This window comes from Eleutherodactylus coqui, chromosome 6 (assembly GCF_035609145.1).
Source record: "Eleutherodactylus coqui strain aEleCoq1 chromosome 6, aEleCoq1.hap1, whole genome shotgun sequence".
NCBI lineage: Eukaryota > Metazoa > Chordata > Amphibia > Anura > Eleutherodactylidae > Eleutherodactylus > Eleutherodactylus coqui.
Window position 1 is genome coordinate 244699880 of NC_089842.1, and position 137420 is coordinate 244837299.

The window sequence follows — 137420 nt, forward strand, 5'->3', positions numbered from 1 at the left end:
AGGAGATGAAGGATAATCATATTATCAGAGAAAGCCACAGTCCCTGGGCCGCTTCCGTAGTATTTGTCTAAGTGGATTATAGAAAGCTGAACAGCGTAACACACTAAGATGCCTATCTTCTCCCTCGTATTGAGGAATTTCTGATGGCCTTGGGCTCTGCCACCTATTTTTCCACTCTGGATCTGACCAGTGGATTTTGGCAGGTGCCCATGAGTGAGGCAGACAGAGAGAAAACCACCTTCACCACACCAATGGGGCTGTTTGAATTCAATTGCATGCCATTTGGCCTCTGCAACACCCCAGGCACTTTCCAAAGGCTCATGGAGAGATGCTTAGCCCACAAAAACGTTGAATCAGTACTATTATATCTTGGGTGCTGCTCTGGTGAAGTCCTGTAGGCGAGCATGAGAGGTTCGTATTACAGGGGTGTTTAGTCTGAGGGTGTTAGCCGATCGGAGTGAGCGGGCTGGGTGGTGTACTGACAGTATGGAGGCGATGTATGGTGGTGCAGCGCCATGCAGAGCTTTGTGAGTGAGGTAGAGGAGTTTACATTTAGTTCTGCAGTGGATGGGCAGCCAATGCAGCGACTGGCATAATGCAGAGGCGTCTGAGTAGCGACTGGATAGAAAAATGAGGATTGGAGCGGAGCGAGTCTGATGCGGGGGAGGCCGATGAGTAGCGAGTTGCAGTAGTCAAGCCGGGAGTGGATGAGGGCGACCACATGTGTCTTTAGCGTGTTCGTGGTTAGGAACGGACGTATTTTAGCAATATTTCTGAGATGCATGTGGCATGTTTGGGCCAGAGATTGGATATGGGGGGCAAAGGAGAGGTCAGAGTCCAGTGTGACCCCAAGGCATCGGGCATGCCGTCTGGGAGTTATGATGGTGCCCGACACTAGAATGGAGATGTGGAGGGGAGGTCGATTGGAAGGTGGAAAGAGAAGGAGGTCAATTTTAGGCAGGTTTAGTTTGAGAAAAAGGGAGGACATAGTTTTAGAGACAGCGGACAGACAGTCGGTGATATTTTGGAGGAATGGTCCAGAGATCTCACGAGAGGAGGTGTATAGTTGGGTGTCGTCAGCATAGAGATGGTATTGGAGGCCGAATCTGTGGATGGTTTGTCCAATTGGGGCAGTATAGATAGAGAAGGGCACCATGGACCGAGCCCTGGGGAACCCCAACAGCGAGAGGAAGTGGAGCAGAGATAGAACCAGCAAAGGAAACACTGAAAGAGCAGTCAGAGAGGTAGGAGGAGAACCAGGTGAGCGCAGTATCCTATATACCAATAGAGTGGAGCATAGTGAGAAGGAGGTTATGGTTGACAGTGTCAAATGCAGCAGACAGGTCAAGGAGGATTAGTAGGGAGTAATCACCTCTCAACTTTGCAGTCATCAGGTCATTTGTTACTTTTGTAAGGGCAGTTTCGGTCGAGTGTAAAGAGCGGAAACCAGACTGGAGGGAGTCGAGGAGAGAGTTGTCAGAGAGAAAGCAGGTAAGGTGGGAGTAGACCAGGCGTTCCAGTAATTTGGAGATGAAGGGGAGGTTTGAGACGGGTCGGTAGTTGGCAGCATCAGTCGGGTCCAGGGTTGGCTTTTTAAGCAGAGGGGATATAATGGAGTGTTTGAATGAGGAGGGAAAAGTGCCAGAGGTTAGGGAGAGGTTGCAGATTGTAGTGAGGTGAGTAATGAGAGCTGGGGAAAGGGAGCGGAGGAGGGGAGAGGGGAGAGGGTCGCTAGCGCAGGTGGTGGGGCGGGCAACGGAAAGGAGTCTGGAGACTTCTTCCTCTGTCACTGGTTCTAATGTAGATAGTGAGTAGGTGCTGGGTGCAGTGCTGATGAAACTGGGATCGGGGCTAACCATGCAGCTTTCAGAGATTTCTTTTTGAATGTTGTCAATTTTTTCTTTGAAATAGGCAGCTAGTTCTCCAGCAGTCAGGTCTGTCGCAGGGGCCTGTTCCTTGGGGCTGAGGAGGGAGTGAAAGGTCTCAAAGAGTTGTTTGGGGTTGTGGGATAGTGAGGGGACAAGGGAGGTGAAATAAACTTGTTTTCAGCAAGAGAAACGACGTAATCTTGTAGATCTGATACCTTTTAATGGCTAACAAAAATACATGATGTAATAATAGCGAGCTTGCGAACCAACGCAGGGTTCTTCTGGCTAACACGGTACCAGATCTTTGTTTTCATTATAAACTTGTTTGGCATGGTGAAGGGCTCGGTTATAAGTTTTAAGCATGAATTTGAAGTGGAGGAAGTCTGCCGGCAGCTTTCACTTTCTCCACAGCCGCTCGGCGCACCTAGAGCACCGCCGGATGAAGTGCATTTGGGACGTGAGCCAAGGTTGCCGTGGTCTGCGTTTGACAGCTCGAGTCACGGGTGGTGCCGCTTCATCCAGGGCACGGCTGAGGGTGGTGTGGTAGTGTTCGGCTGCCAGGTTAGGGCAGTGGAGGAGAGAGATAGGCGATAGGAAGGACTGAATAGTTGCGGCAAACTGTTTAGTGCGGACAGACTGGAGGTTCCTAGAGGTGCGATAGATAGGAGGGTCAGGGGAGATGCTAGGGTGCCTGATGGAGAAAGAGAGAAGGTTGTGATCTGAGAGTAGAAGTGGGGAGTTAGTAAAGTGAGAAGCAGAGCAGAGACGGAGGAAAACTAACTCAAGAGTGTTACCATCTCTGTGAGTGGGGGAGTCAGAGATTAGTGATAAGTAGAGATGAGCGAGCACACTCATCCGAGATTGATGCTCGTTCGAGCATTAGGGTACTCGAGATGCTCGTTACTGGAGTCGAACACCACGCGGTACTCGAGTCAATTCCATTTCCTTCCCCGCATGTTTAGCGCCATTTTCTAGCCAATAGACATGCAGGGAAGGCATTACCACTTGCTCCTGTGATGTGCCAGCCCTACCCCACCCCCCAGTAGTGAGTGGCTGCTGAGATCAGGTGACCGCCGAGTACTTATAAAGTGGGCCCGCCGGCGGCTCGCCTCAGACACATGCTGACAGAGATTAGGGAAAGTGCTGCTGCTCATTCAGGGATAGTGTTAGCGTAGGTCCTGTCTTCAAGAACCCCAACGGTCCTTCTTAGGGCTACATCTGACCATGTGCATTACTGTTGTAGTTGGCTGGGAGCAGTAGTGCACAATTTATTTTTTTTCCATCTCGGGCTGTGCAGGCCCTTTCATCTATAGCATTCGCAATCTGCAGTGTTTTATACAGAGTTTAGGGAAAGAGCTGCTGCTGATATAGGGAAAGTGGTAGTGTAGGATCCTGTCTTCAAGAACCCCAACGGTCCTTCTTAGGGCTACATCTGACCGTGTGCATTATAGTTCTGGCTGGCTGGGAGCAGTAGTGCATCAATTTTTGTATTACGCATCTAGGCCTGTTCCCAGCCTGTCAGTAATAGTGTTCTCAGCCTGCAGTGCCGTACAACCAGCTCTCACCGTGAAACTGCTCTCTAATATCTCCTAGCCTACTGCGAACTACCTCATTTATACCGTTCTGTGTCTGCAGTGCATTAGACAGAGGTCTCATCGCTAAACAGTACTGTAATATTACCGGGGCCACTGCAAAGTATTTCAGCTCTGCCGCTGTGCAGAGCGTCTCACAATACCCTTTCCTTGGTGGGGTTGAGATCGCCGCAGTTACCAGCACTATCCACTGGCTTTAGAGTCTTCTCCCACTCCATACAGCCTCTATTATCTACAAGTCTCTGCGAGCAGTAAATTACCCCTCGGTATCAGCACAAGACACAAGTCACAGCATAGAGCCTCCGCTATCTACAAGTCTCTGTGTGCGACGAATTAAGCCACAGTTGTCAGTGCGGTACAGTGGGGTAATTTATTTGGGCCTTGCTCTATTCTTAATCTGCCATGATGAGGAGTAGGGGTAAGGGTCGAGGACGTAGACGTGGATGTGGACGCACATGTCCAAGTGAGGGTGTGGGCACAGGCCGAGTTCCTGGTCGTTGTGAATCACAGCCGACTGCTGCGGGATTAGGAGAGGGGCAAGTTTCTGGGGTCCCCAGCTTCATATCATAATTTACGGGTCTGCGTGGTAGACCTTTATTACAAACAGAGCGGTGTGAGCAGGTCCTGTCGTGGATGGCAGAAAATGCGTCCAGCAATGTATCGATCACCCAGTCTTCTACGCCGTTCACTACTCCCGGCCTAAGGACTGCAACTCTGAATCCTCTGGCTGCTCCTCCTTCCTCCCAGCCTCCTCACTCCATGAAAATGACATATTCTGAGCAGGCAGACTCCCAGGAACTGTTCTCGGGTCCCTGCCATGAGTGGGAAAAAATGGTTCCTCTCTCACCTGAGGAGTTTGTTGTGACCGATGCCCAACCTTTGGAAAGTTCCCGGAGTCCGGGTGATGAGGCTGGGGACTTCCAGCAACTGTCTCAAGAGATTTTCGTGCGTGAGGAGGATGATGATGATGAGTCACAGCTGTCTGTCAGTGAGGTAGTAGTAAGGGAAGTAAGTCCGAGGGAGGAGCGCACAGAGCATTCGGAGGAAAAGCTGCTGGACGATGAGGTGACTGACCCCACCTGGCTTGCTAAGCCTACTGAGGACAGGGCTTCAGAGGGGGAGTCAAGTGCAGCAGCAGGACAGGTTGGAAGAGGCAGTGGAGTGGCTAGGGGTAGAGGCAGGGCCAGAACGAAGAATCCCCCAACTGTTTCCCAAAGCACCCCCTCGTGGCAAGCCTCCGTGCAGAGGCCGAGGTGCTCAAAGGTGTGGATGTTTTTCAGTGAGAGCACGGACGACCGACGAACAGTGGTGTGCAACCTGTGTCACACCAAGATCAGCTGGGGAGCCACCACCACCAGCCTCACCACCACCAGCATGCGCAGACATATGATGGCAAAGCACCCCACAAGGTGTGATGAAGGCTGTTCGCCTCCGGGTCACACCAGTGCCTCTTCCCCTGTGCCCCAACCTGCCACACAGATCCAATCCCCCTTCCAGGACACAGACACCCACACCTTCACCTCCACCATCCTCCACTCCATCCAGCAATGTCTCTCAGCGCAGCGTCCAGCTGTCGCTAACACAAGCGTTGGAGCGAAAGCGCAAATACGCCGCCACGCACCCGCACGCACAAGCTTTATACGTGCACATTGGCAAATTAATTGGCCTGGAGATGCTACCGTACAGGCTTGTGGAAACGGAGGCTTTCAAAAACATGATGGCGGCAGCGGTCGCACGCTACTCGGTCCCCAGTTGCCACTATTTTTCCTGGTGTGCCGTCCCAGCCCTACACCAGCACGTCTCCTGCAACATAAATCGTGCCCTCACCAACGCGGTTACTGGGAAGGTACACTTAACCACAGACACGTGGACAAGCACAGGCGGGCAGGGCCAGTATATCTCCCTGACGGCACATTGGGTGAATTTGGTGGAGGCTGGGACCAAGTCAGAGCCTGGGACCGCTCATGTCCTACCCACACCCAGAATAGCGGGTCCTACCTGCTACCTCGGTGCTGGTATCTGTGGCGTTTTATGCCACCTCCTCCAAACCCTCCTCCTCCTCCTCCACCATCTCTACCTCTCAATTAAAAAGTGTGAGCACGTCGCCAGCAATCGGTATCGCGCGGCGCGGCAGCACAGCGGTGGGCAAGCGTCAGCAGGCCGTGCTGAAACTAATCAGCTTAGGTGACAAGAGACACACGTCCCCCGAACTGCTGCAGGGTCTGACAGAGCAGACCGACCGTAACCTGGTGGCGGCTCTGCAGCTCGGCAGCCTCACGCACGTGCCATGCCTGGCCCACGTCTTCAATCTGGTGGTTCAGCGCTTTCTGAAAAACTACCCCCACTTGTCTGACTTGCTCGGCAAGGTGCGCCACGTCTGCGCAAATTTCCGCAAGTCCACCACGGACCCTGCCACCCTGTGCACCCTGCAACATCGGTTTTCAGCTGCCAGAGCACCAACTGCTGTGTGACGTGCCCACATGCTGAAATTCTATGCTGCACATGTTAGCCAGGCTGTACGAGCAGTGTAGAGCAATAGTAGAATACCAGCTGCAACATGGGCGGCGAAGTGGGAGTCAGCCTCCCCAATTCTTTACTGAGGAGTGGGCAAGGATGGCAGATATGTGCCAGGTCCTTGGAAACTTTGAGGAGTCAACTCAGATGGTGAGCGGTGATGCGGCAATCATTAGCGTTACCATCCCGCTGCTTTGCCTGCTGAGAAGTTCGCTGCAAAGCATAAAAGCCGACGCTTTGCGGTTGGAAGAGGAGACGGGGGATGACAGTATGTCACTTGATAGCCAGACCACCCTCATGTCTATATCTCAGTGCATTTTGGAGGAGAAGGAGGAGGGGGAGGAGCAGGAGGAGGAGGGGGAAGAGACAGCTGGGCACACTGCAAAGGGTACCCATGCTGCTTGCCTCTCATCTGTTCAGGGTGTTTGGGCTGAAGAGGAGGAGGATCCTGAAAGTGATCTTCCTAGTGAGGACAGCGATGTGTTGCGTACTGGGACCCTGGCACACATGGCTGACTTCATATTAGGCTGCCTTTCTCGTGACCCTTGCGTTAGACGCATTCTGGTCAACACGGATTACTGAGTGTACACCCTTCTCGATCCATGGTATAAGGAGAACCTTTCCACTCTCATTCCCAAAGAGGAAAGGGGTACAAGAGTGATGCAATACCACAGGGCCCTGGTGGAAATGCTGATGGTAAACTTCCCATCTGACAGCGCTAGTGGCAGAAGGCGCAGTTCCGAGGGCCAGGTAGCAGGGGAGGCGCAGAGATCAGGCAGCATTTCCAGCGCAGTACAAGTAACAAGATTTATAAATATATGATGTTAACATTATTCCTATTTGTTGCTATGGTCCCCTTTAATAGTGGAGCCCTTATTTCTGTACTAGGTACAAACGCCATATTCTGGTATTTTTTGCTGTCAGATTATCACACCGAGCATTCTTCTATTCTAACATCTATATGGCTTTAATAGCCATGCATTCATTATAGAATTGACCTTTGGAGCCATTATTAATGCTATCGCCGGTTGTATGGTTAAATAGTTTTTCTTCAATTCCGCGCATGGGTAATAGATATAATGAGCCTCCAATTGGAGACCGGTCGATGGGAAGTTTATCTGTTATGTCAGAATTTCGCGGACATAGCGCTTTTTGCGCATGCACCGCTACTATTGGAGGCTGAGGCAAGTGAATGATAAGTGTTATCTCATAGTCTCGCGGGCATAGCGCTTTTTGCGCATGCGCCGCAACTATGGGGATTTTTTGGGACTTGTAAAGCAATTCTAATATCAGTTCAAAGTCTCGCGAGCGTAGCGCTCCCGCGCATCTGCTGTATTACGGTGGAATGGCATCACTGCCAGACGCCGACTGTGAACATGATGATGATGACATGTGAATAAGGCAATCAACCACGTAGTACCTGACAGGTGTTTGCACTATGTGTTGTTGGCACTTCAATTGGTGGAAGATAATTGCTGTCATATGTGTGTTTTTTATGAAGACCATGATTGGTCCAAGGTGGATGTATCATTGCTATATATACCATGTCTTGTCATTTGTATGTTAGCTTGAGGAAGGCACAACAGTGCCGAAACGTCACATTCATTTGTAATGGGGTAATAAAACGATTTTATACCTTCATACATCCGTTTATGCTGCCAGTTCATCATTCATACGTACCACCGTCCTCGGTGACGCCTCTGCTCCATACAACTATTTAGTTTCAAAGCTGGACACGTGGCCTGAACTCGCGCTGTACGCCCTGTAGGTGCTGCCCTGCCCTGCTGCTACCGTCTTGTCAGAGAGGGTGTTTAGTGCAGCTGGGGGAATCATCACGGATAAGCGTACCCGCCTGTCAACTGCCAGTGCCGACAGGCTAACACTCATCAAGATGAACAAAGCCTGGATTTCCCCAGACTACTCTTCTCCACTGGCAGAGAGCAGCAGAACCTAAAGATTCCTTTCGCTGCAACCGGAGAAAAAAGCATTGTCTATCACCAAGAAAAAAGGGGGAATTAGCTTTTGTCAATCACTCTCGGATACTATTAGTCCTCCTCCTAAAACAACATGTTATCACGCTGAACTGCCAATTTTTCTGCGGCCCAAAAGGCTCTGTTTAAAAGGTTTTTATAATTGTTCAAAGTATGAAAAGTATTGATACTTTAACAGAAACCAATCTTTTCACAGGGCTGCCTCCAGGCTCTGTTACAAATTAAGCAACAGCGAGCTGTATCTTTAAAAAATGTTTCTGGGTTTCACCTGCCCTCGCGGTTGAGCAATTTTTCAGGGGTGCACTTGTACTCTTGGTACACCAATTTTTCTGGCCCTCGCCTATACTGTTATCTAACTAATTTTTCCGGCCTTCGCCTACACTCTTGGTATGCCAATGTTTCAGGGGTTCGCCTATACTCTTGCTACAGAAATGTTATTGGGGTCCGCCTATACTCTTGCTACAGAAATGTTACTGGGGTCTGCCTATACTGCTGCGACATAAATGTTACAGGGGTCTGCCTATACTTCAGCTACTGAAATGTTACAGGGGTCTGCCTATACTTCAGCTACATAAATGTTACAGGGGTCCGCCTATACTCTTGCTACAGAAATGTTACTGGGGTCTGCCTATACTTTTACTACAGAAATGTTACAGGGGTCTGCCTATACTTGTGGTACAGAAATGTTACTGGGGTCCGCCTATACTTTTACTATAGAAATGTTACTGGGGTCTGCCTATACTTCTGCTACAGAAATGTTACAGGGGTCTGCCTATACTTTTACTACAAATGTTGATGAAGTAGTGAAGGCAGCAGATCAAGGTGCAAAACAATGAGGTTTCTTTATTTCCTCCCCAGACAGAAAAACATGACGTTTCGACTACGAGAGTCTTTGTCAAGTATGGACAACAAGTGAACAACATACAGATATATAGTGTGTCTAGTATCACATTAAACCAATCACAGTAGGTCACATGATACAATTCACCTGCATTCATTGATGTCATCATGGCACGCACATGTTGCGAGGTTGTAACCATGGTGGAGCATTGTGGTAGCAGCCTTCTACTTCCTCATATGGCTTTGTTGTCATGGAGACCTGTTATGCAAAGCTACTACTGGCCCGAAACTATATGAGTCTCCTCACATTCACCGTGACGTCAATACGTCACGTCTAAGTAGCGTGGTCACATGTCTAAAACGCGCCACGTCATCGGGCGCATGTTGTCTTGGAAACCTGCTGTATATAACTACTAATAGACAGGAGATGCAGGCATCCTCTGGTGATCATCATGACGGAATTACGTCACGTCAGTGGAGCGTAATCACGTGTCTAGAACGTGCCGCGTCATCGGGCGCGTCATAGCTGCACGTCCCGGTCCCACTATGTGACATGTAAAAAGCATCTAAAATGAGCATAACAAAACATATGAAGCGTTGCTGCATGGGAGCACAAAGCAGAAACGACATGTGTACCCACAAAAAGTATATTCAACTATTGCTAAATCGTAACCACATATGTGGGCTCCTCCCCTAGGGGTGTGGCCTTCATATGGGAAACTCCATAATCTATGTTTTAACTTTTAAATATTAATATTAAGGAAAAATGGATGCCTAAAGGGCATTATGAGACATTGTAAAGCAATTGGACCAAAAGAATTCAGGTATAGCATATCATGCATATATAATCATGTGAAGAGGCCAATGTGGACATTCATAATATACATGATTGTCAGTACTGCTCATCATACGTTCATCAATGTACAAATCAGGCTGCAACTTCCACAAAACTACCACCAATGGTCCCAATCGTCTTATTGTATACAATGATATCCCAAAATCTGCACTCGCACAATAGTCCAATATAGCGTAGATTCATTGGTGCCATGACGCCATCATAAATGGACTGTGAAGACATAAAAGTACAAATACATAATCCATAGAGATGGCAGACACGGAATAATCACAGGAACATATGGGGGTCATAGTCATGATTCAAACCCTTTGGGGTCATAGTATCAAGCGTAAAAATCCAATATAGTTCTTTCTTTAATAACATTCGTGTTCTATCACCCCCTTAGATGTTTCGGGTACAGCATCAATGATATGTCATAGACCTGTCATAGAAATGGCGTGGTACTGGCTGATCTAATTTTTTGGTGCGTATCGCGCTCTTGTGCCTCGAAATTCTCCTCCTCACCTCCTGTGTTGTTTGGCCGACGTATTGTAGGCCACACGGGCAGATAGGTAGATGACATGTCGATGAACATGTATGGCGACCCTTAATGTGGAAACTGTTCCCGGTTTGTGAATGGAAAAACTGACTGCCCTTGGTCATGTTGGAGCAGCTGGAGCAGCCCAAACATGGGTAACTGCCCACTCTAGTGGGTACGAAGGGTTTAGATGTCCGAGAGGAGGTTTTTTCATATGTTGACCGTACCAGTTTATCGCGCAGACTAGTACAGCGTTTGTATGACATACTTGGCCGTTCACGGAATGCGTTCGCCTGCGTTCCATTTTTTCAGTCACTAGATTTGTAGTGTAGCCACGATCGAGGAATTTTTTACACATCTATGTTAGCCGTGTCCCCACTTGTGCATCATTGGTGACTCGCATGACCCTTAAAAATTGACTCCATGACTGTGACTATTAGCGTCTTTTGCAACTTCTCTTTCCTTCAACATAACCATTACATACATCATACTCAGCCGTACCCCCCCCCCATCAAATGCCCCATAGGAGCCGCGTCCTTACCCACAGAACTCTATATCCAGAGGTCATCACACATTAAAGGTGGTTCAATCCCTGCATCACACAGTCCTTAAATCCATATTACTGCTCTATCACAGGTGCCTCATTGCACCATTACATATCCTGCATCCTAGACACCTCATATCTCATTACATTACAGCATAATAGATTACAGAACATCACAAATATTACAAGTTACCCGTATCACGATACTACCACCTAGCAAGGCTTTCCGTTAACTCTTACCATGGTGCCATCACTACATTACACTAATCAGATCACTACTTACTTCCCACCCTGATCAGGGATTTCACATTACTCAGTCCTGGGGATAGCTGTACTCTCATGCATGGTCAACAACATTCTTCAACTTGCTTTGCTCTTTTTTTCGCCATCTCCATATCGCGGACCATCCAAAGAATACGTGGCATCGCTTCACTGCCACCACGGTGTCCAGTACTGAAGGCAAGGAATCTCCTTCTCCTTCCACACACTGCGGGACCCTTCACCCCATTGTTCTACCCTGTCTATCTGGCACTGTGTCTCCCTTTTCAGCCCCCAGGTCTTCAGGGCCTTTGGGTGGTTTCTCTCTCTGGCTTATGGACAGACTCCAACACTTCTGGTACTGATGCTGTTAGACTGCTGCTTTTGCATCACCCTCTCTCCTATTACGTTTGGAGCTGTAACACAGCTTCTTAACCTTGCATCGCTCCTGACTGTATGCAAAAACTAGTCCTGGCCTTCTCCAAGAGACGGACCTTAGGCCTATCTTATCGCCTATCAGTGTGGCTGATCTTTACAGCGCTGACATCCTAGATGCATCAGCTGCATCACTTTGGGGAAGAAACAGGGGGTTTGACACATCCACTTGGAGGCTTCAGAAATATGGCGCCTTGTGCTGTCTCTGCATTGCCTCACTCCCTTGCCAGAGCAGTGGCAGGGAGCGGGCTACTTGTTCCAGTGCTCCAGCACCTGTCAGTGGCGCTGGTCAGCAGTTTACACATCCCGGTTCATAGCACTGGACCAGCAGTGGGGCCTCTCACCAGCGCTGCCTAGCACAGTCCACTGTTCTGCTCCTATCCACCTCCCAACCGAACCCTTATATTATTGTGGGGGTTACAGAGGGGCTTATATTACTGTGGGGGTTACAGAGGGGCTTATATTACTGTGGGGGCTACAGAGAAGCTTATATTACTGTGGGGGGCTACAGAGGAGCTTATATTACTGTGGGGCTACAGAGGGGCTTATATTACTGTGGGGCTACAGAGGAGCTTATATTACTGTGGGGGCTACAGAGGGGCTTATATTACTTTGGGGGCTACAGAGGGGCTTATATTACTGTGGGGGCTACAGAGGGGCTTATATTACTGTGGGGGCTACAGAGGGGCTTATATTACTGTGGGGCTACAGAGGGGCTTATATTACTGTGGGGGCTACAGAGGGGCTTATATTACTGTGGGGGTTACAGAGGGGCTTATATTACTGTGGGGGCTACAGAGGGGCTTATATTACTGTGGGGGGCTACAGAGGGGCTTATATTACTGTGGGGGCTACAGAGGGGCTTATATTACTGTGGGGGTTACAGAGGGGCTTATATTACTGTGGGGGCTACGGAGGGGCTTATATTACTGTGGGGGTTACAGAGGGGCTTATATTACTGTGGGGGGCTACAGAGGGGCTTATATTACTGTGGGGGCTACAGAGGAGCTTATATTACTGTGGGGGCTACAGAGGGGCTTATATTACTGTGGGGGCTACAGAGGGGCTTATATTACTGTGGGGGTTACAGAGGGGCTTATATTACTGTGGGGGCTACAGAGGGGCTTATATTACTGTGGGGCTACAGAGGGGCTTATATTACTGCGGGGGCTACAGAGGGGCTTATATTACTGTGGTGCTACAGAGGGGCTTATATTACTGTGGGGGCTACAGAGGGGCTTATATTACTGTGGGGGCTACAGAGGGGCTTATATTACTGTAGGGGGTTACAGAGGGGCTTATATTACTATGGGGGTTACAGACGGGCCTATATTACTGTGGGGGCTACACAGGGGCTTATATTACTGTGGGGGGCTACAGAGGGGCTTATATTACTGTAGGGGTTACAGAGGGGCTTATATTACTCTGGGGGCTACAGAGGGGCTTATATTACTGTGGGGCTACAGAGGGGCTTATATTACTGTGGGGGCTACAGAGGAGCTTATATTACTGTGGGGCTACAGAGGGGCTTATATTACTGTGGGGGCTACAGAGGGGCTTATATTACTGTGGGGGCTACAGAGGGGCTTATATTACTGTGGGGGCTACAGAGGGGCTTATATTACTGTGGGGCTACAGAGGGGCTTATATTACTGTGGGGGCTACAGAGGGGCTTATATTACTGTGGGGGTTACAGAGGGGCTTATATTACTGTGGGGGCTACAGAGGGGCTTATATTACTGTGGGGGGCTACAGAGGGGCTTTTATTACTGTGGGGCTACAGAGGGGCTTATATTACTGTGGGGGCTACAGAGGGGCTTATATTACTGTGGGGGTTACAGAGGGGCATATATTACTGTGGGGGCTACAGAGGGGCTTATATTACTGTGGGGGCTACAGAGGAGCTTATATTACTGAGGGGGCTACAGAAGGGGCTTATATTACTGTGGGGGCTACAGAGGGGCTTATATTACTATGGGGGCTACAGAGGGGCTTATATTACTGTGGGGCTACAGAGGGGCTTATATTACTGTAGGGGCTACAGAGGAGCTTATATTACTGTGGGGCTACAGAGGGGCTTATATTACTGTGGGGGCTACAGAGGGGCTTATATTACTGTGGGGGTTACAGAGGGGCTTATATTACTGTGGGGGGGCTACAGAGGGGCTTTTATTACTGTGGGGCTACAGAGGGGCTTATATTACTGTGGGGGCTACAGAGGGGCTTATATTACTGTGGGGGTTACAGAGGGGCTTATATTACTGTGGGGGCTACAGAGGGGCTTATATTACTGTGGGGGCTACAGAGGAACTTATATTACTGAGGGGGCTACAGTGGGGCTTATATTACTGTGGGGGCTACAGAGGAGCTTATATTACTGTGGGGGCTACAGAGGGGCTTATATTACTGTGGGGGCTACAGAGGGGCTTATATTACTGTGGGGGCTACAGAGGGGCTTATATTACTGTGGGGGGTACAGAGGGGCTTATATTACTGTGGGGGCTACAGAGGGGCTTATATTACTGTGGGGGCTACAGAGGGGCTTATATTACTGTGGGGGCTACAGAGGGGCTTATATTACAGTGGGGGTTACAGAGGGGCTTATATTCCTGTGGGGGCTACAGAGGGGCTTATATTACTGTGGGGGCTACAGAGGGGCTTATTTTACTGTGGGGCTACAGAGGGGCTTATATTACTGTGGGGGCTACAGAGGGGCTTATATTACTGTGGGGGCTACAGAGGGGCTTATATTACTGTGGGGGCTACAGAGGGGCTTATATTACTGTGGGGCTACAGAGGGGCTTATATTACTGTGGGGGCTACAGAGGGGCTTATATTACTGTGGGGGCTACAGAGGGGCTTATATTACTGTGGGGGCTACAGAGGGGCTTATATTACTGTGGGGCTACAGAGGGGCTTATATAACTGTGGGGGCTACAGAGGGGCTTATATTACTGTGGGGCTACAGAGGGGCTTATATTACTGTGGGGGTTACAGAGGGGCTTATATTACTGTGGGGCTACAGAGGGGCTTATATTACTGTAGGGGTTACAGAGGGGCTTATATTACTGTGGGGGATACAGAGGGGCTTATATTACTGTGGGGGTTACAGAGGGGCTTATATTACTGTGGGGGCTACAGAGGGGCTTATATTACTGTGGGGGGGCTACAGAGGGGCTTTTATTACTGTGGGGCTACAGAGGGGCTTATATTACTGTGGGGGCTACAGAGGGGCTTATATTACTGTGGGGGTTACAGAGGGGCTTATATTACTGTGGGGGCTACAGAGGGGCTTATATTACTGTGGGGGCTACAGAGGAGCTTATATTACTGAGGGGGCTACAGTGGGGCTTATATTACTGTGGGGGCTACAGAGGAGCTTATATTACTGTGGGGGCTACAGAGGGGCTTATATTACTGTGGGGGCTACAGAGGGGCTTATATTACTGTGGGGGCTACAGAGGGGCTTATATTACTGTGGGGGCTACAGAGGGGCTTATATTACTGTGGGGGTTACAGAGGGGCTTATATTACTGTGGGGGCTACAGAGGGGCTTATATTACTGTGGGGGCTACAGAGGGGCTTATATTACTGTGGGGGCTACAGAGGGGCTTATATTACTGTGGGGGCTACAGAGGGGCTTATATTACTGTGGGGGCTACAGAGGGGCTTATATTACTGTGGGGGTTACAGAGGGGCTTATATTACTGTGGGGGTTACAGAGGGGCTTATATTACTGTGGGGCTACAGAGGGGCTTATATTACTGTAGGGGTTACAGAGGGGCTTATATTACTGTGGGGGATACAGAGGGGCTTATATTACTGTGGGGCTACAGAGGGGCTTATATTACTGTGGGGGTTACAGAGGGGCTTATATTACTGTGGGGGCTACAAAGGGGCTTATATTACTGTGGGGGCTACAGAGGAGCTTATATTACTGTAGGGGTAACAGAGGGGCTTATATTACTGTGGGGGCTACAGAGGGGCTTATATTCCTGTGGGGGGCTACAGAGGGGCTTATATTACTGTGGGGCTACAGAGGGGCTTATATTACTGTGAGCTACAGAGGGGCTTATATAACTGTGGGGGCTACAGAGGGGCTTATATTACTGTGGGGCTACAGAGGGGCTTATATTACTGTGAGCTACAGAGGGGCTTATATAACTGTGGGGGCTACAGAGGGGCTTATATTACTGTGGGGCTACAGAGGGGCTTATATTACTGTGGGGGTTACAGAGGGGCTTATATTACTGTAGGGGCTACAGAGGGGCTTATATTACTGAGGGGGCTACAGAGGGGCTTATATTACTGTGGGGGCTACAGAGGGGCTTATATTACTGTGGGGGCTACAGAGGGGCTTTTATTACTGTAGGGGTTACAGAGGGGCTTATATTACTGTGGGGGCTACAGAGGGGCTTATATTACTGTGGGGGGCTACAGAGGAGCTTATATTACTGTGGGGGCTACAGAGGGGCTTATATTACTGTGGGCTACAGAGGGGCTTATATTACTGTAGGGGTTACAGAGGGGCTTATATTACTGTGGGGGGCTACAGAGGGGCTTATATTACTGTGGAGGCTACAGAGGGGCTTATATTACTGTGGGGGCTACAGAGGGGCTTATATTACTGTGGGGGCTACAGAGGGGCTTATATTACTGTGGGGGGCTACAGAGGAGCTTATATTACTGTGGGGGCTACAGAGGGGCTTATATTACTGTGGGGGCTACAGAGGGGCTTATATTACTGTGGGGGCTACAGAGGGGATTATATTACTGTGGGGGCTACAGAGGGGCTTATATTACTGTGGGGGATACAGAGGGGCTTATATTACTGTGGGGCTACAGAGGGGCTTATATTACTGTGGGGGTTACAGAGGGGCTTATATTACCGTGGGGGCTACAGAGGGGCTTATATTACTGTGGGGGGCTACAGAGGGGCTTATATTACTGTGGGGGGTTACAGAGGGGCTTATATTACTGTGGGGGGCTACAGAGGGGCTTATGTTACTGTGGGGGTTACAGAGGGGCTTATATTACTGTGGGGGCTACAGAGGGGCTTATATTACTGTGGGGGCTACAGAGGGGCTTATATTACTGTAGGGGTTACAGAGGGGCTTATATTACTGTGGGGGCTACAGAGGGGCTTATATTACTGTGGGGGGCTACAGAGGGGCTTATATTACTGTGGGGCTACAGAGGGGCTTATATTACTGTGGGGGCTACAGAGGGGCTTATATAACTGTGGGGGCTACAGAGGGGCTTATATTACTGTGGGGCTACAGAGGGGCTTATATTACTGTGAGCTACAGAGGGGCTTATATAACTGTGGGGGCTACAGAGGGGCTTATATTACTGTGGGGCTACAGAGGGGCTTATATTACTGTGGGGGTTACAGAGGGGCTTATATTACTGTAGGGGCTACAGAGGGGCTTATATTAATGAGGGGGCTACAGAGGGGCTTATATTACTGTGGGGGCTACAGAGGGGCTTATATTACTGTGGGGGCTACAGAGGGGCTTATATTACTGTAGGGGTTACAGAGGGGCTTATATTACTGTGGGGGCTACAGAGGGGCTTATATTACTGTGGGGGGCTACAGATGAGCTTATATTACTGTGGGGGCTACAGAGGGGCTTATATTACTGTGGGGCTACAGAGGGGCTTATATTACTGTAGGGGTTACAGAGGGGCTTATATTACTGTGGGGGGCTACAGAGGGGCTTATATTACTGTGGAGGCTACAGAGGGGCTTATATTACTGTGGGGGCTACAGAGGGGCTTATATTACTGTGGGGGCTACAGAGGGGCTTATATTACTGTGGGGGGCTACAGAGGAGCTTATATTACTGTGGGGGCTACAGAGGGGCTTATATTACTGTGGGGGCTACAGAGGGGCTTATATTACTGTGGGGGCTACAGAGGGGCTTATATTACTGTGGGGGCTACAGAGGGGCTTATATTACTGTGGTGCTACAGAGGGGCTTATATTACTGTGGGGGCTACAGAGGGGCTTATATTACTGTGGGGCTACAGAGGGGCTTATATTACTGTAGGGGGTTACAGAGGGGCTTATATTACTATGGGGGTTACAGACGGGCCTATATTACTGTGGGGGGCTACAGAGGGGCTTATATTACTGTGGGGGGCTACACAGGGGCTTATATTACTGTGGGGGGCTACAGAGGGGCTTATATTACTGTGGGGCTACAGAGGGGCTTATATTACTGTAGGGGTTACAGAGGGGCTTATATTACTGTGGGGGCTACACAGGGGCTTATATTACTGTGGGGCTACAGAGGGGCTTATATTACTGTGGGGGCTACAGAGGGGCTTATATTACTGTGGGAGCTACAGAGGGGCTTATATTACTGTGGGGCTACAGAGGGGCTTATATTACTGTGGGGGCTACAGAGGGGCTTATATTACTGTGGGGGCTACAGAGGGGCTTATATTACTGTGGGGGCTACAGAGGGGCTTATATTACTGTGGGGGTTACAGAGGGGCTTATATTACTGTGGGGGTTACAGAGGGGCTTATATTACTGTGGGGGCTACAGAGGGGCATATATTACTGTGGGGGTTACAGAGGGGCTTATACTACTGTGGGGGCTACAGAGGGGCTTATATTACTGTGGGGGCTACAGAGGAGCTTATTTTACTGTGGGGGCTACAGAGGAGCTTATATTACTGAGGGGGCTACAGAGGGGCTTATATTACTGTGGGGGCTACAGAGGGGCTTATATTACTGTGGGGGCTACAGAGGAGCTTATATTACTGTGGGGGCTACAGAGGTGCTTATATTACTGTGGGGGCTACAGAGGGGCTTATATAACTGTGGGGGCTACAGAGGGGCTTATATTACTGTGGGGCTACAGAGGGGCTTATATAACTGTGGGGGCTACAGAGGGGCTTATATTACTGTGGGGCTACAGAGGGGCTTATATTACTGTGGGGGTTACAGAGGGGCTTATATTACTGTGGGGCTACAGAGGGGCTTATATTACTGTAGGGGTTACAGAGGGGCTTATATTACTGTGGGGGATACAGAGGGGCTTATATTACTGTGGGGGTTACAGAGGGGCTTATATTACTGTGGGGGCTACAGAGGGGCTTATATTACTGTGGGGGCTACAGAGGGGCTTATATTACTGTAGGGGTTACAGAGGGGCTTATATTACTGTGGGGGCTACAGAGGGGCTTATATTACTGTGGGGGGCTACAGAGGGGCTTATATTACTGTGGGGCTACAGAGGGGCTTATATAACTGTGGGGGCTACAGAGGGGCTTATATTACTGTGGGGCTACAGAGGGGCTTATATTACTGTGGGGGTTACAGAGGGGCTTATATTACTGTAGGGGCTACAGAGGGGCTTATATTACTGAGGGGGCTACAGAGGGGCTTATATTACTGTGGGGGCTACAGAGGGGCTTATATTACTGTGGGGGCTACAGAGGGGCTTATATTACTGTAGGGGTTACAGAGGGGCTTATATTACTGTGGGGGCTACAGAGGGGCTTATCTTACTGTGGGGGGCTACAGAGGAGCTTATATTACTGTGGGGGCTACAGAGGGGCTTATATTACTGTGGGGGATACAGAGGGGCTTATATTACTGTGGGGGCTGCAGAGGGGCTTACATTACTGTGGGGGCTACAGAGGGGCTTATATTACTGTGGGGGCTACAGAGGGGCTTATATTACTGTGGGGGCTACAGAGGGGCTTATATTACTGTGGGGGCTACAGAGGGGCTTATATTACTTTGGGGGGCTACAGAGGGGCTTATATTACTGTGGGGGCTACAGAGGGGCTTATATTACTGTGGGGCTACAGAGGGGCTTATATTACTGTGGGGCTACAGAGGGGCTGATATTACTGTGGGGCTACAGAGGGGCTTATATTACTGTGGGGGCTACAGAGGGGCTTATATTACTGTGGGGCTACAGAGGAGCTTATATTACTGTGGGGGGCTACAGAGGGGCTTATATTACTGTGGGGGCTACAGAGGGGCTTATATTACTGTGGGGGGCTACAGAGGGGCTTATATTACTGTGGGGGCTACAGAGGGGCTTATATTACTGTGGGGGCTACAGAGGGGCTTATATCACTGTGGGGGTTACAGAGGGGCTTATATTACTGTGGGGGCTACAGAGGGGCTTCTATTACTGTGGGGGCTACAGAGCAGCTTATATTACTGTGGGGTTACAGAGGGGCTTATATAACTGTGGGGGTTACAGAGGGGCTTATATTACTGTGGGGGCTACAGAGGGGCTTATATTACTGTGGGAGCTACAGAGGGGCTTATATTACTGTGGGGGCTACAGAGGGGCTTATATTACTGTGGGGGCTACAGAGGGGCTTATATTACTGCGGGGGCTACAGAGGGGCTTATATTACTGTGGGGGGCTACAGAAGGGCTTATATTACTGTGGGGGGCTACAGAGGAGCTTATATTACTGTGGGGGCTATAGAGGAGCTTATATTACTGTGGGGGCTACAGAGGGGCTTATATTACTGTGGGGGCTACAGAGGGGCTTATATTACTGTGGGGGCTACAGAGGAGCTTATATTAGTGTGGGGCTACAGAGGGGCTTATATCACTGTGGGGGTTACAGAGGGGCTTATATTACTGCGGGGGCTACAGAGGGGCTTATATTACTGTGGGGCTACAGAGGGGCTTATATTACTGTGGGGGCTACAGAGGGGCTTATATTACTGTGGGGCTACATTGGGGCTTATATTACTGTGGGGGCTACAGAGGAGCTTATATTACTGTAGGGGGCTACATTGGGGCTTATATTACTGTAGGGGGCTACAGAGGGGCTTATATTACTGTGGGGCTACAGAGGGGCTTATATTACTGTAGGGGGTTACAGAGGGGCTTATATTACTGTTGGGGCTACAGAGGGGCTTATATTACTGTGGGGGCTACAGAGGGGCTTATATTACTGTGGGGGTTACAGAGGGGCTTATATTACTGTGGGGCTACAGAGGGGCTTATATTACTGTGGGGCTACAGAGGGGCTTATATTACTGTGGGGGCTACAGAGGGGCTTATATTACTGTGGGGGCTACAGAGGGGCTTATATTACTGTGGGGGCTACAGAGGGGCTTATATTACTGTGGGGGCTACAGAGGGGCTTATATTACTGTGGGGGCTACAGAGGGGCTTATATTACTGTGGGGGCTACAGAGGGGCTTATATTACTGTGTGGGCTACAGAGGAGCTTATATTACTGTGGGGCTACAGAGGGGCTTATATTACTGTAGGGGGCTACAGAGGGGCTTATATTAATGTGGGGGTTACAGAGGGGCTTATATTACTGTAGGGGGTTACAGAGGGGCTTATATTACTGTTGGGGCTACAGAGGGGCTTTTATTACTGTGGGGGCTACAGAGGGGCTTATATTACTGTGGAGGCTACAGAGGGGCTTATATTACTGTGTGGGCTACAGAGGGGCTTATATTACTGTGGGGGCTACAGAGGGGCTTATATTACTGTGGGGGCTACAGAGGGGCTTATATTACTGTGGGGGCTACAGAGGGGCTTATATTACTGTGGGGGCTACAGAGGAGCTTATATTACTGTGGGGGCTACAGAGGGGCTTATATTACTGTGGGGGTTACAGAGGGGCTTATATTTCTATGGGATATATATCTTGCGGGGGGTGGTATGCCTAATGTTCATGGTGGCGCCGCACCTAACAGTCAGAGGCAGAGGCGGCATATTTTTTTCAAGGATAACCTTACTGAACTTTGGTTAATAAACATATTTCGCCCCTTCGGAGGGTTCTGTGTACTTTAATGTTACACAATTAACTTGTAGCAGGGAGTCTTCCTTTAAAAAATACAATATTCTGCTGAGGTTTAGCAAATCAATGCCCAGTTCCTCTTTGTGCGGCGCCTCTTGCCGTCATGTTCGCCTTCTTGTCCCTCCTTGGCAGCAGCATGGCAGATGACTATTAGCGTCTTTTGCAGCTTCTCCTTCTTTGGTTTAACCATTGCATACATCATACTCAGCCGTAGCCCCCCACCCTATAGGCACCATAGGGGCAGCGTCCTTACCCACAGAACACTTTACATAACGTAGACGTCACTTCTAGCGCCATTACATATCTTGCGCCATTGACACGTCATATCTCATTACATTTCAGCATAATAGACATAACATCACATATGTTACATCTTAACCGTATCACAAAACTATCACCCCAGAAGGCCTTGCATTACCCCTTATCATGGCGCCCTCACTACATTACACGAATCACATTTCTGTCCCGGGAGTTTCTATATATTCCCTGGCCAGGGGTGTCACATTACTCATTCCCAGGGATAGCTCTACACTCATGCATGGTCAATACCCTTCTGGCAACTCGCCTGGCTCTTTTTCTTTGCCGTCCCTATACTGCAGATCTTCCAAAGAATACATGGCATCTCCTCAGTAGCGCCGCCATGGTGTCCAGTACTATGGAGTCTCCATCTTCTCCCGCTCGCTGCGGGGCCCTTCACCCTAATGTTCCTTCCTGTCCATCTCGCACTGCTTCTGAGTTTTTAGCCCCCAGGTCGTCAGGGCTTTTTGGTGGCCTCTTTCTGACTTATGACACAAAATGAATAGGACAGTGCCTTGGAGTAATAGATCAATATGCATGAGTGTCAAGAAAAAATAGATGATCTGTATCTTTCGGTGGTGACAAGATACAATAATACCGAACCCTACTCTAACACAGATAGAGGAAGACGCCTTCCCGCTCTCACTCACATTTATCCCCTTACTTGTACCACAGGACACTGTAAGATAGATACAGTCAGCAATAGCAGAGCCGACAGGCAATGATCTTATGGGAGTTAACCCTTCAGACGCTGCAGCTGTGCAACACACATACAGAAATCAGATATGACAGCTTTGCACAGTGCATCCACATAAGGTAGACATTTATGATAATTATGGAGGGGACCAGGATAATGTTCTGGACACTACACCTGTACACCAGATAATGCAAGCACTTTAAAGACCTGGGATATCCACAACCTGGGAGAGTGTCTGGGAGGATCTGAAATCCAAGGGAATAGTCCGGTATAAGAAGGGAATAAAAATAAATAATGGAGGGCTCCCGCGTTCAGGTCTGTGCCATAAGAGCGATGTGTTAATTTAAGAAAAAGTAAGAGTTTCCGTTCCTAGGAGGGGCGTAATGGGAATATAGGCACCGTCTCCCCCCAGAGAAAAAATCCAGGAGTAGGAAACCGGATTGCTGATGCTGATGAAGCATTTAACAAGGATGCTATATAACATCCAGTGAGACAAACCGGGTGGACTATAACAGCAAGCTACGCGTTTCGGGGTCTAACTCCCTTTTACAAGCACAATAGTCCATATCTACCCCACTGGGATTATATAGAGTAAGTCCTCCAGTAGCAAAGCATTCGCAGGTGCGCTCGCATGAAACAGGGAGGGGCAACGCCGAATGCTTAGCGCTGCACTCCGAAAATGCGTCATATCTGCACTCCACCAAGCTGGCAGAGGAGATGAGCGTAGGCAAAGACAACGGCAGCATGCCATATAGTTACAAGTCCGCTCACGTACCGCCCTCTAGCGGTGGGAGCGCGGCCCACTGAAGGAATAGAGTGATAGAAAGCTTTTAATGGTCCTGTTCTTACGGAAAGTCACCTGAGGCTTCTCAGGGATCTCCTTACAAGGAAGAGGATCTCCCTTCAGAATGCCCCAATGTTTTACTAAGATTTTCTACAAAGATGCGTGTTATAAATGAAAGTGGGGGTGAATGCGGTATTAGAAGTAGGGTCCTCTTTGTAGGGTCCCCCATTCCTTTCAAGGGCCTTCCTTTATGAAGATTCGACCAGTTCTGAAGAATAGCCCTTTTCTTTGAAGCATGTTTTTAAAATCTTAGCCTGTTCATTAAAAACCCTCTGACTTATGGTTGGCCTCTGACACTTCTCCTGCTGATGCTGTTCTGCTGCAACTGCATCTCCCTCTCTCCTGCTGATGCTGTTCTGCTGCAACTGCATCTCCCTCTCTCCTGCTGATGCTGTTCTGCTGCATCTGCATCTCCCTCTCTCCATCTGCATCTCCCTCTCTCCATCTGCATCTCCCTCTCTCCATTTGCATTCCCCTCTCTCCTGCTGCATCTCCCCCTCTCTCCTGCTGCATCTGGAGCAGTGGCACAGCTCCTCAACAACGTATCGCACCTTGCTGTACACAAAAACTAGTTCCGTCTTTCTCTGAGGTTTGGGGGGGGGGGGGTGTCTTATATGCTACTATGTTGGCAAATAAAATTGCAGGGGAGGACTTTACCTGGTAATAAAATCTCAGTTCTACTTGATTTGCATTTCAAAAACACAGAGGACACAGATCTGACCCTTAGGAGAAGGTAAGACGTCCGAACGCCTCATACTATATGCAGAAATATAGTATGTGGTGAATTATAGTGATATATTATGTGGTGTATGATAGTGATATGTTACGTGGTGTATGATAGTGATATATTATGTGGTGTATGATAGTGATATATTATGTGGTGTATGATAGTGATATATTACGTGGTGTATGATAGTGATATATTATGTGGTGTATGATAGTGATATATTATGTGGTGTATGATGGTGATATATTATGTAGTGTATGATAGTGATATATTATGCGGTGTATGATAGTGTTATATTATGTGGTGTATGATAGTGATATATTATGTGGTGTATGATAGTGATATATTATGTGATGTATAATAGTAATATATTATGTAGTGCATGATAGTGATATATTATGTGGTGTATGATAGTGATATATTATGTAGTGTATGATAGTGATATATTATGTGGTGTATGATAGTGATATATTATGTGGTGTATGATAGTGATATAGTATGTGGTGTATAATAGTGATATATTATGTGATGTATAATAGTAATATATTATGTAGTGTATGATAGTGATATATTATGTGGTGTATGATAGTGATATATTATGTGGTGTATGATAGTGATATATTATGCGGTGTATGATCGTGATATATTATGTGGTGTATGATAGTGATATATTATGTGGTGTATAATAGTAATATATTATGTGGTGTATGATAGTGATGTATTATGTGGTGTATGATAGTGATATATTATGTGGTGTATAATAGTAATATATTATGTGGTGTATGATAGTGATATATATTATGTGGTGTATGATAGTGATATATTATGTGGTGTATGATAGTGATATATTATGTGGTGTATGATAGTGATATATTATGTGGTGTATGATAGTGATATACTATGTGGTGTATGATAGTGATATATTATGTGGTGTATGATAGTGATATATTATGTGGTGTATGATAGTGATATATTATGTGGTGTATGATAGTGATATATTGTGTGGTGTATGATAGTGATATATTATGTGGTGTATGATAGTGATATATTATGCGGTGTATGATAGTGATATATTATGTAGTGTATGATAGTGATATAGTATGTGGTGTATGATAGTGATATATTTTGTGGTGTATGATAGTGATATATTATGTAGTGTATGATAGTGATATAGTATGTGGTGTATGATAGTGATATATTATGTGGTGTATGATAGTGATATATTATGTGGTGTATGATAGTGATATATTATGTGGTGTATGATAGTGATATATTATGTGGTGTATGATAGTGTTATATTATGTAGTGTATGATAGTGATATATTATGTGATGTGTGATAGTGTTATATTATGCGGTGTATGATAGTGATATATTATGTGGTGTATTATAGTGATATATTATGTAGTGTATGATAGTGATATATTATGTGGTGTATGATGGTGATATATTATGTAGTGTATGATAGTGATATATTATGCGGTGTATGATAGTGATATATTATGTGGTGTATGATAGTGATATATTATGCGGTGTATGATAGTGATATATTATGTGGTGTATGATAGTGATATATTATGTGGTGTATGATAGTGATATATTATGTGGTGTATGATAGTGATATAGTATGTGGTGTATGGTAGTGATATATTATGTGGTGTATGATAGTGATATATTACGTGGTGTATGATAGTGATATAGTATGTGGTGTATGATAGTGATATATTATGTGGTGTATGATAGTGATATATTATGCGGTGTATGATAGTGATATATTATGTGGTGTATGATAGTGATATATTACGTGGTGTATGATAGTGATATAGTATGTGGTGTATGATAGTGATATATTATGTAGTGTATGATAGTGATATATTGTGTGGTGTATGATAGTGATATATTATGTGGTGTATGATAGTGATATATTATGCGGTGTATGATAGTGATATATTATGTGGTGTATGATAGTGATATAGTATGTGGTGTATGATAGTGATATATTTTGTGGTGTATGATAGTGATATATTATGTAGTGTATGATAGTGATATATTATGTGGTGTATGATAGTGATATATTATGTGGTGTATGATAGTGATATATTATGTGGTGTATGATAGTGATATATTATGTGGTGTATGATAGTGATATATTATGCGGTGTATGATAGTGATATATTATGTGGTGTATGATAGTGATATATTTTGTGGTGTATGATAGTGATATAGTATGTGGTGTATGATAGTGATATATTATGTAGTGTATGATAGTGATATATTGTGTGGTGTATGATAGTGATATATTATGTGGTGTATGATAGTGATATATTATGCGGTGTATGATAGTGATATATTATGTGGTGTATGATAGTGATATAGTATGTGGTGTATGATAGTGATATATTTTGTGGTGTATGATAGTGATATATTATGTAGTGTATGATAGTGATATATTATGTGGTGTATGATAGTGATATATTATGTGGTGTATGATAGTGATATATTATGTAGTGTATGATAGTGATATATTATGTGGTGTATGATAATGTTATATTATGTAGTGTATGATAGTGATATATTATGTGATGTGTGATAGTGTTATATTATGCGGTGTATGATAGTGATATATTATGTGGTGTATGATAGTGATATATTATGTAGTGTATGATAGTGATATATTATGTGGTGTATGATGGTGATATATTGTGTGGTGTATGATAATCATTAGAGATGAGCGAGCATACTCGTCTGAGCTTGATGCTCGTTCGAGTATTAGGGTGCTCGAGATGCTCATTACTCGAGACGAAGACCACGCGGTACTCGTCTCGATTAAACGAGCACTGACCATTGAATTCAATGGAGCCGGCAATACAGCAATGGGCTGCCGGCGAGCGCGGGATGAATTTTCGGGAAGGGCTTAAAAATATAAGCCCTTACCTGAAAATCATCCTAAAATGTGTAAAAAGTAAAAAAAATTATATACTCTCCTTGTCCCGGCAGAACGATGTTAGCCCATTGAATTCAATGGAGCCGGCAATACAGAGCTGAGAGCTGCCCCTGATTGGTCGCTGAGCCAATCAGAGACAGCACTCACTCACCCATTCATGAATTCATGAATGGGTGAGTGAGAGCTGCCTCTGATTGGTGAGGCTGTGACCAATCAGAGGCAGCTCATTCAGCAGGCAGAGATTTTATATCCCCACATGCTGAATACTACAGAAAGCAGTTCAGGAGAACTGCCGGCCAGACGCGGCTGAACTCCGGCTGCAGTAGAAAGGTGAGTATACATTTTTTTTAATTTTTACACATTTCAGGATGATTTTCAGGTAAGGGCTTATATTTTTAAGCCCTTCCCGAAAATTCATCCTGCGCACGCCGGCAGCCCATTGCTTTCAATGGAGCCAGCTGTATTGCCGGCTCCATTGACTTCAATGGGCTAACATCGTTCTGCTCTGCCACAGCTGTTACAGCTATGGCAGAGGAGAACGATCTTTATGCTGACAGTGCGGGGGGGGGGGGGGGGTCTCACTCTTGCCGCTATTGTGACTTAATAGTGAGACCTCGGAGCCCGAAATGCAGCCCTGCATGTTGCTCCTCGCCTGCCCTATCCATTTCTGTGTTTTTTACATGACTTTGGTGATTTGCTAAGATTTTCACAAATGAAAACCTTAGCGGAGCACCAGTCATATACAAAAATGCTCGAGTCGCCCATTGACTTCAATGGGGTTCGTTACTCGAAACGAACTCTCAAGCAGCACTGAAAGTTCGACTCGAGTAACGAGCACCCGAGCATTTTGGTGCTCGCTCATCTCTAATAATCATATATAGTGTGGTGTATGATAGTGATATATTATGTGGTGTATGATAGTGATATATTATGTGGTGTATGATAGTGAAATATTATGTGGTGTATGATACTGATATATTATGTGGTGTATGATAGTGATATATTATACGGTGTATGATAGTGATATATTATGTGGTGTATGATAGTGATATATTATGTGCTGTATGATAGTGATATATTATGTGGTGTATGATAGTGATATATTATGTGGTGTATGATAGTGATATATTATGTGGTGTATGATAGTGATATATTATGTGGTGTATGATAGTGATATAGTATGTGATGTATGATAGTGATATATTATGTGGTGTATGATAGTGATATATTATGTAGTGTATGATAGTGATATATTATGTGGAGTATGATAGTGATATATTATGTAGTGTATGATAGTGATATATTATGTGGAGTATGATAGTGATATATTATGTAGTGTATGATAGTGATATATTATGTGGTGTATGATAGTGATATATTATGTGGTGCATGATAGTGATATATTATGTGGTGTATGATAGTGATATATTATGTGGTGTATGATAGTGATATATTATGTGGTGTATGATAGTGATATATTATGTGGTGTATGATAGTGATATATTATGTGGTGTATGATAGTGATATATTATGTGGTGTATGATAGTGATATATTATGTGGTGTATGATAGTGATATATTACGTGGTGTATGATAGTGATATATTATGTGGTGTATGATAGTGATATATTATGTAGTATATGATAGTGATATATTATGTGGTGTATGATAGTGATATATTATGTGGTGTATGATAGTGATATATATTATGTGGTGTATGATAGTGATATATTATGTGGTGTATGATAGTGATATATTATGTGATGTATGATAGTGATATATTATGTGATGTATGATAGTGATATATTATGTGATGTATGATAGTGATATATTATGTGGTGTATGATAGTGATATATTATGTGATGTATGATAGTGATATATTATGTGGTGTATGATAGTGATATATATTATGTGGTGTATGATAGTGATATATTATGTGGTGTATGATAGTAATATATTATGCGGTGTATAATAGTGATTAGAGATGAGCGAACGTACTCGTTTCGAGTATTTACTCGATCGAGCATCGCCATTTTCGAGTACCTGGCTACTCGGGTGCAAAGATTCGGGGGGCGCCGGGGAGCGGGGGATGGCATGGTGGAGCGGGGGGTAGCAGTGGGGAACAGGGGGGAGCTCTCTCCCTCTCCACCCCACTCCCCTCTGCAACCCCCCGCCCACCCACGGCGCCCCCCGAATCTTTTTACCCGAGTAGAGAAGTACTCGAAAATTGCGGTGTTTGAGTGAAAAAGGGGCGTGGCCGAGTACGTTCGCTCATCTCTAATAGTGATATATTATGTAGTATATGATAGTGACATGCCAAAAGACATGCCAATAGACATGCAGGGAAGGCATTACCACTTCCTCCTGTGACGTTCCAGCCCTATCCCACCCCCCTGCAGTGAGTGGCTGTGAGATCAAGTGACCACCGAGTATTTAAAGTGGGGCCGCCCCCGACTCGCCTCAGACACACGCTGGCAGAGATTAGGGAGGGTGCTGCTGGTGCTATAGTGAGAGTGTTGGCGTCTTCAAGAACCCCAACGGTTCTTCTTAGGGCCACATCTGACTGTGTGCAGTACTGTTGTGGCAGCTGGGAGCAGTTTTGCACAATTTTTTTTTTCCATCTCGGGCTGTGCAGACCATTACAGCTATAGCGTTCTCAGTCTGCAGTCTATTATACAGAGTATATGGGCAGTACTGGTGAGGCAGGAACAGTGGTAGTGTAGGATCCTGTCTACAAGAACCCCAACGGTCTTTCTTAGGGCCACATCTGACTGTGTGCATTACTGTTGTGGCTGCTGGGAGCAGTTTTGCCCTTTTTTTTTCTCATCTCGGGCTGTGCAGGCCATTACAGTTATAGCATTCTTAGTCTGCAGTCTATTATACAGAGTATAGGGGCAGTACTGGTGAGGCAGGGACAGTGGTAGTGTAGGATCCTGTCTACAAGAACCCCAATGGTCCTTCTTAGGGCTACCTGTGACCGTGTGCATTTTACTGCCTGGCTGCTGGGAGTTGTAGTGCCTCACTATTACCCAGCTAGGCCTTTTTGCAGCCTTGCGTATAATTTTTTTCTGCCTGGAGTTAGCGTTACATAACCGCTGTCAGCGTCCAACTGTACGCCAATAATTCCATAATTATTCACACCGCTCTGTGTCTGCCACCAACTTCACACACAGCGTACTGCGACAGCCCCTGATAGAGGGAAAGTCATATACACGCTATATAGCCTCTATTGTTTTTCAAAAGAATTTAAATAAAAGCTCCTTCGTTGGGCTAACTGTGACCGTGTGTATTTTACTGCCTGGCTGCTGGGAGTTGTAGTAAATCACTATTGCATGGCTAGGCCTGTTTGCAGCCTTCCTTATTCTTTGTTTCTGCCTGGAGTTTGCATTACAATACCGCTGTCAGCGTGAACGTGTACGCCAATAATTCCATAATTATTCACACCGCTCTGTGTCTGCTCTATTCGTAATACACAATGCTGAGGGGTAGGGGTAGGGCTAGAGGACGTGGACGCAGGCGAGGATGCGGAGGTCCAAGGGAGGGTGTGGGCACAGGCCGAGTTCCTGGCACAGAAATGTTACTGGGGTCTGTCTATACTGTTACTACAGAAATGTTACTGGGGTCTCCCTAGACTTCTGCAACATAACTGTTACTGGGGTCAGCTTATACCTTTGCTACAGGAATATTACAGGGGTCTGTGTATACTATGGGTGCACTAAGTCTTCCCATCGCGGTGTTCTACCTATCTGGCCCCCAAAAAAACCCAGACTGACTAGGGCATGGAGTGTGGGCCGAGGCCAACATGTATTTTCTCTCACGTTACCACAGCTATCCGGGGCACTGCAATGGGATTTCTTTATGTACCGTCTGTGGGTTCCTGGGGGCCACCCATGCTGTGGGTGCACACTTACTTGCCATAGCGGAGTTGTACCTGTCTGTCCCCAAAACACTGATAGACTTGGGTAGGGTGCAGAGTGCAGATGGTTTACCCCTTGCATTGTCGATGAGGTATCCGACACTCAAACAGAATGAGTAGTGTGTGGACACATGGAGTCCCCATTGCTATGTCACTTGCAGCACCTTGGGCCACACAAGGTGTTTGCTGGGACGGAGGCTGACCCAGAGCCCGCTCACATACTTCCCACACAGAGTATTGCTGCATTGTGGAGATGTGTAGAAGTGCTGGCACCTGAGTCCCCTTTATGCCCACGTTTGCAGCTCCTGACGGAGGTGGCACAGGATCGGAATGAAGATCGAACGTCAATTTCTCATCGATTCTCTACAGCATTGTGGGCTATCGCCCCGCCCCTTTTAAAGAGGGTCGCTGCCTGGCCCTGCCAACCCTCTGCAGTGTGTGCCTCCGGTTCCTCCTCATGGCAGACACACTTATAAATAGACATGAGGGTGGTGTGGCTATGAGGCCAGCGTGTGGCATGAGGGCAGCTGAAGGCTGCGCAGGGACACTTTGGTGTGCGCTGTGGACACTGGGTCGTGCGGGGAGGGGGGGGGGGGGGGCAGCATGTAACCCAGGAGAAGTGGCAGCGGTGTGTCCCGCAGGCAGTGCTTGTGCTTGGTTGGAGGTGGTGTGGTGCTTAGCTAAGGTATGCATTGCTAATGAGGGTTTGTCCATAGTAAAAATTGTTAGAGGGAGGGGGGGCCCACTCTTGCCGCTATTGTGGCTTAATAGTGGGACCTGGAAACCTGAGATGCAGCCTAGCATGTTGCCCCTCGCCTGCCCTATCCGTTTCTGTGGTGTTTACATGACTTTCTTGGATTTTCCCGATTTTCACAAATGAAAACCTTAGCGAGCATCGGCGATATACAAAAATGCTCGGGTCGCCCATTGACTTCAATGGGGTTCGTTACTCGAAACGAACCCTCGAGCATCGCGGAAAGCTTGACTCGAGCAACGAGCACCCGAGCATTTTGGTGCTCGCTCATCTCTAGTGATATTGCATAAACGTTTTATAAACAAGGGTTACATTAATACTCACATCACCAAGAGCCTCAAGTATACTTATCTGCTTTGTACATCTATCAGAGAAGCAAAGGCAAAGTCAGAGAACAGGGGGCATCTTGGGAACGACACTGTGACCGGGCATTCCCCATCACAGGTCCAACATGCTTCTGACTCCCCAAACCCTCCCCTGTCCTTTATACTTTTTATGATTTATTGCTTGAGTTGTGTGTTGGAAAAAGTCCACAAACCGAATTGACCATTAACCAGATCAGGCAAACAGACGTGATTCTTAAAACAATGGCAGCACCCAGCTCCAAGCATCCATAAGGCTCTAGTTCAGTCTTAAAACAATGAGGATGGATTTGCATGACTAATTAGACAATAGATCACAAGGCTCTATAGACAATGGTGGTTGAATTACAAGACAATGGTGACACAATGTGCTGACATTAACATGGTCTCCAGCAGGTCGATAAGACTCAGATATACAATCCTTATACATTGAACGGTCATGGCTGTATAGATATAAGATGGGGGGCTACAAATAGCCAATTATATAGGCACCACAGTGCCAGGGCCTAGGGCAGGTTAATGAACGGGAACTCAGTGATGGATTACCTTAGTCTCTTATGTCACGGGTGACGCCACCATTTCCTCTGCCACGGGGGAATTCCTGGATGGTGGAGTTAATCCTTTTGCACGCAGCTTCTGTGGGGAATTCCTAGTTGGCGGAGTGAATCCACACGCACACAGGTAAAGACAAAACGGACGAGCGGCTGGTCATTTTACTTAACTTCAAACCGAGTACAAATTAGCAGCAGTTTTGTCAAGCGGCATGACAGTGAGGTTCCACGGGGACACAGGAGAAAACACAGTCTGAGGCCCAATGTCTGCGGAAATTATATTTATCACCCAGTAGTTTCAGGATTAGTCACATAATCTGTGGAGCGCTGCACCGAGCCACCAGTTTTTGCACTCCCCTAAAACTTTCTTAGCCCAGCGGCCGGTGACCTATGAAGTCATGTGCCCTCCTCCTCCTCACTGATATAAATTGATATGTAAGATGGTATCTATGGGGGCTGATCAGCTCTTTAAGACAGAGCTGTGATCTGTGACTATAGTTTATCTACAGTTCCTGGTATCAAGTAGTCTGGGACACACCTCCTGTCTCAACATTGGTTCAGGATGCCTCCACTGCAGCTTGAACCAATGATGAGGCAGTAGGGGGGGGGGGGCTCTTCTCTGTTACTGATGCAGAGACAAAAGGGGTCTAGCTTAGTTAATAAGATGAGCCAGATGGCCATCCTCCTGGATGATGTGGAGGACACAGAGGGAGGGCCATACCATGTGACTCCAACGCAGCAGGTATGTGTACGTATTCAGCGTCCCTGGACAACCCCTTTAAGTTATATATAGTAATTTAAGATTTTAAAAGCAAAAAAAATTGCATTGAGTCACCAGACACTCATTTAATTTTAATATTTTTTTCCAGAAAAATGAAACCCCTTCCCATCTTGTTTCTTCTCTCTGGATGTTTTGCGCTGACAGGTCAGTCTATATGCTGTGATAGCCATTGTGTAACCCATAAAGTGCTTGGATAGGGGATGCAGCCATAATACAGTACCCACAGCAGAGCCCCTCCAGTACAGCGCTGGTGATCCGGACGCTATATATCTCCACTTACATCATTCTAGATCCGTGTTATAACATTCCCAATTTACTCACAAATGACCATAAAGTCTAGAGGTGAAGACCTTTGCAGCCTCCTCTGCCGGTTGGGGAAGCATGCATAGAGAAAAAAAATTACAAAAATCTCTCCCCGAGGGGCTTGTTAAGCAGTGCCCCAGGGAAGGAGTGCATGAACTGTAAAGAAATTAGTGGCCAAAGATGGACACCGCGCTGGGATACGTTTCCGTACGCCGTGTGACCCTTTTAAAATTGTGCTTCATAGCTGACAAATCGCAGACAAATTAATGTATGATCGTAAGTGCCATCCCATGCCACCTCCATCGCAGCATTTCATTAGCCACAAACGCCAGCATAGGGGGCACTCAGAGGCCAGGACTTCTACATTGTTTATGAAGAAAGCAACACATTTTAAAAAGAAGACATTTTTTTTTACCAACATTGCAGGTGAGAACCAGAAAGATTTTTTTGAGTGCAGGGTATTTGTTTACCAGGAGTATAGGCGAACCTCAGGAATATTTGTTTACCAGGAGTATAGGCGAACCCCTGAAAGATTTGTGTACCAAGAGTATAGGCGAACCTCAGGAATATTTGTTTACCAGGAGTATAGGCGAACCCCTGAAAGATTTGTGTACCCAGAGTATAGGCAAACCCCTGAAACATTTGTGTACCCAGAGTATAGGTGAACCCCTGAAAGATTTGTGTACCCAGAGTATAAGCAAACCCCTGAAACATTTGTGTACCCAGAGTATAGGTGAACCCCTGAAAGATTTGTGTACCAAGAGTATAGGCGAACCCCTGAAATATTTGTGTACCCAGAGTATAGGCAAACCCCTGAAAGATTTGTGTACCCAGAGTATAGGTGAACCCCTGAAAGATTTGTGTACCCAGAGTATAGGCGAACCCCTGAAACATTTGTGTACCCAGAGTATAGGCGAACCCCTGAAACATTTGTGTACCAAGAGTATAGGCGAACCCCTGAAACATTTGTGTACCCAGAGTATAGGCGAACCCCTGAAACATTTGTCTACCAAAAGTATAGGCGAACCCCTGAAACATTTGTGTACCAAGAATATAGGCGAACCCCTGAAACATTTGTGTACCAAGAGTATAGGCGAACCCCTGAAACATTTGTGTACCCAGAATATAGGCGAACCCCTGAAACATTTGTGTACCAAGAGTATAGGCGAACCCCTGAAACATTTGTGTACCCAGAATATAGGCAAACCCCTGAAACATTTGTGTGCCAAGAGTATAGGCGAACCCCTGAAACATTTGTGTGCCAAGAGTATAGGCAAACCCCTGAAAGATTTGTGTACCAAGAGTATAGGTGAACCCCTGAAAGATTTGTGTACCAAGAGTATAGGTGAACCCCTGAAACATTTGTGTACCCAGAATATAGGCGAACCCCTGAAACATTTGTGTACCAAGAGTATAGGCGAACCCCTGAAACATTTGTGTACCCAGAGTATAGGCGAACCCCTGAAACATTTGTGTACCAAGAGTATAGGCGAACCCCTGAAACATTTGTTGACCAAGAGTATAGGCGAACCCCTGAAACATTTGTGTACCCAGAGTATAGGCGAACCCCTGAAACATTTGTGTACCAAGAGTATAGGCGAACCCCTGAAACATTTGTGTACCAAGAATATAGGCGAACCCCTGAAACATTTGTGTACCAAGAGTATAGGCGAACCCCTGAAACATTTGTGTACCAAGAGTATAGGCGAACCCCTGAAACATTTGTGTACCAAGAGTATAGGCGAACCCCTGAAACATTTGTGTACCAAGAGTATAGGCGAACCCCTGAAACATTTGTGTACCAAGAGTATAGGCGAACCCCTGAAACATTTGTGTACCAAGAGTATAGGCAAACCCCTGAAAGATTTGTGTACCAAGACTATAGGTGAACCCCTGAAACATTTGTGTACCAAGAGTATAGACGAACCCCTGAAGCATTTGTGTACCAAGAGTATAGGCAAACCCCTGAAACATTTGTGTACCCAGAGTATAGGCAAACCCCTGAAACGATTGTGTGCCCAGAGTAGAGTCGAACCCCTGAAACATTTGTGTACCCAGAGTATAGGCGAACCCCTGAAAGATTTGTGTACCAAAAGTATAGGTAAACCACTGAAACATTTGTGTACCAAGAGTATAGGCGAACCCCTGAAACATTTGTGTACCAAGAGTATAGGCAAACCCCTGAATCATTTGTGTGCCAAGAGTATAGGCGAACCCCTGAAACATTTGTGTACCAAGAGTATAGGCGAACCCCTGAAACATTTGTGTACCAAGAGTATAGGCGAACCCCTGAAACATTTGTGTACCAAGAGTATAGGCGAACCCCTGAAACATTTGTGTACCAAGAGTATAGGCGAACCCCTGAAACATTTGTGTACCCAGAGTATAGTCGAACCCCTGAAACATTTGTGTACCAAGAGTATAGGCGAACCCCTGAAACATTTGTGTACCAAGAGTATAGGCGAACCCCTGAAACATTTGTGTGCCAAGAGTATAGGCGAACCCCTGAAAGATTTGTGTACCAAGAATATAGGCGAACCCCTGAAAGATTTGTGTACCAAGTGTATAGGCGAACGCCTGAAACATTTGTGTACCAAGAGTATAGGCGAACCCCTGAAAGATTTTTTTAGCCAGATTGCAGGTGAACTCCTGAAAGATTTTTTTAAACATAGAGCTTGTACTGGCTCAGATGGGGGTCCACCGACAGTCAAGCTACCGCCTGTCTCAGTCCCTGCCTCTCACCGAGGGGCTTATTAACCAGTGCCCCATGGAAAGACGGCATGTACTATGAATCTATTTGAGTGCCCAAACCAGGCACAGTTGCACCCCGCCCAGGACCTCGGTCTCTGCCCACACCCTTATTCGGGTGCCCTTGTCCTCAACCCTTACCCCTAGTCTTCATCATGTTGTATAATGCACTGTGTCAAAATGCTACGCAAACTGAGAGGTATTTTGCGTACGCTTTAAGCCAAAAATACACAGTGTAAAATGTGTACAGTCTTCTGTGTCTTCTCGATCTGCACTATATAACTCTTGGGCCTATTATGCAAATGCTTTCAGCCAGCCCCCCCCCCCCCCCCAAAAAAAAAAAAACAATTAAAAATGAGAGAAGTTTTGTTAGTTCCTATATAGTCTGTGTACACCACTAGCAGTATACTGTATAGAACCGGTAACAGTATGCAGGATACAGCCAGGATGCTTGTGAATGCTTTGTGTGCACAACTGGTCCCAGGCAGTCAAACTGCTGATGCACACAATCAGAGGAGTTGTAGTCATAAAAAGGACTGTTAGGTTCAAATAATTCCAATCCCATGCCACCTCTGTCACACAATTTCATGAGCCACAAATGTGGGCATGAAGGGGACTCAGATGCCAGTACTTCTACACATCTCCACAATTCAACAACCCATTATAAAACAAAAGATTTTTTTTTACCCAGAGTGCAGATGAACTCTTAAAAGATTTGTTTATTAGGAGTACAGACGAACCCCTGAAACATTTGTGTACCAAGACTATAGGCGAATCCTTGAAAGACTTGTTTATTAAGAGTATAGGCAAACCACTGAAACATTTGTTGACCAAGAATATAGGCGAACTCCTGAAAGATTTGTGTACCAAGAGTATAGGTGCACCCCTGAAAGATTTATTCTACTTAGAGCTTCTACTTGCTTAATAGGATGCAGGTGGCGGTCCACCAACAGGCAAGCTACCGCCTGTCCCAGCACCTGCCTCTCCCCGAGGGGCTTTTTATGTCGTGCCCCATGAAAGACAGCATGTGCTTTAACAAAATTTGAGTGGCCAAACAGGCACAGTTGCACCCCGCCCAGGACCTCGGCCTCAGCCTCCGCCCTCACCCTCATATGGGCGCCCATGTCCACGTCCTCATCCTCGACCCTTACCCCTAGTCTTCATCATGTTGTATAATGCACTGCGTCAAAATGCTACGCAAACTGCAAGGTATTTTTTGTACGCTTTAAGCCAAAAAAAGACACTGTAAAATGTGTACAGTCTTGTTATATAGCGCGGATCAAGAAGACACACACTCAGGGTATTTTACATACGCTTTAAGCCAAACATAGACAGTGTAAAATGTGTACAGTCTTGTTATATAGTGTGGATCAACAGGACACACACTTGGGCCTATTATGCAAATGCTTTCAGACAAAAATAGTGTAAAATGTGCACAGTCTTGTGTGTCCTCTCGATCTGCACTATATAACACTTGGGCCTATTATGCAAATGCTTTCAGCCAAAAACAAATAAAAGAATGAAAAATGAGAGGAGGTTTGTTAATTCCTATATAGTCTGTGTACACCAGTAGCACTATACTGTATAGAGCCGGTAACAGTATGCAGTATACAGCCGGGATGCTTGTGAAGGTTTTGTGCCCACTACTGGTCCCATGCTGCCAATCTGATGATGCACACAAGTGGAGTTGTAGTCCTAAAAAGGACTGTTGGGTTCCAATAATTCCGATCCCATGCCAGCTCCCTCACAAAATTTCATCAGCCACAAACGTGGGCATAAAGAGGACTCAGATGCCAGTACTTCTACACATCTCCACAATTGAACAACCCATTCTACAACAAAACATTTTTGACCCAGAGTGCAGGTGAACCACTGAAAGATTTTGTTTATTAAGAGTATAGGCGAACCCCTGAAACATTTGTGCACCAAGAGTATAGGTGAACCCCTGAAAAATTTGTGTACCAAGAGTATAGGTGAACCCCTGAAAAATGTGTTTGACAAAAGTATAGGCGAACCCCAGAAACAATTGCTTTACCAAGAGAATAGGTGAACCCCTGAAACATTTGTGTACCAAGACTACATAGGCAAACCCCTAAAACATTTGTGTACCACGAGTATAGGTGAACCCCTGAAAAATTTGTTTGCCAAGAGTATAGGCAAACCCCAGAAACAATTGCTTTACCAAGAATATAGGTGAACCCCTGAAACATTTGTGTACCAAGAGTATAGGCGAAGCCCTGAAACATTTGTGTACCGAGTGTATAGGTGTCCCCCTGAAAAATTTGTTCACCCAGAGTGCAGGTGAAAACCTGAATTTTTTTTTTTAACATAGAGCTCGTATTTGCTTAATTTGCTAACAGAGCCTGGAGGCAGCCCTCCAAAAAAATTTGGTTTACATAGCCTTCTGGCCCTCTGAAGAATTGGCAGACCCGCGTGCTGACATGTTGGTTTAGGAGGAGGATGAAGATCAGAGAAGGATAGACCAAGCTACTTCTCCTCTTTTTTAGGGTGATAGAGGGTACATGGTTCTCCTGTTCCAGCGTAAAGAATCTTTGTTACGCTGCTTTCCACCAGTGGTGAAGAGAGGTCAGGGGAAATCCAGTGGTGACAGTCTGGCTGGGGTGCCATAAAACTGGCAAAGGCCTTGGAGGGTGTTCCCCTGCCTGCGCTGGACATGCTGCCTGTTCCCCTCATCTCCCCTGCTAGTTGGCCCCCTGAACTACGTCCTCTACTGCTAGTGTTGTCAGATGGGAACTTTATTATCAGCTTTTCCACCAGGGCTCTGTGGTATTGCATCACTCTCGTATTCCTTTCCTCTTTAGGAATGAGAGTGGAAAGGTTCTCCTTATACCGTGGGTCGAAAAGGGTGAACACCCAGTAATCTGTGTTGGCCAGAATGCGTCTCACATGAGGGTCACGGGAAAGGCAGCTTAACATGAAGACAGCCATGTGTGCCAGAGTCCCTGTATGCAACCCATCGCTTTCCTCACTAGGAGGATGACTCTCAGTCTCCTCCTCCTCCTCTTCAGCCCATACACGCTGAACAGATTTGAAGAAGGTTGCATGGGTACCCTCTGCAGTGTTGGCAGCAGTCTCTTCCCCGTCCTCCTCCTCCTCCAATACGTGCTGAGAAACAAACGCGAGGGTGGTCTGGCTATCAAGCAATGTATTGTCATCCCCCATCTGCTGTTCTATCCGCAAAGTGTCGGCCTTAATGCTTAGCAACAACCTTCTCATCAGGCAAAGCAGCGTGACAGTTACGCTGATAATGGCCGCATCGCCGCTCACCATGTGTGTTGACTCCTCAAAGTTTCCTAAGACCAGACATATGTCAGACATCCATAGCCACTCCTCTGTGAAGAACTGCGGAGGCTGACTACCATTTTGACGGCCATGTTGCAGCTGGTATTTAACAATGGCTCTACGCTGCTCGTAAATCCTGGCCAACATGTGCAACATTGAATTCCAGCACGTGGGCACGTCGCACAACAGACGTGCACTGGCAGCTGGAAGCAATATTGCAGTGTCCTGAGGGTGGCAGCATTTGTGGTGGACTTTCTGAAATGTGCGCACACGCGGCGCACCTTACTGAGCAGCTCTGACAAATTGGGGTCATTTTTAAGAAAGCGCGGAACCACCAGATTGGCACATGTCTTAGTCTGCCAAGCTGCAGAGCCGCCACCAGGTTACGCCTATTGTGACACACGACCATGCCTGGTTGGAGGTTCAGCAGCAAAAGCCACAGATCTCTCGGCTCCGTCAAACCCTGTAACAGCTCTTGGGCAATGTGCCTCTTGTCACCTAAGCTCAGGAGATTCAACACGTCCTGCTAACTCTTCCCCACAGCAGTGCTGCAGCGCCTCGAGCTACTGACTGCAGGCGATGTGCTAACAGATGGTAATTGAGAGGTGGAGGATGGGGAGGAGGTGGCATAATAAGCTGAAGAAACCACGACCGAGGTAGGACCCGCAATCCTTGGTGTGGGTAGCATGTGAGCGGACCCAGGTTTAGACTCAGTCCCAGCCTCCACCAGGTTAACCCAATGTGCCGTCAGGGAGATGTAGTGTCCCTGCCTGCCAGCACTTGTCCACGTGTCGGTGGTTAAGTGGACCTGCCCAGTAACCGTGTTGGTGAGGGCACAGCGCAGCGGAAAAAATAGTGGCGGCTGGGGACCGAGTACTGACGGACGGCCGCCGCCATGAGGTTGCGGAAAGCCTCCATTTCTACCAGCCTATATGGCAGCATCTCCAGGCTCAGCAGTTTGGAGATATGCACGTTTAGCAATTGTGCATGCGGGTGGGTGGCTGCATATTTCCACTTGTGCTTTAATGGTTGGGTTATGGACAGCTGAACGCTGCCCTGGGACACATTGGTGGAGGCAGTGGATGACCGTGGAGGTGAAGGGGTGGGTGCAGGCTGGGAGAGGCTCGTGCCTACGTCCTGGGAGGGGGAACCAATCTCAGTGCCAGGATGTGATCCAGGGGAAGAGGCAGTGGTGCGACCAGCAGGTGGTAAATGGCCTTCGTTCCACCTCGTCGGGTGCTTAGCTATCATATGCCTGTGCATGCTGGTGCTGGTCAGGCTGGTAGTGGTGGCTCACCTGCTGATCTTGGTGCGGCACAGGTTGCACACCACTGTTCGTCGGTCGTCTGCGCTCTCATTGAAAAACCTCCAGACCTTCAAAAACCTAGCCCTCTGCACAGGAGCTTGCCGCAAGGAGGTGCTGTGGGGAACAGTTGGGGAATTACTTGCTCTGGCCCTGTTTCTCCCTCTGGCCACCCCACTGCCTCTTCCAACCTGTTCTGGTGCTACACTTGCCTCCCCCTTCAGTAGGCTTACCAACCCAGGTCGGGTCAGTCACCTCATCATCCACCAGCTCTTCCTCCGAATCCTCAGTCTGCTCCTCCCCCTGACTTACTGCCCTAACAACAACCTCATTGATAGACAACTGTGTCTCATCATCATCCACAAATACCTCTTGAGACACTACTTGGAAGTCCCCACCCTCATCACCCTGAAACTGTGAAAGGTCCAAATTTTGGGCATCGGTCACGACAAACTACTCAGGTGCCTGATGAACCCTTTTTTCCGACTCAGGGCAGGGACCCTAGAACAGTTCCTGGGAGTATGCCTGCTCTGAATCTCTCCTTTTCCTGGAGTGACCAGGCTGGGAGGAAGGAGGAGCAGCCTGAGGATTCAGAGGTCCAGTGCCTTGGCTAGCGTGAGTGGACTGCATGGAAGACTGGGTGTTGGACCCTTAGCCCTAGTCTTCATCATGTTGTATAATGCACTTCGTCAAAATGCGAGTTATTTTGTGTACGCTTATAGGCCAAAATAGACACAATAAACTGTGAATACTGTTAGATAGCGTGGATTGACAGGACGCACACAGGGGTATATAGCGTACGCTTTGAGCACCCCCCTAAAAGAATGTAAACTGCGTACAGTCAAGTAAGATAGCGTGGATTGACGGGACACACACAGAGGTGTATAGCGTATGCTTAAAGCCCCCCCAAAAATAAAAAAATGAAAAATGATAGAAGTTTTGTTACTACCTATCTAGTCTCTGTACACCAGTAGCAGTATACTGCATAAAACCGGTAACAGTATGCAGTATACAGCTGGGATGCTTGAGAATGCTTTGTGTACACTACTGCTCCCAGCCAGCCAAACTGCTGATGCACACAATGAGAGGAGTTGTAGTCCTAGAAAGGACTGTTGGGTTCTTGGAACAAGGATCCCTGACTAACCGCAGCCTCTACCCTACACTATCGCTTTCCCTGACTAGCAGCAGCCCTGTCCCTCAGCTAATGCAGCATGCGTGTGAGGTGAGCCTCAGGTGACCAGAGTTTTTATACTCGTAGGTCACCTGATCAGGCCAGCCAGTCACTGCTATAGAGGTGCACAGGGTTGGCACGTCACAGCAGGAGGTGCCAAAGTCTTCCCTGCATGTTCATTGGCTAAAAAATGGCGCTAAACATGTGGGGAGGAGAGGGTGAAATTTACTCGAGCACCGCGCGGTGCTCACTCGAGTAACGAGCACCTTCAAGTATGCTACTGCTCGAATGTGCATCAGGCTTAGACGATCATGCTCGCTCATCTCTATTGATGTTCCATCTTCTTTCTGAGAGAAACCAGATGCAAAATAGAAATTTAACAGTTCGGCCTTCTCTACATCATTCGTAACCAATTCACCATTTTCATCTCATAAGTATCTCATAGCATCCTTGACGTTTCTTTTGCTTTTGACCCCCAAATCCTTTTTTATTGCTTTTGGCCTCTCTTACAAGCCCCAATTCATTATCACCTTTACCTTTTCTGCCACTTGCCCTACAGTTTCTGCAGACCCCATTATATTCTTCTTTAGATATTCCCTCCTCTTCCCATTTGATAAACATATATTTCTTCCTCTTTAATATGTGTACAAGTTCTGTGCTCGTCCATCCGGGTCTCTTTAAATGCTTCCCCTTCTTCCTTCTTCTGCATTTAGGATGAATGCATTGTGGTTTGTATCTATATAAATGGAAGCCCCCTTGAATAGTTTGACACATATGTGTGACTCTTATGTCAGGACTATCTGTTCCTGGATATTTCCTATTACGCTGTTTTACATCCCTCTGTGTTACTTATGACCTCAGTGGGTGCATCGTATTACTAGCAATACTATATAATCGTGTAGATGGGGACCCTGGTGTGAGTGCTGAAGCAAGTATATGTTTAAGAGTTACAAGTGTGAATCCCTCTCCAAAATCTGCTGGTCTATATTTGGTTGCCTGGATTTAAACATCTACTGCTGTGTGGATCAGAAGCCGGGGAACAACAGAGTGCAAAAGGATCGCCACCCGTTGCCAGGGGTTGTTCCAACAATTTTACATAGTAAATTATGAAGACAGAGATCTAGTGTCTAGCAACACCTGTTAAAACGGTTATTAAGCCCTTCATGACTGTCAAAACTAAATTTACATTGGGCGGCCATTTATGGAGCAGGCTTAGGTTGAGTCCACTCCATACCTGGTGGCTTGATTGGCAACATCAAAAATTGCTATACACTGCAATACTCTAGTATTGCAGTATATAGTACAGCAATCAATAATCGCAAGTTCAAGTTCCTTGTGAGGATTACATAAAAGTGAAAATCACTGGCCCTGAAAGGGTTAAGTTTCAACTCTGGTACTGTCCAGAATCCCTGATGATCCAGTATTCAATATCTGGTCCTTGGTGAACTGGTATTTTCTCTTGACATCATGATTGGCCATTGGGAACTTAGTGCCTTCTCAATGTGGAACACCTATTATAGAGTCCTGTCCTTGGTCACCCGGAAAACCCAATGTCCAATACTCTATTGACCCATGGATTTGATATTCCATTTCTAGTTGCCCTGTTAGTTGGTGTTCATATCTAATTCACTGCTTTGTGTCCTTCTCTTATTTAGCGTTGGCCCACAAGTACTGTTGCCGTATTGCTCACCTTCTGATTCAATATAACCCTTGAGCATCCAGTAGTCTAATAAATAACCTTGATCTGTGTGGTCCACTGTTTTTTTATATAAAATGTCTTGCGGTCCTCAAGCTTATGATGGCGATCTGTGGATAAAGTGGTTGTCCATGGAGGTGACAACGTTACACCGCATTTACCGTGTCAGAACCTCCACTTCTGGCCTGGTTACAACACTGAGTCACTTGATATGTACCCTCCTTTTGTCCGTCATGTCAATGGAGGAGGAAGGCTGTTCAACTCAATCTAATAACTAAGCCAGCTCCCTTCTGTTTCTGCATTGGCTGTTACAGAGAAATGGGCTGGTTTGGTTTTTAAGATGAGTCAAACACCCAGCCCATTCAATGAAGTTACAGGCACAGCGAGGGTCCATAACATGTGGCTTGTGTTAGAACCAGACTGGAAGTGAAGGTTCCAACACTGCAGGTTCGTGTAAAGATTCACTTTTCTTAACAACCCCTTTAAAGGTGTTGTACCACAATGACAAGTTATTCCCCATCCACAGGATAAGGGATCACTTGCTGATCGGTAGGGGGTCCCAAACAATCTAGAGAATGGGAGTCCCATGTCCTACGCTGCCTATCACTGGGGGGCACTTCTACCCACTGGAGTGCTGTCACTGTGACTGGATCGCTGACCGAGCATACATGAGTGGCGCTCCATTTATTTCACTGGGGCGAATGGAAATAGCTGATCTGGTGCTGCTCGGCTATGTCCACACTCCCATTGAAAGTGAAAAGAGTGCTAGTTCCCTCTATTTAGTCAACTCCTCACCGTAGGGGGTGCAGTGACCCCCCCCAGTGAGGAGGACGGGGGACATGGGTTCCCTGTTCTCAAGACTGGTGATGGTCTCAGTGGTGAAACCTCCACTGATCAGCAAGTTATCCCATACCCTATGAATAGGGAATAACTTGTAATGGTGGTACAAACACTTTAATTGTGGAGAAGAGAATCCTGGTGGCCTAGTGGGTTAATATGTACAATCAATGATGGTAAGGTTTAATACAAATCTAGATGTGATGATGATGATATAATGATTGTTATTAGCTATTATTATTACTGCAACTTTATGTTCTCTCCTTTGGTCTAGGCCAAAATATCCTCCTTTTCCCTAAGCAATCAGTCACTGACTATGTGATTCTGAGGCCAACTGTGAAACAAGCTTTAAAACAACTTACCGTATGTCTGCGCTCCTATACCAGCCTCCAACGAGAACATTCTCTTTATTCCTTGGCCACGCCTGGAAGTGACAACGCTTTCCTTATTTATCCAATGCCACCAAACAATATTTCCATCTCCATAAATCAAGAAGATCTTTACTTTAATGTGGATCCTGATGTTCTAGACTGGAAACAGACTTGTGTTGCTTGGGACTCCGTGACCGGACTGCTCCAACTGTGGGTCAATGGCAAGCGTTACCCTAGAAGAGTTACTACAAGCAGATCTCCGATAGGACCTCAGATGAGCCTCATCCTTGGGCAGGATCAGGACAGTTTTGGTGGGAAGTTTGATGCAAGCCAGTGTTTTGTTGGTGAAATGTCTGATGTCAATATGTGGGATCACGTTCTCTCCACCAATACCATTTCTAATAGTTATCTTTATGAATCTGGAAATATCTTTAGCTGGACAAATGGAGCTAAGGAGATCAGAGGGGGCGTCATGGCCTTGGAAAATTAACTCAATTCTCTATGATTAACTAATGAAATCTTCTGTCATTGTATGCAATATGCTAATTACCATATCTGAAGTATATGCATTTATTACTAGATGTATGTGGTGGGCCCTCCACTGATATCATGTGTATACTTCATCTGGGATTCTTCTACATCAGTGTTGTCCAGCTCCGGTCATCAGGGACCCCAACAGGTCATGTTTTCAGGACATCCTATAGAGAGAACCCCTGTGGTAATGTCTGAGCACTGACAATAATTACATCGCCTGTGCAACACTGAGGAAATCCAGAAAACATGACCTGCCGGGGTCCCTGAGGACTGGAGTTGGGAAGCACTGGTCTATATACTCATGTACACAAATTAATAAATGATTGCTTTGCTACAGCAGAACCTTTCTCTATTTTGTCCTGAAATAAAACCCCTGTAAGAACTCTCTAGGCGTCATACACAAGAGTCAGCCAATCCATGGGGGCTCCCACCAGGGGGCGACCTGAGACTGCTGCTTCTGCAGGACCTCAGAGGGGCAGCGCTAGGGTTGCTACCCCGCTAGTATTTATCTTTACTAGCCATATTAATGGCCAATAAAAAATAATTGCCATCTGTGAACCGGCCGGGCAACAATCCTACACACAATTCACTCACTTGCTCACAGTTCTGGTCCAGCAGGGACGGCTGCTGTTAGGGGACACTATTACTAGTGGGGACATTATGGGGATCACTATTACTGCTGGAGCCACTAACTGAGGCATCATTATTGCTAGGGTCACTATGGGAGTCTCTACTACTGCTGGAGCCATTAACTGAGGCATCATTATTACTGGGGTCACTATGGGGGTCACTATTACTACTGGTGGTACTAGTTTTGAGGTAAACCATATCCAGAAGAGTAAAACACCAATGGAAAGCTAACGAGAAGAGATCCCAACACTGAAAACAGTAGGAGCCATGGGAACATCCTGGGAAATCTTCTCTGTAAGCAGATATTCCATGTTTTGTTGAGGTTTACAGTCTTTAGACAGAAGTGAACACTAAGCCAAGTGGAGAAGAAGAGGGTGCAGGACATTGTGGCCAGCTTAGTCAATGAAATAGTGAAGTCATTGGACATCATAATATGAGGCTTATCCAGAAATGTAATAAAATCCGGCACGACTTGCACAAGTCCACGTAGCAGGTTACAAAGGCTAAGACCAGAGAAAAGTTGATCCTTTATGTCCAGACCTTTTTCCGTTATCAAGTCATGCATGTGCACCATCAATAGGACTAAGTGTCCTGGGACCGCAACAAGAAGGTAAGCCACATGTGTCGCCATGGTAACAATTTCACCAACACGTAACATTATGAACAGGTCACTCTGCACTGGTTTAGTCGAGTGATCAGACTGACCGATACACCTGTTCTTTAATCCGAACATCACCTGTGTCAACACCGTACTCAGGTAACACACAGCACCGATGTACGGAAATTCACAGTCTATCTAGTTTGTAATTTAAAATTATTTGCAAAAACATAACTCAGAAATCTCCATGAATAAACATTGCTGATTAGACCAGAGACAGTGCAGTGCAGCATGGGAAGTCAAGGCAAGGAAATGCACAACAGCGCATGGATACAGCGTTCTAGTTTGTCCCATCTTCCCAAAAATGTTTGATGGGACTGAGATCCAGACTTAGGGTTGACCAATAAAGTTTGCAGATGTTCTGCTCCTCAAACCAAGCCTCAACCCTGCGTGCCATATGACACGATGCTCATCATGATGGTAGAGATGGAGCTGTACCACAGTATTGCCACAGGGTAGGTGATGCCACATTGTCCAGAATGTCTCTGTACCTGTTGGTGTTGAGGGCAGACTTCACTATAACCAATGACCCAAGTCCTTCCTATCCGATTTGCATATCCCCTTCAACTGATAGCACAGGATTGGTGGATGTCTGAATATTTTTGTTACAATAGTGTCAATTTAAGGAGCATGGTCCTTAAAGGGGTTGTTCAAGGCCAGAAAAACATGGCTGCTTTCTTCCAAAAACAGTGCAACACTTGTCCACTTGTCCAACACTTTGCTCAGCTTCATTACAGTTGCAGCGTCCCATACGGAGAATACGGACACCTGACATACGTGGGGAGCTGGGAGGGTAAAGTGATGGCTTGTTATGGTGGCACTTACCAAACTCCTTTCCTGGAGGGATACACGAAGTCAAGGCCAGAGTATCACTGCAGGCCACCAAGGACACCCATAGGATAGGAAATGCTAATCACACAGGTAATGGGGGTTGTAGCTGTCACGGGTGACACCACCATTCCTACACATGAAAATGACGTTCGTCAGAGAATAAATGCAGTTACAGACAGTCTGAGTACCACAGGTCCCTAGGAATGGTTAGGGCCCGGCATAAATGTTTACTTGAAAACTTGAACAGAGTACACAAGGCAGTGTACTTTAAGACTTCACAGTTCAGGCAAATGACTTTCAAAGGTAATAAAGATTATTCTCCTGCAGTACCTCCACCCCAACTCAGACGCGTGGGTGTGACAATTAAAGGGTGTAGCGCTACGTGTGGATCCTGGCACTGGACGGCCGCATAGAAAAATTAGACAGAGATGTAGTACCTTTACACTGGCATTGTCCAAAGATTTACTTACAATGGCTCTCTCTCTATTGGGGGCTCACTCCAGTCACATCCAGAATTCAGACATCACAAGACATCTCTCCTCCTCTTCCATCTTCACCACAAGGAAGCTGAAGGTGCTTCCATGTGGTTCTGTGTTAGGTGGCATTCAAAAAGGAAGACCTGCTACTATAAAAGATGGGACTCTCTTCCTGCTCTCAAGCACTCCTATTTATACCTTCTCTCACACCACATGACATGACAGACTGATACATTTACATGCAGACTTTGATTTTATTAAAGTTAACCTGTCAAGTGCCACAGCTGTACAACACATATACTGGAAATGGCACGACAGATTTTGCACAGTGCATCCACATAAGACAAACATGTATGACTTTTATGGAGGGGACCAGGATAAACAGTGAATGGGGCTAAGTTGAAATACAATCTGTGGACAGTTGTGGCGCTATTTCTGAAAGAGAGCAGCCATGATTTCTAATCCTGAACAACAATTTTAAAGGGGTTTTCTGGGCAAAAACTATTGATGAGCTGTTCTCAAGATAGGTCATTAATTGTTAATCACCGGGGACTCGCCACATGGCATTTCCGGCGATCACCTGATCGCCCAACCCGTTTCATTGCATCAGATGGGGCCAAGCTGCCTTCATTCTTATTGAATGGAAGCTGAAGCCGCCATTACACTTCTGCGCCAGTTCACGATGTTGGAGGTGGAACTGCCGGAAGTATAACAGCTGCTTCAGCTTCCACTGATTACATTAGAAGTGAACTTCTAAGGCCATTTCTGGTTCTATCTCCTATCTTGCACGTCCATCTAGCTGCACTGACATCCAGGCAATCAACTGATCGTTGGGGATCCCCTATGGTAGGAGATCCCCTATTAAGTATAAGCCATCAATAGTTTTTTTTTCCCCGGAAACCCCTTTAGCAGGTTAAAAAAGTTGCAAACTCCAGGGGCGATCAAAGTACATTGGTGTCCACAAATGAGAAAGCAAAATGGCTTCAATAATACAGACTGTCAACTTTCTATATAATTATATATTTTCCATAGGGTGGTTTTGGAGTTAGTGATAATATTGCTATCATGCTCCTGGTGGTCTAGGGTGGTATAATGTTTAAAGGAGATGTCCCGCGCCGAAACGGGTTTTTTTTTTTTTAAACCCCCCCCCCCCGTTCGGCGCGAGACAACCCCGATGCAGGGGTTAAAAAAACCACCCGCACAGCGCTTACCTGAATCCCGGCGGTCCGGCGTCTTCATACTCACCTGCTGAAGATGGCCGCCGGGATCCTCTGTCTTCATGGACCGCAGGGCTTCTGTGCGGTCCATTGCCGATTCCAGCCTCCTGATTGGCTGGAATCGGCACGTGACGGGGCGGAGCTACACGGAGCTACACGGAGCCCCATAGAGAAGAGGAGAAGACCCGGACTGCGCAAGCGCGGCTAATTTGGCCATCGGAGGGCGAAAATTAGTCGGCACCATGGAGACGAGGACGCCAGCAACGGAGCAGGTAAGTATAAAACTTTTTATAACTTCTGTATGGCTCATAATTAATGCACAATGTATATTACAAAGTGCATTATTATGGCCATACAGAAGTGTATAGACCCACTTGCTGCCTCGGGACATCTCCTTTAATACCTATGGTTTAATATCTATGATGGTCTAAAGTGAAGATGAGGTTACTACTAATATACATTATACTATACATGGTGGTTATGGGTTAATTCCTAATATCCCGGGAGGTCTGTGATGCTTTAGTAGTTGATATTTAAAGGGGTTTTCCAGGACCTCAGGATAGGTCATCAATAGTTGATCAGTGGGGGTTGTCATCCTGGGATCCCCACTAATCAGCTAATTCACAAGCCCGCTGTCAGTATGGACAGCACTGCAAGCAGATAATGCTCTCTGTATTGCAGCGGCCTGGATTGGTACTGTAGGTCAACTCACAATGAATTGAATGGAATCTGTACCTGCAGTACCAAAATGGGCAACTGCAATGTTGATAGCGCTATATGCTGCCAGCACTGTTCATACGGCCAGCAAGAACAGAAATCCGCTGATCGGTGCGGATCCCGAGCAGCCGACACCTGACAATCATGTATGGGTTACCTATCCTGAGGATGTGACATCAAAAGTAAAAGTCCTGGAGAAGCACGTTAACCCATCATTGTAGTTATATTATATAACAATAACCCTCTTTAGGATGGTAGAGGGATTAGGAGCGGTCTTGGTCAGAAAAGTGGACCTAGAATTTAATTTGATTTTATAAATAATTCCAGAATTTTAATGAAGGCTGTAGCTTGGTCACTTATTTATATAAAGCACCAAATTCCCTGGATGCCATCACATATCCATAAAGTTATGTCTGCCTGCAGCTGTATATGATATTGCATGTGCGGTTCGATTTGTAATTTGTATAGAAGTCAGTCCTATGATGTTTTTACACTCATGGTAAAAGAAAATCAAGCACCTTGGAGTTGCTGTTTCACTGCAAAACCCGTCCTGCAGATCCAACTCAGACAGATCTGTAAACGATGGGCGTTGTGGAGATTAGATGAACAGTCTTGTCACCGGAGGCCCTAAAACTGGTTCCCCCTTGGCCTATAAGAGGCTCTCAGAGGCTCCTTGTGTGTAGTGACCTCTTCTTCCGCTTGTGTAGAGCTTGCTGGCCACTAGACTAAGAGTTACCAGAGTCTGAGAGGGGGCGCATTATTGGGATGTGAGAAACTGGATAGTCGTATGAATGAATTGTCCCCCCACCGGGCCATTCTGACCAGACTGTTAGGAAGTGTTGGGACCAGTGGATATATGAGGATACACAAGGTGACTGGGATCAGGACACCCCCGACAGACCACCAGTAGAGTGGAGAGTTATTGGGACTAGTGGATGTGTGAGGGTACACAAAGTGACGGGGCTCAGGACTCCCCTACAGACCACTAGTAGAGAGGAGCATCTGACCGGTCTGTTAGGAAGTGTTGGGACCAGTAGATGAAGGCACACAAGGTGACCGGGCTCAGGACGCCCCCTACAGACCACTAGTAGAGAGGAGCATCTGACCGGTCTGTTAGGAAGTGTTGGGACCAGTAGATGAAGGCACACAAGGTGACCGGGCTCAGGACTCCCCTACAGACCACTAGTAGAGAGGAGCATCTGACCGATCTGTTAGGAAGTGTTGGGACCAGTAGATGAAGGCACACAAGGTGACCGGGCTCAGGACGCCCCCTACAGACCACTAGTAGAGAGGAGCATCTGACCGGTCTGTTAGGAAGTGTTGGGACCAGTAGATGAAGGCACACAAGGTGACCGGGCTCAGGACGCTCCCTACAGACCACCAATAGAGAGGACCTTCTGGCCAGACTGCTAGGAGGTATTGGGGCCAGTGGATCTGTGAGGGCACACAAGGTGACCGGGCTCAGGACCCCCTGCAGACCACCAGTAGAGAGGAGCATCTGACCAGACTGTTAAAAGATGTTAGGACCAGTGAATGTGTGAGGGCACACAAGGTCACTGTGCTCAGGATGCCACCTACAGACCACCAGTAGAGAGGATCGTCTGATCATCTGACAAGCACAAGCAACTCAAACTCTTTCAGAGACAGAGGGGGGCGCCATCCTTACACGTCTGTATCTGTCGGAACCACTTTCAGGATGAAGGTCACTTGGTCTCATGGTGCCCAATATGTGTCTTTGACACCCACCATCACTTCTGCTTGGTATTGTCAATGATAACACAATGGAGTTGAATCGGGGTGTCTTCAGCGGTGAATCCAGGTTTAGTTTGGCCGCTGACAGCTATTAATTTGTGTATGGCAGTGATATATTTTCGTAGATATATAACAAATACTTGCTGTACACAATAGTTCATTTTCGGATGACACATTTCCTTTATGATTCTTCCTTATTTTCATGTTATTCCTGTTTGAATCTCACAGAAATATTGTGAAATGTTGGACTGAAGTTCACTTCTTCATCTTGCAGTCACTTATAAAGGTCATTTTCGGATTAAAGGCAAGGTAAACTGGCCAATACAGATCTGTATTGTATTTTTTATGGTGTACTGATTTTAAGATCATGTAGAAATATATCAGCTCACCGCAGCAATATAGTATGTGGTGTATGATAGTGATATATTATGTAGTGTATGATAGTGATATATTATGTAGTGTATGATAGTGATATATTATGTGGTGTATGACAGTGATATATTATGTGGTGTATGATAGTGATATATTATGTAGTATATGATAGTGATATATTATGTGGTGTATGATAGTGATATATTATGTGGTGTATGATAGTGATATATTATGTAGTGTATGATAGTGATATATTATGTGGTGTATGATAGTGATATATTATGTGGTGTATGATAGTGATATATTATAGGGTGTATGATAGTGATATATTATGTGGTGTATGATAGTGATATATTATGTGGTGTATGATAGTGATATATTATGCGGTGTATGATAGTGATATATTATGTGGTGTATGATAGTGATATATTATGTGGTGTATGATAGTGATATATTATGCAGTGTATGATAGTGATATATTATGCAGTGTATGATAGTGATATATTATGTAGTGTATGATAGTGATATATTATGTGGTGTATGATAGTGATATATTATGCGGTGTATGATAGTGATATATTATGTGCTGTATGATAGTAATATATTATGTGGTGTATGATAGTGATATATTATGTGATGTATGATAGTGATATAGTATGTGGTGTATGATAGTGATATATTATGTGGTGTATGATAGTGATATATTGTGCGGTGTATAATAGTGATATATTATGTGATGTATGATAGTGATATAGTATGTGGTGTATGATAGTGATATAGTATGTGGTGTATGATAGTGATATATTATGCGGTGTATGATAGTGATATATTATGTGCTGTATGATAGTAATATATTATGTGGTGTATGATAGTGATATATTATGTGGTGTATGATAGTGATATATTATGTGATGTATGATAGTGATATATTATGCGGTGTATGATAGTGATATATTATGCGGTGTATGATAGTGATATAGTATGTGGTGTATGATAGTGATATATTACGTGGTGTATGATAGTGATATATTATGTGGTGTATGATAGTGATATATTATGTGATGTATGATAGTGATATATTACGTGGAGTATGATAGTGATATATTATGTGGTGTATGATAGTGATATATTACGTGGTGTATGATAGTGATATATTATGTGGTGTATGATAGTGATATATTATGGGGTGTATGATAGTGATATATTATGTGATGTATGATAGTGATATATTATGTGGTGTATGATAGTGATATATTACGTGGTGTATGATAGTGATATATTATGTGGTGTATGATAGTGATATATTATGGGGTGTATGATAGTGATATATTATGTGGTGTATGATAGTGATATATTATGGGGTGTATGATAGTGATATATTATGTGGTGTATGATAGTGATATATTATGAGGTGTATGATAGTGATATATTATGCAGTGTATGATAGTGATATATTATGTGGGCAATTTTGTGGCACATGAAAGTAATATGTTATGTAGTGTATGATAGGGATTCATTATGTGTAGTATCATGGGATGTATGATACTTAGTGATACATTATCAACTAATTAAAACCAGTAAGTGAAGCATTTTTCATTGTTCTAATCTGTTTTTATTTTGTGATTGTAGATTTTTTTTACTCTGTTCTTTGTGCATTACTACGGGGGCGGCCATTGTGCCCCAGCTACAGTAAACACCAATTATAGAGATACTATACAGCAGCCTCATGGGTCATAGGAGACAATGGACTAGAGCGGATACAGTGACTTTTATGGGAGAGTGTTCTGGGCATACTCTGTGACATGTGTAGGGGTCATTGTACAGGGAGGGAGAGGAGGTGAGCTGTGACCATCATCCATCGTGAATGGTGGATCATGTGTTATCTATATTTAGGTGTTGTCTTTCATTATAATCCTGTCTGTGATGATACTGGGAGGACTGCTGAGAGGTTTTCTCTACAGAACAGGAAGTATCAGACTATTAGGCTGAGTAATCAGTGTGAAAACTGCAGAATTTTAGGGTTTTTTAAAATACAGATTGTGACATTGAAAATTAAAAAACAAATTCTTAAAAAAAACAAAAATACTTGCTGCACACAATAGTTCATTTTCTGATGACACATGGTTTTTAGGGTTCTGCCTTTTTTATATTTTTCTCCTGTTTGAAACTTATAGAAATGTTGTGAAACGTGGAACTAAAGTTCACTTCTTCATCTTACAGTCACCTGGAAAGGTCATTACTGGATTGAAGGCAAGGTAAACTGGCCAGTACAAGTCTGTATTGTATATTAATGCTGTTTTTAGTATCATGTAAATATGTTCACGCATTCAGCTCACCGCAGCAAATACTGACCTTGATCCAGAGCTATTGATGGTGAAAGGAAACAACACGCCAGCAAGGGAATGTGGCCTCTGCGCATGAAGGACACAGAAAAGTAAAGCTGCACCCTCAGACATGTCATGAATAAGAACTGACACTAACAGCTCGAAACGCGTAGACTTCCAGGATGGCTTCCCTTTATGTAATAACATGAATTAAACCCGTGTTTCTTCCAGTATACACAGAAGAGTGCAGGAAGTCTTGATTGTCCTTGTTCTTCATCTACTGTTATTCCTGAAGCCCAGCCGCCCATTGCACATAGATTAACAAACGACATGGTCCCAGTGCTAGACGCCATTATTTTATGTGCTGCACAATACTGCATGCAGGGTTGTCGAGGGTTAATTTGTTCAAACAGACTGGTCAGTTATGTTGTCGGTTCCAAATTGACCTAAGCAGGAGGAGCGCTCCTTTTGAGAGACCATGCACAGACCTATACACACAGTATATGGTTTGAAACAAGTGACTCTATTTTATTGTCTGTATCTCTTGGCTTTTATAGCCAGCCCCTCTCGCAGGACGGGACGTGTGGCTAAACAGGGAATAACCTCATGATACATACATTCATCTGATAAAAACACATGACTTCTATATCTTACAATGACATAATTATTCAATAAACTTTGACATTTAGGCTTGATATATGACATTCAAGAAATAGCTGATTTCACATGACTTTTAGACGAGTACATTAGTAAATATAGAGAAAGAGCTGACAACTTCTTTGCGGTTAGGCTATGTCTCACTACATTTATGAACATCTGCTCTTAACTTCCTGATTCCACTTAGATCAGACGTAGACCTTCAGTGTAGACAGAAACCACAGGTTACTTCCTCAAAGCAGTTATGACTTCTGTTACACATACAATATATTGCTAAAATATTCTTTTTGCTAAAATAGATTGATAAGCATATATACGGTACCTATTTTTGATAAGCGACATTTATTAATTTGTTTACAGCCCCTCTTGGCCCTTATCATTCCCCCATTTTGGACATCAGGAAGTCACACACAGGAATGACAATTATGGGGAATTTTGAGGCTGAGTTGATCCAGAGGAAGGCGAAAACCCTTTTAGGAAAAAGCCAATTATCCTTGTATAAAAGGGAAAAATTCCTTCCTGACCCCAAATATGGCGATCGGAACAAATCCCAAGATCACAGCCGACATCTGACTTTTTAAAATGTATTATTGTTCTCATGAATCTAAACAAATCTCTTATCATTTATGTGAAACATAAAGTGTATGTTTGACCGCATCACAATGGAACAATATTCATATACATTAAGAAAGGTATTCTCCTGGAATAACATTGCTCTCCTCCACATCACTATCGTTATGCATTATTGAATATATATCGCGAAGTGTCTTTATTGGAGTGGGGATAGACAGTAAGCAAGTCCGTAAAATATCTTCCCCACTCCGCAGGTTGGGCATGCACATGTGGGAAATATTCAGTACGTCTTTTGCAAAGTATTCCCACATGTTGGGGTGTCCTTCCGCCCAAACAGTCCATCTTCTTCTTACATCGACAGTTGATGAAGAATTGTCCCGAAAAGAGAGTAGTCCAAGAAAACAAAGGGTAAATAATACACCTATCCAGACTATCAATGCTGGTGTCCAGGTTGCCATCCTCCTCCCCCACCCTGGGTTGGGCTTACTCTCCACCCCCCTCGTGGTGCTGAGGCGTTGGAACTTTCTTGCAGTGTGAGGCATGGATCCAAGTGGGTTTGCCTTCTAGCTTGACCGAGGTGGGAGTGGTTAACAGCACTTGGTATGGTCCGTCAAAGCGAGGTTCCAAAGTCTTTCTGACGTGTCTCTTTACCACCACCCAATCTCCGGGATTCAGAGAGTGGGATCCTTCCAAACTATCAGGGTCTGAAATAGAAGAGAAGACTAGGTTGTGCGTTATTTTTAGCTTTTGGCATAAGTCCTGCACAAAGGAAGTAACTTTATCATGACCCAGGGATAGAGCTTGGGGGTGATACAGTCCTAACCTGGGCACGGAGCCAAAGAGAATCTCATAAGGAGACAGTCCTGTTTTCCTATTTGGTGTGGTTCGTACTGAGTAGAGGGCCAGAGGTAGGCACTCGGGCCAAGGTTTTCCTGTTTCAACCATGGCTTTCTGTATCTTAAGTTTGAGGGTGCCATTGAGTCTTTCTACTTTTCCGGAGCTCTGCGGATGATAGGGGGTGTGAAACGCCTGCTCTACACCTAAGGCGGACATGACTTCCTTCATTACCTCACCAGTGAAGTGAGTACCACGGTCGCTCTCAATGGTCTCTGGTACCCCAAATCTGCACACTAACTCTGACACAAGTTTTTTTGCAGTGGCCTGGGCAGTGGCCTTCGTGACCGGGTAGGCCTCAGCCCACGCGGAAAAGAGGTCAATGCATACCAGGACATACTCATACCTTCCTGATCTGGGCAGCTGGATGTAATCTATCTGTAGTCTCTGGAAGGGGTACAAAGGTCGCGGAGTGCACTTCCGAGGGGTCTTTACTACTTGACCGGGGTTGTGTAGTGCACAGATTTCACAAGCCTTGACGTATGCCTTTGCCATCCTGTCAAATCCCGGAGCGTACCACATTTTCTCCACCAGGGCTACCATGGCATTACGAGAAGCGTGCACCTTTCCATGAGCCAAAAGGGCCATACTAGGATAGGCAGCCGCAGGTAAACACATACGGAAACCCATCATCCAACCTTCATTTCCTTTTACTGCCCCTGCACTTGCCCAGCGCTCCTGCTCTTGCCCTGAGGGGAGTAGGTCCACCTCCTTCTGTGGTGGGACAGAGAGGGTCTGGTCCTTGGCAGGGGGATCAGGATCCTCCTCCGCTGGGCAGGACCTGGTCTGAACCCTCCAGTCCAGCAGGGCTGCAGCCTTTGCTGCTCCGTCTGCCTTCTCGTTGCCTCTGCTTTCCAAGGAGTCCCCTCGGGTGTGTGCCTTTACCTTTATTATGGCTACCTGCTTCGGGAGCATGATAGCTGACATTAAATTACTTACTGCCTCACCATTCTTTATCGGTCTGCCTTGAGCTGTTAGGAAGCTCCGCGCGCGCCAAATCGGCCCATAGTCATGCGCAACGCCAAACGCGTACCTGGAGTCCGTGTAGATATTAGCAGTGACTCCCCGGGCTAACTTGCAGGCCTCGGTCAGAGCGCACAGCTCCGCTTCCTGTGCTGACATATGTGGGGGCAAGGCGTGGCCTATCAGTACTTCATTCATTGATACTACAGCAAACCCTGTCACAAATCTGCCCATCTCATTCTGGTATCGTGATCCATCCACAAACATTTCAAGGTGGGGGTTCAGGAGAGGCTTATCTGTGACATGAGCAAATCCAGCTGTCTCCTGCTCCATCAGAGCAGCACAGTCATGCTGGTGCTCGGTGTCAAAAGCTTCCTCTTCGCCTAGGGAATTGACAAAAAGTTGATCCCCTGTGCTTACTCCCCCTTTTGAATCAGTGTCACCTAATGGCAGTAAGGTGGCCGGATTCAAAGTTGTGCAACGTTGAAATGAGACATTGGATGAAGAGTGTACTGCAAGTTCCATTTTGACCTGTCTAGCAAGAGAAAGATGTCTACGGCTCACCTGTGTCAGAATTCCATGTACGTCATGGGGCGTGAGGACCACAAGAGGGTAGTCTAGGACCACCTCAGAAGCTTTCTCAAGTAGTGCTTGTACAGCCAGAACTGCTCTTACACAGGAGGGTGAACCCCTGGCTACTGCATCAAGATGTGCACTGTAGTATGCTACAGGGCGCTTTTTGTCACCATGCTCTTGTGTGAGGACGGCAGTAGCATGTCCCGCCATCTCAGTCACGAACATCTGGAAGGGTTTATCATAGTCTGGCAGACCCAGTGCTGGAGCACTGGTAATCTGTATTTTCAGCTGGTGAAAAGCTGACTCGGCTTCCGGAGACAAAGCAAATGGCTTAGAACTCAGGCAGTCGTACAGAGGCTGCATGGTCATGGAGGCAGAGCGAATCCACGGCCGACAATATGAAACTAACCCCAGAAATGTCCGCAACTGAGCATGGGAGGTAGGGAGTGGCATGTCCTCCACCACCTTGGTACGTTCTGGCGTGAGGTGTTTTGTACCAGGACCTAGGCAGTGACCAAGAAACACAACATGAGATTTGCAAAACTGTAATTTGTCTTTACTGGCTTTACACCCACTGTCTGCAAGAAAACAAAGGAGGCTGAGTGAGGCCGCAACGCAGGTGGGTCTGTCCGGTGCACAGAGTAGGAGATCATCAACATACTGAAGCAGGGCCACACCTGGTGGGACCGTCCATGCATCAAGTACAAGCCTCATACATCGGGTGAATTGATTTGGGCTGTTTTGTGCCCCTTGTGGTAGGACAGTCCAGCAGTACTGTTTTCCTCGGAACGTGAAGGCGAACAGGTACTGGCAATCGGGGTGGATCGGGACGGACATAAATGCATTGGCTAAATCGATCAGAGTGTACCAACAGGTTCCGGAAGGTATGGTGGACAACAGAGTGTAAGGGTTGGGGACCAAAGGTGTTTCTAGGATGGTCACCTTATTGATTTCTCTTAGATCGTGAACCATCCGGTAGGTATCAGGTTCACCTTTCTTCCCTTTCTTTTTAACCGGGAAGAGTGGCGTGTTAGCGGGTAAGACGCAAGGTTTTAAAGCATTCAAGGCACATAACTCTGTAATAGTGGAGGCTATTGCGTCTTCCTGTGCCATGGCTAGGGGATATTGGCGGATCATGGGGGCTTTTTCCCCATCTTTGAGATATACCATGACTGGGGGTACATGGAGATGGCCCAAGTCTGTCTTCCCTTTTGCCCAAAGGGTCTCTGGCACTGCTGAGAGAACCTGTGTATCTTCTGGGGTCAACACATATACAGTACAAGAAGGAGGCGGAGTGACCAAGTCTGCTGCCATGAGACAGAATACTTGGTGGTCGGCCGCAGAGGTACTGACATGAGCCTCACCGGAAGGATGGAGCTGAATACAGCACCCCAGGGGTCCCATCACATCGGTTCCCATGATGCAATCCCCAGCGGGTGACACCAGGAAGCGAGTGAGGACTCGTGACCCTTGAAAGGAGACTTCTATGGGCTCGGTCTCACGCATGGGTGTTGGTTCACCGGACACTCCAACGGCTATGGCTATGGAGTCTGAGAGGGGAATACTAAGGTCATTGACTTGTGAGGTACTGACACATGATTTAGTAGCCCCTGTGTCAATTAAAAAGGGCACCTCCTTCCCCTGGATTTTTAGAGGCTGAAAAATTTGTGGCCCACGTGCGTCAGTAACTATAAGGGACACGGGGGAAGGAGTGCCAGACCTTCATTGGTAATTGGTATACCCGTTGTTTCCCTGTGGGCGGGATGATGTGGTATTGGCCGTACTTCCCTGTTGCCCCCTTTCGTCTGACATGTTCTGTCTAGGGCGTTTAGGGGCTCTACAATTACGGGTCAAGTGTCCAATCTTCCCGCAGTTATAACACTTACGGGTCTCCCGCCTGGGGTCGTTAAGTCGGACTGTGTCCCCCTCCATGGTGTAATGTTTAATCATAACACCCTTTGCGTGGTCTTCTGTGTCCATGACAAATCCTACAGCTTTCTTATATAGATCACGCGGTTTGGCCTGTCGCCAATCGGGGGTACATGCTTTAACGCGTTCAGACAGGCGCTTATCTATTCCTTGCATAAAGGCTTCACAAAAAGCAGCATTACGTATGGCTTTTGGACAATCATACAAGCCCAGATCTCTGCCTACTTCCTCTAAACGGCCAAAGTAACATTCAATAGACTCGCCCTTGTTCTGTCTACACTGGGTTAGGGCTGTACGTCTCTCTTGGGCTTTGTCCTTACACCAGGTTTTAACTTTGTCAACATATTGAGTACCACTAGGTAATGTCTGGGGGTCATCTGGGCGATCTTCAAGACCACAAAATTGAGCAATACTATTGTAAAGGCCCAGAGGACATTTTACATTCATAAGACATTCCATATCTGTCCAAGTGGCAGAGTAGTTTTTCTGTATGACTTCCAACTTTCTATGGAAAGCTGCTGGCTCTGTCTGGGGATCGGGCAGTTGCTGACACAGTGCCATCTGGTCTGTGGCGCTCCAGGGTCGCCATGTAGTGACTGTAGACCCGGGAGTTGGTCTATGTGCGTCCGTAGGTCTGTCATTAGAAGACGATGGTCTGTCAGTGTCCTCTTGTCTGACCGTGCCCAATGGTGGACTTGGTCTGTTTGTTTCTCTATAATGGGTAGTGGAGGTTGTAACTGGGAATAAGGGAATCGGTTGTCTACACTGATCCCTGGGACGTGGAGTCCCACATACTGTACAGATTTCTTTAAAACAGGCATTCTGTTGACCACAACGTGGACAATCCCAAGCCGGACCTCTATTTACTTCAGGGCCCGGGGATCCTGATTGAGGGCTGTATGGAGGTGTATCCATCTGGGCAGTAGCCTGTGGATACGTAGGAGGCAAGGGCGGCAAATTGGGATACAGAGAATTAAAGGGATTATTAGGAGACATTGGTGGAACGGCCGGGACGACAGGAGAGACTAATGGAACCGTAGGGGTTTCCATGGGAACGTCTATTGGTGGCCGGGGCATAGGACAATAAACTAAAATGCCCTCGCCTCGGGATTCGGAGTCCCAGTGTTCGTCTTCTGCTGTTTTAGAGCAGTCCAGAATAGCCTTTATGCCTTTTTCCAAACCCTTTTTTCTTATTTCCTTTCTATGCTTATCCTCATATTGTGACCAAAATTCATAATTGAATGTTCCCGCCTTCTTAAGGCCTATACGTTTGTAAACTTTATAGGCTTGTCTGCAAATGTCCTCCCCTTCTCTATCTTTAATTATCTCAATAGGAGTCTGATATATCTTAGATTGTTCAGACCCCATCTTGACCACTTCCGACTATTCTTCACTAAGTATACAGGACGTATATTTCACACAGTAAACTAAGATAATCACTGAGATTATCTGGGAACACACAGTTCCCTGTCCCGGAATAGATTTACAGAACTAAAACGTGGTCAACTTCAAACACTAGGATTCAGGGGAGACCAGACTTCGCCTCTTAGGGAACTTTTAGTAATATTATAACAGATCCAGAGTAAGAATATGACTGCCAGAAATGAGACTATAACAATAACAATTATTTCAATCTCCAATACAGACAACATGACTCTTTAAGTCCCAATGAGTGAGTTCTTCCGTCTAGGACAGTTAAATGAACTTATTCACTCTAAAATATGGACGGGGCAGAAAATATAGGAAACAGGCAACAACATACCTCTAGTCCGTTAGAGACACACAGATCAAAAGAATCCAGACTGTATAATAGTAAGATAAGCTCTTACCTGTTACACCGGTGTTTTTAGTCTGGGGTCTCCGAATCCAGTATCCACGTCAACGGGCCAGGAGTTTGTTTCAGTCTACTGGTTGCGATGTCCCGTAAAGGTAAGCCCCGCCCCACGTTGGGCGCCAAGAACTGTCGAGGGTTAATTTGTTCAAACAGACTGGTCAGTTATGTTGTCGGTTCCAAATTGACCTAAGCAGGAGGAGCGCTCCTTTTGAGAGACCATGCACAGACCTATACACACAGTATATGGTTTGAAACAAGTGACTCTATTTTATTGTCTGTATCTCTTGGCTTTTATAGCCAGCCCCTCTCGCAGGACGGGACGTGTGGCTAAACAGGGAATAACCTCATGATACATACATTCATCTGATAAAAACACATGACTTCTATATCTTACAATGACATAATTATTCAATAAACTTTGACATTTAGGCTTGATATATGACATTCAAGAAATAGCTGATTTCACATGACTTTTAGACGAGTACATTAGTAAATATAGAGAAAGAGCTGACAACTTCTTTTACAGCCCCTCTTGGCCCTTATCAGGGTCATGGCCAACATTGGGTTGCACACTGAACCCTCAATTGGCCACCAATTTTTGCCTGCTGTACCCACAGGCTTTATCTGCTTTTGTGTCTTCACTAATTCTCTACCTGGATAGTTAGTATGTACTAGCTTACCCGTCGCGCGTTGCTGCGAAGACAGACATACATACATTCGTTTTTTATATATCTAGATAACAACCAATCACAGTGCAGCTTTCATGTTACCTCAGTATAATATATAACAACCAATCACAGCGCAGCTTTCATGTTACCTCAGCAGTATAATATATAACAACCAATCACAGCGCAGCTTTCATGTTACCTCAGTATAATATATAACAACCAATCACAGCGCAGCTTTCATGTTACCTCAGTATAATATATAACAACCAATCACAGCGCAGCTTTCATGTTACCTCAGTATAATATATAACAACCAATCACAGCGCAGCTTTCATGTTACCTCAGCAGTATAATATATAACAACCAATCACAGCGCAGCTTTCATGTTACCTCAGTATAATATATAACAACCAATCACAGCGCAGCTTTCATGTTACCTCAGTATAATATATAACAACCAATCACAGCACAGCTTTCATGTTACCTCAGTATAATATATAACAACCAATCATAGCGCAGCTTACATGTTACCTCTGCTTTATAATATATAACAACCAATCACAGCACAGCTTTCATGTTACCTCAGTATAATATATAACAACCAATCACAGCGCAACTTTCAACTTTTAACTTTTCCTATTTATGACATAATCAATGCTCGTGGCAAATTTCTAGTTTCTATGACATCGGAAAGTGAGAAAATTAGATTCCGAACGTAAAATTTGGACGCTAATTCTTTTGCGCTTAGAATTGAATAATCGAGTTGGGACCCATTAGCTTTTCCTATTTATGACATAATCAATGCTCTTGCCAAATTTCATGTTTCTACGACATCGGGAAGTGAGAGAATTAGTGGCAGTGATGGAAATCGAACGATCTATGTGGGGGGGGGGGCGTAACTGTCGACGACGCTCGCACGCGCATCATTTATCATAGGATAGATGTACTATGCCAGTAATCTTCCCAGGAGTGTACTCAACAACTTCCCAAAGTTTCATGGCGATCGGATGAATGGTGTAGTAATGCATAAAGGACAAACAGACAGACAGACACACAGACACACAGACAGACAGACACACAGACAGACAGACACACAGACACACAGACAGACATACATTCAATTTTATATATATAGATTGATATAGATTGGTGCCACTATATGCCTCACAGTGGTGAATGAGATCAGAGCTGTTTAAGTACAGGGCAAATGGTGCACTTACACCAGGACTCCTGGTATCGGCTAGCTGGGCCAATTACAGCCGTGTTTGTGTTCCCTGGTCAAGGCTGAAAACCTGGAAAAGACAGAGCGAGGCGTAAAAGGCAGCCCGACTGATTATTTTACGCCTCTTGACAACCAGGTTTTGTATACATTGTGGCACACATGCCATCCCGGTAATGTGCTTCACAGTCCTGCTGCCCTGCACCCTGTTCTCCATCAACTGGCTGAGCCGATTCATAATTTCCGCTTCCACATCACGATGGTTCTGATTGGTTCTTCGAACGCTGCTCAGCCAATCAATGCAGCGCTCGATTAACTAATCCTAGCCGTTGTATTGTTTCATCGAGCGCTACATTGATTAGCTGAGCAGTGCTCGAAGAACCAATCAGAGTCACCACTTCCAGGAGGCGGGATTTATGAACCCCATAAGCAGGAAGTGATCTTCTTTCGGCGGCCCTGGACTGCGAGAACGCGCTGGAGCTCTGGAAAGCAGCAGGAGGGACCTGGACTGAGCCTGCCAGGTAATGTATTCCTTTTTTTATGTAATGCAGCTCGGGCATTTTTTGTGGTAGGGCTTATATTTCAAGCCTCCCCGAAAATCAGGCTAGAACTTATTTTCGGGGTAGGCCTTATTTTCTGGAAACACTGTAGTTAATAAGATAAGCCAGATGGCAGCCTCCTTGGTGATGTGGTGGGAAAAAAAAAGAGAAGGGCCATACCATGTGACCTGGTGTCAGAACCGGGTCAGAACTGAAGACCCCAACACAGCAGGTATGTGTACGTATTTAGCGTCCCTGGACAACCACTTTAAGTTATATATAGTACTTTAATATTTTAAAATTTAAAAAATTGTATTGACTCACCAGACACTCATTTAATTTCAATATTTTTTTTTCCAGAAAAATGAAACCCCTTCCCATCTTGTTTGTTCTTCTCTCTGGATGTTTTGCGCTGACAGGTCAGTCTATATGCTATCATAGCCATTGTGTAACCCATAAAGTGCTTGGATAGGGGGTGCAGCCATAATACAGTACCCACAGCAGAGCCCCTCCAGTACAGCGCTGGTGATCCTGACGCTATATATCTCCACTTACATCATTCTAGATCCGTGTTATAACATTCCCAATTTACTCACAAATGGCCATAAAGTCTAGAGTTGAAGACCTCTGCAGCTTCTCTATGATTCCCACCGCATTGACTACCAAAGCCCTCCACCAGACCTATGTAGTAGATAGCATTGGTGCTAGCATTCAGTGCTAAAGGGTAAGACTATTTCATCCCCCAAGGTCTTACAAGATTGAAGATCCTGAAGAGGATTTCCACCCAAAAATGGAAAAAAAAGTCAAATGTATAAATAAGAACTTCTTATACCATATTGTCCTATTCTGTCCGGTCCAATTTGATCCATCCGTGTATTCTATACCTTGTAATGTCCAGTTCTCTGTGACGTGTTACTATGTATCTAAGGTCTAGTTATGCAGTCTTAATCAACCATATAGAGTCTACTCTCTGGTCATCTTATAGTCTAGTGTCTATCAACTCCTATTAAAACTGTTATTAAGCCCTTCATGACCATCAAAAGTAAATTTACATTGGGCGGCAATGAAGAGTTCGTGGAGCAGGCTCGGGAGCTGAGTCCACTCCATACTCTGCGGCTACCGGCTGCTTCTGACAGCCGCTGGTAATTGGCGCGATCCAAGTTAACTCTGATTGCAGCAGATAACTGTTTAGAGACTGCAGTCAAAAGTGACAGCTCATTTAAAAGTCAGACTGCCATGCATAGATGCCTATCAAACCCTAGAAGAGAAGATGGGACAGCGCCTCGGGATAAAATACACGCAATATCCAGATCCAATAAAGGCAATGCCGAGAAATTCAGGTCCAAACTATATGTGATCCACTCAATGGAGAGCTGCAGCAATAAGAAATAATAAACCCTCCATCAACGGGTGATGGAGGTCAGGAAGTCACAAGAAATTGTAGAACAAGCTGCACTCCAAACATACAGAATAAAGGTGCACTCACTGAAGAGAGGGGAGTAAGCACCCAGATAACTGGGCAACTATTCTCCCCTCTCAAGATCCAGGGTAGCCTTGAATAAAAGTGATCCAGATCCCACGTCCACCAGGATCAAATCAGGTCCATAAGCAATCCAAAGGAGGTAAGAACGGACTTATTTATATAAACAAAGGGTTCCCCCTCTGGGGAGCCCATAAAACATACAACGCGTTTCGGCTTTGTACAGCCTTTTTCAAGTGTAAACACTTTAAACATATACGGTATAACTGAAAGGTTCTGCACAGGCCTAGATGCATTAAAAAAAGAAGAGTGCACTACTGCTCCCAGCCAGCCACAACTGTAATGCATACGATGAGGAGTAGCCCAAGAAGGATGCTCTGCACAGGGGCAGAAAGCTATACAGCCAGTGGATAGTGCTGATAATTGCGGCTACTTCACCCAACACATAGAATGATATCTGTGAAATGCTGTTCTGCAGTGGGCCAGGAAATATTTGCGTACTATTTAGCGATGAGAGTGAGACCTCTGCCTCTGGTACTGCACACATAGGACGGTATAGCTGAAATGATCTGCAGTGTCCCAGGAAATATTAGAGTTCTGTTTAGCGGTGAGACCTCTGCTCAGACTGAGAACGCTATAGCTGTAATCCTCTGCAGAGGGATAGATGCTTTAAAAAAATAAATTGGTGCACTACTGCTCCCAGCCAGCCACAACTGTAATGCACACGATGAGGAGTAGCCCTAAGAAGGAGCGTTGGGGTTCTTGAAGACAGGATCCTACTCTAACACTGTCCCTATATCAGCAGCAGCACTATCCCTAACCTCTGCCAGCATGTGTCTGAGGCAAGCCGCGGGCAGGACCAGTTTAAGTACTCGGCGGTCACCTGATCTCACCAGCCACTCACTGCAGGGGGGTGGGATAGAGCTGGAACGTCACAGGAGGAAGTTGTAATGCCTTCCCTGCATGTCTATTGGCTAGAAAATGGCGCTAAATATGCGGGGAAGGAACTGGAATTGACTCAAATACCGCAAGGTGTTCGACTTGAGTAACGAGCATCTCGAGTATCCTAATACTCGAACGAGCACCAAGCTCAGACCAGTGTGCTCGCTCATCTCTAGGAATAACTTGTAATGGTGGTACCAACACCTTAATTGTGGAGAAGAGAATCCTGGTGGGCTAATATGTACAATCAATGATGGTAAGGTTTAATACAAATCTAGATGTGATGGTTAACCCCTTAACGACCAGCCCATAGTGTTTTTATGTCCTGCCCACGTGGGCTTTATTCTCTGAGGATGTAAAAACATATGTCCTGCAGAGAATAAAGCCCCGTGGGCTCTGGACGTGACAGCTCCATGCTGTCGGTGCCTGCAGGTGGCCGACAGCATGGAGCTGTCATCCTGGGCTGCGGGCAGTCCCCTCTGGCATTGCGATTGGCGCTATCCAGTGGATAGTGCCGATCGCAATAAAGTGAAAAAAAAAGTTTAAAAAGTTAAAGATTCAGCTGCCCTGTTGGATCGGATCCATCAGGGCAGCTGAAAATACTCACCCGGCTTCCCTGATGTGTGCCGCGGTGAATGGGTCCTCCGGGATTGATGTCACGCGCATGCGGAGAAGAATGGAAACCCCGAGTTGTTTGAAATCTCCTGGTTCCTGGCTCCAGAAGGTAGCCAGACACCAGGAGATGTACCCGGGGACCGCGGCGAGCGGTCCCCGGACCCGCGATCGCCGCTATCCAGTGGAAATGTTTTTTTAAAAAGTAAAAATAAAGTTAATTTCACCTCCCCTCATGGATCGGATCCATGAGGGGAGGTAAAAGTACTCACCCCCGGTCCTCAGCGGTGTGTCCTGGTCTTCCGGGACTGGAGCCCTTTTCTGCGCATGCGCGCGCGATGATTGACATCGGGCGCGTGCACAGAGGAGCTCAGGACCCGGGCAATTTAAAATCCATCTGCTCCTGGCTGTCATGTGTAGCCAGGAGCAGAGGGATGTCACTGCAGAGATGATCACTGTTATCCAATGGATAGCAGTGATCATTTAAAGTAAAAAAAGTAATTAAAAAAAAGTGTAAAAAAGTTTTTAAAAAAAGTTTAAAAAGTAAAAAAAACCTTTAAAACGCTTAAATTTCATCTCCCCTCACGGATCATATCCGTGAGGGAGGATGAAATTACGTACCTAAGGCCCCCAGATTTATCCGCGGACCTTACCACAGCTTTTGCGCACGCGGCCGTCGCCAAAGCGGCAGACGCATGCGCAAAAAACGTAAATTGCCAGGATAACTTAAAATCTTCCTGCTCTTGGCTACAAAACTTAGCCGAGAGCCTGGAAATTTTATGGGGGGCCGCGGTGAGCGGTTCCTGATCACGTGTTCGCCGTCATCCAATGGATAATGGCGATCACGTAAAAAATTTTTTAAAAAGTTAGTTTCATCTCCCCTCACTGATGCGATCAGTGAGATTAGATGAAACTTTTTACCGGAGGCCTCCATATTTGCACCCCGACGCGATCCTCCTCCGTGAACTTACCCGGATTCTGCACATGCGACCGCCGGCAAAACACCGGACACATGTGCAGGAGTCGGGGAGCCCAGGAAACTTAAAATCTCCTTGCAGTGACGGGTGGCCTCGTTGAGCGGTCCCCGGTCACGTAATAAAAAAGTAGCGATCTACCTTAGGCCGGTCTCACATGACCGAATAGGAATTACGGATTCGGCATGCGTCTGATCCGCTGTATTATGCAGATCAATCGCATTGGATTACACAATTTCGCTCACATTAGTGGGTCGTAATTGTGTAATCCACTCGCAGAAAAGAGAACGCAGCAGGCTCTATTTTACTGTGGATATCCACAGCATAGAGCCCATTGTGCTCTATGGTCACGGATATACCCGCTGCCCATACGCAACTACATTGTATACGGGCTGCGGGTGCCCGCGTCTTCGCTAAGCGACGGTGCGGGAAATGACCGTCTGTGTGAGTAGGCAGTTATGCGCAGTACATTACGCGGCCGTACGCAGGGTCACAGCCGGGCTCACAGCTGGGATCAGCTGCGGGCCTCCGCAAGCGGATTCCGCCTACAGCTGCGTGAGCCCGGCGTTATTCAGACCGCTACCTGTAATACGTATCTTACAAGAAGCCCCGGGAACGCTCGCCTTCCTGCAGTTCCAGGAGCAGCTTGTTGAGCGTCTTCTGTGTGAGACCGCCGCACCTCAGCAAGCTTACAGATGGCTGGCATCTTTGGTATCGTTCACATGTGCAGGCTATTAGTATATGCAGTCACTCCTCCCCAATCTGGCCTGGGTTGAGTGGGTGACTGCATATTAGCCTGCCAAGAACAAGCTGCTCCTCCACTTTATTGTCTGGCCGACTGCATATCTCCAGGGCTTACGGCCATTGCGCCTGCCCTACGGCGATTGTGCCTTATGGTGATTGTGCCTATGGCGACCATGTCTGCTTTGCAGACCTTCAGGTATTGTATTTTTGGCTTTTTCTGTGAATAATGTCTTTTTCCCTCACCTCTGTGATTTCAGCAAGCTTACAGAGACTCACAGAGCGCCACTTTTACACCCCATACCCGCCACTGAGGTCAAGAAATACCCCCCAAAAAGCATGAGAGGAGGGGGGATACTGGTTTTATTGCCCCATGTGCCCATTCCAACCAGCTCCGGAATTACCCCTGTCTTCGGAAATACCACACAGTTCACATTATTACTTTTATCTACGATTTGCGAACGCCGAAAAGGGTGCGGAGTGTGTGTGTGGGGGGGGGGGGCGGGAATTTTTAGGGAGTCAATTTTTATTCCGTACAAATAAGCAATGGGGCCTGGAATTTATTCAGTTGTGCCCTGAAATCCAACGGGTGTTCCCTCCATTATAGGCCTTGCCATGGGTCCTGTAAGTAAATTAGGGTCACAATGGGTATGTTTCTGAACACGGGACAAACAGGGGTATCCATTTTGGGGTGAATGTCTTCATTCCTATGTACACTGTACAAAAAAACAGTTTTTAAATTTAAAAAATTGCCAAAAAAATTGAAAATCGTAACTTTTTCCTTCTGCTTTGCTTAGATTCATTCAAATACTGTGGGGTCAAAATACGCAGTACACCCCTAGATGAATTCATTAAGGGGTCCAGTTTTCAAAATGGGGTCATTTGAGGGGGTTCTTTATAGTTTTGGCCGCTCAATGGCTCTATAAGTGGGCAATGGGGCCTGGAATTTATTCAGTGGTACCCTGAAATCCAACGGGTATTCCTTTCATTGTAGGCCTAGCCATGGGTCCTGTAAGTCTATTGGGGCCACAATGGGTATGTTTCTGAACACCGGACAAACAGGGGTATTCATTTTGGGGTGAAAGTCTTCATTTATACATGTGCTGTACAAAGAAAACTGTTTTTAAATTGACGCAATAGCCCAAAAAATGAAAATCGTAATTTTTTCTTACTGCTTTGCTTAGATCTATTCAAAAATTGTAGGGTTAAAATACAAAGTACACCTCTAGATAAATTCATTAAGGGGTCTAGTTTTCAAAATGGGGTCATTTGTGGGGGTTCTCTATGGTTTTGGGCGCTCAAGAACTCTACAAGTGGGCAATGGGGCCTAAAAGTACTTCAAGCTAAATCTATGTTCTGAAAGCCACGGATTACTCCTTTCATTTTGGGCCCCGTTGTGCATGCGGACATAAGATTGGGGCCACAATGGGTATATTTCTGAAAACAGCACAAACAGGGGGATCCATTTTGGGGTGCAAGTCTTCCTTCATATGTGTGCTGTACAAAAAAAAGCTGTTTTAAAATGACAGAATTGCCAAAAAAATGAAAATCCTAATTTTTTCCTTTTGCTTTGCTTGAATTTATTCAAAAACTGTGGGGCCAAAATACACAGTACACCCCTAGATATATTCATTAAGGAGTTTAGTTTCCATTTTAAAGTGACACATGTCAGATTTGCAAAATTTGGCCTGGTCATTAAGGCGCAAACAGGCTTGGTCACTAAGGGGTTATGATATAATGATTGTTATTGATTAGTTATTATTATTATTACTGCAACTTTATGTTCTCTCCTTTGGTCTAGGCCAAAATATCCTTCTTTTCCCTAAGGAATCAGTCACTGACTATGTGATTCTGAAGCCAACTGTGGAACAAGCTTTAAAACAACTTACCGTATGTCTGCGCTCCTATACCGACCTCCACCGAGAACATTCTCTTTTTTCCTTGGCCACGCCTGGAAGTGACAACGCTTTCCTTATTTTTCTACAGCCTCCAAAATCATGTAATGTTTATATAAATCAAGAAGAATTTATTTTTGAGGTGGATCCCGAGGTTCTAGACTGGAAACAGACTTGTGTTGCTTGGGACTCGGAGACCGGACTGCTCCAACTGTGGATCAATGGCAGGCGGTACCCTAGAAGAGTTACTACAAGCAGATCCCCCATAGGACCTCAGATGAGCCTCATCCTTGGGCAGGAACAGGACAGTTTTGGTGGGAAGTTTGAGGCAGGCCAATCTTTTGTTGGTGAAATGTCTGATGTCAATATGTGGGATCACGTTCTCTTCACCAAGACCATTTCTAATAGTTATCTTTATGAGTCAGGAAATATCTTTAGCTGGACAAATGGAACTAAGGAGATCAGAGGGGGTGTCATGGCCCTGAAAAATTAACTCAATTCTATATGATTAACTAATGAAACCTGCTGTCATTGTATGCAATATGCTAATTACTATATCTGAAGTATATGCATTTATCACTAGATGTATGTGGTGGGCCCTCCACTGATATCCTGTGTATACTTCATCTGTGATTCTTCTACATCTGTGTTGTCCAGCTACGGTCATCAGGGACCCCAACAGGTCATGCTTTCAGGATATCCTATAGAGAGAACCCCTGTGGTAATGTCTGAGGACTGACAATAATGACATCACCTGTGCAATACTGACGGAATCCAGAAAACATGACCTGCCGGGGCCCCTGAGGACTGGAGTTGGGCAGCACTGGTCTATATACTCATGTTCACAAATTAATAAACGATTGCTTTGCTACAGCAGAACCTTTCTCTATTTTGTCCTGAAATAAAGCCCCTGTAAGAACTCTCTGGGCGTCATACACAAGACTCAGCCAATCCATGGGAGCTCCCACCAGGAGGCCTGAGACTGCTGCTTCTGCAGGACCTCAGAGGGGCAGCGCTAGGGTTGCTACCCCGTTAGTTTTTTCTTTTACTAACCATATTAATGGGCAATAAAAAATAATTGCCATCTGTAAACCGGCCGGGCAACAATCCCGCAAACCATTCACTCACTTGCTCACAGTTCTGGTCCAGCAGGGACAGCTGCTGCTAGGGGACACTATTACTAGTGGGGACATTATGGGGATCACTATTACTGCTGGGGCCACTAACTGAGGCATCATTATAACTGGGGTCAATATGGAGGTCACTATTACTATTAGGGACACTATGGGGAAACAATGACTACTGGTGCTTCTATGAGGGACACTATTACTATTGAGGACACTATTACTACTGGAGTCACTGTGGTGGATCAGTATTACTAATGGGGCCACTAAAGAGGGCACTATTACAACTGGGAACAACATAGGGGTCATTATTACTATGGGGCCACTGTGGGGGGTCACTATTATAACTGGTACCACTAACGGGGGCAATATTACTACTGGGGCCACTATTATAACTGGGACCACTAAAACGGTCACTACCACTAGTGGGGCCATCAATGGGGTCACTATTACTATTAGGGCCACTAAAGGGTCACTTAAGATGAGTCTCAATGGTTCAAATGGGTGCTGGGTATTTCATATATTGGCACTTTCAATGCCTGTCAAATGTCTTTCACACTTTGCCCCAGGAAGCTTAGAGGCTTAAGGGCACTGCTAAGCCAATCCCCACTCTTTACCTTTTCATAGCATTGGAGCTTTTACAACCTGGTGTTGGGGTTTAAAACAGTGAATGTTCTGCTAGTGGTGTTCTACAAGAAGGATGTTCCAATGGTGGTCATAGCATATCCTTGTCCGTGGTTGGACAGGCACCAATATGCAAGATCCCAAAAATGTAACCCTTTGGCATCCCCTGATGTAAATACACAGCGCTGTGAGTCAGTACTTAGCCACCAGTGCTATATATCTCCAGTGCTGTGACCATGGGGGCACAGGGGGTTGGCCTGTGTGATCACATGACAAGGACAGCTGTCATTGACCCTTACAATCAATAGTGATCAAGGCATCAAAAAGGAGGAGTCTCATGTTATTCCTTCATCTTTAAGGGACCAACATGAGCCTAACAAATATCCCCAGGACTTTCCTAAAATAATCCTTGTTAGGCCATACCTGAGGTATCCCCAAACAGTTGCTTGTATATTGTACATTCAAGCAGGTGTAACTTGAATGTCTCGGACCCCAATCCAAAAGCTTTAGCAGGGCCCCACCCAACATGTGCCATTTATAATAATATAGCACTGGGCCGTTTGGGCCCCCTCAGACACCAGGGCCCGAAGTGATTGCTACCTCTGCACCCCCTATTGTTAAAATACATAGACATTCCAGTGCATTCTGAAGAAAAATAAAGTTGAAGAATAAAACCTTCGTTGTAGAACGATAAAAAACAAAACCATAATAAAATGTAATAAAATGTCGAGAACACCTAAGACAAAAATAAAGAATAACAATGATTACTTTTTAGAAAAAAAACTGTTTTTATGACATAAATGTCCCAAAAATACATATATATATTCCCTACAAGGGGCGGTTGCACTTTAAGCTATTGATGTGCTGTCCTTACAATTGGTTATCATTAACAGTTTTCAGGGGTACCCAGGTGACCAGCTGTCCCCCCCCCCCCCCCCCTGGAAGCTGACAGCTCTGTACATTGTCTAGTGGCCCAGATTGGTACTGCAGGCTATGTCCCAATCAGTGCCACTGTGCAATGTATGGAGCTGTCTGCTTCCGGCAGCATGACAGCTCAGGAGGTGGACCACTGCTGATCTGCTTCCGATGACCTATCACCAATAGCTAGAAGTGGGACATCCCCTTAAATTGTAACAACCTATAAAATTTAAAACATAATTTAATGTTTTTAGAGAACTATAGAAAAAAAAAAATAATGACCAAATAGAATTTTTTGCACACTGCTTAAAAAAGTTTAATGTTTTTTTTTTTTGCCAGGGCTTCCACATGGAATTACATGTAGAAAGCTTATCAGTGAGACAGGCAACCCCTTGTTATGGGAGCCATCTGCTTATATCAGTAGTCACCCACTACCAACACCAATAAGCTGGCATCACGCCCCTTTAATTAGGAGACTGAGTGACAATCCTTTCAGCAGTAGGCTTTAATAATAACCATTTTTTTAGTCTCTGCATAAATTGGATTTTTTGATCTATATCAAGCAACGTTCCCAATTTTTATGTAAAGCCTGAATTGGGAGCTGACATCTGTATCCTTCTGGATGGGAGCATCTATAGGAAGATAGATCCAGATACTGGCTGCACTAATGAAAATATGCGTAGATCTACCAGGATGTCCAACAAAAGTGGTCATAATCTCAATATGGTATAGATGGTATGCAGATACTTACCTTGTGGGTAACCTGTGTACCAACTGTACTGAGTGACCATCAATGGTCTTTGTGAAGGCTTACACATGGGACTCATGTAGGAGAAAATGGCTATGTGACCTAAAAAAACAGTTGCTTATCCTCCTGCTCTCTGGTGTATTTAGGCCAATTCTCCTTATATGGGGGTCATACAATAAATATATGGTTATCATCTAGAATTTAGGAAATATATGGCGCAAATTTAGCCACTTCCCTTTGGAGAGGCTGATGGTTTAGGGTGTTGGATACCTAGATATCTCACCACTAAGTATCATCTGGAGAGCCTGGCTTATCACCCCTAGCGACATCTCCAGTCCCTTTCTTGGCTGGGAGTGATGTGACAGTATTATGTAGAGTAAGGATCTTGTACTTCTACTATATATCTACATCCCTGAGTTATTCTCTAGGACTCAATACGCGCACTTTACCTGCTGGTCTATAAACAGTATTTAATCTGGCGGCTCTAGAGCGGGGTCGATATTATTTGTCTGTGTTTAGGTAGTGGGTTCCCCTTAATGCAAAACCCGATGACGGAGCTGACTCGCAGTGTTGCCACGCTCTGTCAGAAAGTCAGCGAGCTACAGAGCCCACGATCAATGCCTCAGCCGTTACTGTCTGAGCACCGCTTACCACCAGGACTGCATCAGCTGGCCAGAGGTTATCCACGCCCCTCGTGGCCATTTTGTGTGCATTGCCACCAAAACGGACATGATTATCAAACATGCTACCCAATTAAATGGGCAACCCCTGGGCAGAAGGATCACACCCAAGGAGGAGAGACATTAGGTCCACACGCTGATAAAGGCATTAATAAATACGTAGGCCCCCGTCCAGAGGTCATGCTATATGTGGAGGGTATGCCCCTGCCTGCTCTTATTGATACCGGGTCACAAGTCACCACTATCAGCCAGAGTGACTTTGAGAAGTATTGGTCCCCTGCTGATCTGCAGGACCATGTGGGAAGAGCCCGCGTGAAGGACGTCAGACCGGGTTTAGTCCCGCCCGTCTGAATTTGTTCTATGGTGCCTATGAGGCTGTAGTAAAGCCCACCCCTATAGATGGTCACCCCTATTTACTGGCTGCCCGGAGCCTGGTTACAGTGACCAATGGGAAGGTGCTGGTCCGCCTCATAATTATTGGAAGTGTCTCTGCACAACTGAAGAAATATACTGCTTGGGCGCAAGTGTCCCTGCTGGAATCCACTGATGTGTTTGAGAGCGAGAATGGTGTGTTGCAGGGGGCTCAGTCTGTACAGGCAGGTTCCCCTCAGTCTCCCTCCTGGCTCTCTGAGCTACATATTGGGGATAATCAGACACCCAATGATCAGATACAGGGAATCAAGGATGTGGCTATGGAGAAGCGAGACGCCTTTAGCCAACATAAGCTTGACTTTGGTCAGGCCAAGGACCTCTGCCACTCTATCCCCACCAATGGCCACATGACGATCAAAGAAAGATATAGACCCATTCCACCTTTCTCCTATCAAGAAGTTAAGAATATGATACAGGAGATGAAGGATAATCATATTATCAGAGAAAGCCACAGTCCCTGGGCCGCTTCCGTAGTATTTGTCTAAGTGGATTATAGAAAGCTGAACAGCGTAACACACAAAGATGCCTATCTTCTCCCTCGTATTGAGGAGTCTCTGATGGCCTTGGGCTCTGCCACCTATTTTTCCACTCTGCATCTGACCAGTGGATTTTGGCAGGTGCCCATGAGTGAGGCAGACAGAGAGAAAACCATCTTCACCACACCAATGGGGCTGTTTGAATTCAATTGCATGCCATTTGGCCTCTGCAACACCCCAGGCACTTTCCAAAGGCTCATGGAGAGATGCTTAGCCCACAAAAACTTTGAATCAGTACTATTATATCTGGGGTGCTGCTCTGGTGAAGTCCTGTAGGCGAGCATGAGAGGTTCGTATTACAGGGGTGTTTAGTCTGAGTGTGTTAGCCGATCGGAGTGAGCGGGCCAGGTGGTATACTGACAGTAGGGAGGCGATGTATGGTGGTGTACTGACAGGAGGGAGGCGATGTATGGTGGCGCAGCGCCATGCAGAGCTTTGTGAGTGAGGTAGAGGAGTTTACATTTAGTTCTGCAGTGGATGGGCAGCCAATGCAGCGACTGGCATAATGCAGAGGCGTCTGAGTAATGGCTGGATAGAAAAATGAGTCTAGCTGCTGCATTTAGTATGGATTGGAGCGGAGCGAGTCTAGTGCGGGGGAGGCCGATGAGTAGCGAGTTGCAGTAGTCAAGCCGGGAGTGGATGAGGGCAACCACGAGCGTCTTTAGCGTGTCCGTGGTTAGGAACGGACGTATTTTAGCAATATTTCTGAGGTGCATGTGGCATGTTTGGGCCAGAGATTGGATATGGGGGGCAAAGGAGAGGTCAGAGTCCAGTGTGACCCCAAGGCATCGGGCATGCCGTCTGGGAGTTATGATGGTGCCCGACACTAGAATGGAGATGTGGAGGGGAGGTCGGTTGGAAGGTGGAAAGAGAAGGAGGTCAATTTTAGGGAGGTTTAGTTTGAGAAAAAGGGAGGACATAGTGTTAGAGACAGCGGACAGACAGTCGGTGATGTTTTGGAGGAATGATCCAGAGATCTCACAAGAGGAGGTGTATAGTTGGGTGTCATCAGCGTAGAGATGGTATTGGAGGCCAAATTTGTGGATGGTTTGTCCAATTGGGGCGGTATAGATAGAGAAAAGAAGGGGACCAAGGACCGAGCCCTGGGTTACCCCGACAGCGAGAGGAAGTGGAGCAGAGATAGAACCAGCAAAGGAAACACTGAAAGAGCAGTCAGAGAGGTAGGAAGAGAACCAGGAGAGAGCAGTGTCCTTTAGACCAATAGAGAGGAGCATAGTGAGAATGAGGTTATGGTTGACAGTGTCAAATGCAGCAGACAGGTCAAGGAGGATTAGTAGGGAGTAATTACCTCTCAACTTACTTTTGTAAGGGCAGTTTCGGTCGAGTGTAAAGAGCGGAAACCAGACTGGAGGGAGTCGAGGAGAGAGTTGTCAGAGAAAGTGAGTAAGGCGGGAGTAGACCAGGCGTTCCAGTAATTTGGAGATGAAGGGGAGGTTTGAGACGGGTCGGTAGTTGGCAGCATCAGTTGGGTCCAGGGTTGGTTTTTTAAGCAGAGGGGATATAATGGAGTGTTTACATGAGGAGGGGAAAGTTCCAGAGGTTAGGGAGAGGTTGCAGATTGTGGTGAGGTGAGTAATGAGAGCTGGGGAAAGGGACCGGAGGAGGTGGGAGGGGAAAGGGTCGCTAGCACAGGTGGTGGGGCGGGCAACGGAAAGGAGTCTGGAGACTTCTTCCTCTGTCACTGGTTCTAATGTAGATAGTGAGTAGGTGCTGGGTGCAGTGCTGATGAAACTGGGATCAGGGCTAGCCATGCAGCTTTCAGAGATTTCTTTTTCGAATGTTGTCAATTTTTTCTTTGAAATAGGCAGCTAATTCTCCAGCAGTCAGGTCTGTCGCAGGAGCCTGTTCCTTGGGGCTGAGGAGGGAGTGAAAGGTCTCAAAGAGTTGTTTGGGGTTGTGGGATAGTGAGGGGACAAGGGAGGTGAAATAAACTTGTTTTCAGCAAGAGAAACGACGTAATCTTGTAGATCTGATACCTTTTAATGGCTAACAAAAATACATGATGTAATAATAGCGAGCTTGCGAACCAACGCAGGGTACTTCTGGCTAACACGGTACCAGATCTTTGTCTTCATTATAAACTTGTTTGGCATGGTGAAGGTCGAGGTTATAAGTTTTAAGCATGAATTTGAAGTGAAGGAAGTCTGCTGGCAGCTTTGACTTTCTCCACAGCCGCTCGGCGCACCTAGAGCACCGCCGGATGAAGCGCATTTGGGACGTGAGCCAAGGTTTCCGTGGTCTGCGTTTGACGGCTCGAGTCACAGGCGGTGCCGCTTCATCCAGGGCACGACTGAGGGTGGTGTGGTAGTATTCGGCTGCCAGGTTAGGGCAGTGGAAGAGAGAGATAGGGGATAGGGAGGACTGAATAGTTTCGGCAAACTGTTTAGTGCGGACAGACTGGAGGTTCCTAGAGGTGCTATAGATAGGAGGGTCAGGAGAGATGCTAGGGTGCCTGATGGAGAAAGAGAGAATGTTGTGATCTGAGAGTGGAAGGGGTGAGTTAGTAAAGTGAGAGGCAGAGCAGAGACGGAGGAAAACTAACTCAAGAGTGTTACCATCTCTGTGAGTGGGGGAGTCAGAGATTAGTGATAAGTAGAGATGAGCGAGCACACTCATCCGAGATTGATGCTCGTTCGAGCATTAGGGTACTCGAGATGCTCGTTACTGGAGTCGAACACCACGCGGTACTCGAGTCAATTCCATTTCCTTCCCTGCATGTTTAGTGCCATTTTCTAGCCAATAGACATGCAGGGAAGGCATTACCACTTGCTCCTGTGATGTGCCAGCCCTATCCCACCCCCCAGTAGTGAGTGGCTGCTGAGATCAGGTGACCGCCGAGTACTTATAAAGTGGTCCCTCCCGCGGCTCGCCTCAGATGCATGCTGACAGAGATTAGGGAAAGTGCTGCTGCTCATTCAGGGATAGTGTTAGCGTAGGTCCTGTCTTCAAGAACCCCAACGGTCCTTCTTAGGGCTACATCTGACCGTGTGCATTACTGTTGTAGCTGGCTGGGAGTAGTAGTGCACAATTTTTTTTTTTTTCATCTCGGGCTGTGCAGGCCATTTCATCTATAGCATTCTCAATCTGCAGTGTTTTATACAGAGTTGAGGGAAAGTGCTGCTGCTGATATAGGGATAGTGTTAGAGTAGGATCCTGTCTTCAAGAACCCCAACGGTCCTTCTTAGGGCTACATCTGACCGTGTGCATTATACTTGTGGCTGGCTGGGAGTTGTAGGGCTTCCATTTTTGTATTACGCATCTAGGCCTGTTCCCAGCCTGTCAGTAATAGCGTTCTCAGGCTGCAGTGCCGTACAACCAGCTCTCACCGTGAAACTGCACTCAAATATTTCTGTGTCTGCAGTGAATTAGACCGCGGTCTCACCGCTAAACAGTACTGTAATATTACCGGGGCCACTGCAAAGTATTTCAGCTCAGCCGCTGTGCAGAGCGTCTCACAATACCCTTTCCTTGGTGGGGTTGAGATCGCAGCAGTTACCAGCACTATCCACTGGCTTTAGAGTCTTCTCCCACTCCACACAGCCTCTATTATCTACAAGTCTCTGCGAGCAGTAAATTACCCCTAGGTATCAGCGCAAGACACAAGTCACAGCATAGAGCCTCCGCTATCTACAAGTCTCTGTGTGCAGTGAATTAGCCACAGTTGTCAGCGCTGTACAGTGGGGTAATTTATTTGGGCCCTGTTCTATTCTTAATCCGCCATGATGAGGAGTAGGGGTAAGGGACGTGGACGCGGACGTCCAAGTGAGGGTGTGGGCACAGGCCGAGTTCCTGGTCAAGGTTAATCACAGCCGGCTGCTGCGGGATTAGGAGAGAGGCAAGTTTCTGGGGTCCCCAGCTTCATATCACAATTTACGGGTCCGCGCGGTAGACCGTTATTACAAACAGAGCAGTGCGAGCAGGTCCTGTCGTGGATGGCAGAAAATGCATCCAGCAATGTATCAACCACCCAGTCTTATACGCAGTCCACTACTCCCAACCTAGGGACTGCAACTCTGAATCCTCTGGCTGCTCCTCCTTCCTCTCAGCCTCCTCGCTCCATGAAAATGACACATTCTGATGAGCAGGCAGACTCCCAGGAACTGTTCTCGGGTCCCTGCCATGAGTGGGAAAAAATGGTTCCTCTCTCACCGGAGGAGTTTGTCGTGACCAATGCCCAACCTTTGGAAGGTTCCCGGAGTCCAAGTGATGAGGCTGGGGACTTCCGGCAACTGTCTCAAGAGATTTTCGTGCGTGAGGAGGATGATGATGATGAGTCAGAGCTGTCTGTCAGTGAGGTAGTAGTAAGGGAAGTAAGTCTGAGGGAGGAGCGCACAGAGGATTCGGAGGAAGAGCTGCTGGACGATGAGGTGACTGACCCCACCTGGCTTGCTAAGCCTACTGAGGACAGGGCTTCAGAGGGGGAGGCAAGTGCAGCAGCAGGACAGGTTGGAAGAGGCAGTGGGGTGGCCAGGGGTAGAGGCAGGGCCAGAGCGAAGAATCCCCCAACTGTTTCCCAAAGCACCCCCTCGCACCAAGCCTCCGTGCAGAGGGCTAGGTGTTCAAAGGTGTGGATGTTTTTCAGTGAGAGCGCGGACGACCTACGAACAGTGATGTGCAACCTGTGTCGCACCAAGATCAGCCGGGGAGCCACCACTACCAGCCTCACCACCACCAGCATGCGCAGGCATATGATGGCAAAGTGTGATGAAGGCTATTCACCGCCTCCGGGTCACACCAGTGCCTCTTCCCCTGTGCCCCAACCTGCCACACAGATCTAATCCCCCTTCCAGGACACAGTCCCAAAGTATGATAATGAGCAGCGCCAGAAGTGGTTAGATTTCCTTAAAAGTGCATCAACGGATGCTTCTTTATTGAGTCAAAAAGATCCAGTAAAAACACAACGTTTCGACCCAAACAAGGGTCTTTTTCAAGTGCATAAAATTCGCATGTTACACGCAGTATACTTATGCAACACCTCCACCTATCACCATACAAACACATAATTAAAAACGCCCACATACAGCTGAAGACAATGTTCTTACCGTCACCTATGCTGCCCCACAACCGTTACACCATCTCTCACATGGGAACGGAGTCCGACGTCATCAGAGGGCGCCGCGCCATGTGGATACGTCACAACCTCCTCCGGTATTCTGCAACTGCGCATGCGTCCAAGATCGCAAATTCACGCGATGTTTGGCGTGTGATGACGGCAATCGCTTAGTCACCGCTCGTTGCTATAAACAATGTAAGAAGACAAACTCTCGCGAGACCTCGCGTATAAGTTTAATGTTCCACCTGCCCACAGCTAAGGCTGTAGCAGGTCGTAACTATAATAACTTCAAGCTGTCCTTACTCCGTACTACATAGGTGCATAGAAAGACTGAAGGAGAATGGTTAATCAAATGCGGTCAAGCTCTTTTATATAATGCAATATCCTGTGAGAACCTACATTGCTAATCTCTATCAGAAGAGGATCGCTAGATTTCCATAAACAGGCATACCAATATGCAAATAAAACATCTTTTATTGGTACTGGATACATTTTAGCTATTAATTAACCAGGGATAATCAAACATCTTCTGGTGACCGTATACAATAGTCATAGAAGGATGAACTGATGATGTGAAAGGTGTGGCAGGTTGTGGACACAGCAACGGTGGCGGTACATGATCTGTGGGAACAAAAGACAAACGAATAAAAATATATACAAAAGTGGAATGGAATCAACTTTCAGAGTAACGATAAAGGATCATATTCTAAATTTAGCCCATTAGGTTGCAGTGCATCTAATTCGAAGATCCACCGTGCTTCCTTGAGTTTTAGACGTCTCTCTCCATTTCCTCCTCTACTATTAGGTGGCTCACAATCTATTATTTGAAATTTAAGTTGGCTTATGGCGTGATGGAATTCCATGAAATGTTTAGCTACAGGAACATCAGATTTTTCTGTATGAATCGTACTTTTATGCTTCGATATTCTAGTTCTGCATTCCTTTGTTGTCTCGCCCACAGGACACAGACACCCACACCTTCACCTCCACCATCCTCCACTCCATCCAGCAATGTCTCTCAGCGCAGCGTCCAGCTGTCGCTAACACAAGTGTTGGAGCGAAAGTGCAAATACGCCGCCACGCACCCGCACGCACAAGCTTTATACGTGCACATTGCCAAATTAATTGGCCTGGAGATGCTGCTGGACAGGCTTGTGGAAACGGAGGCTTTCAAAAACATGATGGCGGCGGCGGTCCCACGCTACTCGGTCCCCAGTTGCCACTATTTTTCCCGGTGTGCCGTCCCAGCCCTACACCAGCACGTCTCCTGCAACATAAATCGTGCCCTCACCAACGCGGTTACTGGGAAGGTACATTTAACCACGGACACGTGGACAAGTGCTGGCGGGCAGGGCCACTATATCTACCTGACGGCACATTGGGTGAATTTGGTGGAGGCTGGGACCGCTCACATCCTACCCACACCCAGAATAGCGGGTCCTACCTCCTACCTCGGTGCTGGTATCTGTGGCGTTTTATGCCACCTCCTGCAAACCCTCCCCCTCCTCCTCCTCCGCCACCTCTACCTCTCAATTAAAAAGTGTGAGCACATTGCCAGCAGTCGGTATCGCGCGGCAGCACAGTGGTGGGCAAGCGTCAGCAAGCCGTGCTGAAACTAATCAGCTTAGGTGACAAGAGGCACACGGCCCCTGAGCTGTTGCAGGGTCGGACAGAGCAGACCGACCTATGGCTTGCGCCGCTGAGCCTCCAACCGGGCATGGTCATGTGTGACAACGGCCATAACCTGGTGGCGGCTCTGCAGCTCAGCAGCCTCACACACGTGCCATGCCTGGCCCATGTCTTCAATCTGTTGGTTCAGCGCTTTCTGAAAAGCTACCCACACTTGTCATACCTGCTCGGAAAGGTGCGCCGGGTCAGCGCACATTTCCGCAAGTCCAAGACGGACACTGCCACCCTGCGGACCCTGCAACATCGGTTTAATCTGCCAGTGCACCGACTGCTGTGCGACGTGACCACACGGTGGAACTCTACGCTCCACATGTTGGCCAGGCTCTATGAGCAGTGTAGAGCTATAGTGGAATACCAACTCCAACATGGGCAGCATAGTGGGAGTCAGCCTCCTCAATTCTTTACAGAAGAGTGGGCCTGGTTGGCAGCCATCTGCCAGGTCCTTGGAAACTTTGAGGAGTCTACCCAGATGGTGAGCGGCAATGCTGCAATCATTAGCGTCACCATTCCTCTGCTATGCCTCTTGAGAAGTTCCCTGCAAAGCATAAAGGTAGACGCTTTGCACTCGGAAACGGAGGCGGGGAAGACAGTATGTCGCTGGATAGTCAGAGCACCCTCATGTCTATATCTCAGCGCGTTGAGGAGGAGGAGGGGGAGGAGCATTAGGAGGAGGGGGAAGAGACAGCTTGGCCCACTGCTGAGGGTACCCATGCTGCTTGCCTGTCATCCTTTCAGCGTTTATGGCCTGAGGAGGAGGAGGAGGAAGAGGAGGATCCTGAAAGTGATCTTCCTAGTGAGGACAGCCATGTGTTGCGTACAGGTACCCTGGCACACATGGCTGACTTCATGTTAGGATGCCTTTCTCGAGACCCTCGCGTTACACGCATTCTGGCTACTACGGATTACTGGATGTACACACTGCTCGACCCACGGTATAAGGAGAACCTTTCCACTCTCATTCCCGAAGAGGAAAGGGGTTCGAGAATGATGCTATACCACAGCGCACTGGTGGACAAACTGATGGTAACATTCCCATCCGACAGCGCTAGTGGCAGAAGGCGCAGTTCCGAGGGCCAGGTAGCAGGGGAAGCGCAGAGATCAGGCAGCATGTACAGCGCAGGAAGGGGAACATTCTCCAAGGCCTTTGCCAGCTTTATGGCTCCCCAGCAAGACTGTGTCACCGCTCCCCAGTCAAGGCTGAGTCGGCGGGAGCACTGTAAAAGGATGGTGAGGGAGTACGTAGCCGATCGCACGACCGTCCTCCGTGACGCCTCTGCCCCCTACAACTACTGGGTGTCGAAGCTGGACACGTGGCCTGAACTCGCGCTGTATGCCCTGGAGGTGCTTGCTTGTCCTGCGGCTAGCGTCTTGTCAGAGAGGGTGTTTAGTGTGGCTGGGGGAATCATCACAGATAAGCGTACCCGCCTGTCAACCGACAGTGCCGACAGGCTTACACTCATCAAGATGAACAAAGCCTGGATTTCCCCAGACTTCTCTTCTCCACCAGCGGACAGCAGCAATACCTAAGCAATACGTAGGCTGCACCCGCGGATGGGAGCATCGTTCTGTATCCCCATCAAAAACGGGGACCTTTTCGCTTCATCAATCTGTGTCTAATATTCCTCCTCCTCCTCCTGCTCCTCCTCCTGAAACCTCACGTAATCACGCCGAACGGGCAATTTTTCTTAGGCCCACAAGGCTCACTCATATCATTTTTCTAAACAATTTTTATACGTTTCAATGCTCATTAAAGCGTTGAAACTTTAACTTGAACCAATTTTTATTTTAACTGGGCTGCCTCCAGGCCTAGTTACCAATTAAGCCACATTAACCAAAGCGATTAATGGGTTTCACCTGCCCTCTTGGTTGGGCATGGGCAATTTTTCTGAGGTACATTAGTACTGTTGGTAAACCAATTTTTTGGGGCCCTCGCCTACAGTGTAATCCTATTAATTTTTTGCCCACCTGCATTAAAGCTGACGCTACATCAGCTGTGCTGGGCACTGCAATCGGATATATTTATGTACCGCCGGTGGGTTCCAGGGAGCCACCCATGCTGTCGGTCCACAGGGAGTTGTAACTGCATGTGTCCACTCCTAAAGAAGCCCAGTCTGACTGGGGCATGCAGTGTGGGCCGAAGCCCACCTGCATTAAACATGACATTACCTCAGCTGTGATGGGCAATGCAATGGGATATATTTATGTACCGCCGGTGGCTTCCTGGCACCCACCCATGCTGTCGGTCCACACGGAGTTGTAACTGCATGTGTCCACTTCTAAAGAACCCCAGTCTGACTGGGGCATGCAGTGTGGGCCGAAGCCCACCAGCATTAAACCTGACATTACCTCAGCTGTGCTGGGCACTGCAATGGGATATATTTATATACCGCCGGTGGGTTCCTGGCACCCACCCATGCTGTCGGTCCACAGGGACTTCACAATAGGGAGTTGTACCTGCCTGTGTCTATGAATTAAAAACCCCAGTCAGGTTGGGGCATGCAGTGTGGGCCGAAGCCCACCTGCATTTAATCTGACGTTAGCTCTGCTGTCCAGGGCACTGCAATGGGATACATTTATGTACAGCGGGTGGGTTCCTGGGAGCCACCCATGCTGTGGGTGCACACGGAATTCCCATTGCGGAGTTGTACCTGCCTGTGACTATTTATAAAAAAACGCGGTCTGACTGGGGCATGCAGACACCTTGACAGAATGAATAGTGTGTGGCACATAGGTTCCCCATTGCTATGCCCACGTGTGCAGCTCCTGATGGCGGTGGCACAGGATTATATTTCTCATTGCTTCTGTACAGCATTGTGGGCTATCGCCCCGCCCCTTTTAAAGAGGGTCGCTGCCTAGCCGTGCCAACTCTCTGCAGTGTGTGCCTGCGGTTCCTCCTCATGGCAGACGCACTTATAAATAGACATGAGGGTGGTGTGGCTATGAGGCCAGCGTGTGGCATGAGGGCAGCTGAAGGCTGCTCAGGGACACTTTGGTGTGCGCTGTGGACACTGGGTCGTGCGGGGGGGGGGGGGTTGGGCAGCATGTAACCCAGGAGAAGTGGCAGCGGAGTGTCATGCAGGCAGTGATTGTGCTTTGTTGGAGGTAGTGTGGTGCTTAGCTAAGGTATGCATTGCTAATGAGGGCTTTTCAGAAGTAAAAGTTGTTGGGGGGGGGGCCCACTCTTGCCGGTATTGTGGCTTAATAGTGGGACCTGGGAACTTGAGATGCAGCCCAACATGTATCCCCTCGCCTGCCCTATCCGTTGCCGTGTCGTTCCCATCACTTTCTTGAATTGCCCAGATTTTCATAAATGGAAACCTTAGCGAGCATCGGCGATATACAAAAATGCTCGGGTCGCCCATTGACTTCAATAGGGTTCGTTATTCGAAACGAACCCTCGAGCATCGCGAAATTTTCGTCCCGAGTAACGAGCACCCGAGCATTTTGGTGCTCGCTCATCTCTAGTCGCTATACATGTTCATCGACATATGTCATCTACCTACTCACCTGCCCGTGTGGCCTGTAATACGTAGGCCAACAACACAGGAGGTGAGGAGTAGAATTTCAAGCCACAAGAGTGCTGTTACGATCGTGTGGGCAACCTAAGCACGGGAGCCCACACGATCGTACCCCAAAATGGGCGAGAATGGATGGGATGGACGCACACAGGTATCACCAGGGTCACACGGGATTCACACAGGTTTCAAGGAGGAATGAGAGTGGCCCTACCTAAGCGAGGACATTGCCCCAATTAGGGCAGCTCAGCGGTCTTTGGATCTGGGCCCAAGCTGATCCTAGGAACCACACCACAGAACAGGACACATACACATGCTACATGACAGAGACAGAACCATTCACACAGAAAGCTGCAACATGACAGGACACAGATAGCAGGTCACGCGGCAAACAGACACAAAGCTGACAGAATTTAAATGTACAAACGGACATGAACGAGCAAGACACAGATCACTCAGCAAAGCTTGCAACAGGACAGAACAGAGCACTGGACACACAGCCAGCTGCATCAGGAACAGGACAGAGTACAGGGCACACAGCCAGACAGACTCCACTCAGAGATCACATGCACACAGATGAAACTCACAGCAAGTCTATGTGTCCTCATACCAGGGGGAATAGACAGTCAACTACACAAGCTCACATAGGGAACTGTGTCAAGTTACACCAACTGACACACAGAACAGACAGTCAACTACACAAGCTGACATAGGGAACAGTGTCCAGTTACACCAACTGACACCCAGAATAAGACATAAGACCTTTGGAGGCTGCACCTGTACAGGGGGAAGGAAAAGGGGGCTGCATGTACTGCAGACTAGGACTACAGATGTCCAAACAATCTTGGGGAAGCAGAGAGACAATAGACCTACTTGCAAACACAGATCAGAGTGGGAACAAGCTGAACATGACTGATAACAAGTTACAGGACACAGAACCAACATGACTACTCACCCTGAACACCAGCCAGAGACTGACCAGGAGCGGGGTTTATATGTGAGCACAGATCCAGGAGATTGGCTAGCAGGAAGTACCACACCCAGCCAGCTCAATTAACCCTCAACCACCTGACTGTGCTGCTAGGAGTACATAGTACAACAAATCCCAGCAGCACACGTAACAAGTGCGATTCGCACCAAAAAAATTTGATTTGCCAGTACCACGTCATTTCTATGACAGCGGGCACTCGGTATGTCAACTGAAATTCCGTATCATTGATGCTGTACCCGAAACATCTAGGGGAGGTGATATTAAAAAAAGAACTATATTGGATTTTTACCCTTGATACTATGACCCCAAAGGGTTTGAATCATGACTATGACCCCCATATGTTCCTGTGATTATTCCGTGTCTGCCATCTTTATGGATTATGTATTTGTACTTTTATGTCTTCACAGTCCATTTATGATGGCGTCATGGCACCAATGAATCTACGCTATATTGGACTATTGTGCGAGTGCAGATTTTGGTATATCATTGTATACAATTAGACGATTGTGACCATTGGTGGTAGTTTTGTGGAAGTTGCAGCCTGATTTGTACATTGATGAACGTATGATGAGCAGTACTGACATTCATGTATATTATGAATGTCCACATTGGCCTCTTCACATGATTATATATGCATGATATGCTATACCTGAATTCTTTTGGTCCAATTGCTTTACAATGTCTCATAATGCCCTTTAGGCATCCATTTTTCCTTAATATTAATATTTAAAAGTTAAAACATAGATTATGGGGTTTCCCATATGAAGGCCACACCCCTAGGGGAGGAGCCCACATATGTGGTTACGATTTAGCAATTCTTGAATATATTTTTTTGGGTAGACATGTCGTGCTTTCTGCTTTGTGCTCTCATGCAGCAACGCTTCATATGTTTTGTTATGCTCATTTTAGATGCTTTTTACATGTCACATAGTGGGACCGGGACGTGCAGCTATGACGCGCCCGATGACGCGGCACGTTCTAGACACGTGATTACGCTCCACTGACGTGACGTAATTCCGTCATGATGATCACCAGAGGATGCCTGCATCTCCTGTCTATTAGTAGTTATATACAGCAGGTTTCCAAGACAACATGCGCCCGATGACGTGGCGCGGTTTAGACATGTGACCACGCTACTTAGACGTGACGTATTGACGTCGCAGTGAACGTGAGGAGACTCATATAGTTTCTAGCCAGTAGCAGCTTTGCATAACAGGTCTCCATGACAACAAAGCCATATGAGGAAGTAGAAGGCTGCTACCACAATGCTCCACCATGGTTACAACCTCGCAACATGTGCGTGCCATGATGACATCAATGAATGCAGGTGAATTGTATCATGTGACCTACTGTGATTGGTTAATGTGATACTAGACACACTATATATCTGTATGTTGTTCACTTGTCCATACTTGACAAAGACTCTCGTAGTCGAAACGTCGTGTTTTTCTGTCTGAGGAGGAAATAAAGAAACTTCATGGTTTTGCACCTTGATCTGCTGCCTTCACTACTTCATCAACATTTATACCAAGGAACGGTTTGGTTTGGATCCCAAGCCTGGTGGGCGTGCAGGATACCTGTTCAACCTTATGGTATTTACATTGTGCTGCTGACAACTCTTTGCTTTTGGATATACTGTTACTACAGGAATGTTACTGGGGTCTGCCTATACCTTCGCTACAGAAATGTTCTGGGGTCCGCCTATACCTTTGCTACTGAAATGTTACAGGGGTCCGCCTATACTTTTACTACAGGAATGTTACTGGGGTCTGCCTATATCCTTGCTACAGAAATGTTACTGGGGTCTGCCTATACTTCTGCTGCAGAAATGTTACAGGGGTTCGCCTATACTCTTGCTACAGAAATGTTACTGGGGTCTCCCTATACTTTTGCTACAGAAATGTTACAGGGGTCTGCCTATACCTTTGCTACAGAAATGTTTCTGGGGTCTCCCTATACCTTTGCTACTGAAATGTTACTGGGGTCCACCTATACTCTTGCTACAGGAATGTTACTGGGGTCTGCCTATATCCTTGCTACAGGAATGTTACTGGGGTCTGCCTATATCCTTGCTACAGAAATGTTACTGGGGTCTGCCTATATCCTTGCTACAGAAATGTTACTGGGATCTGCCTATATCCTTGCTACAGTAATGTTACTGGGATCTGCCTATATCCTTGCTACAGTAATGTTACTGGGGTCTGCCTATACTTTTACTACAGAAATGTTACTGGGGTCTCCCTATACTTTTACTACAGAAATGTTACTGGGGTTTGCGTAAACCTTTGCTACAGTAATGTTACAGGGGTCTGCCTATGCTGTGGGTGCAGAAAGACTTCCCATTGCAGTGTTTTACCTATCTGGCACAAATATACTGATTGACTAGGGCAGAAATGTGGGCTGAGGCCAAGGTCCTTGGTGGGGTAAAACTCTCCCATGTTTGGGCACTCTTGATTTCTTCCTGTGTAATACGATCTTTGTGCACTGACAGCATAGGCGAGCCCAAGGAACTCAAAAACTTCCCCTTGCGGTGTTGAGCTATCTGTGTGGGGACACATGGATTTCCCATTGCTTTGTAACTCAGGGCACCTTGGGTCACACAAGGTGGAGGCTGCGACCGAGCCTGACCCAGGGCCCGCTCACATACTTCTCACACAGACTATAGCAGGTCCTGGTCATGGTTTCTTGGCCTTGTAATGCCACCTCCTCCTCCTGCTTGGGGTCAGGGGATCAGCACTGGGCAACATGTATTTTCTCTCGTGTTACCACAGTTATCTGAGACACTGGTTTGGGCCAAACAAAAGGAGCATTACTGCATTAATGCGACCTTCACAGCTGTACTAGCATCGGAGTCCACTTTATGCCCACGATTGCTGAGGGTGTGTGCAGAGGCCTATGTCCTTGGGGAAATGCAAATGCACCAGTTTTGGCCCGTGGAACTTCTTCCTGGTTAATCCAGTCTTTGGAGCAGTGAAAGCAACCGTAACTGATTTAATGAGATGTTCACAGCTGTACTAGCATCGGAGTCCGCTTTATGCCCACGATTGCTGAGGGTGTGTGCAGAGGCCGAGGTCCTGGGCGGAGTGAAAGTCTGCCATGTTTCGGCACTGTAATTGCTTCATGCTTAATACTTTCCTTGGGTTTCATGGGCTCGCCTTTGCTGTAAGTGCACAAAGATTTCCCATTGCGGTGTTTTAGCTATCTGGCACAAATACACTGAATGACTTGGGTAGGGCACAGACGGCTTTCCTAGCGTGTCGTTCAGCTATCTGACACCTACACAGAATGAATTGTGTGGGGACACATGGATTTCCCATTGCTATGTAACTCACAGCACCTTGGGTCACACAAGGTGGAGGCTGGTACGTCAATCTATCATCAGTTCTCAACAGCATTGTAGGCTATCGCCCACACTTTCAAAGAGGGTCACTGCCTGGCCCTGCCAACCCTCTGCAGTGTGTGCCTCCAGTTCCTTCTCATCCATTACGCACTTATAAATAGACATGAGGGTGGTGTGGCTATGCAGCCAGCGTGTGGCATGAGGGCAGCTGAAGGCTGTGCAGGGACACTTTTGTGTGCGCTGTGGACGCAGGATCGTGCGGGGGGGGGGGGGGGGATTGGACAGCAATGCCAGCATGCTGCCCCTGCCCTTCCCTATCCGTTTCTGTGGTGTTTCCATGACTTTCTGATGGTTTCTGGTGTTTGAGAAGTCATCACCTATGCAGAGCATCGGTCCCATACAAAAATACTCAAGTCGCCCATTGACTTTAATGGGGTTCATTACTCGAAACGAGCTCTCGAGCATCACGGAAAGTTCGACTTGAGTACCGAGCACCCGAGTATTTTGGTGCCCACTCATCTCTAGTGATAAGCCAAGGGAGGAGGTAAGTGTTAAAAGCCGGGAGGCAGATGAGGAGCTGAGGTCGTTAGCAGTACCTGTATGTATTTATTGCAACATTTGCCGCAACTAAGCTCCGTTGCCCTGAGAGACTACTCAGTGTGTCCCACAGTTCCAAGTTTGAAAAGTTATTGCAGTGTTTAAGATATGTTCTTCAAGAGACTACTTGAAGTTTGCTACCAGTTTTGTTGTTTGTTGTTAATGCCCGCATTTCTTCTACCCTCTTTCCAGAGACGCTTGTATTAGTGCGCTGCACCACCACATTGTAGAGTTACTTTGTTTTATAATGGACTCTTGCACATCCTAGCAGCTGCCATGCCATCAACAGAAGGTTTGCCAAGAATCAAGCTGTTGTTGTTGTATGTTTTCTTCCAGAATATACATGCCAAACTTTGCACAGGACTAAAAGTAAAGTTGTGCCATGTTTGTTGTCTAACCTAAAACTCCCTTCCTTATAGGTTGCCTGCCATACAGTACATTTCTCTAATGTTATTATTGCATTAAATGTTACGCATTTTTCTGTGTACCTTTGGGGAAAAGAGCTATGTAGGTGCCCCATAGCAAGCTGGGAACTAGGATTCCGTCCTAACCTAACCAAAACTCAAAATTTATGTACTGTCACATATACCTGGTAGGCACAGCTTTCTGCCCCTCGCAGCTCAGTACAGCCAAGGGCGGCTGTGTTTTTAAATAGGGGACAGCTGTAGTGGCCCAGCAGGTACTACAGAACACTAGCAGCACACTTGTCCTGTCTCACCTGTCTGTATGCAGTCCCTGGATACAGAAGTTGCCGCCTGTGGGAGAGACCCTATGTGTCCCCTTCTGCTCTAAGCTAGAGCTCATTACTGACGTCAGCTGGCCTTTCATTGGCTGACAGGTTTAATCTCACTGGTGCAGAGGCCCAAGGGTGGGGAACAAACATACAAGCCCCTATGAAAGTGGGCGGGTAAAGAAAGAAGATAAAACGAAGTGATGCAGAGCTGTTAGAAGATTCAGCCAGGAGTGCAAGGAGAAGGTTGAAGTCCCATAGTCGGCGAGGAGCAGTATTCAGCGAGTTATCCCTAGCCAAGGTAGAGTGTGGTGCACAACCTGCTCCCTTGCTATTTACAGCAGAGTTCCAGAAGACCCTTTCCAAGGTGCATCTTCATCAAACACTGAGTTACAGCTACCCGGTGAAATCAAAACCAGGATCAGCATATAGCCACTAGTCTCTCTGCTTCACAAATACACCTTCAGTTAAAGCAACTTAAACCTGTTCATCTAACTTCACTAGTGGGGAGAATTGTCTAGCAAATCAGCCATCAGCTAAATAATAGAAAGAGCGTTGAAAACCAGCGAAACATCAAATCATTCCTACTGTATCTTGCCTGTCTTATATTGCATCCTTGCTCATCTAAGATAATGCCCTCCACAGAATGTTTGTAAAGTTAACCTGTTGCTTACCAATAGCAAAGTTAGTAAAACTGCTCACTCAGTTTACTAACAAATTTCATTGGAATATTGTTTAACGAGAAATATTTTAATTAGATGCACTAAGATATAAAAAAAAAGCCCGTGGAAGCTTATAAAAAGTTTCACCAGTGTCTACAAAAGTAGGCCAGTGGGACGACACGCAAAGGGACCTCCACGTTGGTTTTTCCTGAGTATTTTGTATATTCAAAATAGCTGAAACCTTTATGTTATAACAATGTTATCTCATGGTTGTTTAGGCTACTTGTTTAGGTGTTAATATCTAATGTTTCTGGAGGTCTGCGATGCTTTGGTAGTTAACACTTGGCATATGTGCAGGATTTCAGAAGTGTTAGTGCTGATCTCTGAGCCTATGGAGATGTTAATCAACCAGGACTGGGTGCAGATAGAGCAGTGACTCCGTGTCTTGTAAGAAACTTTCACAGATAAAAATTGCGTCAGGTCCTTGAGTATTAAAATTGAGGACACACCTACAATAAGTACATTTTTGCTGTCTGACCAAGTTATATGGTTTGAAATCTCTACCACTGGCGTAACTATAGAGGATGCAGGGGATGCGGTTGCACCCGGGCCCAGGAGCCTTAGGGGGCCCATAAGGCTTCTCTTCTCCATAGAGGGAGCCCAGTACTAGGAATAAAGCATTATAGATGGGGGCCTGTTACAGGTCTTGCATTGGGGCCCAGGAGCTTCAAATTATTCCTCTGCGTTAAGGGGTTAAAAGAAGTTGGGCGGCCCCAGGATAAACTTTTGCACCCTGGCCCTTGAGCCTTTAGCTACAACCCCGGATCTCTACGACATAATTTGGAAGAATAATAATAGATTTCTGTAGATGCAAATCCAACAATTGTGATAGGTTACTGGTGCGCAGATTATAGGTTGTCCTGGTGGGTTAGATAATTATGTAGGGTTTTCTATAGATTACAGAGCAATTGATTTTTGTTTAGTGAGTGACCCAAATCCGCCATTGTCAGTATGTCCTGACCACAGTCGTCCTCCAAAACCGTCACATCTCTCCTACTACAACTCACAAGTGGGAGTTCCTGCACCACAGAATCACTTTCTCTAAACTTCTACAAATCAGTTCCATCTTCATTCAAATTCACTCCATCTTCTCTGCAGAAACTCTGTGACACATTCTCCAACCCGCGGGGTCTCACCGCCACACCTCCTTACCCCGGCAGAGACACTTTCATCCGAGCCTTGTTGACTTGTGCAACCCACCAAGCCCATTGAGCAACAATATCTGGGCAAACAACAAATGTCTGTGTACAGGAGACTCACAGTCTCAACAAATGAAGCTTAATGTCCCCTCTTGGGTCCTGACATACAGAAACCTAAAACATGACCTCCAGCATGTATGACAAGCACATCTGGAGGCTGATCCAACCATGCATGGAATTGAAATTCTGGTAGGATCTGGCTCCACTGCATGTGACTGACGCTAGACAGAGAATCTATCGGGGCCATTGCTGCCCCAAAGTCCCTGAAGATGCTGGTCTGCCTAGTGAAGCATGTCAGTGAGGGGTTAAATTCTGTTTTTATTATGCTAGTTAGAGCAGTGCAGTGATAATTCTCTGGCCGGGTAACAATACCCCAGATTTACAAAGAAGAGAGCAGTTGGACTGAATAGAATTTCCGTTGGATGAAACTTTTGTACTGTTTGTGATGCTCATCGCCAAGTCGCCACCTGCTGGTTTTATCCTTTATTTCTGTTTTCACATTTTACTTTTACTATAAAACTTTTAATTGATCAATGTGGCATTAAGGATCATTTTTCCTGCTTTAGGGCAATTTTGACATGAGAAATGGTTCTATCCAGCACATTCACCTGGGTTCATTCATCCCAGCGTGAGAGTGGCCGGATGGTACGCTCGGGGATCCCCTGGGTCTCATGGTGGGTGCCGACCTGACAGGTAACAACTGGGTCTGGCTCAAAGATTGGGCGCGCCGGACCAAGCTCCCTAAGGGTAATTTCATACAGTGAGCGCGATATCGGGGTGTGAAGCTAAGCTCAATATCGCGCTCAAAAATGTGCAGTTTTCCCATAAATGAAAGGCGTTTTTGTGTCAGAGCCTATCAAGCCATCACTTCGGGGATGGCTTGATAGGCAGTCTGCTAAGGCAGCCCTGGGGCCTTTCAGAAGGCCCCCGGCAGACATGACACCCGCACGGCTCCCCCGATCTTACCGCGGGGAAGGGGGGGGGGGGGGACCCCCGAACATCATTCGGGGAATTTAAATGCTGCTGTCAGAATTGACAGCAGCAATTAAAGGGTTAATAGCCGCGATCGTCCGAACAGCCGATCACTGCTTTTACCCGCGGGTGTCAGCTGTAATAAACAGCTGACACCCGCGCTGTATGGAGGGAGATAGCAGCGCTATCAGGTTAAACAGGGCAGTTAAGAAGGGTTTCTATTACTGTAAGGGTAGTGACCCAGAACGAGGAGGTGTTTAAGCAACGGGGCAGAAACGAGATGATAGTCACAGTGGCTCTACTGCTCCTCCTGGCACATGGTAAAAATGGTAGTCTATTGGGCCGAGCTACACCAGTGGTAAAAATAATAAACTAAACAAACAATATGCAGCTGTTATGGCCTGCTACCCATGGGGTCAGGTAGGGTAAGATGTTACTTGTCGTGACGCCAGTCTATAAATGGGTTGGGACTAGAGATGAGCGAACCTACTTGTTTCGAGTAATTACTCGATCGAGCACCGGGATTTTTGAGTACTTCAGTACTCGGGTGAAAAGATTCGGGGGGCGCCAGGGGGCAGGGGGAGGCGCCCCCCGAATCTTTTCGCCCGAGTACGGAAGTACTCGAAAATCGCGGTGCTCGGGCGAAAAAGGGGCGTGGCCGAGTAGGTTCGCTCATCTCTAGTTGGGACCCATTCCAGACAAAATAATGAAGTATGAAAATTGGAGAAATAAACTATGAAGGGGGTAGTAGTCCTTGCACTCCTGTAGTGTAGTACCTCAGTGCAGATGGTGTAGGTGGCGGGAAGCACTCAAACAGTAGACTTTTGGATGGTGAAAACAATTCCAAACTTTATTAGGAGAGCTCTTTGTCCTTGTAGCACTTACACCATTCCCATAATGTTTGCACTATTAAGACTAGTATAGATTCAGTTAGCTGACTTGGACTGTAAAGGGTTAACTTGTTACTCGCTTGCTGGTTTAACACTGCTTGTTTGTTTCATTCTCGCTCTCTACTTTGCCTTCTGCTCACTCTCTACTATCACTCCAGAACAACTTGGCTTTGGGTACTCTCACTTAGATGTTCTAGCTCCCAACCGCACTGGCTATCCTGGATGCTCGCCTTGTTCCTCCTCCGGTCTCCTTCAGTCTCTTCTGAGCTGGCTAGACTGCCTAACCCCGCCCACTCTTTACCTTTTATACCTTTCTTCTCCACCAATCCTGAGATAAGGGAAATCTCTGTATACAATCCTAGTACTAGCTAGGGGTGACTGGCAGTTGTAAGAGCAGAGTAGGGTGCATTCTGCAAAGTCATGCAGTGTTAGGTGGTAGGAACACCAAAAGTTAACACTTTCTTGACCATTTAGTGATATACATATAAGTTCACACATTTACAAATATATATAAGCAGTGCTGTGGGACCCCAACTCTGGGGTACTACATAGAGGCTACAAAGGAAGCTATATTACTGTGGGGGCAAAAGAGGGGCTTGCATTACTGTGGGAGCTACTGTAGTGCGACTAAGGTTCAGGATGGCACAGCAGCTGACAGTCGGAGGCAGAGGCGACATATTTTTTCTCAAAAACAAATTTATTGAACACCAGTCAAAAAAAACATTTCGCCCCATAGGAGGGTTCTGTGTACTTTAGTGTTACGCAATAAATTTGGAGTAGGAACTCTTTCAAAATACAATATTCTGCTTATGTTTTGTGAATCAAAATCCAGTTCCTCTTTGTGCGGCGCCTCTTGCTGTCATGTTCGCCTCCTTCTGGTCTCTCCCCTGCAGCAGCATGACTATTAGCGTCTTTTGCAACTTCTCTTTCTTTCAACATAACCATTACATATATCATACTCAACCGTACACCCCCCCCCCCCCATCAAATGCCCCATAGGAGCCGCGTCCTTACCCACAGAACTCTATATCCAGAGGTCATCACACATTAAAGGTGGTTCAATCCCTGCATCACACAGTCCTTAAATCCATATTACTGCTCTATCACAGGTGCCTCATTGCACCATTACATATCCTGCATCCTAGACACCTCATATCTCATTACATTACAGCATAATAGATTACATAACATCACAAATATTACAAGTTACCCGTATCACGATACTACCACCTAGCAAGGCTGTCCGTTAACTCTTACCATGGTGCCATCACTACATTACACTAATCAGATCACTACTTACTTCCCACCCTGATCAGGGATTTCACATTACTCAGTCCTGGGGATAGCTGTACTCTCATGCATGGTCAACAACATTCTTCAACTTGCTTTGCTCTTTTTTTCGCCATCTCCATATCGCGGACCATCCAAAGAATACGTGGCATCGCTTCACTGCCACAACGGTGTCCAGTACTGAAGGCAAGGAATCTCCTTCTCCTTCCACACACTGCGGGACCCTTCACTCCAACGTTCCACCCTGTCTATCTGGCACTGTTTCTCCCTTTTCAGCCCCCAGGTCTTCAGGGCCTTTGGGTGGTTTCTCTCTCTGGCTTATGGACAGATGACTTCTGGTGCTGATGCTGTTGGACTGCTGCATCTGCATCTCCCTCTCTACTATTACGTTTGGAGCTGTAACACAGCTTCTTAACCTTGCATAGCTCCTGACTGTCTGCAAAAACTAGTCCTGGCCTTCTCCAAGAGACGGACCTTAGGCCTATCTTATCGCCTATCAGTGTGGCTGATCTTTACAGCGCTGACATCCTAGTTGCATCAGCTGCATCACTTTGGGGAAGAAACAGGGGGTTTGACACATCCACTTGGAGGCTTCAGAAATCTGGCGCCTTGTGCTGTCTCTGCATTGCCCCACTTCCTTGCCAGAGCAGCGGCAGGGAGCGGGCTACTTGTTCCAGTGCTCCAGCACCTGTCAGTGGCGCTGGTCAGCAGTTTACACATCCCGGTTCATAGCACTGGACCAGCAGTGGGGCCTCTCACCAGCGCTGCCTAGCACAGTCCACTGTTCTGCTCCTATCCACCTCCCAACCGAACCCTTATATTATTGTGGGGGTTACAGCGGGGCTTATATTACTGTGGGGGCTACAGAGGGGCTTATATTACTGCGGGGGCTACAGAGGGGCTTATATTACTGTGGGGGCTACAGAGGGGCTTATATTACTGTGGGGGCTACAGAGGGGCTTATATTACTGTGGGGGCTACAGAGGGGCTTATATTACTGTGGGGGCTACAGAGGGGCTTATATTACTGTGGGGGTTACAGAGGGGCTTATATTACTGTGGGGGCTACAGAGGGGTTTATATTACTGAGGGGGGCTACAGAGGAGCTTATATTACTGTGGGGGTTACAGAGGGGCTTATATTTCTGTGGGGGCTACAGCGGGGCTTATATTACTGTGGGGGCTACAGAGGGGCTTATATTACTGTGGGGGCTACAGAGGGGCTTATATTACTGTGGGGGTTACAGAGGGGCTTATATTACTGTGGGGGCTACAGAGGGGCTTATAATGCTGTGGGGGCTACAGAGGGGCTTATATTACTGTGGGGGCTACAGAGGGGCTTATATTACTGTGGGGGTTACAGAGAAGCTTATATTACTGTGGGGGCTACAAAGGAGCTTATATTACTGTAGGGGGCTACAGAGGGGCTTATATTACTGTGGGGGCTACAGCGGGGCTTATATTACTGTGGGGGCTACAGAGGGGCTTATATTACTGTGGGGGCTACAGAGGGGCTTATATTACTGTGGGGGTTACAGAGGGGCTTATATTACTGTGGGGGCTACAGAGGGGCTTATATTACTGTGGGGGTTACAGAGGGGCTTATATTACTGCAGGGGTTACAGAGGGGCTTATATTACTGTGGGGGCTACAGAGGGGCTTATATTACTGTGGGGGCTACAGAGGGGCTTATATTACTGTGGGGGCTACAGAGGGGCTTATATTACTGTGGGGGCTACAGAGGAGCTTATATTACTGTGGGGGCTACAGAGGGGCTTATATTACTATGGGGGCTACAGAGGGGCTTATATTACTGTAGGGGGCTACAGAGGGGCTTATATTACTGTGGGGGCTACAGAGGGGCTTATATTACTCTGGGGGCTACAGAGGGGCTTATATTACTGTGGGGGCTACAGAGGAGCTTATATTACTGTGGGGGCTACAGAGGAGCTTATATTACTGTGGGGGCTACAGAGGAGCTTATATTACTGTGGGGGGCTACAGAGGGGCTTATATTACTGTGGGGCTACAGAGGAGCTTATATTACTGTGGGGCTACAGAGGGGCTTATATTACTGTAGGGGGTTACAGAGGGGCTTATATTACTGTGGGGGTTACAGAGGGGCTTATATTACTGTGGGGGCTACAGAGGGGCTTATATTACTGTGGGGGGTTACAGAGGGGCTGATATTACTGTGGGGGCTACAGAGGGGCTTATATTACTGTGGGGGCTACAGAGGGGCTTATATTACTGTGGGGGCTACAGAGGGGCTTATATTACTGTGGGGGCTACAGAGGAGCTTATATTACTGAGGGGGCTACAGAGGGGCTTATATTACTGTGGGGGTTACAGAGGGGCTTATATTACTGTGGGGGCTACAGAGGGGCTTATATTACTGTGGGGGGTACAGAGGGGCTTATATTACTGTGGGGGCTACAGAGGGGCTTATATTACTGTGGGGGTTACAGAGGGGCTTATATTACTGTGGGGGCTACAGAGGGGCTTATATTACTGTGGGGGCTACAGAGGAGCTTATATTACTGAGGGGGCTACAGAGGGGCTTATATTACTGTGGGGCTACAGAGGGGCTTATATTAATGTGGGGGGTACAGAGGGGCTTATATTACTGTGGGGGCTACAGAGGGGCTTATATTACTGTGGGGGCTACAGAGGGGCTTATATTACTGTGGGGGCTACAGAGGGGCTTATATTACTGTGGGGGCTACAGAGGAGCTTATATTACTGAGGGGGCTACAGAGGGGCTTATATTACTGCGGGGGCTACAGAGGGGCTTATATTACTGTGGGGGGTACAGAGGGGCTTATATTACTGTGGGGGCTACAGAGGAGCTTATATTACTGTGGGACTACAGAGGGGCTTATATTACTGTGGGGGCTACAGAGGAGCTTATATTACTGTGGGGGCTACAGAGGAGTTTGTTACTGTCGGGGCTACAGAGGGGCTTATATTACTGTGGGGGCTACAGAGGAGCTTATATTACTGTGGGGGCTACAGAGGGGCTTATATTACTGTGGGGGCTACAGAGGGGCTTATATTACTGTGGGGCTACAGAGGGGCTTATATTACTGTGGGGGGTTACAGAGGGGCTGATATTACTGTGGGGGCTACAGAGGGGCTTATATTACTGTGGGGGCTACAGAGGGGCTTATATTACTGTGGGGGCTACAGAGGGGCTTATATTACTGCGGGGGCTACAGAGGGGCTTATATTACTGTGGGAGCTACAGAGGGGCTTATATTACAGTGGGGGCTACAGAGGGGCTTATATTACTGTGGGGCTACAGAGGGGCTTATATTACTGTGGGGGCTACAGAGGAGCTTATATTACTGTGGGGGTTACAGAGGGGCTTATATTGCTGTGGGGGCTACAGAGGGGCTTATATTACTGTGGGGGCTACAGAGGGGCTTATATTACTGTGGGGGCTACAGAGGGGCTTATATTACTGTGGGGGCTACAGAGGGGCTTATATTACTGTGGGGGCTACAGAGGGGCTTATATTACTGTGGGGGCTACAGAGGGGCTTATATTACTGTGGGGGGCTACAGAGGGGCTTATATTACTGTGGGGGCTACAGAGGGGCTGATATTACTGTGGGGGCTACAGAGGGGCTTATATTACTGTGGGGGTTACAGAGGGGCTTATATTACTGTGGGGGCTACAGAGGGGCTTATATTACTGTTGGGGCTACAGAGGGGCTTATATTACTGTTGGGGCTACAGAGGGGCTTATATTACTGTGGGGGGCTACAGAGGGGCTTATATTACTGTGGGGGCTACAGAGGGGCTTATATTACTGTGGGGGCTACAGAGGGGCTTATATTACTGTGGGGGCTACAGAGGGGCTTATATTACTGTGTGGCTACAGAGGGGCTTATATTACTGCGGGGGCTACAGAGGGGCTTATATTACTGTAGGGGGCTACAGAGGGGCTTATATTACTGTGTGGCTACAGAGGGACTTATATTACTGTGGGGGCTACAGAGGGGCTTATATTACTGTGGGGGCTACAGAGGGGCTTATATTACTGTGGGGGCTACAGAGGAGCTTATATAACTGTGGGGGCTACAGAGGAGTTTGTTACTGTGGGGGCTACAGAGGGGCTTATAGTACTGTGGGGGCTACAGAGGGGCTTATATTACTGTGGGGGCTACAGAGGGGCTTATATTACTGTGGGGCTACAGAGGGGCTTATATTACTGTGGGGGCTACAGAGGGGCTTATATTACTGTTGGGGATACAGAGGGGTTATATTACTGTGGGGGCTACAGAGAAGCTTATATTACTGTGGGGGCTACAGAGGAGTTTGTTGCTGTGGGGGCTACAGAGGGGCTTATAGTACTGTGGGGGGCTACAGAGGGGCTTATAGTACTGTGGGGGGCTACAGAGGGGCTTATATTACTGTGGGGGCTACAGAGGAGCTTATATTACTGTGGGGGCTACAGAGGAGCTTATATTACTGTGGGGGCTGCAGATCGGCTTATATTAGTGTGGGGGGCTTCAGAGGGGCTTATATTACTGTGGGAGCTACAGAGGGGCTTATATTACTGTGGGGGCTACAGAGGGGCTTATATTACTGTGGGGGCTACAGAGGGGCTTATATTACTGTGGGGGCTACAGAGGGGCTTATATTACTGTAGGGGGCTACAGAGGGGCTTATATTACTGTGGGGGCTACAGAGGGGCTTATATTACTGTGGGGGCTACAGAGGGGCTTATATTACTGTGGGGGCTACAGAGGAGCTTATATTACTGAGGGGGCTACAGAGGGGCTTATATTACTGTGGGGCTACAGAGGGGCTTATATTACTGTGGGGGCTACAGAGGGGCTTATATTACTGTGGGGGCTACAGAGGAGCTTATATTACTGTGGGGGCTACAGAGGGGCTTATATTACTGTGGGGGCTACAGAGGAGCTTATATTACTGTGGGGGCTACAGAGGGGCTGATATTACTGTGGGGGCTGCAGATCGGCTTATATTAGTGTGGGGGGCTACAGAGGGGCTTATATTACTGTGGGAGCTACAGAGGGGCTTATATTACTGTGGGGGGCTACAGAGGGGCTTATATTACTGTGGGGGCTACAGAGGGGCTTATATTACTGTGGGGGCTACAGAGGGGCTTATATTACTGTGGGGGCTACAGAGGGGCTTATATTACTGTGTGGCTACAGAGGGGCTTATATTACTGCGGGGGCTACAGAGGGGCTTATATTACTGTAGGGGGCTACAGAGGGGCTTATATTACTGTGTGGCTACAGAGGGACTTATATTACTGTGGGGGCTACAGAGGGGCTTATATTACTGTGGGGGCTACAGAGGGGCTTATATTACTGTGGGGGCTACAGAGGAGCTTATATAACTGTGGGGGCTACAGAGGAGTTTGTTACTGTGGGGGCTACAGAGGGGCTTATAGTACTGTGGGGGCTACAGAGGGGCTTATATTACTGTGGGGGCTACAGAGGGGCTTATATTACTGTGGGGCTACAGAGGGGCTTATATTACTGTGGGGGCTACAAAGGGGCCTATATTACTGTTGGGGATACAGAGGGGTTATATTACTGTGGGGGCTACAGAGAAGCTTATATTACTGTGGGGGCTACAGAGGAGTTTGTTGCTGTGGGGGCTACAGAGGGGCTTATAGTACTGTGGGGGGCTACAGAGGGGCTTATAGTACTGTGGGGGGCTACAGAGGGGCTTATATTACTGTGGGGGCTACAGAGGAGCTTATATTACTGTGGGGGCTACAGAGGGGCTTATATTACTGTGGGGGCTACAGAGGAGCTTATATTACTGTGGGGCTACAGAGGAGCTTATATTACTGTGGGGGCTACAGAGGGGCTTATATTACTGTGGGGGCTACAGAGGGGCTGATATTACTGTGGGGGCTGCAGATCGGCTTATATTAGTGTGGGGGGCTTCAGAGGGGCTTATATTACTGTGGGAGCTACAGAGGGGCTTATATTACTGTGGGGGCTACAGAGGGGCTTATATTACTGTGGGGGCTACAGAGGGGCTTATATTACTGTGGGGGCTACAGAGGGGCTTATATTACTGTAGGGGGCTACAGAGGGGCTTATATTACTGTGGGGGCTACAGAGGGGCTTATATTACTGTGGGGGCTACAGAGGGGCTTATATTACTGTGGGGGCTACAGAGGAGCTTATATTACTGAGGGGGCTACAGAGGGGCTTATATTACTGTGGGGCTACAGAGGGGCTTATATTACTGTGGGGGCTACAGAGGAGCTTATATTTCTGTGGGGGCTACAGAGGGGCTTATATTACTGTGGGGGCTACAGAGGAGCTTATATTACTGTGGGGCTACAGAGGAGCTTATATTACTGTGGGGGCTACAGAGGGGCTTATATTACTGTGGGGGCTACAGAGGAGCTTATATTACTGTGGGGGCTACAGAGGAGCTTATATTACTGTGGGGGCTACAGAGGGGCTGATATTACTGTGGGGGCTGCAGATCGGCTTATATTAGTGTGGGGGGCTACAGAGGGGCTTATATTACTGTGGGAGCTACAGAGGGGCTTATATTACTGTGGGGGCTACAGAGGGGCTTATATTACTGTGGGGGCTACAGAGGGGCTTATATTACTGTGGGGCTACAGAGGGGCTTATATTACTGTGGGGGCTACAGAGGGGCTTATATTACTGTGGGGGCTACAGAGGGGCTTATATTACTGTGGGGGCTACAGAGGAGCTTATATTACTGTGGGGGTTACAGAGGGGCTTATATTACTGTGAGGCTACAGAGGGGCTTATATTACTGTGGGGGCTACAGAGGAGTTTGTTGCTGTGGGGCCTACAGAGGGGCTTATAGTACTGTGGGGGGCTACAGAGGAGCTTATATTACTGTGGGGGCTACAGAGGGGCTTATAGTACTGTGGGGGGCTACAGAGGAGCTTATATTACTGTGGGGGCTACAGAGGGGCTTATATTACTGTGGGGGATACAGAGGGGCTTATATTACTGTGGGGGCTACAGAGGAGTTTGTTGCTGTGGGGGCTACAGAGGGGCTTATAGTACTGTGGGGGGCTACAGAGGGGCTTATATTACTGTGGGGGCTACAGAGGGGCTTATATTACTGTGGGGGCTACAGAGTGGCTTATATTACTGTGGGGGCTACAGAGGGGCTGATATTACTGCGGGGGCTACAGAGGGGCTTATATTACTGTGGGGGCTACAGAGGGGCTTATATTACTGTAGGGGCTACAGAGGGGCTTATATTACTGTGGGGGCTACAGAGGGGCTTATATTACTATGGGGGGCTACAGAGGGGCTTATATTACTGTGGGGGCTACAGAGGGGCTTATATTACTGTGGGGGCTACAGAGGGGCTTATATTACTGTGGGGGCTACAGAGGGGCTGATATTACTGCGGGGGCTACAGAGGGGCTGATATTACTGTGGGGGCTACAGAGGGGCTTATATTACTGTGGGGGCTACAGAGGGGCTGATATTACTGTGGGGGGCTACAGAGGGGCTTATATTACTGTGGGGGCTACAGAGGGGCTGATATTACTGTGGGGGCTACAGAGGGGCTGATATTACTGTGGGGGCTACAGAGGGGCTGATATTACTGTGGGGGCTACAGAGGGGCTGATATTACTGTGGGGGCTACAGAGGGGCTGATATTACTGTGGGGGCTGCAGATCGGCTTATATTAGTGTGGGGGGCTTCAGAGGGGCTTATATTACTGTGGGAGCTACAGAGGGGCTTATATTACTGTGGGGGCTACAGAGGGGCTTATATTACTGTGGGGGCTACAGAGGGGCTTATATTACTGTGGGGGCTACAGAGGGGCTTATATTACTGTAGGGGGCTACAGAGGGGCTTATATTACTGTGGGGGCTACAGAGGGGCTTATATTACTGTGGGGGCTACAGAGGGGCTTATATTACTGTGGGGGCTACAGAGGAGCTTATATTACTGAGGGGGCTACAGAGGGGCTTATATTACTGTGGGGCTACAGAGGGGCTTATATTACTGTGGGGGCTACAGAGGAGCTTATATTTCTGTGGGGGCTACAGAGGGGCTTATATTACTGTGGGGTTACAGAGGGGCTTATATTACTGTGGGGGCTACAGAGGAGCTTATATTACTGTGGGGCTACAGAGGAGCTTATATTACTGTGGGGGCTACAGAGGGGCTTATATTACTGTGGGGGCTACAGAGGAGCTTATATTACTGTGGGGGCTACAGAGGGGCTTATATTACTGTGGGGGCTACAGAGGAGCTTATATTACTGTGGGGGCTACAGAGGGGCTGATATTACTGTGGGGGCTGCAGATCGGCTTATATTAGTGTGGGGGGCTACAGAGGGGCTTATATTACTGTGGGAGCTACAGAGGGGCTTATATTACTGTGGGGGGCTACAGAGGGGCTTATATTACTGTGGGGGCTACAGAGGGGCTTATATTACTGTGGGGGCTACAGAGGGGCTTATATTACTGTGGGGGCTACAGAGGGGCTTATATTACTGTGTGGCTACAGAGGGGCTTATATTACTGCGGGGGCTACAGAGGGGCTTATATTACTGTAGGGGGCTACAGAGGGGCTTATATTACTGTGTGGCTACAGAGGGACTTATATTACTGTGGGGGCTACAGAGGGGCTTATATTACTGTGGGGGCTACAGAGGGGCTTATATTACTGTGGGGGCTACAGAGGAGCTTATATAACTGTGGGGGCTACAGAGGAGTTTGTTACTGTGGGGGCTACAGAGGGGCTTATAGTACTGTGGGGGCTACAGAGGGGCTTATATTACTGTGGGGGCTACAGAGGGGCTTATATTACTGTGGGGCTACAGAGGGGCTTATATTACTGTGGGGGCTACAAAGGGGCTTATATTACTGTTGGGGATACAGAGGGGTTATATTACTGTGGGGGCTACAGAGAAGCTTATATTACTGTGGGGGCTACAGAGGAGTTTGTTGCTGTGGGGGCTACAGAGGGGCTTATAGTACTGTGGGGGGCTACAGAGGGGCTTATAGTACTGTGGGGGGCTACAGAGGGGCTTATATTACTGTGGGGGCTACAGAGGAGCTTATATTACTGTGGGGGCTACAGAGGGGCTTATATTACTGTGGGGGCTACAGAGGAGCTTATATTACTGTGGGGCTACAGAGGAGCTTATATTACTGTGGGGGCTACAGAGGGGCTTATATTACTGTGGGGGCTACAGAGGGGCTGATATTACTGTGGGGGCTGCAGATCGGCTTATATTAGTGTGGGGGGCTTCAGAGGGGCTTATATTACTGTGGGAGCTACAGAGGGGCTTATATTACTGTGGGGGCTACAGAGGGGCTTATATTACTGTGGGGGCTACAGAGGGGCTTATATTACTGTGGGGGCTACAGAGGGGCTTATATTACTGTAGGGGGCTACAGAGGGGCTTATATTACTGTGGGGGCTACAGAGGGGCTTATATTACTGTGGGGGCTACAGAGGGGCTTATATTACTGTGGGGGCTACAGAGGAGCTTATATTACTGAGGGGGCTACAGAGGGGCTTATATTACTGTGGGGCTACAGAGGGGCTTATATTACTGTGGGGGCTACAGAGGAGCTTATATTTCTGTGGGGGCTACAGAGGGGCTTATATTACTGTGGGGGCTACAGAGGGGCTTATAGTACTGTGGGGGGCTACAGAGGGGCTTATAGTACTGTGGGGGGCTACAGAGGGGCTTATAGTACTGTGGGGGGCTACAGAGGGGCTTATATTACTGTGGGGGCTACAGAGGAGCTTATATTACTGTGGGGGCTACAGAGGGGCTTATATTACTGTGGGGGCTACAGAGGGGCTTATATTACTGTGGGGGCTACAGAGGAGCTTATATTACTGTGGGGGTTACAGAGGGGCTTATATTACTGTGGGGGCTACAGAGGAGCTTATATTACTGTGGGGCTACAGAGGAGCTTATATTACTGTGGGGGCTACAGAGGGGCTTATATTACTGTGGGGGCTACAGAGGGGCTGATATTACTGTGGGGGCTGCAGATCGGCTTATATTAGTGTGGGGGGCTTCAGAGGGGCTTATATTACTGTGGGAGCTACAGAGGGGCTTATATTACTGTGGGGGCTACAGAGGGGCTTATATTACTGTGGGGGCTACAGAGGGGCTTATATTACTGTGGGGGCTACAGAGGGGCTTATATTACTGTAGGGGGCTACAGAGGGGCTTATATTACTGTGGGGGCTACAGAGGGGCTTATATTACTGTGGGGGCTACAGAGGGGCTTATATTACTGTGGGGGCTACAGAGGAGCTTATATTACTGAGGGGGCTACAGAGGGGCTTATATTACTGTGGGGCTACAGAGGGGCTTATATTACTGTGGGGGCTACAGAGGAGCTTATATTTCTGTGGGGGCTACAGAGGGGCTTATATTACTGTGGGGGCTACAGAGGAGCTTATATTACTGTGGGGCTACAGAGGAGCTTATATTACTGTGGGGGCTACAGAGGGGCTTATATTACTGTGGGGGCTACAGAGGAGCTTATATTACTGTGGGGGCTACAGAGGGGCTTATATTACTGTGGGGGCTACAGAGGAGCTTATATTACTGTGGGGGCTACAGAGGGGCTGATATTACTGTGGGGGCTGCAGATCGGCTTATATTAGTGTGGGGGGCTACAGAGGGGCTTATATTACTGTGGGAGCTACAGAGGGGCTTATATTACTGTGGGGGCTACAGAGGGGCTTATATTACTGTGGGGGCTACAGAGGGGCTTATATTACTGTGGGGGCTACAGAGGAGCTTATATTACTGTGGGGGTTACAGAGGGGCTTATATTACTGTGAGGCTACAGAGGGGCTTATATTACTGTGGGGGCTACAGAGGAGTTTGTTGCTGTGGGGGCTACAGAGGGGCTTATAGTACTGTGGGGGGCTACAGAGGAGCTTATATTACTGTGGGGGCTACAGAGGGGCTTATAGTACTGTGGGGGGCTACAGAGGAGCTTATATTACTGTGGGGGCTACAGAGGGGCTTATATTACTGTGGGGGATACAGAGGGGCTTATATTACTGTGGGGGCTACAGAGGAGTTTGTTGCTGTGGGGGCTACAGAGGGGCTTATAGTACTGTGGGGGGCTACAGAGGGGCTTATATTACTGTGGGGGCTACAGAGGGGCTTATATTACTGTGGGGGCTACAGAGTGGCTTATATTACTGTGGGGGCTACAGAGGGGCTGATATTACTGCGGGGGCTACAGAGGGGCTTATATTACTGTGGGGGCTACAGAGGGGCTTATATTACTGTGGGGGCTACAGAGGGGCTTATATTACTGTGGGGGCTACAGAGGGGCTTATATTACTATGGGGGGCTACAGAGGGGCTTATATTACTGTGGGGGCTACAGAGGGGCTTATATTACTGTGGGGGCTACAGAGGGGCTTATATTACTGTGGGGGCTACAGAGGGGCTGATATTACTGCGGGGGCTACAGAGGGGCTGATATTACTGTGGGGGCTACAGAGGGGCTTATATTACTGTGGGGGCTACAGAGGGGCTTATATTACTGTGGGGGCTACAGAGGGGCTGATATTACTGTGGGGGGCTACAGAGGGGCTTATATTACTGTGGGGGCTACAGAGGGGCTGATATTACTGTGGGGGCTACAGAGGGGCTGATATTACTGTGGGGGCTACAGAGGGGCTGATATTACTGTGGGGGCTACAGAGGGGCTGATATTACTGTGGGGGCTACAGAGGGGCTGATATTACTGTGGGGGCTACAGAGGGGCTGATATTACTGTGGGGGCTGCAGATCGGCTTATATTAGTGTGGGGGACTACAGAGGGGCTTATATAACTGTGGGGGTTACAGAGGAGCGTATATTACTGTGGGGGCTACAGAGGGGCTTATATTACTGTGGGGGCTACAGAGGGGCTTATATTACTGTGGGGGCTACAGAGGGGCTGATATTACTGTGGGGGCTACAGAGGGGCTGATATTACTGCGGGGGCTACAGAGGGGCTGATATTACTGCGGGGGCTACAGAGGGGCTTATATTACTGCGGGGGCTACAGAGGGGCTTATATTACTGTGGGGGCTACAGAGGGGCTTATATTACTGTGGGGGCTACAGAGGGGCTTATATTACTGTGGGGGGCTACAGAGGGGCTTATATTACTGTGGGGGCTACAGAGGGGCTTATATTACTGTGGGGGCTACAGAGCGGCTTATATTACTGTGGGGGCTACAGAGGGGCTTATATTACTATGGGGGCTACAGAGGGGCTTATATTACTGTAGGGGTTACAGAGGGGCTGATATTACTGCGGGGGCTACAGAGGGGCTTATATTACTGTGGGGGCTACAGAGGGGCTTATATTACTGTGGGGGCTACAGAGGGGCTTATATTACTGTGGGGGCTACAGAGGGGCTTATATTACTGTGTGGCTACAGAGGGGCTGATATTTCTATGGGATATATATCTTGCGGCGGGTGGTACACCTAAGGTTCAGGATGGCGCCGCACCTGACAGTCAGAGGCCGCATATTTTTTTCAAGGATAACCTTACTGAACTTTGGTTAATAAACATATTTCGCCCCTTCGGAGGGTTCTGTGTACTTTAATGTTACACAATTAGCTTTTAGCAGGGAGTCTTCCTTTAAAAAATACAATATTCTGCTTCTGTTTTGCGATTCCAGTTCCTCTTTGTGCGGCGCCTCTTGCCGTCATGTTCGCCTTCTTGTCTCTCCTTGGCAGCAGCATGGCAGATGACTATTAGCTTGTTTTGCAACTTCTCTCTCTTTGGTGTAACCATTGCATACATCATACTCAGCCGTAGCCCCCCACCCTATATGCCCCATAGGGGCAGCGTCCTTACCCACAGAACACTTTACATAACGTAGACGTCCCTTATAGCGCCATTACATATCTTGCGCCATTGACACGTCATATCTCATTACATTTCAGCATAATAGACATAACATCACATATGTTACATCTTAACCGTATCACAAACTATTACCCCAGAAGGCCTTGCATTACCCCTTATCATGGTGCCCTCACTACATTACACGAATCACATTTCTGTCCCGGGAGTTTCTATATATTCCCTGGCCAGGGTTGTCACATTACTCATTCCCAGGGATAGCTCTACACTCCTGCATGGTCACTACCCTTCTGGCAACTCGCTCTGCTCTTTTTCTTTGCCGTCCCTATACTGCAGATCTCCCAAAGAATACATGGCATCTCCTCAGTAGTGCCGCCATGGTGTCCAGTACTACAGAGCCTCCGTCTTCTCCCGCTCGCTGCGGGGCCCTTCACCCTAATCTTCCTTCCTGTCCATCTCACACTGCTTCTGAGTTTTTAGCCCCCAGGTCGTCAGGGCCTTTTGGTGGCCTCTTTCTGACTTATGACACAAAATGAATAGGACAGTGCCTTGGAGTATTAGATCAATATGCATGAGTGTCAAGAAAAAAATAGATGAAGACTCACCATCTGTCACACCTTTAGTCCCAGTGTGGCGTCCTGTTAGAGAAGCCAACTTTTGTTACGACCTGGGAGAGACTCTATGTATTTCAGGGTCACAGAAAAATGAACACTGTGGGTATGGCCGGAGGCCTAGTATATATGTATATCACGTCGTGACGCCACCGTTCCCACACTGCTATTCTATGCGGCAGAGTAATAAACACTGGACCACTGTATCGTACCTCAGGTCCTCAGGAACGGTTGAGGCCCGGTAAAACTTGAATAAACTTTGCAGTCAGGTAGATTCACGGCAGCAGTTACAGGCAGAAGCTCAGAGGTTGGGATGAAGAATACACAGGAACAATCCAGCCTTATAGTCCACGTTATCTATATGTCACCGGTCCTGGAGATTAGATATACTCCAGAGGAGGTAAGACAAGAACCTCTCCACATATTCTCTGGCAAGAAATCACTTAGAAGAAGGCTTAGCCTAGATGCACCCCGCACATTCTCCGCGTGGGGGTCACAATCACGTACCTCTGTGTGGTGATCCTATTGGCAGACGGCCGCACAGGGATAATAATGCCTGTAGTGTAAATGGGTACCTGGTTTGTGGATAGTAGGATGTTGGGGGTTGTGCGCTCTCTTTCTCTGTATTGGACTCACTCCGTTTACATCCATACTCCAAATGCTACGGGATGTCGTTCCTCTTCCTCCATCTTCACCAACATGGAAGCTGATGGTGCTCCCATGCGGCTCTGTGTTAGTCCCGGCAGCAGGTAAGATGGAACCCTGCTCCAACACAGATTGAAGAAGACCCCTTCCTGCTCTCAGACACTCACTTATATACCCTCACTTGTACCACATGACACATTAAAGGGGTTGTCCCGCGGCAGCAAGTGGGTCTATACACTTCTGTATGGCCATATTAATGCACTTTGTAATGTACATCGTGCATTAAATATGAGCCATACAGAGGTTATTCACTTACCTGTTCCGTTGCTGGCGTCCTCGTCTCCATGGTGCCGTCTAATTTCAGCGTCTAATCGCCCGATTAGACGCGCTTGCGCAGTCCGGTCTTCTCCGTGTTGAATGGGGCCGCTCGTGCCGGAGAGCTGCTCCTCGTAGCTCCGCCCCGTCACGTGTGCCGATTCCAGCCAATCAGGAGGCTGGAATCGGCAATGGAACGCACAGAGCCCACGGTGCACCATGGGAGAAGACCTGCGGTCCACCGGGGGTGAAGATCCTGGCGGCCATCTTCGCAAGGTAAGTAAGAAGTCGCCGCAGTGCGGGGATTCGGGTAAGTAGTATCCATTTTTTTTTTTTTTTAACTCATGCATCGGGTTTGTCTCGCGCCGAACGGGGGGGGGGGGCCTATTGAATAAAAAAAAAAACCGTTTTGGCGCGGGACAACCCCTTTAAGATAGATACATTCAGCAACAGCAGAGCTGACAGGCAATGATTTTAAAGGAGTTAACCCTTCAAACGCTGCAGCTGTGCAACACACGTACAGAAGATAATATGACATCTTTGCACAGTGCACCCACATAAGACAATACATGTATGATAATTATAGAGGGGATCAGGATGTTGTTCTGGGACACTACAGTAGTTCCCTCCTACTTAAAAATAAGCTGACCCCAGCGCCTCTAAAACAGGGTGTATACATCCAGGGACGTGCCATCTTAAGTGTATTACTTCACTCTCACTGAAAAAGGTTCTGCGCAGTCACAGAGTGTGCAAGGCAAAAGCTGTAAACACAATTCCATCCTCTGGTTACCTGTATATATGGCCTAACCCACCCCCAGTGTACTGGTGACTAAAGGAAGTGTCCTTTTTGTGTAAGACTTTGGGTTTATGACAGCGTGTAAGAAAGTGTATTTGCTCCAAAGACTAGTGAAAAATAAGATCAGTGGAATAAACATGATTGTCCCTTTAAGAGAACGAAACACACTGTGTGACCTACAGTGAAAATTAGAAGAGGTGACTGGCAGACAAAGAACACAGGCGGTACATTTACTTAAAAATTAATGAACGTTGCATAACTTTTAAAACTTTTTAGTCCTTGCAGCAATTTCTCTGGTATGTTAGTCTTTTAGAAAAAAACATGAAAACGAGAAAAAAAAAGGAAAAAACACAGAGCAATATCTCTTGTGGAAAGAGTTCTTATGTGAGAAAATCATTACTCAGGAACGCTCTTCTTCCCAGCCCATACCACAGATTCTCTCTATTTTCTGCATAGTCGAAGAACCTGAGAGCCCGAGTTGGGATGGGAGATCTGCAGCCAATTACAAACTGGGGGCATGCCCAGGCTGTCAAGCAGCCTGTATCTTGTCACCACTCACACTTCCGGTGGTGACAAGATACAATACTACCAAACCCTACTCTAACACAGATAGAAGAAGACTCCTTCCCGCTCTCACTCACATTTATCCCCTTACTTGTACCACAGGACACTGTAAGATAGTTACCTTCAGAAACAGCAGAGCCGACAGGCAATGATCTTATGGGAGTTAACCCTTCAGACGCTGCAGCTGTGCAACACACATACAGAAATCAGATATGACAGCTTTGCACAGTGCATCCACATAAGATAGACATTTATGATACTTATGGAGGGGACCAGGATAATGTTCTGGACACTACACCTGTACACCAGATAATACAAGCACTTTAAAGACCTGGGATATCCACAACCTGGGAGAGTGTCTGGGAGGATCCAAAATCCAAGGAAATAGTCCGGTATAAGAAGGGAATAAAAATAAATAATGGAGGGCTCCCGCGTTCAGGTCTGTGCCATAAGAGCGATGTGTTAATTTAAGAAAAAGTAAGAGTTTCCGTTCCTAGGAGGGGCGTAATGGGAATATAGGCACCGTCTCCCCACAGAGAAAAATCCAGGAGTAGGAAACCGGATTGCTGATGCTGATGAAGCATTTAACAATGATGCTATATAACATCCAGTGAGACAAACCGGGTGGACTATAACAGCAAGCTACGCGTTTCGGGGTCTAAGTCCCTTTTACAAGCACAATAGTCCATATGTACCCCACTGGGATTATATAGAGTAAGACCTCCAGTAGCAAAGCATTCGCAGGTGCGCTCGCATGAAACGGGGAGGGACGACGCCGAATGCTTAGCGCTGCACTCCGAAAATGCATCATATCTGCACTCCACCAAGCCGGAAGAGGAGATGAGCGTAGGCAAAGACAACGGCAGCATGCCATATAGTTACAAGTCCGCTCATGTACCGCCCTCTAGTGGTGGGAGCGCGGCCCACTGAAGGAATAGAGTGATAGAAAGCTTTTAATGGTCCTGTTCTTACGGAAAGTCACCTAAGGCTTCTCAGGGATCTCCTTACAAGGAAGAGGATCTCCCTTCAGAATGCCCCAATGTTTTACTAAGATTTTCTACAAAGATGCGTGTTATAAATGAAAGCAGGGGTGAATGCGGTATTAGAAGTAGGGTCCTCTTTGTAGGGTCCCCCATTCCTTTCATAGGCCTTCCTTTATGAAGATTCGACCAGTTCTGAAGAATAGCCCTTTTCTTTGAAGCATGTTTTTAAAATCTTAGCCTGTTCATTAAAAACCCTCTGACTTATGGTTGGCCTCTGACACTTCTCCTGCTGATGCTGTTCTGCTGCAACTGCATCTCCCTCTCTCCTGCTGATGCTGTTCTGCTGCAACTGCATCTCCCTCTCTCCATTTGCATTCCCCTCTCTCCTGCTGCATCTGGAGCAGTGGCACAGCTCCTCAACCACGTATCGCACCTTGCTGTACACAAAAACTAGTTCCGTCTTTCTCTGAGGTTTGGGGTGGTGGTGGGGGGTGTCTTATATGCTACTATGTTGGCAAATGAAATTGCAGGGGAGGACTTTCCCTGGTAATAAAATCTCAGTTCTACTTGATTTGCATTTCAAAAACACAGAGGAGGCAGAACTGACCCTTAGGAGAAGGTAAGACGTTCGAACGCCTCATACTATATGCAGAAATATAGTATGTGGTGAATTATAGTGATATGTTACGTGGTGTATGATAGTGATATATTATGTGGTGTATGATAGTGATATATTATGTGGTGTATGATAGTGATATATTATGTGGTGTATGATAATGATATATTATGTGGTGTATGATAATCATATATAGTGTGGTGTATGATAGTGATATATTATGTGGTGTATGATAGTGATATATTATGCGGTGTATGATAGTGATATATTATGTGATGTATGATAGTGATATATTATGTGGTGTATGATAGTGATATATTATGTAGTATATGATAGTGATATATTATGTGGTGTATGATAGTGATATATTATGTGGTGTATGATAGTGATATATTATGTGGTGTATGATAGTGATATATTATGTGATGTATGATAGTGATATATTATGTGGTGTATGATAGTGATATATTACGTGGTGTATGATAGTGATCTATTATGTGGTGTATGATAGTGATATAGTATGTAGTGTATGATAGTGATATATTATGTGGTGTATGATAGTGATATATTATGTGGTGTATGATAGTGATATATTATGTGATGTATGATAGTGATATATTGTGCGGTGTATGATAGTGATATATTATGTGGTGTATGATAGTGATATATTATGTGGTGTATGATAGTGATATATTATGTGGTGTATGATAGTGATATATTATGTGGTGTATGATAGTGATACATTATGTGATGTATGATAGTGATATGTTACGTGGTGTATGATAGTGATATATTATGTGGTGTATGATAGTGATATATTATGTGGTGTATGATAGTGATATATTATGTGGTGTATGATAGTGATATATTATGTGGTGTATGATAGTGATATATTATGTAGTATATGATAGTGATATATTATGTGGTGTATGATAGTAATATATTGTGTGATGTATGATAGTGATATATTATGTGGTGTATGATAGTGATATATTATGTGGTGTATGATAGTGATATATTATGTGGTGTATGATAGTGATATATTATGCGGTGTATGATAGTGATATATTATGTGGTGTATGATAGTGATATATTATGTGGTGTATGATAGTGATATATTATGTGGTGTATGATAGTGATATATTATGTGGTGTATGATAGTGATATATTATGTGGTGTATGATAGTGATATATTATGTGGTGTATGATAGTGATATATTATGTGATGTATGATAGTGATATATTATGTGGTGTATGATAGTGATATATTATGTGGAGTATGATAGTGATATATTATGTGGTGTATGATAGTGATATATTATGTGGTGTATGATAGTGATATGTTATGTGATATATGATAGTGATATATTATGTAGTGTATGATAGTGATATAGTATGTGATGTATGATAGTGATATATTATGTGGTGTATGATAGTGATATATTATGTGGTGTATGATAGTGATATATTATGTGGTGTATGATAGTGATATATTATGTAGTGTATGATAGTGATATATTATGTGCTGTATGATAGTGATATATTATGTGGTGTATGATAGTGATATATTATGTGGTGTATGATAGTGATATATTATGTGGTGTATGATAGTGATATATTATGTGGTGTATGATAGTGATATATTATGTGGTGTATGATAGTGATATATTATGTGGTGTATGATAGTGATATATTATGTGGTGTATGATAGTGATATATTATGTGGTGTATGATAGTGATATATTATGTGCTGTATGATAGTGATATATTATGTGGTGTATGATAGTGATATATTATGTAGTGTATGATAGTGATATATTATGTAGTGTATGATAGTGATATATTATGTAATGTATGATAGTGATATATTATTATCACATCCTGACCAATCAGGCAGCTCTCACTCAGGAGAACTGCCCGCCAGACGCGGCTGAACTCCGGCTGCAGCGGAAAGGTGAGTATACATTTTTTTTTTTTTTTACGCATTTTATGATGATTTTCAGGTAAGGGCTTATATATTTAAGCCCCTCCCGAAAATTCATCCCGCGCTCGCCGGCAGCCTATTGCTTTCAGTGGAACCTGCTGTATTGCCGGCTCCATTGACTTCCAGGGGCTAACATCGTTCTTCTCTGCCACAGCTGTTACAGTTATGGCAGAGGAGAACGATCTTTATGCTGACAGTGCGGGGGGGGGGGGGGGGTTGGTCTCACTCTTGCCACTATTGTGGCTTAAAAGTGGGACCTCGGAGCCCGAAATGCAGCCCTGCATGTTGCTCCTCGGTGCCCTATCTATTTCTGTATTCTTTACATGACTTTGGTGATTTGCTAAGATTTTCACAAATGAAAACCTTAGCGGAGCACCAGTCATATACAAAAATGCTCGAGTCGCCCATTGACTTCAATGGGGTTCGTTACTCAAAACGAACCCTCGAGCATCGCGGAAAGCTTGACTCGAGCAACGAGCACCCGAGCATTTTGGTGCTCGCTCATCTCTAGTGATATTGCATAAACGTTTTATAAACAAGGGTTACATTAATACTCACATCACCAAGAGCCTCAAGTATACTTATCTGCTTTGTACATCTATCAGAGAAGCAAAGGCGAAGTCAGAGAACAGGGAGCATCTTGGGAACGACACTGTGACCGGGCATTCCCCATCACAGGTCCAACATGCTTCTGACTCCCCAAACCCTCTCCTGTCCTTTATACTTTTTATGATTTATTGCTTGAGTTGTGTGTTGGAAAAAGTCCACAAACCGAATTGACCCTTAACCAGATCAGGCAAACAGACGTGATTCTTAAAACAATGGCAGCACCCAGCTCCAAGCATCCATAAGGCTCTAGTTCAGTCTTAAGACTATGAGGATGGATTTGCATAATTAATTAGACAATAGATCACAAGGCTCTATAGACAATAGTGGTGGAATTACAAGACAATGGTGACACAATGTGCTGACATTAAGATGGTCTCCAGCAGGTCGATAAGACTCAGATATACAATCCTTATCACTTATTGAACGGTCATGGCTGAATAGATATAAGATGGGGGGCTACAAATAGCCAATTATATTGGCACCACAGTGCCAGGGCCTAGGGCAGGTTAATGAACGGGAACTCAGTGACGGATTACCTTAGTCTCTTATGTCACGGGTGACGCCACCATTTCCTCTGCCACGGGGGAATTCCTGGATGGTGGAGTTAATCCTTTTGCACGCAGCTTCTGTGGGGAATTCCTAGTTGGCGGAGTGAATCCACACGCACACAGGTAAAGACAAAACGGACGAGCGGCTGGTCATTTTACTTAACTTCAAACCGAGTACAAATTAGCAGCAGTTTTGTCAAGTGGCGTGACAGTGAGGTTCCACGGGGACACAGGTGAAAACAGTCTGAGGCCCAATGTCTACGGAAATTATATTTATCACCCAGTAGTTTCAGGATTAGTCACATAATCTGTGGAGCGCTGCACCGAGCCACCAGTTTTTGCACTCCCCTAAACATCCTTAGCCCAGCGGCCGGTGACCTATGAAGTAATGTGCCCTCCTCCTCCTCAGTGATATAAATTGATATGTAAGATGGTATCTATGGGGGCTGATCAGCTGCTATTAACCTTTCCTCAGATTTAACTCCTTGGATGCTTTTTAGCTCCGCTCTTTAAGACAGAGCTGTGATCTGTGACTATAGTTTATCTACAGTTCCTGGTCTGAAGTAGTCTGGGACACACCTCCTGTCTCAACATTGGTTCTGGATGCCTCCACTGCATCTTGAACCAATGATGAGGCAGTAGGGGGGGCTCTTCTCTGTTACTGATGCAGAGACAGAAGGGGTCTAGCTTAGTTAATAAGATCAGCCAGATGGCCATCCTCCTGGATGATGTGGGCGACACAAAGGGAGGGGCCATACCATGTGACTCCAATGCAGCAGGCATGTGTACGTATTTAGCGTCCCTGGACAACCCCTTTAAGTTATATGTAGCATTTTTATATTTTAAAAGCAAAAATAATTGTATTGACTCACCAGACACAGATTTAACTTCATTTTTTTTTCCAGGAAAATGAAACCCCTTCCCATCTTGTTTGTTCTTCTCTCTGGATGTTTTGCGCTGACAGGTCAGTGTATATGCTGTGATAGCCATTGTGTAACCCATAAAGTGCTTGGCGAGGTGGTGCAGCCATAATACAGTACCCACAGCAGAGCCCCTCCAGTACAGCGCTGGTGATCCTGACGCTATATATCTCCACTTACATCATTCTAGATCCATGTTATAACATTCCCAATTTACTCATAAATGGCCATAAAGTCTAGAGGTGAAGACCTTTGCAGCCTCCTCTGCCAGTTGAAGCATGCATAGAGAAAAAAAATTACAAAAATCTCTCCCCGATGGGCTTGTTAAGCAGTGCCCCAGGGAAGGAGTGCATGTACTGTAAAGAAATTAGTGGCCAAAGATGGACACCGCGCTGGGATACGTTTCCGTACGCCGTGTGACCCTTTTAAAATTGTGCTTCATAGCTGACAAATCGCAGACAAATTAATGTATGCTTGTAAGTGCCATCCCATGCCACCTCCATCGCAGCATTTCATTAGCCACAAACGCCAGCATAGGGGGCACTCAGAGGCCAGGACTGCTACATTGTTTATGAAGAAAGCAACCCATTTAAAAAGAAGACTTTTTTTTTTACCAACATTGCAGGTGAGAACCAGAAAGATTTATTTGAGTGCAGGGTATTTGTTTACCAGGAGTATAGGCGAACCCCTGAAAGATTTGTGTACCAAGAGTATAGGCGAACCCCTGAAAGATTTGTGTACCAAGAGTATAGGCGAACCCCTGAAACATTTGTGTACCCAGAGTATAGGCAAACCCCTGAAAGATTTGTGTACCAAGAGTATAGGCGAACCCCTGAAAGATTTGTGTACCAAGAGTATAGGCGAACCCCTGAAAGATTTGTGTACCAAGAGTATAGGCGAACCCCTGAAAGATTTGTGTACCAAGAGTATAGGCGAACCCCTGAAAGATTTGTGTACCAAGAGTATAGGCGAACCCCTGAAAGATTTGTGTACCAAGAGTATAGGCGAACCCCTGAAAGATTTGTGTACCAAGAGTATAGGCGAACCCCTGAAAGATTTGTGTACCCAGAGTATAGGCGAACCCCTGAAACATTTGTCTACCAAAAGTATAGGCGAACCCCTGAAACATTTGTGTACCCAGAGTATAGGCGAACCCCTGAAACATTTGTGTACCCATAGTATAGGCGAACCCCTGAAACATTTGTGTACCAAGACTATAGGCGAACCCCTGAAACATTTGTGTACCAAGACTATAGGTGAACCCCTGAAACATTTGTGTACCAAGACTATAGGCGAACCCCTGAAACATTTGTGTACCAAGACTATAGGTGAACCCCTGAAACATTTGTGTACCAAGACTATAGGTGAACCCCTGACACATTTGTGTACCAAGACTATAGGCGAACCCCTGAAACATTTGTGTACCAAGAGTATAGGCGAGCCCCTGAAACATTTGTTTACCCAGAGTATAGGCGAACCCCTGAAAGATTTGTGTACCAAGAGTATAGGCGAACCCCTGAAACATTTGTGTACCCAGAATATAGGCGAACCCCTGAAACATTTGTTTACCCAGAGTATAGGCGAACCCTTGAAACATTTGTTGACCAAGAGTATAGGCGAACCCCAGAAACATTTGTGTACCAAGAGTATAGGGAAACCCCTGAAAGATTTGTGTACCAAGAGTATAGGTGAACCCCTGAAAGATTTGTGTACCCAGAGTATAGGTGAACCCCTGAAACATTTGTTGACCAAGAGTATAGGCGAACCTCAGGAATATTTGTGTACCAAGAGTATAGGCAACCCCCTGAAACATTTGTGTACCAAGAGTATTGGCGAACCCCTGAAACATTTGTGTACCCAGAATATAGGCGAACCCCTGAAACATTTGTGTACCAAGACTATAGGCGAACCCCTGAAACATTTGTGTACCAAGACTATAGGCGAACCCCTGAAACATTTGTGTACCAAGAGTGTAGGCGAACCCCTGAAACATTTGTTTACCCAGAGTATAGGCGAACCCTTGAAACATTTGTTGACCAAGAGTATAGGCGAACCCCAGAAACATTTGTGTACCAAGAGTATAGGGAAACCCCTGAAAGATTTGTGTACCAAGAGTATAGGTGAACCCCTGAAAGATTTGTGTACCCAGAGTATAGGTGAACCCCTGAAACATTTGTTGACCAAGAGTATAGGCGAACCTCAGGAATATTTGTGTACCAAGAGTATAGGCAACCCCCTGAAACATTTGTGTACCAAGAGTATTGGCGAACCCCTGAAACATTTGTGTACCCAGAATATAGGCGAACCCCTGAAACATTTGTGTACCAAGACTATAGGCGAACCCCTGAAACATTTGTGTACCAAGAGTATAGGCGAACCCCTGAAACATTTGTGTACCCAGAATATAGGCGAACCCCTGAAACATTTGTTTACCCAGAGTATAGGCGAACCCTTGAAACATTTGTTGACCAAGAGTATAGGCGAACCCCAGAAACATTTGTGTACCAAGAGTATAGGGAAACCCCTGAAAGATTTGTGTACCAAGAGTATAGGTGAACCCCTGAAAGATTTGTGTACCCAGAGTATAGGTGAACCCCTGAAACATTTGTTGACCAAGAGTATAGGCGAACCTCAGGAATATTTGTGTACCAAGAGTATAGGCAACCCCCTGAAACATTTGTGTACCAAGAGTATTGGCGAACCCCTGAAACATTTGTGTACCCAGAATATAGGCGAACCCCTGAAACATTTGTGTACCAAGACTATAGGCGAACCCCTGAAACATTTGTGTACCAAGACTATAGGCGAACCCCTGAAACATTTGTGTACCAAGAGTGTAGGCGAACCCCTGAAACATTTGTTGACCAAGAGTATCGGGAACCACTGAAACATTTGTTGACCAAGAGTGTAGGTGAACCACTGAAACATTTGTGTACCAAGAGTATAGGCGAACCCCTGAAAGATTTGTTGACCAAAAGTATAGGTGAACCCCTGAAAGATTTGTGTACCAAGAGTATAGGCGAACCCCTGAAACATGTGTACCAAAAGTATAGGTGTACCCCTGAAAGATTTTTTTAGCCAGAGTGCAGGTGAACTCCTAAAAGATTTTTTTAACATAGAGCTTGTACTGGCTTCATTGGATCCAGGTGGGGGTCCACCGACACACAAGCTACCGCCTGTCCCAGGCCCTTCCTCTCCCCGAGGGGCTTATTAACCAGTGCCCCATGGAAAGACAGCATGTACTATGAATCTATTTGAATGGCCAAACCAGGCACAGTTGCACCCCGCCCAGGACCTCGGTCTCTGCCCACACCCTTATTCGGGTGCCCTCGTCCTCGACCCTTACCCCTAGTTTTCATCATGTTGTATAATGCACTGTGTCAAAATGCTACGCAAACTGAGAGGTATTTTGCGTACGCTTTAAGCCAAAAATACACAGTGTAAAATGTGTACAGTCTTCTGTGTCTTCTCGATCTGCACTATATAATCCTTGGGCCTATTATGCAAATGCTTTTAGCCAGCCCCCCTCTCCCCCCCAAAAAATAAAATTAAAAATGAGAGCAGTTTTGTTAGTTCCTAAATAGTCTGTGTACACCACTAGCAGTATACTGTATAGAACCGGTAACAGTATGCAGGATACAGCCGGGATGCTTGTGAATGCTTTGTGCGCACAACTGGTCTCAGGCAGCTAAACTGCTTATGCACACAATCAGAGGAGTTGTAATCGTAAAAAGGACTGTTAGGTTCAAATAATTCCAATCCCATGCCACTTCTGTCACAAAATTTTATGAGCCACAAACGTGGGCATGAAGGGGACTCAGATGCCAGTACTTCTACACATCTCCACAATTCAACAACCCATTATAAAACAAAAGATTTTTTTTTTACCCAGAGTGCAGATGAACCCTTGAAAGATTTGTTTATTAAGAGTACAGACGAACCCCTGAAACATTTTGTGTACCAAAACTATAGGTGAATCCTTAAAAGATTTGTTTATTAAGAGTATAGGCAAATCCCTGAAACATTTGTTGACCAAGAATATAGGCGAACCCCTGAAAGATTTGTGTACCAAGAGTATAGGTGTACCCAGGAAAGATTTTTTTACCCAGAGTGCAGGTGAACCCCTGAAATGTTTATTTTACATAGAGCTCCTACTTGCTTAATAGGATCCAGGTGGCGGTCCACCACCAGGCAATCTACCGCCTGTCCCAGCCCCTGCCTCTCCCAAAGGGGCTTTTATAGCAGTGCCCCAGCAAAAGACAGCATGTACTTTGACAAAATTTGAGTGGCCAAACCAGGCACAGTTGCACCCCGCCCAGGACCTGGGCCTCTGCCCACACCCTCATATGGGCGCCCACGTCCACATCCTCATCCTCAACCCTTACCCCTAGTTTTCATCATGTTGTATAATGTACTGCGTCAAAATGCTACGCAAACTGCAAGGTATTTTCCGTACGCTTTAAGCCAAAAAAAGACACTGTAAAATGTGTACAGTCTTGTTATGTAGTGTGGATCAACAGGACACACACTTGGGCCTATTATGCAAATGCTTTCAGCTTGTGAATGCTTTGTGCGCACAACTGGTCCCAGGCTGCCAATCTGATGATGCACACAAGTGGAGTTGTAGTCCTAAAAAGGACTGTTGGGTTCCAATAATTCCAATCCCATGCCAGCTCCATCACAAAATTTCATCAGCCACAAACGTAGGCATGAAGGGGACTCAGATGCCAGTACTTCTACACATCTTCACAATTGAACAACCCGTTCTACAACAAAACATTTTTTGACCCAGAGTGCAGGTGAACCACTGAAAGATTTTGTTTATTAAGAGTATAGGCGAACCCCTGAAACATTTGTGTACCAAGAGTATAGGTGAACCCCTGAAAAATTTGTTTGCCAAGAGTATAGGCGAACCCCAGAAACAATTGCTTTACCAAGAGAATAGGCAAACCCCTGAAACATTTGTGTACCAAGACTATATAGGCAAACCTCTAAAACATTTGTGTACCAAGAGTATAGGCGAACCCCTGAAACATTTGTGTACGAAGAGTATAGGCGAACCTCTGAAAAATTTGTTTGTCAAGAGCATAGGCAAACCCCAGAAACAATTGCTTTACCAAGAGTATAGGTGAACCCCTGAAACATTTGTGTACCAAGACTATAGGCGAACCCCAGAAAAAATTGCTTTACCAAGAGTATAGGTGAACCCCTGAAACATTTGTGTACCAAGAGTATAGACGAAGCCCTGAAACATTTGTGTACCAAGTGTATAGGTGTACCCCTGAAAAATGTGTGTACCCAGAGTGCAGGTGAAAACCTGAAATTTTTTTTAACATAGAGCTCGTACTTGCTTAATTTGCTAACAGAGCCTGGAGGCAGCCCTCCAAAAAAATTAGGTTTTACATAGCCTTTTGGCCCTCTGAAGAATTGGCAGTTCCGCGTGCTGACGTGCTGGTTTAGGAGGAGGATGAAGATCAGAGAAGGCTAGACCAAGCTACTTCTTCTCTTTTTTAGGGTGATAGAGGGTACATGGTTCTCCAGCTTTTCCACCAGGCCCTGTGGTATTGCAGCACTCTCGTATTCCTTTCCTCTTTGGGAATGAGAGTGGAAAGGTTCTCCTTATACCGTGGGTCGAGGAGGGTGAACACCCAGTAATCTGTGTTGGCCAGAATGCGTCTCACATGAGGGTCACGGGAAAGGCAGCTTAACATAAAGTCAGCCATGTGTGACAGAGTCCCAATATGCAACCCATCACTTTCCTGACTAGGAGGATGACTCTCAGTCTCCTCCTCCTCCTCTATAGCCCATACACGCTGAACAGGTGTGAAGAAAGTAGCATGGGTACCCTCTGCAGTGTTGGCAGCAGTCTCTTCCCCGTCCTCCTCCTCCTCCAATACACGATGAGAAACAAACGTGAGGGTGGTCTGGCTATCAAGCAATGTATTGTCCTCCCCCATCTGCTGTTCTCTAAGCAAAGCGTCGGCCTTAATGCTTAGCAGCAACCTTCTCATCAGGCAAAGCAGCGTGATAGTTACGCTGATAATGGCCGCATCACTGCTCACCATTTGTGTTGACTCCTCAAAGTTTCCTAAGACCAGACATATGTCAGACATCCATGGCCACTCCTCTGTGAAGAACTGCGGAGGCTGACTACCATTTTGACCGCCATTTTGCAGCTGGTATTTAACAATGGCTCTATGCTGCTCCTAAACCCTGGCCAACATGTGCAACATTGAATTCCAGCACGTGGGCACGTCGCACAACAGACATGCACTGGCAGTTGGAAGCGATATTGCAGTGTCCTGAGGGTGGCAGCATCTGTGGTGGACTTTCTATAATGTGCGCACACGCGGCGCACCTTACTGAGCAGCTCTGACAAATTGGGGTCATTTTTAAGAAAGCGCTGAACCACCAGATTGAAGATATGGGCCAGGCATTGCACATGTGTTAGTCTGCCAAGCTGCAGAGCCGCCACCAGGTTACGCCCATTGTCACACACGACCATGCCTGGTTGGAGGTTCAGCAGCAAAAGCCACAGATCTCTCGGCTCCGTCAAACCCTGTAACAGCTCTTGGGCGGTGTGCCTCTTGTCACCTAAGCTCAGGAGATTCAACACGTCCTGCTGACTCTTACCCACAGCAGTGCTGCAGCGCCTCGAGCTACTGACTGCAGGTGGCGTGCTCACAGATGGTAATTGAGAGGTGGAGGATGGGGAGGAGGGGGGGGTTTGGAGGAGGTGGCATAATAAGCTGAAGAAACCATGACCGAGATAGGACCCGCAATCCTCGGTGTGGGTAGCATGTGAGCAGACCCAGGGTCAGACTCGGTCCCAGCCTCCACCAGGTTAACCCAATGTGCCGTCAGGGAGATGTAGTGTCCCTGCCCGCCAGCACCTGTCCACGTGTCGGTGGTTAAGTGAACCTTCCCGGTAACCGCGTTGGTGAGGGCACGTTTTATATTCCGTGGCACGTGCTGGTGTAGGGCGAGGACAGCGCAGCAGGAAAAATAGTGGCGGCTGGGGACCGAGTACTGAGGGACGGCCTCCGCCATGAGGTTGCGGAGAGCCTCCATTTCTACCAGCCTATCTAGCAGCATCTCCAGGCTCAGTAGTTTGGAGATATGCACGTTTAGCGATTGTGCATGCAGGTGGGTGGCTGCATATTTCCACTTGCGCTTTAATGGTTGGGTTATGGACAGCTGAACGCTACCCTGGGACACATAGGTGGAGGCAGTGGAGGACCGTGGAGGTGAAGGGGTTGGTTCAGGCTGGGAGATGCTCGTGCCTATGTCCTGGGAGGGGGAACCAATCTCAGTGCCAGGATGTGATCCAGGGGAAGAGGCAGTGGTGTGACCCGCAGGTGGTGAATGGCCTTCGTTCCACCTCGTCGGGTGCTTGGCTATCATATGCCTTTGCATGCTGGTGCTGGTGAGGCTGGTAGTGCTGGGTCACCTGCTGATCTTGGTGCGGCACATGTTGCACACCACTGTTCGTCGGTCATCTGCGCTCTCATTGAAAAACCTCGACCTTCAAAAACCTAGCCCTCTGCACAGGAGCTTGCCGCGAGGAGGTGCTGTGGGGAACAGTTGGGGGATTACTTGCTCCGGCCCTGTTTCTGCCTCTGGCCACCCCACTGCCACTTCCAATTTGTATTCCTGATGCACTTGCCTCCCCCTCTGAAGCCCTGTCTTCAGTAGGCTTACCAACCCAGATCAGGTCAGTCACCTCATCATCCACCAGCTCTTCCTCTGAATCCTCTGTGCGCTCATCCCTCAGACTTACTGCCCTAACAACAACCTCACTGACAGACAACTGTGTCTCATCATCATCATCCACAAATACCTCTTGAGACACTACTTGGAAGTCCCCACCCTCATCACCCTGAAACTGTGAAAGGTCCAAATTTTGGGCATCGGTCACGACAAACTACTCAGGTGCCTGATGAACCGTTTTTTCCGACTCAGGGCAGGGACCCGAGAACAGTTCCTGGGGGTCTGCCTGTTCTGAATCTCTCCTTTTCCTGGAGTGACCAGGCTGGGAGGAAGAAGGAGCAGCCTGAGGATTCAGAGGTCCAGTGCCTTGGTTAGCATGAGTGGACTGCATGGAAGACTGGGTGTTGGACCCTTAGCCCTAGTCTTCATCGGGTTGCATGATGCACTTCGTCAAAATGCTACGCAAACTGTGAGTTATTTTGCGTACGCTTATAGGCCAAAATATACACAATAAACTGTGAATACTGTTGTTAGATAGCGTGGATTGACAGGACACACACACGGGTATATAGCATATGCTTTGAACCCCAAAATATACAGAATAAACAGTGTATACTGTTGTTAGATAGTGTGGATTGACAGGACACACACATGAGTATAAAGCTTACGCTTTCACCCCCCCCTAAAAAAAATATAAACTGCGTACAGTCAAGTTAGATAGCGTTGGTTGACAGGACACACACAGGGGTATATAGCGTACACTTAAAGCCCCCAAAAAAATAAAAAAATGGAAAAGGATAGGAGTTTTGTCACTTTGTGACCAGAGTTTTTATGCTCGTAGGTCACCTGATCAGGCCAGCCAATCACTGCTATAGTTGCGCACAGGGTTGGCATGTCACAGAAGGAGGTGCCAAAGTCTTCCCTACATGTTCATTGGCTAAAAAAAGGCACTAAATATGTGAGGAGGAGAGGATGAAATTTTCTCGAGCACCTCGTGGTGCTTGCTCAAGCAACAAGCACCTTCGAGTATTGTACTGCTTGAATGTGCATCAGGCTTAGACGATCATGCTCGCTCATCTCTATTGATGTTCCATCTTCTTTCTGAGAAAAAACAGATACAAAATAGGAATTCTCAATATCATTCTTAACCAATTCACCATTTTCATCTCATAAGTATCCAATAGCATCTCTGACTTTTCTTTTGCTTTTGACCCCCAAATCCTTTTTTATTGCTTTTGGCCTCTCTTACAAGCCTCCATTCATTATCAGCTTTAGCTTTTCTGACCCTTGCCCTACAGTTTCTGCAGACCCCATTATATTCTTCTTTAGATATTCCCCCCTCTTTCCATTTGATAAACATATGTTTCTTTCTTTTTGACATGTGTACAAGTTCTGTGCTCGTCCATCCGGGTCTCTTTAAATGCTTCCCCTTCTTCCTTCTTCTGCATTTAGGATGAATGCATTGTGGTTTGTATCTATATAAATGGAAGCCCCCTTGAATAGTTGGACACATATGTGTGACTCTTATGTCAGGACTGTCTGTTCCTGGATATTTCCTATTACGCTGTTTTACATCCCTCTGTGTTACTTATGACCTCAGTGGGTGCATCGTATTACTAGGAATACTATATAATCGTGTAGATGGGGACTCTGGTGTGAGTGCTGAAGCAAGTATATGTTTAAGAGTTACAAGTGTGAATCCCTCTCCAAAATCTGCTGGTCTATATTTGGTTGCCTGGATTTAAACATCTACTGCTGTGTGGATCGGAAGCTGGGGAACAACAGAGTGCAAAAGGATCGCCACCCGTTGCCAGGGGTTGTTCCAACAATTTTACATAGTAAATTATGAAGACAGAGATCTAGTGTCTAGCAACACCTGTTAAAACTGTTATTAAGCCCTTCATGACTGTCAAAACTAAATTTACATTGGGCGGTCATTTATGGAGCAGGCTTAGGCTGAGTCCACTCCATACCTGGCGGCTTGATTGGCAACATCAAAAATTGCTATACACTGCAATACTGTAGTATTGCAGTATATAGTACAGCAATCAATAATCGCAAGTTCAAGTCCCCGGTGGGGACTACATAAAAGTGTTAAAAATTTTCAAAAAGTCTTTTTAAAAGATTATTGCCCTTGGAAGGTTGGGATGAAAAGGCAAAAATAAAATTAAAAATCACTGGTCCTGAAAGGGCTAAGTTTCAACTCAATGGTACTGTCCAGAATCCCTGATGATCCAGTATTCAATATCTGGTCCTTGGGGAACTGGTGTTTTCTCTTCACATTGTGATTGCCCATTGAGCAATGTGGAACACCTATTATAGAGTCCTGTCCTTGGTCACCCACAAAACCCAATGTCCAATACTCTATTGACCCATGGATTTGATATTCCATTTCTAGTTGCCCTGTTAGTTGGTGTTCATATCTAATTCACTGCTTTGTGTCCTTCTCTTATTTAGTGTTGGCCCACAAGTACTGTTGCCGTATTGCTCACCTTCTGATTCAATATAACCCTTGAGCATCCAGTAGTCTAATAAATGACCTTGATCTGTGTGGTCCACTGTTTTTATATAAAATGTCTTGTCGTCCTCAAGTTTATGATGGTGATCTGTGGATTAAGTGGTTGTCCATGGAGGTGAAAACATTACCCAGATTTACCGTGTCAGAACCTCCACTTCTGGCCTGGTTACAACACTGAGTCACTTGATATGTACCCTCCTTTTGTCCGTAATGTCAATGGAGGAGGAAGGCTGTTCAACTCAATCTAATAACTAAGCCAGCTCCCTTCTGTTTCTGCATTGGCTGTTACAGAGAAATGGGCTGGCTTAGTTTTTAAGATGAGTCAAACAGCCAGCCTGGTCCAATGAAGTTACAGGCACAGCGAGGGTCCATAACATGTGGCTTGTGTTAGAACCAGACTGGAAGTGAAGGTTCCAACACTGCAGGTTCGTGTAACGATTCACCTTTCTAAATACCCCCTTTAAAGGTGTTGTACCACAATTACAAGTTATTCCCCATCCACAGGATAAGGGATCACTTGCTGATCGGTGGCGGGTCCCAGTCAATCTAGAGAATGAGGGTCCCGTGTCCTATACTGCCTATCACTGGGGGGCACTTCTACCCACTGGAGTGCTGTCACTGTGACTGGATCGCTGACCGAGCATGCATGATTGGCGCTCCATTTATTTCACTGGGGCTGATGGAAATAGCTGATGTGGTGCTGCTCGGCTATGTTCACACTCCCATTGAAAGTGAAAAGAGTGCTAGTTCCCACCATTTAGTCTACTCCTCACCGTAGGGGGTGCAGTAACCCCTCAGTGAGGAGGACGGGGGACATGGGTTCCCTGTTCTCAAGATTGGTGATGGTCTCAGTGGTGAAACCTCCACTGATCAGCAAGTTATCCCATACCCTATGAATAGGGAATAACTTGTAATGGTGGTACAAACACTTTAATTGTGGAGAAGAGAATCCTGGTGGGCTAGTGGGTTAATATGTACAATCAATGATGGTAAGGTTTAATACAAATCTAGATGTGATGGTTATGATATAATGATTGTTATTGATTAGTTGTTCTTATTATTACTGCAACTTTATTTTCTATCCTTTGGTCTAGGCCAAAATATCCTTCTTTTCCCTAAGGAATCAGTCACTGACTATGTGATTCTGAGGCCAACTGTGAAACAAGCTTTAAAACAACTCACCGTATGTCTGCGCTCCTATACCAGCCTCCAACGAGAACATTCTCTTTTTTCCATTGCCACACCTAGATTGCACAACGCTTTCCTTATTTATCCAATACCACCAAACAATATTTCCATCTCCATAAATCATGAAGATCTTTATTTTAATGTGGATCCTGATGTTCTAGACTGGAAACAGACTTGTGTTGCTTGGGACTCCAAGACCGGACTGCTCCAACTGTGGGTCAATGCCAAGCGTTACCCTAGAAGAGTTACTACAAGCAGATCCCCCATAGGACCTCAGATGAGCCTCATCCTTGGGCAGGAACAGGACAGTTTTGGTGGGAAGTTTGAGGCGAGCCAATCTTTTGTTGGTGAAATGTCTGATGTCAATATGTGGGATTACGTTCTCTCCACCAATACCATTTCCAATAATTATCTTTATGAGTTAGGAAATATCTTTAGCTGGACAAATGGAACTAAGGAGATCAGAGGGGGCGTCATGGCCTTGAAAAATTAACTCAATTCTCTATGATTAACTAATGAAACCTGCTGTCATTGTATGCAATATGCTAATTACTATATCTGAAGTATATGCATTTATTACTAGATGTATGTGGTGGGCCCTCCACTGATATCATGTGTATACTTCATCTGGGATTCTTCTACATCAGTGTTGTCCAGCTACGGTCATCAGGGACCCCAAAAAGTCATGTTTTCAGGATATCCTATAGAGAGAACCCCTGTGGTAATGTGTGAGCACTGACAATAATTACATCGTCTGTGCAACACTGAGGAAACATGCCGGGGCCCCTGAGGACTGGAGTTGGGCAGCACCAGTCTATATACTCATGTTCACAAATTAATAAACGATTGCTTTGCTACAGCAGAACCTTTCTCTATTTTGTCCTGAAATAAAACCCCTGTAAGAACTCTCTGGGCGTCATACACAAGAGTCAGCCAATCCATAGGAGCTCCCACCAGGAGGCCTGAGACTGCTGCTTCTGCAGGACCTCAGAGGGGCAGGGCTAGGGTTGATACCACGCTAGTATTTTCTTTTACTAGCCATATTAATAGCCAATAAAAAATAATTGCCACCTGGGAACCGTACAGACAACAATCCTACACACAATTCCCTCACTTGCTCACAGTTCTGGTCCGGTTGTGGTGGCAGCTGCTACTGCTGGAGGATTCTATTACTATTGGGGACACTGTGGGAATCACTACTACTACTGGAGCGACTTTGGGGGGTCACTATTACTACTGGGGCCCCAAACAGGGGTACTACTACTACTGGGGCCACTATGGAATGGGGCATGGGTGTATATATGAGGTGCAGAGGGTGCGGTCACACCTGGGCCCAGGAGCCCTAGGGGGTTTATAAAGTCTCTTCCCCAATGCTATCAATGAAACTTTATAGTTGGTGGCCCAGCTGCTTCAAGTTATGTCTCTGATATGGGGGTCACTACTATTACTGGGCCCACTAAAAGGGTCAGTATTTCTACTGGGGCCATTAAGGGGGTCACTATTACTATTGAGGCCACTAAGGGGGGCACTTACTAATGGGCCATTACTAGGGGCTCTATTACTCTGTCACTTCCGACCAGTCTCAATGTTTCAAACAGGTATTGGGTATTTAGTCTATTGGCACTTTCAATGCCTTTAAAATGAGTGGGGTGTTTTGCCAGGGGAAGGGGGTCATTTCAACCTTCGCCTCAGGCAACATAATGGCTTGGGGCACTTCAGAGCCAATCCCCATTCCCCTACCTTTTCAAAAAGGTGGAGCTTTTACAACCTGGTGTTGGGGTTTAAAACAGTGAATGTTCTGCAAGTGGTGTTCTACAAGAAGGATGTGCCAATGGTGGTCATAGCATATCCTTGTCCGTGGTTGGACAGGCACTAACATGCAAGATCCCAATAACGTAACCCTTTGGCATCCCCTGATGTAAATACACAGTGCTGTGAGTCAGTACTTAGCCACCAGTGCCGTATATCTCCAGTGCTGTGACCATGGGGGCACAGTGGTTTGGCCTGTGTGATCACATGACAAGGACAGCTGTGATTGACCCTTACAATCAATAGTGATCAAGGCATCAAAAAGGAGGAGTCTCATGTTATTCCTGCATCTTTAACGGACCATCATGAACCAAACAAAGATCCCCAGGACTTTCCTAAAATAATCCTTGTTAGGCCATACCTGAGGCATCCCCAAACAGTTGCTTGTATATTGTACATGCACAAGTGGAGGTGTAACATGAATGTCTTGGTCCCCAATGCAAAAGCTTTAGCAGGAGCCCATCTAACATGTGCCATTTATAATAATATAGCAGTGAGCCGTTTGGCCCCTCAGACACCAGGGCCCGGAAGGGATTACTAGCTCTGCACCCCCTATTGTTACTCCACTGTACAGGCAGTAATGCATTAAAATACATAGACATTCCAGTGCATTATACCAAAAAATAACATTGAAAAGTAAAACCTTCCTTGTTTAACAAAAAAAACCCAAAAAGATAAAATTAAATTAAATATCAAAAACAACAAACACACAAATAAAAGAATAACTACGATTACTTTTTAGAAAAAAACTGTTTTTATTATATAAAAGTCACAAAAATACATATATTATATATTCCCTTAAGGGGGTTGTTGAACTTAAAACTATTTATGTGCTGTCCTTAGAATTAGGTACCGATAGCAGATTGGTGGGAGTACAAAGCCTGGGAACCCTGGCGACCAGCTGTTCCCCCAGAAGCTTACAGCTCTTTACATTGTCTAGTGGCCCAGATTGGTACTGCAGGCTAAGTCCCAATGAAGGGAATGGGACCTAACATGTAAAGGTACCTTCACATGGGGTCATTGTCGCCCGAATAATCTCTGGAAACAACAAATTTGGGCTATAGTTGTTCCTGGTAGATGTGACCACCAGTAAGGCGCTAAGTGAGAAATCTATCGCTTGTTGGAGTCATTTGGTTTTTAGCGCACCTAAAGCCAAGTGATTATCTCTGAATGACTGCCTGTTTGAAGTGAGTGGAGGTGGACGGCCACAAGGGATCTCCGGCGTGTGCCGGCTCCATTGTTGAATGACTACCACTCCTGTGTGGAAGCATAGGGATGATAGTCTGTGAGACAGCTGTCAGGCGTTTATGCACCCCGAGTCTCATGTAAAGTCACCTTAATACCCATCAGTGCCACTGCGTAATGTATGGCGCTGTCTGCTTCCGGCAGCATGACAGTTCAGGCAGTGGACCACTGCTGATCTGCTTCCGATGACTTATCCTGACCATAGGTCATCAATAGCTAGAAGTGGGACAACTATTGGAGAACTATAGAAAAAAATAAAAATAAACAATGACAGAATAGAATGTTTTGCACAAAGCTAAAAACGTCTAAATACTAAGTTTTATGTAGCAAAAAATATGCACAAAAAAACATTAATATGAACATCAGCAAAAAAAAAATTTTTTTTTTTTGCTGATGTTCATATTGATGTTTTTTTGTCCAGGAGATCATGTTCGCTGTGGGGCTCTTTTATCTTCTATGTTTGCATTTACTGTATCATTTTAGTCCATAAATATCACTCTGATATGTAGTCGGTCAAGTATGATCACCTTCAGCTTGGTTCCAACCTTGTGGTTTCCGCTTATCAATATCACTAATGAAAGAGTCAAAGATTATTATGGTACCATAACACCAGGAGAAAGCTGGTCCAATGCTTAAGTGTAACATCAAGGAAGAAACATATGAAACATTTAGGATCACCAACAAAGTTGTGGTTTTAACTGCGTAAATATGAGGCCTTATGGTAGGAATTGTAGATCCCACCATAGAGACCTGGAGCCTTCTCATATGTAGACAAAGAGAAACAAGGATAGGAGACCCTGAGCTGAAAAACAGCATAAACCACAATAAAGACACTAGAAGATAACATTGAGTTGTGGCGAAAAGACGAGGATACTTGGTCATTGCCTCAGGTTCATACAATGAGCATAAAGTTGAGTTTTGATGTAAACCATATCCAGAAGAGTAAAATACCAATGGAAAGCTAACGAGAAGAGATCCCAACACCGAAAACAGTAGGAGCCATGGGAATATCCTGGGAAATCTTCTCTGTAAGCAGATATTCCATGTTTTGTTGAGGTTTACAATCTTTAGACAGAAGTGATCACTAAGCCAAGTGGAGAAGAAGAGGTGCAGGACATTGTGGCCAGCTTAGTCAATGAAATAGTGAAGTCATTGGACGTCATAATATGAGGCTTATCCAGAAATGTAATAAAATCCGGCACGACTTGCACAAGTCCACGTAGCAGGTTACAAAGGCTAAGACCAGAGAAAAGTGATCCTTTATGTCCAGACCTTTTTCCGTTATCAAGTCATGCATGTGCACCATCAATAGGACTAAGTGTCCTGGGACCGCAACAAGAAGGTAAGCCACATGTGTCGCCATGGTAACAATTTCCCCAACACTTAGCATTCTGAACAGGTTACTCTGCACTGGTTTAGTCGAGTGATCAGACTGACCGATACACCTGCTCTTTGATCCAAACATCACCTGTGTCAACACCGTACTCAGGTAACACACAGCACCGATGTATGGAAATTCACAGTCTATCTAGTTTGTAATTTAAACTTATTTGCAAAAAAAAAACTAAGAAATTTGCATATGTTTCCAAAAACAGATTGTTTTTATTTAGTCACATCTGATTAATTTAAAGGGGCACATGAACATTTCCTTGGCAATTGGGGAGAAGACCTAGCTTCACAGGCGACTCTTACAAACTCAGAGGCCTCAAACTGACAGATCTGCAGACACTGTGATAACGATTTTTACAATCTCTTTCTTTCCTGTTGTTACATCATCTGCGTGTGTGACTGTGCACACATAATAGTGGGTTTATTAATAGAGATGAGCGAGCCCACTCGGCCACGCCCCTTTTTCGCCCGAGCGCCTCGATTTTCGAGTATTTCCGTACTCGGGCAAAAAGATTCGGAGGGTGCCGTGGGTGAGTGGGGGGTTGCAGGAAGGAGTGGGGGGGAGGGAGAGAGAGAGGGCTCCCCCCTGTTCCCCGCTGCTACCCCCCGCGCCGCCACGCCTCCCCCCGCCTCCCGGCGCCCCCGAATCTTTTCACCCGAGTACTGAAGTACTCGAAAATCGCTGTGCTCAATCGAGTAAATACTCGAAACGAGTAGATTCGCTCATTTCTATTTATTAACCATTTAGCCAGAATGTCTCTGAATGCTAGATTCACCCTGGGAAAGCAGAGAGGCGGACATTCAGATAGTGCCTCCCTGCTGATTGGACCAGAGACAGTGCAATGCTGCATTGGAATTCAAGGCGAGGAAGTGCAGAACAGTGACAGTGCATGAATACAACATTCTAGTTTGTCCAATTATCCCAAAGATGCTGAAGGGATTGAGATCCAGACTTAGGGTTGGGCAATGAAGTTGTAGATGTACTGCAGATGTACTGCTCCTCAAACCAAGTCTAAACACTGCGTGTTGTATGACATGGTGCTCAGTCACGTTGGTACGGACACGGAGCTGTGCCAAAGTACGGTCACAGGGTAGACAATGCCACATTGTCCAGAATGTCTCTGTACCCACTGGTGTTGAGGGTGGATTTCACTATAACCAATGACCCAAGTCCTTCCCATCCAATTTGCATATCCCCTTTGCCTGATAGCACAGGATTGGTGGATGTCCCAATACTTTTGTTAACATAGTGTACATTTATGGAGCATGGTCTTTAAAGGGCTTATTCAAGGCCCGAAAAGCATGGCTACTTTCTTCCAGAAGCAGTGCCACACCTGTCTATGGGCTGGGACTGGTATTTTTGCTCAGCTTCATTACAGTGAATGTGGCTACGTTGCAGTACAACCTGTAGATAGACGTGGTACTGTTTCTGAAGTAGAGCAGCCATGTTTTCTAGTCTTAAACAGTTTTAAAGGGGTTTTCTGTTCTCACAATAGGTCATCAATAGATAATCACTGACGACCCGCCGCATGGGATCCCCGGCGATCACCTAATCGCCCAACCCGTTGTACTGGCAGTGCATCATAGGAGACATGGCCAGTAAAGGCCAAGCTGCCTTCAGTCTTACTGAATGGGAGCTGAAGCGGTTATTACACATCTGCACCCCTTCGCGGTGTCGAAGGTGGAACTGCCGGAACTATAATAGCTGCTTCAGTTTCCATTGCTTTCAATAGAAGTGAACTTCTAAGGCTACTTCTGGTCCGATCTCCTATAACGTCCGTCCGTCTGGCCGCACGGACAGAGTGTTAGAACTACTGAAAGAACGCCTACGGCGAGAACTGTTGATGAATGCTCCTTCTGCAGAATTTACCCCAACGGGGCTAGAAACGGGCCCATGCGTCCTGGTCTCATGGATAGAGAAGCAAAACTGCCAGAGTGAAAGAGTTACGAAGCCGTGTTGTCTGAGCCAAGTCGTGTTACGTCTGTTGCTGTTAGATGTAAGTTGGCATCCGAGATGTAGTCATCCTCTGACTTTTCGAAAGAACTGCAGCAATTACACTTTCATTGTCCCCCGGGCCGACTACAGTATCGGCTCTTATTCACCCCCTATGGCTGCAGGGTACAGGAAGTTCTTGATGACCTGTTTTGCCAAATGGCAAACAGCAAGTTTGGATATGGCTTTAAAGAAGGACAAGTGGGTTGATACAACACAATTTATTAAAACAAATGAATAAATGATCAAATGAAGCAAATTTACATAAAAATAGGTGATATTGAGTAAGTGTTTACAATGATTCTCTACAGGTATAATACATTCAGCAAGTGATAAGACATAAACACACTTTACAATACAAAAGACTTACAAACTGCATCCCTTAGGAGCTTTCCTTAAACACTTCTACCTGCTGAGATGCTCAGCCAATCACAGGCAGCTCTCGCCCGTCATTCATTCGGGGAGAGCTGCCTGTGATTGGCTGAGCACCTCAGCCAATCACATTCAGCTCTTTCAGCAGGTGGGGATTTTAAATCCCCGCCTGCTGATAGATTAGCACCACAGTGCTGGGGACAGCAGGAGAAGACGCGGCTGATCCCCGGCAGCTGAATCAAGGTGAGTATCTATTTTTTTTTGTTTTTTACAGCACTTTTACTGGATTTTCAGGGAAGGGCCTTTATTTAAAGCCTTTCCCTGAAATCCATTGATGGGGTGCTGGCAGCAGAATCCTCCACCGCAGCTGTCATGTGTGACAGCTGCGGTAGAGAATTGAAGAATTCCTCTGCTGCATCTGTCACACATGTAGCAGCAGGAAATTCTTTTAACTAGTGGGGATGAAGGAAACATCTGCCGCATGCGGCAGATGTGTTCTTCATCCCCGCGTGGGTCATGGCAGCGGTGGACAGGTAAGTATATTTTTTATTTTTTTGCACTAAAATTTTTCTTTTCAGGGAAGCCCTTCCCTGAAAAAGAATGCAGGGGTGCCGGCAGACAGTGTTGTCAATGGAGCTGCTGGCAGCAGCCGCAGCTCTATTAAAAGCACTGCACGGACCTGCCTTCACGCGAGTTTTTGCACTTACATGGGTGCGCACCTAGGTACGCGCAAAAACACGCTCGTGTGAAGCCACCCTTAGAATTCGGGGCCTAGTAGATATATTAAAGCTTGTTCAGATAGATAGATACATAGATAGAATATAAAATCAAGGATTA

At 46.4% G+C, this 137420-nt stretch overlaps 3 protein-coding genes across 10 annotated transcripts; all 3 read left to right on the plus strand.

Annotated features, from left to right (window-relative positions):
* Window positions 1-23774: 23774 nt before the first annotated feature.
* On the plus strand, window positions 23775-45687 carry LOC136633469 (jeltraxin-like). Of its 2 annotated transcripts, none has more exons than XM_066609231.1 (3): window positions 23775-23794; window positions 33183-33238; window positions 44730-45687. In XM_066609231.1, the coding sequence occupies exons 2-3, from the start codon at window positions 33187-33189 to the stop codon at window positions 45314-45316; spliced, it is 639 nt and encodes a 212-aa protein (XP_066465328.1). In that variant the 5' UTR covers window positions 23775-23794; window positions 33183-33186; the 3' UTR covers window positions 45317-45687. The 2 variants fall into 2 exon arrangements, with proteins under 2 accessions (XP_066465328.1, XP_066465329.1); XM_066609232.1 differs by lacking the exon at window positions 23775-23794 and adding an exon at window positions 32382-32443.
* Window positions 45688-51869: 6182 nt separating this feature from the next.
* Window positions 51870-71712, plus strand: LOC136633466 (jeltraxin-like). Of its 5 annotated transcripts, none has more exons than XM_066609222.1 (4): window positions 51870-51950; window positions 54234-54268; window positions 64550-64608; window positions 70740-71712. In XM_066609222.1, the coding sequence occupies exons 3-4, from the start codon at window positions 64554-64556 to the stop codon at window positions 71324-71326; spliced, it is 642 nt and encodes a 213-aa protein (XP_066465319.1). In that variant the 5' UTR covers window positions 51870-51950; window positions 54234-54268; window positions 64550-64553; the 3' UTR covers window positions 71327-71712. The 5 variants fall into 5 exon arrangements, with proteins under 5 accessions (XP_066465319.1, XP_066465320.1, XP_066465323.1 ...); XM_066609223.1 differs by having other exon boundaries at window positions 51891-51950; window positions 54188-54268; XM_066609224.1 differs by having other exon boundaries at window positions 51914-51945.
* A 16880-nt stretch (window positions 71713-88592) lies between these two features.
* On the plus strand, window positions 88593-130627 carry LOC136633467 (jeltraxin-like). Of its 3 annotated transcripts, none has more exons than XM_066609229.1 (3): window positions 88593-88756; window positions 118345-118403; window positions 129682-130627. In XM_066609229.1, exons 2-3 carry the CDS (start codon window positions 118349-118351, stop codon window positions 130266-130268), a joined length of 642 nt encoding a protein of 213 aa, XP_066465326.1. In that variant the 5' UTR covers window positions 88593-88756; window positions 118345-118348; the 3' UTR covers window positions 130269-130627. The 3 variants fall into 3 exon arrangements, with proteins under 3 accessions (XP_066465326.1, XP_066465325.1, XP_066465324.1); XM_066609228.1 differs by lacking the exon at window positions 88593-88756 and adding an exon at window positions 91381-91393; XM_066609227.1 differs by lacking the exon at window positions 88593-88756 and adding an exon at window positions 114280-114301.
* The last annotated feature ends 6793 nt before the right edge of the window (window positions 130628-137420 follow it).

Excerpts from the sequence above, each read along its gene's own strand:
- LOC136633469 (XM_066609231.1), top strand. The coding sequence starts at position 33,187 with ATGAAACCCCTTCCCATCTTGTTTCTTCTCTCTGGATGTTTTGCGCTG. Across the intron at positions 33,239-44,729 it reads TGGATGTTTTGCGCTGACAG|GCCAAAATATCCTCCTTTTC; the intron begins GTCAGTCTATAT and ends CCTTTGGTCTAG.
- LOC136633466 (XM_066609222.1), top strand. The coding sequence starts at position 64,554 with ATGAAACCCCTTCCCATCTTGTTTGTTCTTCTCTCTGGATGTTTTGCG. Across the intron at positions 64,609-70,739 it reads TGGATGTTTTGCGCTGACAG|GCCAAAATATCCTTCTTTTC; the intron begins GTCAGTCTATAT and ends CCTTTGGTCTAG.
- LOC136633467 (XM_066609229.1), top strand. The coding sequence starts at position 118,349 with ATGAAACCCCTTCCCATCTTGTTTGTTCTTCTCTCTGGATGTTTTGCG. Across the intron at positions 118,404-129,681 it reads TGGATGTTTTGCGCTGACAG|GCCAAAATATCCTTCTTTTC; the intron begins GTCAGTGTATAT and ends CCTTTGGTCTAG.